We start from the raw sequence: 144,179 nt of genomic DNA on the forward strand, positions 1-144,179 counted from the left end.
TGTGGCTTTCTTTCCTTAAGTGAACCTTGCAGAAATGTTCTGGGCTGTACAGACAGATGACAGCACAAACAAGTAAGTGCTAACACTATATGGCATCCCATTTCCATACAGCATTTAGGTGAAAGTGAGTCATTTAAACCATTCAGACTGTAGATCAGGTACTCTAAGCTGCAAAAGATTGCTTCGCTAACACGCCAAAATCACTCCATTCAGATGGTATGTGGCATTTTACAGTAGAGAAGTAGGCCACTCACAGACTACAGTCACGAGAGCCACTCGTCTATACAGGCGATAAATCTAGCGGAAGGTGAGTGAACAAAGCTGTACAAAGTGTATTGTGGGCGATACCGGTTAGAGATGCTATGCAAACGTTCCCCCTCATCAGCCCTCAAGAACACCTGCTGGTGTCATATGGGTCTCTCTCTCTCTCTCTCTCTCTCTTCAGAAAGCTGCATGATTACACTGATAGTATATGTTCCCACCACTTGAATAGAACAAAAAAAAAACTCTGTTTAATGGAAGCATCACTTCCCTAAATGTGGCATAACAGTTAGAATCTGAAAATTTATTTTATTTCATAATGCACAATTTCATAATGTTTCTTTTGCGGTAATGTTACATGGGAGGAAATGTAGAGAGTAGCAGCATGATGTGCATTGAAATTGCTTACATTGCAACAACTGGTTTAACGGTAAGGAACAGGGAGTCATCTGTGAATTAAACAGGGACAAACAAGTGAGGCTTTATTCCACAATAGCAACTCTTGGGCTGAGTATGGCTCTTACATAGAAAGTTAAAGTGATTTAAGGGTCCTGTTACACTGCGGATCCATAATTTGTAAACATCTTTTCAATGTTCATAAAAATTCATCTTTTTTCACACAAGTGGACTTAAAGCAGTCTGAAGCCTGCACATAGGCAAGACCAAATTTGAGATTCAAGGCTGAAATCAAGAGAGGGTGGTTTTGAATCAGGAGAAAGACCACAAGAGGACTGAATCGAAGACCGAAGCCATAAAAACATAGCATTGGACTCGGATTCAAGGAACAAGGACAAAACCATAAAAATATGGTCTTAGACTCTGACTATATTTATGGTCTTGGTCATAAGCTCAGGAGCGTGTTAACTTGTCCTCGACTTGGATTTTTCCCTCTTCTGGTCTTTGTCATGACTTGGACAACTTAATTGGGCTTTACTAGACACTGACATGCATTGGCTAATTCACTAAATAATCGCTTTTGAAATACACAGTATTCATGCACAAAAACAGCCACAATCCAGTTTAACTAGGCTCTATATGCACTAAAAAGTGCTGCAGCATCAGTATTGTCAGTACAAGACATTGTCTTTTTCTGTAAATTAAGCTTATTATACAGTAGATACTTTTTACTCACAAAACTTGGCGCAATTTGCCTATTACCAACTGAGAGAAGCAAGTGGTTTGCAGTCATGGTAGCAGTTTTTTGTCAAAAGGTTAGTTCAGGTGTCTGGGTTATACTGCTGGAGCACGCCAGATTGTAAAACCTGCCAGACCCTCCACAAGTTCACAACGTGAGCTCATCCACAAGACTGTGTCCATGCTGTCAACGCAAACAATTTAAGTGGGTTTGTTCCGGTCACTGATTTGTGAAATTCCTTAATAGGTTCAAAAACAGTGTGTACGCTAACAAATGTAAATCTGTTTTCAAAGATCTGAGGTCGGTTTTAACCCTAGTTGGTTATTCTTGTCTTCCATTTGGAATCAACAAGAGGGCTTCCTGTCACCTGCCTCTGCTTGTTTTTCCAACAGAACCACCTCATATCTTCCCTTACTCCGTTACTGGCCAAAACATAGAGCACTGGGTCCACAACGCTGTTCAGGCTGGATAGCGCCAGGGAGCAAGTGAAGGGCAAATGTATTGCTTGTTCAAAACTGCAGCTTTGTTTTTCTCCCAAATAAAAGAAGGCGATGGACCTCACCATCAGGAGGATATGGTATGGCGCAAAGCAGAAGGCGAAAATGCCAATGACCCCCATTGACAAAAGCTTCACTTTGCGCTTGCCTTGATCATCCACCCCTCTACTTTGCTGCACCTTGGTTGGGATCAACCAGTAGCAGACGGAGATGACCACCAGAGGCAAGAGGAAACCGACTCCGACCCGTATCAGGTTGAACATCGCAATGCTTTCCGTCATGGGGAAGGTCTCATAGCATGTTTGCACAGTGTCATCCAGTGGATCCGATAACTTGTCCATGTAAAGCACCAAACAGTGCAAGGCCATGACGAGAACAAACACCAGCCCACAGATAACCCAGGCATAGCGCTGGCGGCGGAAGACTTGGATTCTCAGCGGGAAGGTGATGGCCAGGCAGCGATCGATGGAGATACAGCAGAGGAGATAGATGCTGATGTACAGGTTGGAGTAGTAAAAGAAGCCAGCCAGACTACAGAGTCCTTGGCTGAGGTTCCATTTGTGGTTGTTGTTGAAATAATAGACCCACAGAGGCATGGTGAGGATGTACAGGAGATCTGAAAAGGACAAACTGAGCAGGTAAATTCCTAGAACGTTCCTTCTGCAGATCTGCTGAATTATGGGCCCAATGGTGATCAGATTGACCAGCAGCCCCAAAATGAAGGCAATGATGTAGATAGACATCAGCAGATGACTTGCTGGCTGGGTCATGATCACACATGATGAGTTGCTTGTGTTGTTTGTTGCGTTCATCATAACCTGTGTGCACAAAGAAAAAAAACTGATAAATATCTGCGTCAGAATAATTCATAGTTAATAAAAATGTATTCATTTTCAATTGTGCATGTAACTGTGATTCTAGATCATGTTTGCCCTCTCAAAGATCAAACTAATTTGGGTTAAGTTGAAATATAATATCATTGAAAATGTTGCACAATCCTGAAGTAAATAGGTGGGAAATTGACCAGTTCTTGCATAATTTACCATAATTTGGCAACTTCCACAAATGCAATTATGGATAGCTCCTTAACAGATTGTGTAGTACAGGAATTTACAGTATTACAAAATATCCTAGTGGCTGCATTTAGTGTTGATTGAGTAAAATATTGGTAAAATGTATACACTTTATTTTGCAGTGTCTTTGTTACAGTGTAATTATGCAGCAGTATGCTTAAGGACTGAGCAATACTAACAACGTGATTACTAGTTAGGGTTAAGAGTTACACTTTATATATGTACAGAATATGAACTTACTTACCTAAGAACGTCCTGGATAATATAAGGAAACGACATGGGTTATGGGTAGGTTTTGGTACATGTTCAGGGTAATAACCCAGTTATTGTAATTATTATGACAAGTATATAGTACTGTGTATGTACATGCGGGTTCTTGCATGCAATTATGCAAGAATAAATAATAAATGTATGATTACTATTAGTGTAAGTACATGTAACTTGTGTTTCAAAGACACTGCAATAAAGTTTAACCAAGTTTCAAAGCATTAATAAAGCCCTAGTCTAATCGAGCTGTTTTGACTTTGATATAACCAGGACATAATTTTTTGATATCAACAATTCAATTTTCACTTAAAAGTGGGGTATGATTTTTTTCAAAAATGCTTCAGAAAACTGAGTCGGGTACCAAAACAAACATGTAGCCAATCAGCAGTAAGGGGTGTGTCTACTCATGATGTGGACGAGAGAGCGATCAGTGCACAGGACAGACGTTAGCAGAGCCGAGTGTAATGACAGAAAGATAGAGATGGCAGATAAAAACAAAAGAGAACATCTGCGGAACAAAAGAGGTCTTACTATAAGGAAATAAGTAGGACCCATGTAAATATCGGATCAGCTTTCCAGCGATGGAGAGAAGGAGCCGAGGTTGCTTTGTTTCTTCTTGATAGGTGAGTAACACTATATCTACACTGAACAAGTCTGTCTACACTGGACGCGATAAAGCGACCATTGAAAATCATTTAAAATGTCAATACGTCATAAATCGAATGCAGCAGCAGTTTTCTGTTGGGGATTTGTCGTGTGTCGCATTCAGTGTAGACAGCATCACTGATTATAATGAGTTCTATAGTATTTTGTCTCGACACGGTGTAACACTGGTTTTCTTTGTTTCACAGAACTAATTGTTGCCTGGGTTGCGTACATATGTGTGGGGCGGAGCTTTCAAAATAGGGGCGGGACCCTTTTGGGGTAGGGCCTGTTTGTTTTGGTGATTTGAAATATCTATATTGGCTACCAGAAATCACTTACCCCACCTTTAAATTTGAATTATTGGTATCAGGAATGACATCTTCCTTCACAGACATCAAATTATTGATATTAGGAATTACATTTAGTGAAAAACGTAATTCTTGATATTTGTAAAAGCATTTTGACAAGTTGACCTTTGCAAGGTTTTTTTTGTAATATTCAAGCATACAGCTGTATTCAGTTTGCATGAAAGATCAGCTATTTCAGCGCATGTGAAAGAGTGGTAAAACACTGACCTTTAGGTTACAAAATTTGAGCACTCGTTGCTATGATGCGGTTAAACTTGGTTTGACATTTTTTTGTTGTTGATTGTTTTGTTGTTGTTGTTGTCATGGTGCACAATGTAGTCATGTTTTAAAAGTCCTTTCTAGATTAATCTAGATTTTAATTATAATTGTCATGACAGATAAATATCGTACTACTGATAGTGTTATTAATGAAAGTGTACTGACCAACTACTTATATTGCGCATTAGACAGATGAACAAAAAAGGCCACTCCAAATGAAAACAACACGTCCGGTTGCTGCACATTGCAGAATGTCTGTGGTTTCAATGAAAAGTGAACAACATGATGCACAAAATTTTTCCTTTTTACTTCTTATTAAGTCAAGGTGAAATGGTTAATGAGCCAAGACGAGCATCAATGAGTCACTGAAAGCATTTTAGATTAACAACACCAGCACAAAAAAAAACAAAAAAAAAAAAAAACACTGCTATATATATATTGCCAGACACACTGGGTTCTTATTTTATATACCAAAGCGACATTTTACACACCTACACACCTCTTCACATACACGCCACAATCTCTTACATATCAAGGTTGCAAATTATTCTTTCATTTTCATTCTTATCAGAAAATAACAGCTTGCAGGAAGCCTGGTAATTAATTTAAAATTCAACAAGTAGCAAAATGTCATCCCCAGTATTATTGGCTTCATGTGCCATGAGAAAGATGGAGAATTAAACTTAAAAAGAGAGATAGAATAGAATAGAATAGAATAGAATAGAATAGAATAGAATAGAAATAGTTATAATAATAGTCCACAGAGAAGGTTTCATATCTAGCTTTTATCTTAACACATAAGTGTTGTAGGATACATTAATTCAGTGGGATGTAGGTAATCTGCTACCTCTGTGACCAGGATTGTTTCCTTTGCTATTTATTATGATATGTTTTTGATATTAAAGGCAAAATGTCACCTTTGCTGTTAAACTTGATTAAACGTGTTTTTTTTTTTTTAGCTTACAGGGGAAAAAAGGTTTTGTAAAATGTACCTGGATTGGGTTTATAATGGATTTAAGCCTTAGCACTGTTTTTTTTTGTTTTTTTTTTTGTTTTTTTTTTAAGCATTCCAACAACTTTTACTTCAGATCTTGGAGATTATTAATATTTGTAGGCAGAGCCTTTACATCTGTTCATATGCTGCACATAAGGCATGCTTTTTACATTGAAATCTCTTTGAAAGATGCATTTTTCAGTAAAAACAACAGCAACAACAACAACAATTGCAGATAATGTTCAGATCAGTTCATTTCACATCTAGCTACTGCAGCTCTCTCATCACAAACTGAATATCCTCTATATCCGATCGAGTTCATATTCAGTGCAATTGCTAAACTTGTTTTCAACCTATGGACAGTCTTTTCACTTGCTGCCAGTCTTTGCTCAAATTCAATTCAAGACACCGTTGGCGTTTTCCAAAGCTGCAGGTCTCCACATGAAGGGTTTTGCAGCTCCTCAAGTCTTGCTCCTCAGTGCAAGACCTGTGAGAAAAGCAAACAGCACTACCACAGACAAATAAAAACCTGAGTTTCACCGCACCGTAATGCCTTATAGCTGCACTTGAACTATCAATATCTTGTTCTTGCTTTTAAGAAAAGCATCATAGTATTGCTCATATGCATGGACTGTATATCCCTAATCTTAAATATAACATTTTGATGCATAACTCATCTTGTTCCATTTCTAATACAGACATGAATGATACCTCAAATTATGTGGCTTGCAATGTCTAATTTGTAAATTAATCACTCTTCTAAGTCAGATCTTTTCAGTGAATTGTTTGAACCTCAAAAAAAAAAAAAAGTAGAGGTGGGCAATTATTTTAATCTAGATTAATCTCACTATGATCTTGAAATTAATCTGATTAATCTAGATTAAAATGGCTCATTCGAATTCTGCCGACGGCATTCAGAATATGTGTGTTACCCAAATAAAATTGACAAACAGTAAGTCTTTGAGAAGGGGTTTATCAAGCTAGATGGTGCATTAGAAATGTACATCTCCTGGTTCCAAAATGCATCACAAACTGCTTGAAAAAGCTGTAAACTAATTCCATATTGCACAAGCGGGGACCCGGTGAAGGTTGTACCAGTGGGCCCTGTTTGAAATTGTCTAATTTGTATGTTAGTTTATTTTTATTTATTTGTGCTATTTACACAAAGTTTTTTTTTTTTTTTTTTTTTTTTTTTTTAAGTTTGTAGGTGTCAAGGTACAGAAACTAAATAATTAAATATAAAAAAAGCACTGGATAGCCTTCAATGTAAAAATGAAATATACAATGAAACCTACATTTATTCAGACACCTTCAACATTTCTCACATTATTACAGTTTTGCTATATATATAAAAAATATATCTGGTGTCTGAATAATTTTTGGTTTGACTGTTAAAAATACAAAGTAGTCAAGAGCAGTGAGTGATTTTCATTTTCATTTTCTTGGATTAACATTACAGCAGCCATTAGCTAAATTAGGCGCAGTCACTTTAAGAGACAATGAACCAATATAATACACATCCCATTTTTTCCCTCAACTGTTTACTTTCACTTAAGAAATAACTGTCAGTTTTTTCGAGCATAATTTCCAAGGTGAATATTTTGACATATTTCGTATGTATTTGTCGGCACTAGAGCAAAAATAAGCAAATTCGATGTTCAAGTGTTTTGATCAAAACACTTGAAAACGCTTATTTTTAGCGTCTCGGAGACGCCTTTCTCTGCGTGAGCCCTGAACACCAGAACACCGCGAGTACTGAATCGGGATCTTTCACATCTTGTTGTTTGTTTCAAACTGCGATTTGTATTTGTCCGTTCCGGTGCAGGAGGGACTTTGAGGAGAACTTCGCAGAAGAGAGCTCGGTTCAGTGTCGCTGTCCGTTAGGCTGGCCTCAACCAGTCGGTTATATAAAATATCAAGGTGAAAGTCATCATAGCTTGCTTAGTATAGACCCAGCTCCCAACCCAACTTTGAGAATAGATTAACGGCGATATTTTTTTTATCGCCCGATAAGAGTCTCGCGTTAACGCCGATAACGGCCCACCACTAAAAAAAAGGTTTAAGAATTTTTTGCTAATTAAAAACTTGTATGGCCATTTTATTTAATGCTGTCAAATGATTAATCATGATTAATCACATCCAAGATACACTTGTTTTTTTTTTTTGTTTACCTAATATGTTTGTGTACTGTGTATATGTATTATGTACATATAAATATACACACATACAGTATATATTGAACATACATGTATATATTTAGATTCATATAATTTATATTATTTATAAATATGATTAATATATTAAAAAAATCTGAAATATATACATGCATGTGAATGTAATTATATATGCATTATAAATATACACAGTACACGCATAACATATATATTATGTAAACAAAAGCGTTTATTTTGGGTGTGAATAATTGTGATTAATCATTTGACAGCACTACATTTTATCAACATGCATATGAATTAAACTTTCATATGTATTTAAAGACATGCAAAATACTTTAATCTGAAAGAAGTATATTGTGTTTCATTGTAGCGTAAATTATTATAATACTATAAAAATTATGGCAATATGATCCAATTTTTATAGTCCACTTTAGATACTATGAGCAACTTTGCAACTAAATGCCAAGTTATTCTACAACTTAACCCTAACACTGTAACACTCTAAAGAGAGTTATTGGATGTAAAGTTGGAAAGTTGCTTATAGTTAGACAAATGTCTACATTTAAAGAAGAAATCAGAAGTAATGTGTAACCAAAATTATATCTTAAAGAATTAACTGAATTGTGCACTCAAAACAACCTTTTTTTGCACTATATCTATTAAATATGGCTTTATTTTTTATAACGTGATGTGGCAGGAACCACATGATGACATATCAAATCTCTGAATTTTTTTTTTTTCTCTAGTTCCAGTGTAACTGTTTGTACAATCTCATTCACAGAATGAGTCAGACTCCTGATAGTGATTGTGGTTTATTAAGAATAGGTTGCTTATATTTTAAAGTGAGCTGATTTATTTTCACATGAGAAACTAAGCTTTATCTCAAAATCAAAATGATTTGGGGACTGTGGTGGGCAAATGGGTTGGGCTCAATCGATTTTGACCAGGAAACAAACAACTACTGATAACATTGTGGCACATGGGGACTCTACACAGAAAAACACCACTACTCTCAGCTGCCAGTCCCAGTATAGTACTTACTACTTACTGTAATGTATTTCTGTAATGTCGGCAAGCATGTGCTAAGAGCAAAATGTGATTTGGCGAGATGTCAAGATAAAAATAAACAGATCCAAATCATATTAATGTATTTTTGTTGCAAGTAGGGATAGATCACCAAAAAATGAATGTTGTTGTTGGCAGTTTTGGGAATGTTACTTTGGAGATGTAATAGGTTACAGATTACAAATTACTATGGGTTGCACCAACTAATCGATTAGTGATTAGTGGACTAGTTGACTTGAGTGCTCTTCTATGATGGTTTAAGCTTGATGTTGACATTTACTCTCCAATTCAAAACAGTTAAAATGACAAACAAATGCATACTCTCCACAAGATGTGTGATTATATTACTGGATGCTTGAAATTGAACAGGAGAATGCACATTTTAAACATCTTATTGTACAGGTAAGTTAATCGCCGTTCTAATCTAATACGCTGCTTCACTGTAACACACACAAATAGGCTACAGACAATAGATTGTACATCATGTGCAGATCGTAGGCACACAGAATCATTCATCACGGAAATGTATTGTCAACACTGACAATACACTGTGATGTCTGAAAAAAAAAAATAGCTTAGAAACTGAAAAGTTCAAGCATATATTTCTTAATACCTAAATCCCATAGCTTCACTAGTGGAGAGACGCTGCCAGGTAGAATTAATTCACACACGCAATTACTCTCTCACTAAAGCATTCGTGTGAATGTAATCTTTACTGTGCTACTTTATCTGTATCTGATGTAGAACAAGCAGAAAACTGTGAGACACATAATGACCCAAAGACAAAAGAAATGATATAAATGAGCTGTTATAGGAGCAATAGCCATGTAGACAGTGCGGTGTCATATGCCATAGAGGACCACAAGATGTTTGAGTCTCAGCTCCAGACTTATTTGTTCATTAATGACATCATCAATGACTTGTAGACTTCAACTCGACTTTCATAGCATAAAAAGTAGTTCAACGACTACAAATGACCCTCTTTAACTTGTAAAGTAACTATTTCAGTTACTTTTTTTAATGTAACTGATTACATTTGATTACTTTTTGATTACTTTTCTTAAAACATTTTAGACTTTGTTTACTCCACACAGAGAGGAGCCTACAAAGCCCTCCCCCTCCCCCACTTCGGTGCCTCAGACCACACCACTGTAATGCTAATGCCTGCATACAGACCACTCATTAAAGTCACCAAAACCAAACCAGTTCACAAACAATTACAAGTGTAGGCTGCCACATACAATAGCAGAACATACCTCCAAGAGTACTCAGAGACTGTCACTGCCCACATCAACAAGTGTATTGATGATGTAACAGTCACACAGAGCATCACTGTTCGGGCCAACCAGACGCCGTGGATGAAAGGGGAGGCTTACAGACTCCTGAAGATGCGGGAACGCTGTCTTCAGAAATGGAGATGAGGTGGGCCTGAGGACAGCCAGGGCCAACCTATCCCGCGGCATCAGAGAGGCTAAGAGACAGTACTCCAGGAGGATAGCCCATCAATTCATCGATAGCAGAGACAGTCTAAGCCTATGGCAGGACTTACAGAACATTACGGACTACAAGCCCCGACCGCGGACCTGTGACAGCACCATCTCTCTGCTGAACGAGGTGAATGCATTCTTCGCTCGCTTTGAGAAACAAAACAGCTCCACTGCAAAGAAGACTCCACCTCCTCCCAGTGACCAGGTGATGACGCTTCAATGACTACCGTCCAGTTGCACTTACTCCTAATGTCATGAAGTGCTTTGAACGGCTAGTCATACACCATATCAAGTCCCCCCCCCCCCCCCCCCCCTCCCTGGACCACTTCCAGTTTGCATATCGGTCCACCACTGCAGCACTGGCCAAGAAATCACAGCAGCGTCTCTACTTCCTCCGTAAACTGAGAAGAGCCAGAGCCCCACCCCCCATTATGTACACCTTCTACAGATGCACCATCGAGAGCATTCAAACGAGCTGCATCATTGTGTGGTATGGCGCCTGCAACGCGTCCTGCCGAAAGAATCAACAGCGCTTAGTGAGAGCAGCTGAGAAGATCATTGGTATCTCTCTCCCCTCCCTCCAGGACATTTACGAAACCCGTCTCACCCGCAAAGCCCTCTGCATCGCAGATGATCCCACCCACCCGTCACACAGCTTCTCCAGTCTGCTGCCATCAGGGAGGAGACTGCGGAGTCTCCAGGCCAGGATCAGCAGACTGAGGAACAGCTTCATTCATCAGGCTATCAGGAAGCTGAACAAGCTCCTGAACTTGCCCCTCCTTCCCTCCTCTGCCCCAGGCACCAAAGAACTATAACCCCAAGCCCCCCAACCCCCCCCCCCCCCCAACCCCACTAACAAACGATGACATGCACCAGTCACTTTGTGCAGCATTGGTCTGTTCACTACCACATTCAGCATAGAACTGATGTCATTCTATTACCCTGGCCCTTTCTCACTTTAATCAGACTGAATTAGCATTTTTGCCCTATAATCTATTTATCTGCACTGTTTGTTCACTTAACTGGTTTGCATTTGCCATTTGCCTTGTGCTGCTTTATTTAACACTATTTTATTTTGATTATTTTTTACATGCCCTTGTATAGTTGTATTTTATATTTTATATTTGATATAGATTTTTAGGCTCTACTGTTAATGTTTTCTGTATGCTCAGGGGTCTGAGAGTTAAGCAACTTTGATTCTCTGTATGTATGTACTGTACATGTGGAAGAATTGACAATAAAGCAAGTAAAAGCAAGTAAAAAAAAAAAAAAAAAAACATTTAATAACACTAATTACTCACCAAATCCTTCATCTCTTGAATTACTGTATTGAATTTAAAATACTGTAAATCTGTTATCAAATAAGCATGTGTCCTATTCTGTGTCCTACACTTCTGTATCTGTATGTGTGTGTTTGTGTAAATATTCAGATGTAAGTGTTATTTAATTTTATTTGCAATAACTGTAACAGATTACAGTTACTTTTATTGTGTAATTAAATTACGTAACTTCATTGCATGTTAACAGTTACTCCCAACACTGGTTCTTGGTTAGCCATTGACTTCTGTTTTTTTGTTTTTTCTTATCATGGAAGCCATGGCTACCGGCAAACTTTTTTTTTTTTTTCAACATTCTTCAAAATCTTCTTCTTCTTTTGTGTTCAACAGGTTTGGAAAAACTTGAGTGTGAGTAAATCATGACTTTTTATTTTTTGGTGAAGGCTCCCTTTAAGTGGCCTTTTATTTCCTTAATATTATATTATCTACACAATATGTGGATGCAAACAAAGACAAGTAAAACATTTAAGTATCATATGTTTTTTTTGTTGTTGTTGTTGTTGTTGTTTAAATGGAATGTATTCACAGACCTCTACTTCATGCTCACAATATCAAACTCAGGTGTACTAACAGCATTAGCTGTTAGAGGGATTGGACTAGCAGCAGTATGTCACACTAAAATTCAATTCAGGTCTAACTGAGCGACGGTTTTTAAGCAATGTTCACAATTCGCCCTACCCGTGCAAAACAGAGGAAAAATCAATAGCTGGGTAACCTGAGCACACACTCTTAAAGCTTCAAAGATGGCTTTTAGATGTAGAATTAGATTGAACCAGCAAATACACAACAGTCTCCCATACAATACAAATCAAAATAGAAAACTGCATCATAAACAGCCTCCCCTTCAGCTCTGGTGTGAATGACGATAGTACCGAATCATTTTTCTTCAAGTCTGATATTTTTTGGATAAGCGATGATAAAGATGTGCTGTCATTCACATGCTGTGAAGTTTATGCTAATGATACTGTCATTTCAAAATATGTCGGGCTGTTTTCCTGTTTTTCATGTGTAATTTACTCAAGAAGTAAGAGGGCAATGTGGTGAGCCCTTTAAAGATTGGTTTGTGGTTGAAATGTATTTTGATAAACTGCACATTGTTTACTGTTGTTTAAATGTAATGTTCACTTTTAAACCTATGCCAACATAAGCCATATATCCCTGATGCTCTGATGATTTAAAATGTCAAATACTGCAATGTTTTTGGATTTTGCACATAAATGTTGCTATTCAAATACCAGTCATAACAGGAAATTAATTTAGACTATAACCACTGGATCCAAACCACAAAAAAGGTCTGTACCATGAAGAAAAAATACACAGGTACTTTAATATAATATCTCCCAAGCCCGAAACGGATCAAGTGAGCAACGAATCACATGGTTTTGATGTTTTCCTACTCACTCTTTTGTGAAAAAAGAAGTATAGAGAAGAAGAATACTTTTAGCATATTACAGAAATTTAACACTTTAAAAGATTCACTTAAGTGCAAACTTAATGTAATGTTTTCAGGCACTTGCAGGCATTTTAAAATATATTATTTAATTACAATTATAAATTAAGACTTCAGATGCAAACACCTCTAAATACTTTCTTTTAAATAAGGATTTTTTTTAAATTATTATTATTATTTTATTTATTTATTTCCTGATGAATATGCTCCTGTAAAAGAAAAAAAATATTAAATGGACTTAGGTTTTTGCATCTTCAAATCAACAAATATACAATTTTATTCAAATCAAAATAACTAAATTTAATTTAAGAACAACAAAATATATTTTAAACAATGATTAAAGTGTACTTTAAAATTAATAATAATTGTGTATTATTGCAAAGTGCATGTTTTAAAAGTGTAATTAAGTATGTTAAAAACAGTAATGGAAGTGTACTCTCTATATGTACATTTAAGTGGCCTTTTTATTCATATTAAAGTGTCTGTTTTTTTTTAGATTACACTACAAATGCACATTTAATATAATTACGATTTTTTTTTTTCACAAGCACTTGTAAACAGCTGCTGAAAACATTTTTTATTTTTATTTTTTTTTTAAACGTTATCATCTGGTGTTTCTTTAAAAGAGCAGCTGTTGTTGTTTTCTCAGCATGTATTTTATTAAATTGCATATTTGGGGCTCAATTAGAGGGTGTGCTTTACACAGATTTCCTGATGTTAGGGATGGATTAACAACTGCTTTAGTGATAGTTATACTAAAAATCTGGGTAGGATGTTTTCAGCATTTGTCCAGAAAGGAAGTCAGGGATAACGTGGGACTCTTCAGTCAGCAGTTAATGTACAGTATTGATAAACACATTTACTTTAATGGAGATTTCCTTTCTGTTTCCTTTCCTGTAGCTTATGTAATGTGTTTACACTGCTTTATTCTTGTTTTTTCTATTGTAATTGCAGGTTTAATGAGAACCCCTGAGAGCTGTTGAGATACAGGCTAGTGGTCTGGAAAGAAGAGTGGTGGGCTGCCCCTCTGAAAGGCACAATCGCTCTCTAAATAACTCCCATCCTGAGGCCTATGCATACTTGGGCTGCAGGAAAGTGATGTAAGTGCAGGAAAAAAACTAAGTCTTTATATCTTGCATCAGTTTTATGTCAATTATATAAATTCTGTTAAGTCAGCGCAGAGGCATATGACCCTAAAAATGCCTTGGGTCACAGAATGAGGAAATTGTTGATTACTCAAAAAAAAAAAAAAAAAAAAAGAGACTAGTCTGCATCATCAAAGTAAAGGGGTCATTTGGCAAAATAGATGCAATTGCAGTTTTTTTTTTAAATTTACAATACAGTACATATGTGTAAAAAATAATTCACGCCAGCTTTACTATATGTAAATATAAACTAATAATTAATGCTGTCAAAAGAGTCTTCATCATTAATGGCGCTCAAAATTGCATAATATATTTGTTTTCTGTTTATTGTTTATATATATACACATACAGAGTAGATTTAAAAAATATTTACATGTGTTTACATGTATATATTTATATTCATATAATTTATATGATATATCAATATACATAATATGTAAACAGCATATTTTTCTTATATATAATCATCTATTTATTTATGCATAATAAATATAACCAGTGCACACACATGTATTATGTAAGCAAAAACTTATTTTGGATGCGATTAATCACGATTAATCATTTGAGAGCACTAATAATACAATAAATGAATAAATAGATTTTTTTATATGTTCAACAACAATTTTTTTATTTATTATTCAGTTATTTTTCTCCATTAATTTTTTTTATTAATTTATTCTACAATATGACGCTAACAAACAAACAGACGGTCAGATTAAATAAGGAACTAAATAAATCACGTGCCTGTTATGACAATGTTTTTATGACGTCATGACAATTTTAACATTTTGTTAACGATTTGAACTTATTGATTGATGAGGTCATTGCTGTGGAGGGGAAAATATGGTGGTAAGAGATGATGGTTAACACACCTTGAGATCTTGAGATGCACTTTTTGGAAATTTCCATGATGTGCATCTTCTCGGTTTCCATCACATTTTGTCCCCCTTTTAATAAATTTGTTATTTAAAGACAAGTGAAAGTCCCTTCTTTTTCGGCACGCTATATGGCTGTCAGATTATAAATTAAATAGCCTCACTTCATAGTTTAACATCACAATATTAAATCAAATTCATTGTCAACCATTATTTTTTCAAAGGTATAAGTATCTCCCAAATTAGTTTTAATTTTGCTTGATTTTATGCAACGCAATTTATTACATTCAAAACATATTACAAGTATGAATAAAATGTTACAAACATGTACTTTCAAAACTCCCTATTATACAAGACGTTGCAGCCAGATGCCTTACATACACATCCCAGCATTATAAACATTTTAAAATATTAGGATCAAGTGTCTGACAACTGCATTAGTAGTGTTACTATCTATAGCACAGGAAACAAACAAGTCCATGTCCACCCTCTGATTTTATCTTATGTACACATACACACTGGTTCACCGTTATTCTTGTAGTTCTTATGACAAAACCAGCCCAAAAAATGAAGGAACCTCACCTGCGAATCAATCAACACGATGAATTATAAATTGTTCTCCAACAGCTCCAACCAGAGAAGCGTGTCCACTGTCCCAGCAATGTCTCTTAACAACTTCAGTCCCAGAACCGCCTCAAGTCCAGCTCCAGTCCCGCGTGACCTCGGAGAAAAGTGGCACAGCTGAGTTCCTCAGATGTGAAGAGGGTGTCATGCACTTTAATAATGCTTCCTGGCTGGAGAAGATCAAAAGTGACCCTGTGAGAGCAGTTTCGGCCGATGCACTTCGTGCGGAGTGGATGGAGATGAGATGAATTGAGAGAGAGAGAGGAAGGGGAGGAGAAATGAAACCTATTTCACACATGTATGTCTACAGGAAGATGTTAGGTTAGGGCTAGGGTTTTTTCCCCAAAGAGCTGCATGCCGTAGCATTATAGGGAACCGCAATGAGTTAGAACCGCTTTTTCCAGACACGTGGTGAACAACAGATGATGATAGTCTTCCAACGATGGTGCAGTCTGCCTCAGAGCTCAGTCACAATGTCACAGCTTCCTGTTTGAGATAAGCGAAACTACAGACTTAATAACGTTTTCTGGGCTTGCCATAATTTGCATTCTGCGAAGGCAGTCATGTTTTTTCCATTTTAAAACCCCACTTCCAGTGAAACCTGATTGAACAGATAAAATCAAAGTTGAAGTAAAGCCTCATCAAGGATTTTTTTTTTTTTTTTTTTTTCTAATGCTTACCTACTCTTTCTCTATCTGAAAGGTTCCGGTAAAGGCTGAGACTTTTGTGAAAGTCAGTTAAACCTATATAAACCTATATAACTTGTTTTGACCTTTCAGTGAATTTCAGAAATAATTTACTATAATACTACAGGGCAGGAATGAGACTTGTACCCAAAACTTGTTTATGTTGTACACATTGTTTTGTGGTTACCTGTTGCTTGGGGTTCATTCGTTTTTTCATATTCTTCCAGCTTCTGCTGGTTTGCATTTTCATTTATCTTAGCTGACTGATTTCTAGAGTACAGAGCAGTTTCTGGACTAATATAAGTGGGCTTTCCCTAAAACTATCAGAGCAAATGTGTTACTTTCCATTTCGAAATGTTTTTAATTTCATAGAAACGTTTTTTTTTTTTTTTTTTTTTTTTTTTTTTTTTTGTAGATCTGAAACAAAGTAATGTTCCGTTTACACTTTCAGTCTGGAAATATTTGAGTTTAAACTTAACGCAGTTATTGTCTCAATTAATGTGGAACTTTATCAACATTTTGTCCAATAATCGCAAATTGTGTCTCTCAGTTTATATATTGAAAAAAAAAAAAAAAAAAAAAAAAAAATATATATATATATATATATATATATATATATATATATATATATATATATATATATATATATATATATATCCACAGTAATTCACTTGCAATAGGGGGGGGGGGTAGTATACATAATTACTCATTTAAATCATACAGTATATGATAATTTGGCTAGAAAGTATATTTCCAAGTGTCAGCTGATTACAGTAGTGTAATATTTCAATCAGAACATCAAAGGATGCTTTTAAACATCGGTCACACTTTAGTTTGGGGACCACTTCTCGCTATTAATTAACTAGAATTATTATAATTTATTTTCTGATCCTTTAGAAATCAATCTATTACGCTGATTTGCCGAATATTTTATGACATTTTTTTTTAGGATTCTTTGAGGAATAGAAGCTTCAGAAGAACAGAATGATTTGATATATTATTTTGAAATAAAATACTGTATCTTGGATTGAAGACGCAAGTTAATATAAATATATTTTTTAAATTCAATATATTTAATTTTATTATTTAAAATAAAAATATAATCCTGTATATAACTGATATAATTATTCCCTTTGAATGGTAATCTGTAATTAATAAATTTGACATTCACGACAATCTATTTATGTTTTTCATATTCTGATAAAACCAGATGAGTGTGGTGTAGTTTTTCCTCTGGTTTCTAAGCTAAAGTGGGACATATAGTGTCTTTTGATGGTTTTCAATTACTCCATTTTAAACTGTGTCATCAAAACTAATTTAGCAAAGGTTTCCTTTCATTTCCCTTAATAAGACATTGAATAACACACCATCATCCTGTAAATGTTACTTATCACGCCATCTTTCCCAACGTCTGTCATAATTTCACCATTAAAATTATGATTTATAGCTCAAATGCAGATAAATGATTATACTGGTATGGTAATTAATATATTAAACCCTCTACAATGCCTTTTCTCCATAGACTTCCATTGTACAGTAAGCACATAACTCCTACTCAACACTTTTGCTTATTTTTCTTTTCTACAAGCTGAGGTACAAGCCGAAATGATTTTCTGTGCCAACAGATTCTGTCAGTAAAGATTAGCCGTATTGTACCTGGAACAAGTTCTCTGTGTATTTCTATGTTTTTTCATTCTCTCTGCTAGAGAATCGATCAGGAAAAGAGGATGAAAAAGAAAAAAAAATCAACTTGACTCAAACCTCACGACTCAAGAAGATTCATTTCAACCGATTTATGCATCACCATGTTTATTATACCTGTTGGAAATGCTCCAACATCACCTTCCACAAACTACATCAGGATTTCTAAGGTTACATGTGTACAAAACAGTCCTTCATAGCAATAAGTTTCAAGCAAACCTAATTCTCAGTGACATGCAGCCTAATGCTCAGGTCTAGGGTCAGTTAGGAATAAGAAGACACGTCCAGTACAGCTAGTGCTAGCAAAGATCAGCCGGTTGCTAACAGCGGGCTGATCTCAGAACAGTCTTGGAAGTCTTTGTGCACTCATTTTGTATGATGATAAGGCCGAGGGGCAGCCTGCATATTAGTCTTCATGAGATAACATCCATTCTCAAAAGTGAAGCCGTCTTCCCCAATGGAGGGAAAACCGATGATGATACTGGAAAACACCAGACTCTTGGATGTCTTCCAGGTTATTTCGCACAAAGATTCTCAGTAATACGTAAAAAAGTGGATCTGAAACTAAAGGTGGTGTCACTACGAAGCACAAACAAAGAAAAAAAGTCCAGCTTAATAGATACTTTTTTTTTTTTAAACTTTCCATCTGTATCATGACTAATACATTTCTGGTGACCTGGAGATTATCAATCAGCTTGTTGGCGTCAATCTGTTGTGAACAACAAACTAGGGATGGGTCACACTGGTGAAATTTGGGTAACATTTTGTGGGCTAAAAAGGTCTATTGTGCATGCACGAAGCACTGTTCACACAGAAGACGTTTCCAACTTTCGGTTGATCAATGCGGCAAATTCACACGAACATGAATGCAATCTTCTCGAGGAACAACTTCGCACCAAACTCTTGATTGCATATTGAAATGACTGGATTTCGGCCATTCCTTTAGACGGTTTTAACCATTAAAACTCGTAAAACATAGTTTATTCATCACTGTCAAAGCACCATTGTCAGGAAAGACACACTCAGAAGAACGTTCCTGGCCATTGTGTCATATCTTGCACTGTTTTTTGAATGTTCTGTGAGTTTTTAAGACGCTGCAAATATGCAACATTTTAAGACCATTTCTCGAAACCTTTTGGAAGGTTCTCTTCTATTTTGTCCCCTAAAGTTACGGTCACATTACTTAAATTTCATGGGGGGAAAGCCTATCGTCAATATTTAAGCAATTTATGAAGCTCCATTCACACAGAATTCACTTTCAAACCAAGCCGCTTTCTGTTGGTAAATGTGGCGAATGCGTGTGACCGACCTGAACCAATTGCGAAATCTAAATAAGGAAATATTTGGTCCAGACATTAAATTAAAGAGAGCACGTATTTCCATTGAACTGACTGGGTTTTGCCTGTGAAAATACGCAGAGTACTGGTAAATGTGACCGTACCTTAAGAAAGACGTCTAGCTGGGGGAGACAAACCCAAAACCAGCCCATTTCGAAAAAAATATGTTTTGCACATGCCTACAGTGAACCGTTTGACTTCGTGTTTACATATTAGAATCCATGATAGTTCTTCCCAGTCTTCATCCCAGAAACAAATCTGCAGCAGTCCTGGCGGTCCAAGGAGGTCAGAGTTCAGACGGCCTGCCAAAGACACCCAAAGCTACTCTTTTTTTATTCTTTTTTTCTTTATACAGAGGACTACCTCCATCCTATGCTTGTGGTGCACTAAAAATCGCTAGACTTGGGCAGGTACTCTTCATTCCTCTCGTCCCCTGCCTCAGTTTCTTCTTCAAAGGATGCTAACACGCTCTGTCAGCCCCTGCATGTCCGCGTCCTCTGCACCCTCCAGCTCGTCGTCGTCGGACGCAGGTGGCGGGGGCACCAGGTGAGCAGGGTAGGGCAGCGTGTGGTCACGAGCGTACTGCTGCCAGCGGCTGTCATCGCTCTCGTGGGTTATGTAGCGCTCCCCGAGCTTTGACTCCAGCGCTCGGAGGTCCAACCAGGCCTGGTAATCCTGAAAGAGCAGACAAGGGTGGTGGGGGAGACAGAGCAAGTAAGGAGATGATAGAGACAGAAGGACGCCACAGCTAATGATGATTCAGATTTTGTTTGCGGTGTCTAAAAGCGCTTCACTTAAGGAGCTTATTTGCCCTTAATGTAATTTGCTTGTCAAACATAAAACTCTCTTTTACATTTGTCATCTCAGGGGTTGTTTTTCCACATTTGTCCTTTTTTCTTCTCTCATGTAGAGCTTTTAATGTAATTACAGACCTATTTCATTTTTTTTTCTTCATTTTAATATAATAACCTTATCCTTAGATTATCTAGATGATCTTTCTTGCCTCGGTCTCATTTAATTCAAAAATGATATGTTTAATAGTAATAGAAGTTTAAATTATTATAATGCACACTCACCATCATACACCTACACACACACACACACACACACATATATATATATATATATATATATATATATATATATATATATATATATATATATATATATATATATATTTTTGCCACATGTGGGACCCTAATAATGGAAAGAGCCATTAATAGCATGAGCCTGATATTAGCGTTACCTGTAGATAGGTATGGCTGAGACTCTTGTCTACACTGTAGCGTTTTCTCATCTTCACTTGCAGCAGGTTATTGATGAGGTCGATAGCTATGGAGAAACGGAGAGATCACACAAACAAAATCTGCATTGATTGAAGCTAAAGGATTTACAGCAGGAGACAGAAAATCAAAGGTGGATGGAGCGACTCAACGACCAGCCTGCTTTTAATGCATCGGATTTCCTTTTGTTATTATGAAGTAAATGTCCAGGAAGAGCCACACAAAGTGTTCTCTATTCAGCTCTTTTAACTTTTCATATACTACTAATCTCAATTTAATCTGACATTTTATTGTACATCAGCGACTTTAATTCGGTGTCATTTGACTGTGTTACCTTCAGGAGAGATCTGTTTCCATGGGTTGGGTGGGTACATGAAGGCGGCGTTGTGGATCTGATCATTGATGTCTTCATCCTCGTTGAAAGGGAACGTTCCACTCAGACTAACATACATGATCACACCTACAGACCACATGTCCAGAGAGCGATTGTAACCCTGGTTCAGCAGGACTTCGGGGGCCAAATAAGCTGGCGTGCCGACAACCGAGCGGCGGAAAGACTTCTCTCCGATGATGCGAGCAAAACCAAAGTCACAAAGTTTCACCTGTGAACATCCCGCGGGGGTGGGAAGAAGTGTTAAGAGTCAACCAAGTGGAAAAAGGAGAAGTATGACCTTGCATTATGCAATAGAAAAAAAAGCAGTAATTGGTTTCCCATCCATGCCTCTATATCAGGATGTGTTCAAGTTGTGATTTGGGGGAAATTTCTGACCTGTGGGAAAGGATCAGCTGATGCTAACAGCACATTCTCAGGCTTGAGGTCACAGTGCACTATGTTTTTGAAGTGAAGGTGTCTCAGAGCAGCCAAAATCTAGAGAGGGAGTGAAAGAGAAGATACCGATTCAAAATAATGTCTGTAAAGGCCCTTTCACACCAACAATGATTACTATATATATATATATATATATATATATATATATATATATATATATAGTCAGCTAATCAGAATCTACCTGGCTTTTTAAAGCGCTTGAAGACAAAACGACATTCTTTAGAATAAATAAATAAAACAAATGTCAAAACTGCCGTTTGCTAATGACAAACACAACACAATGCTAATATAGTTATCTGCCACACTTTACAATAACAGTGAATTGAATATTCATATACCGTTACTTACATTAAATATTATTTTGGAGTTCAAAACAGGACAGAAAATAGTTTATTAATTCAAAATCTTCTAATTGTTTTGATTAAAAAACCCTTGATTGCATAAGTGGATCTCAGAGAACAGTATGAAATAACAAAAAAGGTAGTTCATGACCCCTTTAAAGCAGCAGATGAAAAAATGCAAAAATGTTGCATGCGGCTATAATACTTAACAGGATATGTATATAATTATCATTATAGTTGTAGTTAATGGCGATTATAGCTATCCCTATTGGTGTGAACTGGCCTTTAGAAGGACTGTGATAACCGTATGTCTATGGTGCAAACAGCCTTTAAACTCTGAGAAGCCAGTTTTAAGCTCTAAACGCAGCGCTGACCTGCGTGATCAGGAACTTGGTGAGTCGCTCAGGAAGTCTTCCTTTCTCACTAGACAGGATCATCTCGAGCATGTCACCATGAAGTTTCTCCATCACCACAAACACCTTCTCTGGTGTCTCAAACATGCATTCGAGGTTCACTATACCCAAGTGTCGCAGGCTCTGAGAGAGGATGAAAGGACAGGATAAAGAAATGTGGGTGGGTAAGTCACGTTGTTGCTTATTGGCATTCATGACCTTATGTTAGGTGTCCTCACAATCAGCAGGCACAGAGCCGGTTTAATTGTGTTACATGTGTTCATTATCGTTCGGTCAGTACAATGGCATTCATTAGCCACACATGAATCATTGATTCTCTATCGCTCCCTGCTGGTCACCTGCAATATGGCCACTTCATTCCTCAGCTGGCTCTCCTGCTTGGTGGGGAACCGGAGCTTGTCGATCACCTTCACGGCTACATCCCGGCCAGTTTTCCTGTGTTTTCCTGTGAGGGTTGAGGAAATGATTGTATATGTGAGATCATTTGCAAATGTCCATTCTTGCATATCATTAGTGTTGTTTGCTATTGCATATACTTATGACAAGGGTTATGAATACGAATTCCGTTTTTATTGTTTAAACTAAACAAACAAACAAAAAACATTAATTATAAGATTAAAAAGTGGATTTTTGCAGTGATGCCATAGAAGAACCATTTTTGGTTCCTCCAAAAACATGAACATTTTAATCTAAAAGGGATGCACAATATAGGATTTTGCCGATATCTGATATGCCGATATTTTTCAACTCATCCTGGCTGATAGATGATTCCAATACCGATAAATGTCCTTTTATTTGGAAATGACATGAAGTCTCTTCTGTGCAAAGATTACAAGTAAAATTGTTCATTGTAGTGATTTTTTATTTTTTTTTGGCAATTTTTATTTTTATTAAATTAGCAATAATTTTACAATGAGAGAACACTGGAAACTGCAAATCAATCACTGCATTCATTTCTCAGATGTGGAAACATTTAAATTATTTGAAGATTTAAAAAGCAAAAAGTAAAAGAGTAGTAAAAAAAATAATTTTGTCTAATTTTTTTTAAAGCTCATTGAATTTAATTTCATGTATATATATATATATATATATATATATATATATATATATATATATATATATATATATATATATATTAATGAATAAATCTGTATAGCCTATATATACAGTAAGTGATTCATTTACAAGTGCAATATTTGTGACCTTTGCGACTTCTGACCTTTAAATCACCGCATACTCATGATTTGATGATCTTATCGCTAGCAAACCCTGATCACATGTGAGTTATTCATCTTAAAAGAAAGGCATATTGGCATAATTTATCATAACGGGCCAATCCTTATAGTCACATTTTAAGCCATTATCGGCCAATTCCAATATCATTCAGATAATATTTGCATTCTTATAAAAAATATAATTTTCCCTAAAGATTGCATGGATGTTAAAGTTTTTCATCAATGCCAATAAGAACCTTTATTTTTAAGAGTGTAACTTGTCCCAAATTGGACTTCAATCTAGTATCATAACATTTTAAGGGTGCATTTACTCTGTTTACATGGTCCAGTTAAAAAACACCTAACAACCATCCAGAACAGCCTGGCAACCACCAAGAACACCTTAGCAACCCCATAGCAATGCTCTGGCAAATGTTTAGAAACTTGGTTTTCAGTCATAGACATACCTCCATAAACCACACCAAATTGTCCAGAGCCCAGAACCTCATCCGCAAAGATTTGGTACACCATTCCAATGTCCTGTTGGGTACATCATCATTGTTTATTATGATCTTACTCATTATAATATAACAGACTATGTGATGCATGGCATCTTTAAAGTTTACTCACCACGTTCTCCTGAATCTGACTGTTAGACACTGAGATGCTTACTGATGCCTGCCCTGAAAATGAATCAGATTCATAACCATATTAGTCACACTTCATAATCTTAGTGTTATACTCATACTGTATAAAGGTCAATGACAAATACGGATTTTAAAATTATAATAACTACTAATAGTATATAATATATAATAATTATGAAATAACTTCTTTATGTTGATATGAAACTGGCTGATATGAACTATCTATTTATAAAAAAGTTGTAAAAATTAAAATTTATACTGTATATATACTGTGTGTTTGTGTGTGTATATATATATATATATATATATTAGGGATGCACGATATTGGATTTTGCCCGATATTCGATATGCCGATATTTTCAAAATAATTTTGGCCGATGCCGATACCGATATCGATATATATACAAATATATACTGATATATTTAAACTTTAATTTTACTGAAGAGAAATCCATGTATCTCTTCTGTACTGATTCTACCATAAATTTATTATTTTACAAATGTAGACAGACATTCACATCTGAAAAACAGGTCAATTATTTCACTTGGAGAATATCGGTTTGGCTCATCGGCAGAAATATTCATATCGGCCGATACCGATAATGGTCATTTTAAGCTTTTATCGGCCGATACCGATATTGTGCCGATATTATCGTGCATCCCTAATATATATATATATATATATATATATATATATATATATATATATATATATATATATATATATATATATACACACACATTATACAATGAAATTCATTCATGTATTTTTTAATAGTCCAAATTAAGAAAATGACATCATCATATCATATCGTAGCATCATCATGTCTAACTAAATTCTACACATAAACAAATGATTTGTTATTATTAAATGATTATGCTTATGTATGCAGAATCACACTTTTCTTCCAGAATTACTCTCACTTACGGTGAGGAGTGTGACCTTCTGCTGGAGGGTTGTCTTGGAAGATGACTGGCATGAGGGCTTGACGTATAGCAGTCTCCCATCCCTTGGCGAACTCTCGTCCCACCCCACTATTGGGCGCAACACTGCTGGGGCTGATGGAGATAGGCACACCAGACACACTGGATGACAGGGACGGGGTGGTGTTGGGGTCTTCACCAACAAAGTAGATCATGGTTCCCGTCATGATCTCAAAGCAGTGGGGACTTGTGCCAGGAGGGACGAGAGAGAAATCCCCTGCCGGGCGGACCTCAAGGATTTCTGAGAGCGGGATCTCCTGTGGAGGCGGGCAAAAGGACAAATTAGACCCTCAGTCATGCAGACAATAGGTGCCAAGGTTAATTTAAAAGCGGGGTCTGGGTTAATGCCAGTGTGAGTTGAGATAATAACTGATTATACATCAAACCAGGTAATTCTACATGTGATGTCACCCCAATGGCCAACTAGCTTGTGAAAAGCATTCATAATGCATTATTTCATGAACACAGAATATTCATGCTTCATCTGTCGCTGTGAACACATAATGCATAATGTAATGTGGCATGTCCACACACTCATTAACTCCTTTTTCATGTGCAGTTTAGCTCACAATATCTAGAAATGGTGGGAAGCTAGTCTTTTTAAAAGGTACCTTTTTATTTATTTATTTATTTTTTTAATTCTGTGGCAGAAACAAAAAACAGAATTGCGAGATATAAACTCTGAACTGCGAGAAGAAAAGTTAGAATTCTGAGTGTAAATTTCTCAATTATTACTTTTTTTCTTGAAGTTCTGAGAAAAAGTCACAATTGTACTGTTTATATGCCATGACTTTGACTTTTCTTTTTACAATTCTGAGAAAAAGTCAAAATCTCATAATTTTGCCTTTTGCAATTGTGACAAAAGAATCAAGAGTTGCAAGATATAAACTCAGAACTGAAAGACAAACTTTTATCCTTTTAAAATTCCAAGTTTCCGAATTTCTTTTACACCATGGAATAAAAAAAATTTGTGTAAATTCATTTCTCAAAATTGCACGAAAAAATTCAGAATTGCAAGTCATTAACTCCGAATTATGAGATATAAAATGAGAATTCTACCGTTTGTTCTTGCAATTCCAAGTTTACATCCTCAGAATTGTTTTTCTGTTTCCAACATGGAATAATATATATATATATATATATATATATATATATATATATATATATATATATATATATATATATATATATATCTCACAATTCTGAATTCATATCTTGCAATTCTCGGAACTGCAAGAAAAAGTCGTAATTGTGAGATATAAACGGAATTGAGAGAATAAAAGTCTGAATTGTCAGATAAAAGGTTATAATTACCTTCTTTTTTTCATGCATTGGGGGAAACATGCTTTCATAACAAACACAATCATTAAAACACAAAAGAAAGAGAGATTCTACCTTGTAGTATTTGTTGGTGGTGTCATTTTGAAATAGGATGATGCATTTGCAGTCCAGGCGCCAGTAGTGTTTCTTCCTCTGTTGGAGGGTGGGGTGAGAGGTCAGAGGTCATAACTCAACAAGGAGTTGGTGCTGGGGTCAGATTGACCCCAACAGACAGGAGGAAGAAAGTGAAGGGCAAACAGAGCTGAAGAGAAGAAGAGGACGCAAGAGAAAAACCAAGAGGAAAGTTAGAAAGAAAAGGTTAAAGCAGAGTAAAAAGCTGCACAGAAAATCTGAAGTTTTACAGGAGGCCGAGAACAGGTCAATATATCAATGTTCAGAAAATGCTTCAGCCAATTTTCCCCCATTCTTTGTAGAAATACTATGAGTGACATTTACCGCTATTCATTCCTACAAATCAATACCCGCTCCTGCAGGGGAAGCTCAGAATAGCCTGTGATTTAAAAGCTGAAGAGTTGCTGATATTATAGTGCAAGTGTGCAGATTGATGCAGAACACATTAAGAAATATCAATAAGGTGTTTGAAAGTGAGGTAAGGATAGTGTAAAGACTAGACAGAAAACTATGGCTGTGTTAAAAGAATAGTTCACGCAAATAAATAAATAAATGACTTAATTTACTCATGATTTATCCTTATATCATTCAAATTCTGTAGAAAACAATTCTTTTGAAGAAAATCCTTATCACTATTTTCCATATAATGAAACTGAGTGTTTTAAGACTCACGGCACCTAAATGATTAAATGAATAAATAAATACATTAAAGTGGTCCATACGACGACTGCACTGTATTACTATTAAATAACCATTAAATAAATATGTAGATATTAAATTATTAAATACATAACATATTAAAATAAGGTCATTGTCAATAGGGGTTTGCAAATAGATAAACATATGACAAGTGTCACTTTAAGTAAATAGGTAATTAATTATCAATTTAAAAATAAAAATTTAAGTAGATATCTTTAAAAATGCCAGTTAAATGTCATAAAATAATACAGTATTGCATATATATAGCTACACACTCTCTCTGTGTGTGTGTGTGCGTGTGTGTGTGTGTGTGTGTGTGTTTTTTATATATATCATATTAAAATATTTTATCAATGAAACTAAATGAAAATAAACTAAATATTGAAGAATTTAATACATTTTAAATTGATTTGGTGGTCTTTTGAAGTAATCTAAGTATCCTAAAGCCGTTTGGAAGATTTATTAGTAAATGTAAGATGCTCTTCAAAGGATCCCCACTTCAGTTCCAAAGGAAAAAAGTCATTTAGGTTTGAAACGACATGAGAGTTAGCAAATGAGGTCAGAATATTCATTTGTGGGTAAATTCTTTCAGGTCAGAGGAAGTACCAGTGTGTCCTTGTTACTGTAGTGCACCATCCAGCCCTCCTTGATGGCTGTGCTAGAGCGACGTGTGGTCTGCCTGATCGACTGCACTACTCTCATCAGAGGAATATTAGCACTGGGGAAATATCACACACACACACACACACACACACCATAAATCATGAGATCTTATAGGAGAATCCAGGTGTGTTGCAGACATAGAGGTATGCAGGCAACTGTATGCTGAATAAAAGCTACTCGTACAATGAAAGATGCACCAAAACAACATGAATTGTGATTAGTTTGTGAAAAGCTAATATTTTATCGGTCAGTGTTTTCTTTTTTCTTTTTTTGCAAAGACAAACTGACCTGTAATATGTGAATGCATGGTCGTAAATTGAATTTTCACACTTGATGTGAAGGGCTTGTGCATTTGTAATTTTGATGTATATGATAAGCAATAAAACCATCCCAAGCTCACTGGAAATACATGACTCATGACTCAAAATCTGAAATAGTTAATCCAAATATACATATCGCACTGGACTTTTCAGATGACATGTCCACAGTAAGTACTCATCAAGTGATTTCTCTTTTTGTCCATTGCAGAGGCGGGTTTATATACAGCACAGTGTCATAAAAAGAACATGCCTATGGGTACAAAATAGTTGCAAAATAACATTATGCTTCTTGTAGGATGTTTCATAGCAGTCTTGGGTAAAATGTGCTGTGAGTAATGCTAAATAGTGCGTTTAATTTTCTTAGTTATTACGTTGCTTTTTGAACATATCACGGTATTTCAGAAATGAAATGTCTGGTGAGTGGCACTGAATCGCATAAACAGCGGGGTTTTTTTAAAAGCAGCCCTAACATAATTTATAGTATTAACAAAAGCAAATATAAGATAAAAACACATTTGCTGAAGCAAACATGCCATTCTAGCTTCCCTATGCAAGGCTTTTATCTCTTTTGTTGATTGTTGTATCTCTTTTTTCACCAGATTCATACCAGAGTGCTCCATATCGCAAGTTCTAAACTCTACCAGGTTTGCTACCAAGCAAGTTTACCATGTCATGAAAAGCCATAAAGCCATTTCCAAATGAGTCCGAGTTGCATAAACCTCTATTATTATTATTATTATTATTATTATTATTTCCCATTTCCAATTACGGTGACCCTGCCTTCATTTTTTCTGTGTCTGAAATCTTGCTGTCTCACTACCTTTGGTCTCCACTGGCTCCATGCTGGTTGCTGTCTGGGGAGAAAGACCCGGGGATACTGCAGGCCTCATCTGAGTCATCCATCAGAGATGACTTATCAGTGTCAGAATACTCATTACTGTAGTCCATCGGCACCTCCACGTCTGTGCTTGGACTTAATATGTCTGAGAGGCAGACGCATGGGAAAGAAGTAAAAAATTCACACTCAAGCACCGTGATGTGACGGACAATAATGACATGTTCACAGAAGCAGAAAACACAGTGCAAATATTCCAAATGTGTTAATGTCCATCATGTCAACAATGTTTCTCTCACACTCATTACCAAGAGACTCCCCTAAGCAGTCGTTTGGGACCTTGTATGCACATCGCTTGTGGCAGTTGAACTTGCAGTCTTAAAAAAGAAAAACAACAAGTGTCATAAAATCACATATTAAAAATGATATCAAATATAAATATTAGTATAATAATATTGTATAAATTATTATAGGTTTTAATATAAAACTTTAAGGTAAATTGATAAGCATGTAGAATACATATAAGTCGCTACTTGACTACAGAAAATGGTCACTTATTTTGAATAATTAATAATTGTAACTTTCTATTGGATTATTATTAATGTTTGTCTTGCTGCTAGAATTATTTTCTACATTACGAACAACATTACTGTTCAAAATCTTTTTTTTATGCTTTTGTAAGTCTTTAAAGTCGTTTATGCTCTTAAAAGTATCTTATGTTTATTAACGCTGCATTTATTTGTAAAATTTGTAAAAACAGTAAAATTATCAATTAAAACAATTACAAGTGAAATTACAAAGCTGAATTTTCAACTTATAATTTACGTTTCTCAATATTATTAAACTTTCAATATTAAAAAACTGTACATATTAAGTGTAATTTTACTGTTATTGTAAAAGTGAGATTCACAAATAATTAACAACATAATTACATAATCCCAACTCAATATTTAATTTAAACTCTAATCAATATTTTGTCCATGCATTTATTTACTTGACTATAAAATGTCCAGTCAGCCGAACATTCCAACATACTCAATCCGATTACCTTGTCATTCCCTTATGCAGGTAAATGTGGAATTCACTGATACAACATGAATGAATAAAATTTCCTAGTACTAATCTATAAATCAGGACGGATTCTTGAGCAGGATTGTCAGACCTTTGCACTGGAGTCCCTGGCGGAAGAGTCCTCTCAGCAGTCTCTTGCAGTACTGGCACACGGTGGGACGCGTGTACGAGTGGACGGCGAATGTGTGCGGGACCTTCACTTTAGTCATGAGGATCTTGTCCAGCTGGACGGGTCGCCCGGTGTAAAAGCGCCTGGCCTCACTAGGGGTACGGGGCTGGAGACAAATCAACATCTTTATATGATATGATATTTTTTTTATTAAACATTAATATTCCATTATGTTAAAGTTACAGTAAAAATCTATGTACATTATTATAAAATATAGTTACGATAAGGTTTATTAGTTAAGTTACATTAAGTAATGAATTTAATAATATTAAGTAAATGAGCAATACATTTGTTACAGTATTTACAATTCAAAATCAAGATGTACAATTTTTACATGTATTCACTTTTTAATCGGCCCCCTCGAAAGCTGTTGGTTTTACTGAGGAACATACAGTATGTTTCTCAATTCAAATATGTTAAACATGGAATTAAATGTGTGCTGTACCATCTGGGTGTGCGATCGGATGAGACTGGCGTCTTCAGATGTCACACTGCTGTTGAGACTACTGAGGGACTCTGCGGTGGACAGACGCAGAGACTGACTGCTGGTGAGGGACGTGGTGGACAGCCGCCGCTTCCTCGCCCCGCTGCAGTTATTAGGAATGCTAAAAGCACAGCGCTTGTGGTAATTCAGTCCACAACCTGCAGGGGGGGATAGTGAAATGGCAAAAAGTTGAAACACATAGATGGGGATAGCTGGGACATGGAAAATAAACGTAGTTGCATGAAAACTCACAACAACTCTAGCTATGATTGAATGAAAACAAGTGCAGTATAAGGAATATAAATTGAGAAAGATGGAGTCCCCACCATCGCATTTGAGTCCTTGACGCACCAGGCCGAAAAGCATCTCGCCGCAGTGATCGCAGAAGGCCGGTGCGCGATACGAGTGCACGTTTAATGCATGAGGACGAATCTGGAAGTCCTCGGATGTAGCAGCAGCTGCAGAATACAAAGCAAAATCACAAAAAGGAGACATCAGTGCTAACTGCTCAAATGTCATTCAAACCCTGTTTAGAATTTCTGCAGGTTTTATGGAGGTAAATTAGACATTTTATGACCAAATATATTGATAAATTAAAGGAAACACAACACAATACACCAATATGGTCAATAGAGTTGTATTTGCATTATTTAAAAGTTTGAAAACTCCATTTTCAACATATCTGTTTTCTTTTTTTAATTGAACAATACATACATACATATATATATATATATATATATATATATATATATATATATATATATATATATATATATAAGGCTTAAAGGGCTCTGTTAACTTTTACTGTAATTTTTCTACTACAAAGCGTACTTTTACTGTACTTTCTGGTCTGTTGTTTTGCAAATTTTGCAAATTCACATGGAAATGTTAAAATTCACCAAATGAGAGTTAGTTAGTTATTGACATTATAGCATTTTAATATTTTAAAAAGTGTGTCATCTTTCAGAAAATTATTTTTGTGTCATATACTGTTGATTTATATCACTTCAGTGCTTCAATAAGTCAATACAATAATTGACTTATTGTACTGCGTCTGGCGCCGATACAGGATGGCTGCCTCCGTGACGAGCTCCGCATATGTTTTTGTGTTTTTGTTAGTTTGTCCTGTCTTTAGTTATATTCCTGCCATCAGTTTCACCAGGGAAGAACTGCTGAACATTCGGCAGAACACACCACAGGATATTTTACCGGATTTCAATTATTCAGACGTTTTACTGAACGTTGTTATCGGAGGAGCGGCGGCGCTGATCAAGCGCTTCAGGACGCGCAGACGGGGGAAGCGAGCGGGAGCGCTCGTCAGACTCAGGAAGCGCGGATTTCGAACGCCGTTGCCTAGCATCCATCTGGCAAATCTCCGCTCTCTACCCAACAAAACGGACGAACTCCTTCTGCTTTCTCGGACAAATAAGGATTTCACACACTCTGCTGCTCTGTGTTTCACGGAAACCTGGCTGAATGACACCATACCGGACAGCGCGCTCCATCTGCCGGGATTTCAGCTGTTTAGAGCGGATCGTGACACAGAATCAACGGGGAAATCGCGTGGTGGCGGGACATGCTTTTACATCAATGAACGGTGGTGTACAGATGTAACTGTGTTAAAGAAGACGTGCTGCTCAAATCTCGAAACACTCTTCATTAACTGCAAGCCGTTCTATTCGCCGCGGGAGTTTCACTCGTTCATTCTGGTCAGTGTTTACATCCATCCCCAAGCGCATGTGAGCTCAGCTTTACAGAAACTCGCTGATCAGATCACAGAGACAGAACAACAACACCCGGACTCTGTTTTAATCATTCTCGGGGACTTTAATAAAGCCAATCTGTCCCGTGAACTGCCAAAATACAGACAGCATGTTACTTGTCCCACAAGAGACAGTAATATATTGGATCACTGTTACACCACAATAAAGGATGCATTTCACTCTGTTCCACGAGCAGCTTTGGGACGTTCTGATCACCTTCTGGTTCATCTTATACCGTCCTACAGGCAGAAACTAAAATCAGCTAAACCTGTATCAAGGACTGTAAAAAGATGGACTAATGAAGCAGAGCAGGATTTACAATCTTGTTTTGACCTCACTGATTGGAGTGTTTTTGAAGCTGCTACCACCGATCTGGATGAACTCACAGAGACCGTAACATCATATATCAGTTTCTGTGAGGATATGTGTATTCCTACAAAGACTCAACTAATTTACAATAATGACAAACCGTGGTTCACTGCAAAACTCAGACAGCTCCGTCAGGCCAAAGAAGATGCTTACGTGAAGGGGGACAATGTCTTGTATAAACAGGCTAAATACACATTGGAAAAGGAGATCAAAGTAGCAAAGAGGAATTATTCTGAAAAAATAAGGACTCAGTTCACTTCCAACGACTCTGCATCAGTGTGGAAAAGTCTAAAGAAGATCACCAATTACAAGACACCACCCCCCAGCACTGTAGAGAATCAACGACTGGCAGACGATCTGAACGAGTTTTACTGCAGGTTTGAAAGAACACCCATCACCTGCCCTGAACGCCTCCCCACACAACCATTCACACCCTTCACAACTCCTGCAACCAGCCCTGAATGCCTCTCCAAACTACCGTTCACACCATTAACAGCTCCTGCAACCCATCCTGAACACCTCTCCAATCAAGCACTCTCACCATTCACACCTCCTGCGTCCCCCCTCTCCCCCACACCTGCAATTCAGATGAGCGAGGATGCGGTGCGCCAGGTCTTCCGGAAGCAGAAAAGGAAAAAAGCACCAGGCCCAGATTGTGTTACACCAGCCTGTCTGAAATCCTGTGCTGACCAGCTGGCCCCCATCTTCACACAGATCTTCAACAGATCGCTGGAGCTGTGCGAAGTCCCTTCATGCCTCAAACGCTCCACCATCATCCCCATCCCTAAGAAACCCAAAATTACAGGACTAAATGACTACAGGCCTGTGGCTCTAACGTCTGTAGTCATGAAGTCATTTGAAAAACTGGTGCTGGGCCACCTGAAGGACATCACTGGGCCCTTGCTGGATCCTCTTCAGTTTGCCTACAGAGCAAACAGGTCTGTGGACGATGCAGTAAACATTGGACTGCATTATGTTCTGCAACACCTAGACAGACCGGGGACTTATGTGAGGATCCTGTTTGTGGACTTCAGCTCGGCCTTCAACACGATCATCCCAAACCTCCTCCTGCCCAAACTAAATCAGCTCTCCGTGCCCACCTCAGTCTGTCAGTGGATCAACAGCTTCCTGACAGACAGGCAGCAGCTAGTGAGGCTGGGAAAATACACATCCAGCACCCGTACAATCAGCACCGGAGCTCCCCAGGGGTGCGTTCTCTCCCCACTGCTCTTCTCCCTGTACACTAATGATTGCACATCTAAGGACCTCTCTGTCAAGCTCCTGAAGTTTGCAGATGACACCACACTCATCGGCCTCATTCAGGACGGTGACGAGTCTGCTTACAGACAGGAGGTAAAAGAGCTGGCTGTCTGGTGCAGTCTCAACAACCTGGAGCTTAACACCCTCAAAACAGTGGAGATGATCGTGGACTTCAGGAGAAACACCCCTGCACTCTCCCCACTCACCATCATGAACAGCCCTGTGACTGCAGTGGAGTCATTCAGGTTCCTGGGCACCACTATCTCTCAGGACCTGAAGTGGGACATTCACATTGACTCCATTGTGAAAAAGGCCCAGCAGAGGTTGTACTTTCTTCGCCAGCTGAGGAAGTTTAACCTGCCACAGGAGCTGCTGAAACAGTTCTACTCCACCATCATTGAATCCATCCTCTGCACTTCAGTAACTGTCTGGTTCAGCTCAGCTTCTAAATCTGACCTCAGAAGACTACAGAGGGTAGTCCGGACTGCTGAGCGAATCATCGGTTCAACCCTCCCATCTATTCAAGAACTGTACTTATCCAGAGTGAGAAAAAGGGCTGTCAAAATCACTCTGGACCCCTCACATCCAGCACACTCCCTCTTTGAACTGTTGCCGTCTGGTCGACGCTACAGAGCACTGAGCACTAGAACGACCAGACACAGGACCAGTTTCTTCCCTCAGGCAATCCATCTTATGAACAGCTTATAATAACGGCGAACACACTACACTTTATATTTATATACACACACACTTTATTTATCTAACACACATACTTAGTATACACTTAAATTTTGCACACAATATATATGTACATACATAACTTCATTTTGTAATATACTTGCCTACAATTGTCATTTGTATATTGTTATTCACTATCTACTTACTTGTATTTTTTATTCTTTTATTATGTGTTTTATGTTCTGTCGCTGTCATTCTGTTGTACTGCGGAGCTTCTGTCACGAAAACAAATTCCTCGTATGTGTACATACCTGGCAATAAAGCTCATTCTGATTCTGATTCTGATTCTGAATATAAAATGTGGATTTATGTTCCAGTGCTATCTTGGAAATCTCTATGTATTATGGGTAAATTTCCCCAAAACTAAATCTATTTATATCTGACTCTGGTCAAATTTCATTAAAAAAAAATCAAATTAAATGAGGACAAATTTGGGGAAATTATCATTTTCCCAGACTTATAATGGTGATATTTTAGTATTATTTATATCATACAGATTAAATATCAGTTTCATTTTTCACTCATTAAGGTTTCGTTCGTTTATTTTGTGTTTTTGACATTTTAGACACAGTGCCCTCCATTAGTACTGGAACAGTAAAGACAAAATAGCTTTCTCTGCTGTGGAGTCAAGACATTTGCAAATATGATTAAAAGATGAATATGCAACAAAACTACAGAATGTCACATTTTATTATTAGGTCTTTCAACACAGACATGTTTTACCAAATAAAAAGGTAAAACCACTTTCAGAGTTCATCCCACTATTTGATGTGAGCATAAGTATTGGAACAGTTGAATTTAAGGCAGATGTAAAAGATTAAAAGCTAATATTAAGTGGAAGATCCCTTGCACGCAATCAGAGCAGTGAGTCTGCAACTCATAGACATCACCAGACTCTTGGTCTTATGCTTTGATATGCTTTTACCCAGCCTTTAATGCAGCCAACTCCAACTGTTGATTGTTTAGGGGAGTTTCTGTATTTAGTCTCTTCTTCAGCTGGTGAAATTAATGTTCAATGGAATTTAAATATGGAGATTGATTTAGGCAATCTAAGATTTTACATTTCTTTGCCCTGATAAAGTCCTTGACTGAACTGGCAGGGTGTTTGGATCATTGTGCTGATCCAATATGAAGTGCTTTCTAATGAGTTTGGTGCCATTTTCTTGAATATTGGTAGCTAAGATGATTTTGTACCCTTCTCAATTAATTCTGCTACTGCCATCATACATTAAGTCATCATTAAAATGAAGAGGTCCTGTTCCAGAGACAGTCATGAATGCCCATGCCATGACACCACCTTCACCAAACTTCACAGATGAGGTTGTATGCTTAGCATCAATTGCGGTTCCCTCTTTTCTCCACACTTTTGCTTTCCAATCATTTAGATAAAGGTTCATCTTTGTCTCATCGGTCCATCAACTCAGTTCCAAAACTCTACTGGCTCACATTTGTGAAGAATCTTGCCTTTCTATTTTTAGTGCTGATCAGAGTTTTGCATCTTGCTGTGTAGCTTCTGTAATTCTGTGTCAAATTTCCACAGTTTCCAAACTCTTGATTACTCCATGCCCTTTGTTTTTCTTATAGTTCTAATTGACTTCCTCTTTTCTTTTAGCATCCAATTTGCTTTCAGAGTCGGCTTTCTTGTCTTCATCCTGGTTTGTGTGTGTCATTGTCGAATGCACGACTTAGAATGCAGAAGCTATGCATATAACTGATAGGACACATTCTCTGCTTTTAATATCTGAAGAATTCATGCAACAGGACAATGCTGAACACTTAGAAAGACCTGTGAGGCAACTGGTGGGGTTGAACACATTTTGAGCTAAATCAACTCACCGGACAAAACCACTTCCACTAGGTCCCCCTCCTGGATGTCGGACACAGCCTTGACCAGCTGCAGGATGTTACTGCTGCTGGTGTCATGCTTGAAGAGGATGATCTTGTCATAGATCCCATAAAAGCCACATTCAGGAAACTGGACAAAACAACGAGAGAAAGAAGCATTGATTAGCCTCATTTATAACCCATTTACATATCCACTACACTCTGTTAATATGATATTTCTCTTTTCCTGTTGTTAACAACCTTCACCACATTGCAGCAGCTCATAACAACCACATCCTTCATAGATTTTTTGGACAAACATGGAGAATCCGAAATTTGAGATGAGCTACTTAGATCGACGGTCATCATGTTAATTAAGAACCATCTTCAAGGGTCTCTGATGGTGACACTTTTGCAGGTGTACCCACCAGGGAACTCCTCTCTTATTTGTGCAAGTGTTGCACGTCAAGGTGGGGCGCGGGTGTTCTTTGCTTCTGCCAGCTGCATTTTGAAGATTTCCTGTTGTTGCACAGAAGAGCTTTTAATTTTCGTAGCACTGCTGCTGTAAGACGTCTGAGCGGTTTTATGAGGTTTTATACATTTCATTTATAGGAAGGATTTATAGAAAGTTCAAAACATTACGTAGGTTTCATTACCAGAAACTTCTCGTGTCCAAAACAACCATTTACTGAAAATATGTGGGGAAACTTTTTAATGTCAGATTAATGCACACAACAGCCCACTTTTACAACAACAATGCCTATTCAGTATTCATGAAATTGGGTCGCTCCGTCAGTCAAGATGAAGAAATAAGGAGGTAGTAGGACATATACAATCATTTAAAAACATGAGAAGAACTGTAATGGATCTTATTCCAGTATGTATATAACCAACAATAACAGATATAGGAAAGTTTTGCTAAAGTAATGTGGCCATTAAACATTTTACTGATCAATTTTGTCCAGAAATGAAGATTCTGTCATAGTTTACTTACACACTTGTTGTTCCAAAACTCGTATGGCTTTCTTTCTTCTGAGGAACATAAAATAAGATAGTTTGATTTTTTTTTTTTTTACTCTATACAATGAACATCAAAGGGGCCCCATTTTATTTGCATCCCAATGAAATTCATTTTACCTTCTTATATTCCACAGAAGAAAGAAAGTTATACATGTTTGAAATTACATTGATAACAGTAAATTATAATTTTCATTTTTGGGTCAAATGTATATTCAAAATATATTTTATGTTACAGTGTCTTCTGGCTTTGAAAAGAGGCTGATATTGAACAAAAGTCTCAAATAATAATAATAATAATAATAATAATAATAATAATAATAATAATAATAATAATAATATATATATATATATATATATATATATATATATATATATATATATATATATATATATATATATATATATATATATATATATATATATATATGTGTGTGTGTGTGTGTGTGTGTGTGTGTGTGTGTGTGTGCGCGTGTGTGTGTGTGTTCTCTTGTTTAGTATTTTCTTGTTTGTTTGTTTGTTTGTTTCTTTGTTTTTGTTTTTTTTGTCTTAAAGTACAATTATCTCAAAATTCTTAAATCACGATAACTTAAAAACGAAAATGACTTAAGAAAAAACCCCACAATATATATATTTTTTTTCAGGAAACATAAAATCTTGTTTAAAACAAAGAAAAATATCTGCCAATGGGGCAAGAAAAACAATATTGTTTTCCATTTAAATGTAGATTCTTTTTCTTACCCCATTGGAAGCTTTTTTTTTTTTGTTGTTTTTAGGGGTTCAAGCACGCAGTGCTGAAACCCTCTTGTAATTGTTAGGATTTTTAGGGGTTCAAGCACGCAGTGCTGAAACCCTCTTGTAATTGTTAGGATTTTTATTATTATTATTATTCTTCTGCCCTAGAACTGAACGTGCAGCCCAAACCGTAAGGCCTAGAGAGCTGAAATTTGGACAGATCGTAGAGCTCATTTTGGGGAGAACTTATCAAAGTCTCAGCCCAATCGGCCTAATGGGGGCGCTACAGCGCAAAAAACAAAAATTTTGGACATTTTTGGCCGCAGATCGTAAACCGTTAGCCGTAGACTCAAAAACAAGGCATCGTTGCAATCCTTGGGTTAGTCCGAACAAAAGTGCACAGCTGCATTTTTTTCTCTACGACGCACCGTTTTCTCGCAAAATCGAGCTATATCCGAAACCTACTTTTGCGAACTAGTCCTAGGATTTTCAACCAATCAGAACCAAACCACTTCAGAAATATTCCCTGGACACTCACTATCAATAATTATCAAAAAAAAGTTGAAATTTCAATTCTTACGCGAAACAGTACGCCAAAAAGCGTCTATGCTAACGTTAGCCAAATGCTATTTTGACTATAACTCTTGAACGGAATGAGATATCTTCACCAAACTCGGTACACATATGTATGAGCTCAATCTTTGGTCAAATCAAAAAAATTGCGCATCTCTGCCACTTGGGGGCGCTATAAGATAGAAAAAACACATAAATTGCTATAACTAGGCAACCGTTGGCTCAATCGACTTGAAAATTGGTATGCAGTGTCTTGGTCTGAAGGGGCACAAGTACCTATGAGGACATTTGCATATCTCAAAAAAACATGGCCGCCATTGGCCAAACAAATTTAAGCACCTATTTGAAAGGGTTAACGGATGTTGATCGGAACGAAACTCGCTGGGTACGTTCGACTCATGAACCTTAAGGTCTGTAAGAATTTTGAAAGAAATCGGCCACTAGTTGGCGCTAACAAGTTTTATGGCTCTGTAATCACGTGGTGTTTCACATATCAACACAATATGCATATCATTTGATAGATCCCCTCGTAATGCACAACTTTGGCTCAAGAACCATTGCTGTCAATCAAATCGTTCAATTGTTATTCACAAATATGTTAAAAACCTACTTTTGCGAACTAGTCCTAGATTTTTTGCCCGATCGGAACCAAACCACTGCAGTAATATTCTGTGGACTCTCTAGATCAATAATTATCAAAAAAATGTAGAATTTTGTCCTTTGGTTAGCTGTAAAGGGGTAATTTAGAAAAAAGGGTGTGGCCAAACATACCCCAAAGCCTATAAAACCTAAAGGAAAACTCAAAACTTTATGAAACTAGGTGAAATCATGTAACAGGTGACTCTTAACAAGCATGCAAAGTTTCATGGAGATCGATCCATAGGTGGCGCTATAACAGTAGAAAAGGTCTCAAAACACAAGATTTATATGGTAAATGGCCTCAAATTGTTTGAACATGCTCATATATTGACTCAAAAACACTAAATCTTCATATCATATGTGTCACGGTTTTACGCTGCCTGAAGGAATACGGAGTCGAGGATAAACGGAATAAGGCTTTTAATATATCCAACACAGGGGATATCCAACATGGAGCACAGAGGTAGACACACGTAAGTAGCAAATGCAAATGAAGACCCGACCAAACAGAACTGAAAGGACAAGGCTTAAGTACAAAGGATAATTGGGGAAACACAGGTGGATGGAATCATTAAATTAACAGGGACATGGAACACATGAGGAAGATAATTGACACACCTGGGAACTAATCACGGAAGACAGAAACTGGGTCACTGGGGCAAAAACACTAAATGAGTCCAGGTGTGTGACAGTACTCCCCCCTCCCGGTAGGTGCGTCCTCGCACCGTAGAAACAACAGAGGGAGGCGTGGGTGGGAACTTGGGAGGAGGTTCCGGTGGAGGATGGACTCCCAGGAGGGGGCCAGCAGACAGGGACCACAGAAGGAGGAGCCAGGGAGGAGACGACGGAGGGAGGAGCCAGGGAGGAGACAGGAGCAGGAGGAGCCAGATGGTCCACCAGAGACCAGCCAGGACTGAGATCCAAGGTGGAGTCGACGGCGGGAGGAGCCATGGTGAAGGAAGGGTCGACGACACCAGGGGGCCGACAGGCGGAGACTGCACCGGTGGGTGAGGAGCCCAAGATGGAGCAGCACAGCCGCAGAGCCAGGGTGACGACGAGGATCCGGAGGGCCTAGGTGGAGCTGAAGGCTCAGGCGACCAAGGTGGAGGCGGGGTCCCGGCAGACCGCTGTGGAGCCGGAGTGACCGAGGATGGAGGTGGAACTGGAGGGAAGGAGGAGCCTGACAGAGCCGGAGGGATGGAGTGACGAGGTGGAACCAGAGGAGTGGAGTCCCGAGGCGGCGGATGGTCGACGACTGACCAAGGTGGAGCCGGAGGGACGAGGGAGCCCGGTGGAGCAGGTGGGATGACAGGCCACGGTGGAGACGAGGGAGCTAAGAGCCAAGGCGGAGCCGCTGGGTCGAAGGACCGAGGAGGAGTCCAGGGCTCGGAGGCTGGAGGCGGAGACAGGGCCTTAACGCGCCAAGGCGGAGCTGGAGACTGGCAGTCCAGCGGCGAACCATCGCGCCCCGATGGCGCGGACTGAGGGTGAGCTGCGGGACTGATTGGCACCAGCAGGGATGGCGAGGAACTGGCTGGTCTAGGAGGAGGACAGAGAGGAAGGATGGGAGGAAGGACAGGAGGATCAGGACTGGACGGAACCAGCGAAAGAGTAGAGGGACCAGCAGGTTTGGGAGGAGGCGGGAGAGGGAGGCTGGGAGGGAATACAGGAGACACAGAAGATTCAGGGCTGGGTGGAACCAGTGGTGAAACAGAAAAATCATGGCTGGGCGGAACCAGCGGAGACACAGAAAATTCAGAGCTGGGCGGAACCAGCGGAGACACAGAAGATTTAGAGCTGGGCGGAACCAGCGGAGACACAGAAGATTCAGAGCTGGGCGGAACCAGCGGAGACACAGGAAACTCAGGGCTGGACGGAACCAGCGGAGAAACAGAAAACTCAGGGCTGGGCGGAACCAGCGGAGAAACAGGAAACTCAGGGCTGGGCGGAACCAGCGGGGACACAGGAAACTCAGGGCTGGGCGGAACCAGCGGAGAAACAGGAAACTCAGGGCTGGGCGGAACCAGCGGAGACACAGGAAACTCAGGGCTGGACGGAACCAGCGGAGAAACAGAAAACTCAGGGCTGGGCGGAACCAGCGGAGAAACAGGAAACTCAGGGCTGGGCGGAACCAGCGGAGACACAGGAAACTCAGGGCTGGGCGGAACCAGCGGAGAAACAGGAAACTCAGGGCTGGGCGGAACCAGCGGAAATGGAGCAGAGGAAATGACTGGAGGAGGTAGGAGTGGGAGACTGAGAGGGTATACAGGGGAATCAGGGCTGGACGGAACCAGCGGGGAAACAGGAATATTAGGGATTACCTCCGTAGACCAGTCCATCAGATCCAGAACTTGCTCCATATGACTTTCAGAGACTGTATACAGCTCACCCTCAGTCGCAGGAGTGTGGGCAGGGCTTTCCTCCACGCCCTCGATCTCCACGAGGACTCCCACGATGCACGGTGTTGCCGGCTCACACACCTGGTCAGTCGTGCTCTCGAGATCCTGTTCCCTGACAGTGGATGGCTCGGGCTCTGCGGCTGCGGTGGGCTCTGGCTCCGTGCGGCGTGATGGTGGCTGGCTGGTCTCTGGGTCGGGAGTGGGGCTGGCGAGGTCCTCTATGGGGCAGACGGTGAGAGGTGACCCATTTCTCGCCAGAGTCCACTCCACGTATGCGGCGAAATTCTCTCGAGGACCATCTTCGGACGACAACGCTCTGCATTTGGAGTTCAGGCTGGTGTTGTAGAAGGTGCAGAGCGCGCCGTCCGGGTAGCTGGTGGCATTTGCTAATAGGAGAAACCATCTGGTGTGGTCCTCGAGAGAGCGTTCTTCCTGCTTCAGCAGAAGGATGAGGAATTCGGGACGATAGAGGGGATCCATAGAAACACTAAGAAAAGAAAAGACTTTGAAAACACAAAAACAAAACGGAGGGAAGAACACGCAGTTTTCTATTTTCTCTTATTAGGTCGGGTCTTCTGTCACGGTTTTACGCTGCCTGAAGGAATACGGAGTCGAGGATAAACGGAATAAGGCTTTTAATATATCCAACACAGGGGATATCCAACATGGAGCACAGAGGTAGACACACGTAAGTAGCAAATGCAAATGAAGACCCGACCAAACAGAACTGAAAGGACAAGGCTTAAGTACAAAGGATAATTGGGGAAACACAGGTGGATGGAATCATTAAATTAACAGGGACATGGAACACATGAGGAAGATAATTGACACACCTGGGAACTAATCACGGAAGACAGAAACTGGGTCACTGGGGCAAAAACACTAAATGAGTCCAGGTGTGTGACAATATGATAGATCTCCTCATTCTGAAAAACTTTACCTCTGGGACCAATTTTGTCAATAAATCTGTTAATTAAATATTCAAGATTATTTTAAAAAGTTACTTTGGCAAAGTATTCCAAGGCTTTAAGCTGAAAATCAACAAAACCACTGAAGTGCAATTCTGTAGACTCTGAAGGTCAATAATTATCAAAAACATGTTGAACAATTTCATTTGGACCACTATAAACCAGTGATTTTATAATATGTTATTTGCATAGTGTACACAAAGGCCTATTAATACAAACAGAAAGCCCACAAATGATCAAAACTGTGTAAAATAATGCATAATTTCATTCTTAACAAGCATGCAAAATTCAAGAGAGATTGGGCAAAAAAATAACACTATAACAGTTATGTTTAAAAACACTGTTGTTTGAGTAAATGCAATTTATAACCACTAGATGGCAGCGGAAGACCACTAATGGGCTCATTCAACTAAGTTGAACAGCACTGTTTTCATGAATTCTTGCCAAAACATTAATAAATTAACTGTTATAACATTTTAAATCTTACTGAATCAATGTTTTCCATTTTGTTCATACAGATGTATCAGTTTTTACAATTTTGCCACATTATGATTACAGTTTAACCTGAAAATGACATCTAAACTCTAAAAAAGAGAAGACTTGCAATAAGTTTATTGTCACCTATCACTTATTTCAAATACCTATATCTGCAACAAAATGTGTGTCCATGTATATGTGTGTCTTTGTGTGTGTGTGTGTGTGTGTGTGTGTGTGTGTGCATATGCTTATAGAGTATACATATATTAGTCTAATCATTTGCTGTCAGTGTGTGTGTCTGTCTGTTAGCCTGTTCTCCATTTTGGATGTGTTTAAATGTCATCCAAACATCCAGGTTGGCTATGACCACCTCAGAGGCCTTAATGTGCTTGAACCCCGGTAAAATGCTGCTTGCAGCTTTAATTATTAGGGGTTCAAGCACGCAGTGCTGAAACCCTATTGTATTTGTTAGGATTTTTATTATTATTAGGGGTTCAAGCACGCAGTGCTGAAACCCTATTGTAATTGTAAGGATTTTTTTTATTATTATTATTTTTCTCCGCTAAAACTGATCGTGCAGACCAAACCGTAAGGCCTAGAGAGCTGAAACTTGGCCAGATTGTAGAGCTCCCCGAGGGGACATTCTGACAAAGTCTCACCCCAATCGGCCAAACGGGGGCGCTACAGTGCAAAAAACAAAAATTTTGGACATTTTTGGCCGTAAATCGTAAACCGTTACCCGTAAACTCAAAAACATGGCATTGTTGCAATCCTTGGGTTAGCCCGAACAAAAGTGTATGGCGCCTTTTTGGGGTCTACGACGCACCGTTTTCTCGCAAAATCGAGCTATATCCGAAACCTACTTTTGCGAACTAGTCCTAGGATTTTCAACCAATCGGAATCAAACCACTGCAGAAATATCCACTGTCCACTCAATATCAGAAATTATCAAAAAAAAGTTGAAATTTCGATTCTTACGCGCAACAGTACGCCAAAAAGCGTCTAGGGTATCGTTAGCCAAATGCTATTTTGACTATAACTCTTGAACGGAATGAGATATCTTCACCAAACTCGGTATACAGATGTATGAGCTCAATCTTTGGTAAAATCAAAAAAATTGCGCATCTCTGCCACTTGGGGGCGCTATAAGATAGAAAAAACACATAAATTGCTATAACTAGGCAACCGTTGGCTCGATCGACTTGAAAATTGGTATGCAGTGTCTTGGTCTGAAGGGGCACAAGCACATATGAGGACATTAGCATATCTCAAAAAAACATGGCCGCCATTGGCCAAACAAATTTAAGCACCTATTTGAAAGGGTTAACGGATGTTGATCGGAACGAAACTCGCTGGGTACGTTCGACTCATGAACTATAAGGTCTGTAAGAATTTTGAAAGAAATCGGCCACTAGTTGGCGCTAACGAGTTTTATGGCTCTGTAATCACGTGGTGTTTCACATATCAACACAATATGCATATCATTTGATAGATCTCCTCATAATGCACAACTTTGCCTCTAGAACCATTGCTGTCAATCAAATCGTTCAATTGTTATTCACAAATATGTTAAAAACCTACTTTTGCGAACTAGTCCTAGGTTTTTTGTCCGATCGGAACCAAACCACTGCAGTAATATTCTGTGGACTCACTAGATCAATAATTATCAAAAAAATGTTGAATTTTGTCCTTTGGTTAGCTGTAAAGGGGTAATTTAGAAAAAGGGGTGTGGCCAAACATACCCCAAAGCCTATAAAACCTAAACTAAATCTCAAAACTTTATGAAACTCGGTGAAATCATGTAACAGGTGACTCTGAACAAGCATGCAAAGTTTCATGGAGATCGGACCATAGGTGGCGCTATAACAGTAGAAAAGGTCTCAAAACACAAGATTTATATGGTAAATGTCCTCAAATTGTTTGTAAATGCTCATATATTCACTCAAAAAACACTAGATCTTCATATAATTTGATAAATATTCTCATTCTGAACAACTTTGCCTCTGGGACCAACGTTGTCAATAAATCTGTTAATTAAATATTCAAGATTATTTTAAAAAGTTACTTTGGCAAAGTATTCCAAGGCTTTAAGTTGAAAATCAATAAAACCACTGAAGTACAATTCTGTAGACTCTGAAGGTCAATAATTATCAAAAACATGTTGAACAATTGCATTTGGACCACTATAAACCAGTGGTTTTATAATTTGTTATTTTACATAGTGTACACAAAGGCCTATTAATACAAACAGAAAGCCCACAAATTATCAAAACTGTGTAAAATAATGCATAATTTCATTCTAAGCAAGCATGCAAAATTTAAGAGAGATTGGGCAAAAAAATAACACTATACCAGTTATGTTTAAAAACACTGTTGTTTGAGTAAATACAATTTATAACCTCTAGATGGCAGCGAAAGACCACTAATGTGTTCATTCAGCTAAGTTAAACAGCACTGTTTTCATGAATTCAAGCTAAACATTAATAAATTAACTGTTATAACATTTTAAATCTCATTGAATTGATGTTTTCCATTTTGTTCATACAGATGTATCAGTTTTTACAATTTTGCCACATTATGATTACAGTTTAATCTGAAAATGACATCTAAACTCTTAAAAAGAGAAGACTTGCAATAAGTTTATTGTCACCTATCACTTATTTCAGATACCTATATCTGCAACAAAATGTTTGTGCATATATGTGTGTGTGTGTGTGTGCATATGCTTATAGAGTATTAATATATTAGTTTAATCATTGAATTTCAGTGTGTGTGTTTCTGTTAGCCTGTTCTCCATTTTGGATGTGTTTAACTGTCATCCATGCATCCAGGTTGGCTCAGACCACCTCAGATGCCTTAAATGCTTGAACCCCGTAAATGCTGCTTGCAGCTTTAATTATTATTATTATTATTATTATTCTCCACTCAAACTGTTCGTGCAGCCCAAACCGTAAGGCCTAGAAAGCTGAAATTTGGTCAGAATGTAGTAGTCCGGCCTTCTTGTCAGATACCGAGTCTCGACCCAATCGGCCTAACGGGGGCGCTACAGCGCAAAAAACAAAAATTTTGGACATTTTTGGCCGTAAATCGTATACCGTTAGCCGTAGACTCAAAAACATGGCATTGTTGCAATCCTTGGGTTAGCCCGAACAAAAGTGCACGGCGCCTTTTTGGGGTCTACGACGCACCGTTTTCTCGCAAAATCGAGCTATATCCGAAACCTACTTTTGCGAACTAGTCCTAGGATTTTCAACCAATCAGAACCAAACCACTTCATAAATATTCCCTGGACACTCAATATCAATAATTATCAAAAAAAAGTTGAAATTTCAATTCTTACGCGAAACAGTACACCAAAAAGCGTCTATGCTAACGTTAGCCAAATGCTATTTTGACTATAACTCTTGAACAGAATGAGATATCTTCACCAAACTCGGTATACATATGTATGAGCTCAATCTTTGGTCAAATCAAAAAAATTGCGCATCTCTGCCACTTGGGGGCGCTATAAGATAGAAAAAACACATAAATGGCTATAACTAGGCAACCGTTGGCTCGATCGACTTGAAAATCTGTATGCAGTGTCTTGGTCTGAAGGGGCACAAGTACCTATGAGGACATTTGCATATCTAAAAAAACATGGCCGCCATTGGCCAAACAAATTTAAGCACCTATTTGAAAGGGTTAACGGATGTTGATCGGAACGAAACTCGCTGGGTACGTTCGACTCATGAACCTTAAGGTCTGTAAGAATTTTGAAAGAAATCGGCCACTAGTTGGCGCTAACGAGTTTTATGGCTCTGTAATCACGTGGTGTTTCACATATCAACACAATATGCATATCATTTGATAGATCTCCTCGTATTGCACAACTTTGCCTCAAGAACCATTGCTGTCAATCAAATCGTTCAATTGTTATTCACAAATATGTTAAAAACCTACTTTTGCGAACTAGTCCTAGGTTTTTTGCCCGATCGGAACCAAACCACTGCAGTAATATTCTGTGGACTCTCTAGATCAATAATTATTAAAAAAATGTTGAATTTTGTCCTTTGGTTAGCTGTAACTGGGTAATTTAGAAAAAGGGGTGTGGCCAAACATACCCCAAAGCCTATAAAACCTAAAGGAAAACTCAAAACTTTATGACACTCAGTGAAATCATGTATCAGGTGACTCTTAACAAGCATGCAAAGTTTCATGGAGATCAGACCATAGGTGGCGCTATAACAGTAGAAAATGTCTCAAAACACAAGATTTATATGGTAAATGGCCTCAAATTGTTTGAAAATCTTCATATATTCACTCAAAAACACTAAATCTTCATATCATATGATAAATCTCCTCATTCTGAACAACTTTGCCTCTGGGACCAATGTTGTCAATAAAGCTGTTAATTAAATATTCAAGATTATTTTAAAAAGTTACTTTGGCATACTTGTGATACGGTTTAAGCTGAAAATCAATAAAACCACTGAAGTACAATTCTCTAGACTCTGAAGGTCAATAATTATCAAAAACATGTTGAACAATTGCATTTGGGCAACTATAAACCAATAATTTTATAATATGTTATTTGCATAGTGTACACAAGGCCTATTTATACAAACAGAAAGCCCACAAATTATTAAAACTGTGTAAAATAATGCATGATTTCATTCTAAACAAGCATGCAAAATTTAAGAGAGATTGGGCAAAAAAAAATTACAACACTATAACAGTTATGTTTTAAAACACAGTGTTGTTTGAGTAAATGCAATTTATAACCACTAGATGGCAGCGGAAGACCACTAATGGGCTCATTCAGCTAGTTAAACAGTACTGTTTTCATGAATTCATGCCAAAACATTAATAAATTAACTGTTATAACATTTTAAATCTCATTGAATTGATGTTTTCCATTTTGTTTATACAGATATATCAGTTTTTACAATTTTGCCACATTATGATTACAGTTTAAACTGAAAATGACATCTAAACTCTTAAAAAGAGAAGACTTGCAATACATTTATTGTCACCTATCACTTATTTCAAATCCCAACATCTGCAACAAAATGTGTGTGCATGTATATGTGTGTCTTTGTCTTTGTGTGTATGCGTATGCTTATAGAGTATGAATATATTAGTCTAATAATTTACTTTCAGTGTGTGTGTCTGTTTGTTAGCCTATTCTCCATTTTGGATGTGTTTAGCGGTCATCCATACGTCCAGGTTGGCTCTAACCACCTCAGATGCCTTAAATGCTTGAACCCCGGTAAATGCTGCTTGCAGCTTTAATTATTATTATTATTCTTCCGCCCTAGAACTGAACGTGCAGCCCAAACCGTAAGGCCTAGAGAGCTGAAATTTGGACAGATCGTAGAGCTCATTTTGGGGAGAACTTATCAAAGTCTCAGCCCAATCGGACTAACGGGGGCGCTACAGCGCAAAAAACTAAAATTTTGGACATTTTTGGCCGCAGATCGTAAACCGTTAGCCGTAGACTCAAAAACAAGGCATCGTTGCAATCCTTGGGTTAGCCCGAACAAAAGTGCACAGCTGCATTTTTTGCTCTACGACGCACCGTTTTCTCGCAAAATCGAGCTATATCCGAAACCTACTTTTGCGAACTAGTCCTAGGATTTTTAACCAATCGGAATCAAACCACTTCAGAAATATTCCCTGGACACTCAATATCAATAATTATCAAAAAAAAGTTGAAATTTCAATTCTTACGCGAAACAGTACACCAAAAAACGTCTATGCTAACGTTAGCCAAATGCTATTTTGACTATAACTCTTGAACAGAATGAGATATCTTCACCAAACTTGGTACACATATGTATGAGCTCAATCTTTGGTCAAATAAAAAAAATTGCATATCTCTGCCACTTGGGGGCGCAATAAGATTTAAAAAACACATAAATGGCTATAACCAGGCAACCGTTGGCTCGATCGACTTGAAAATTGGTATGCAGTGTCTTGGTCTGAAGGGGCACAAGTACCTATGAGGACATTTCCATATCTCAAAAAACATGGCCGCCATTGGCCAAACAAATTTAAGCACCTATTTGAAAGGGTTAACGGATGTTCATCGGAACGAAACTTGCTGGGTACGTTCGACTCATGAACCTTAAGGTCTGTAAGAATTTTGAAAGAAATTGGCCACTAGTTGGCGCTAACGAGTTTTATGGCTCTGTAATCACGTGGTGTTTCACATATCAACACAATATGCATATCATTTGATAGATCTCCTCATAATGCACAACTTTGCCTCAAGAACCATTGCTGTCAATCAAATCGTTCAATTGTTATTCACAAATATGTTAAAAACCTACTTTTGCGAACTAGTCCTAGGTTTTTTGTCAGATCGGAACCAAACCACTGCAGTAATAATCTGTGGACTCTCTAGATCAATAATTATCAAAAAAATGTTAAATTTTGTACTTTGGTTAGCGTTAAAGGGGTAATTAAGAAAAGGGGTGTGGCCAAACATACCCCAAAGCCTATAAAACCTAAACAAAAACTCTAAACTTTATGAAACTAGGGAAAAACATGTAACAGGTGACTCTTAACAAGCATGCAAAGTTTCATGGAGATCGGACCATAGGTGGCGCTATAACAGTAGAAAAGGTCTCAAAACACAAGATTTATATGGTAAATGGCCTCAAATTGTTTGAAAATGCTAATATATTCTCTCAAAAACACTAGATCTTCACATCAAATGATAGATCTCCTCATTCTGAACAACTTTGCCTCTGGGACCGATGTTGTCAATAAAGCTGTTAATTAAATATTAAAGATTATTTAAAAAAGTTACTTTGCCAAAGTAGTCCAAGGCTTTAAGCTGAAAATCAATAAAACCACTGAAGTACAATTCTCTAGACTCTGAAGGTCAATAATTATCAAAAACATGTTGAACAATTGCATTTGGACAACTATAAACCAGTAATTTTATAATATGTTATTTTCACAGTGTACACAAAGGCCTATTAATACAAACAGAAAGCCCACAAATTATCAAAACTGTGTAAAATAATGCCTAATTTCATTCTAAACAAGCATTCAAAATTTAAGAGAGATTGGGCAAAAAACATTACACTATAACAGTTATGTTTAAAAACAGTGTTGTTTGAGTAAATGCAATTTATAACCACTAGATGGCAGCGGAAGACCACTAATGGGCTCATTAAGCAAATTGAAACAGTACTTTTGAGAAGATTTATGAATTTATGCCTAAACAATAAATAAAAAAACACTGTTACAACATTTTAAATCTCACTGAGTTAAAGTTTTCCATTTTGTTCATACAGACTTATCAGTTTTTAAAATTTTGCCACATTATGATTACAGTGAAACCTGAAAATGACATCCAAACTCTTAAAAACTAGTTTAATCATTTAATTTCAGTGCGTGTGTCTGTCTGTCAGCCTATTCTCCGTTTTGGATGTGTTTAACTGTCATCCATACGTCCAGGTTGGCTCAGACCACCTCAGAGGCCTTAATGTGCTTGAACCCCGTAAATGCTGCTTGCAGCTTTAATTTTGTTTTTGTTTTTTTACAAAAGTATAAAAATTTTGATCAATATTTCTGAAGCAACTTTTTCTAGTATATCGATGGGAAAAATGTATATTCTCTTAATGAGTAATGGGTGTGTTTTGGGGCATAACGTGCAATAAACCAATCAGAGTCTCACCTCCCATTCCCTTTAGGAGTGAGTTGCGCTTGCGCCATGGCGGATTCGCTATTTAAATAGCGGAATTATAAGGCGCACAGACCTAACACATCTCCAGAGAGCAGAGGAGATCTGCTCATGCAATGACTATCCATTATGAAATGTATGAAATTTTTATACTTATGTAGCCTAAACAATAATATTATTTTAAACTGTGATCCTTTTTTATATATATATTTGACATGTCTGTGTGCTGCTGCGCATCACTGTGTGTAATAAGCAAGGTGAACGCACATTGTGGACCCGCCCAGGGGCAATTATTATTATTTTTTTTACTAACACGCTCTTTAAATAACAAAAAAATAACTCACAAATAGGTTTAAGTTGATTTATGGTGCAGTCCATTTTCAGTTCTTCAAAATAGCAGCGCACCAATAATGTGCCTGAACACATCTCAGTTTTAGAACAGCACGCCCATGGGCACACAAATGGGTGCAAATGCATTTGCTATTTAAACAATGCGGCACAGGATGGGAAAATGAGAACTGTGATGGGCTGAAACTAGCAAAACCACTAGCGCCGCACCTTGCGCAGGGTGTATGATAGAGCCCTAAGTAAGAAAAACTATCCTGCAGTGTACAAACTTTACTGAATCCAACAGAAAACCCATAGCCCATGTGTTAAACTTTCCAACTCATTTTACATTCAAAGATGAAGTTTACTAGGAGACTTTAAAGGTACATTAGCAATTAGCTCATGTAATATCGCATTATTACTATGTTCTTTATGGAATAAAACCTTGATAAATATTAGCATTGGCCCTCAAGATAAATAAAAGGATGAAAACTCTATGCCGTGATCCCTTTAAGGCATGGTGCATTTTTAAAACCAAATGGCAATGTTACAAACCAACAAAAAATAATTTATATCCAACGCCTTTTAATCACCAGCCATGTAGGGCAGCAGAAGATGCAGTGGAGCAGCTCTTTGATGAAGATCTAGCAGGGGGATTCCGACGCAGTGTTGCGCAGAACCCATTTGCGCTAATTAGCATGAACGCTAGTGTGGTGGATTTGCTTGGTTGCTTTTCATTTTGAGCTGACAGCTGTAACCGTGCTGTGATATAACCCTGAGATCCAGTCGGGTGTGATACCCGAGCACTTCTGCATTACAGCCGTTGTCTGCCAATCACTGTGAAATCCCACTTGGCACCGAACAACTACCTGGCATGAGAAGATTAGCTACCTGAACAAGCCAACTTGGAGCAAGTTTCAAATGAGAAAGCTGGGCACAATCAATAGCATGACAAAGGTGCAGTGTTACATGTAATGGATGACAGAACAACAAGGATGAAAAAAGATATAGCCGCCCCATATAGCAGGTCAAAGGAGTGTAGGACATAGGCTTGATAATGTCATTCAAATGCATAGGGGCTTATCAGCGATGCAGATCTCCTGAATACTTTATAATGAGCCATTCAACGCATGTCATACAACTCAGTGAGCTGGAAGCCATCACAACTAGCATACCGAACCTGACTCTTGCCCCTCGTCTTCTGTCTGTGTTTGCGTGCGAGTGGCACTGGAGAAATTCAGTTGGGATTTTCCACAATGGAACATGGAATCATGGCTGATATCAGTGCACAAAAGCACCCTGAAAAAAGGCATTCATGTGTAATAAGTAAACCAGGTTTAAAGTTCAACCAGAACACTACATTGGTCTCGCATCCAAATCATGGTGGAGATTGATGGGATTTCCGAAGACAAAACTTTTCTAAATGTTATTTTGAACAAAATAAACTTCAAAGCAAGTTCATTTAGAGCAGGGGTGTAAAATCCAGTTCCTGGAGGGCCACAGTGTATCTGGACCCCTAATTAAACACGCCTGAGCCAAAGTAATTAAGGTCTCCAGACTTACTAGAAACCTATGTACACTATGTGTATTTGCATCACTTTGACCATTCTCTGTAGATCCCGTCTTCTCACACGTCATGATTGGTCAAATATGTACAATGCCTGCAAGTTATAGGTCAAGCTACTTTTCGATCACTACCTTCAGCAAGTATAATAAAGCCAAAACCTGGATATTTTCAGCAATATCGTAATTCTGGCCAAAACGTATTTGGGAATAAAAGAACAAATGGGTGTGATGTAATTTCAGACAAACTCATGCCAAGAACAAAGTTTGCTTGCCATTCATTTTGGTAGTTTGAAACGGCTTGCAAACGTTCTGGAGCACCTTTTGACCTTTCGGCCATGGTGGTTTCATTATGGGTACATAATAGGTACAGTATGTACTAGGTTTGGCTTTGTAACTCCCACACACTTAATGTGAAAATCCTCTCATGGTTCATTCTGGTTTATCGAATTTAGACGCAAGTAAAGGTGTACACAGACTGGAAAGCGGCTTTACAGTAGAAATTGAAGTTGTAATTCTAACTGAAGGTGACTTTTTTTCATGTTTAATATTCTAAAGCTGCTTGTTTTAAAGAAATCATGCTGATGTTGTGATACGAGCATGGAAAACCATTAATAGTGCGACAGCGAGGAGTGTGAGAACACAAAACCCAGGCACGACATCAGAGAGACAACAGGAAGAGACAAACTGAGACTAAAGGAATGAGAAAGAATATAGAGAATTACTCCATACCCAAAACAACACCTTTCCACCCAGTTCCTGTTTTTCCCACCGCCTAAGGATTCCCATGTGTTCATTTCAGACCACATGTGGCTAACCTCCACCTCATCCAACGGAAGAGACAGACCCTGGTCTGTGGCCTTCCGCTCAAAATACTCCCTCCCTCTCCCTGAAGCTTCCACAAGAAAGTCAACAACCCTCCATCTTCTCTATTTCCAGAGGTTTGAGCTGCTGCCAAAGATTATAGTCCACACCCGGCCTGCTACCACAACATCTAACCAACCTCTAAACATGCTTGACAGCAGCAGGCGGCCTCAGGCGAAAACAGTCATACAGTGGCTTCAGGCGCTTGCTAAACTGGGCAAAGTCTGTTCAGAATCTGTCTGCAATTAATGGAGCTGCTTTAGTGGCTTATGAGTCAAACTGCTATTTCTCTTCTTTTATATAACTATAGCATAAAACTGTTTATCCATTGCCTCAGATTGTTCAATTACAGCCGTATGCATATTATATACAAATACGACAAGCTCTGATCTGATTGGATGAAAGTAAGGGGATGCACCAATAAGCACTTTAAAACAAAGTGCTGTACAATTACTGTATTTGAACTTAAGCAAGGTTAATGTACTTAAATCCAAAAATGTACAAAAGCTGTCACTGGCGCAGTACGCTTTCAAAAGGTACACTATTGTCCCTTATTTATCCCTAAAGGGGGTATGTAAATACCTTAAAGTTACATTTTAGCACCTAAATTGTGTATATTAGTACCTTTTGAAAAGGTACCACCCCTTTTCTTCTAAATGATAAAGTCTACAAATGTCAGTTTACATCCCATGGTAGTTGGGAGCACTGGAATGGAGAATGGATTTTATGTATGTTGTCGACAAAATATTGAGGACCCTGGAATTGATAAATAAAAAGAGCAGCCACAGGACGCTTGCATTTAAAGGGGTCCTATTATGCTCTTTTACAAGGTCTTGATTATGTTTGGGGGTGTACTAGAATAGGCTCTCATACTAGGTTGTTTGAAAACTACAATATTTTTAATATATTTGTACATTATAACAACACCTCCAAATGAAGGCTCGCCTTATGAAATGTGCTGTGATTGGTTAGCTGGGCCAGTGTGTGTTGTGATTGACAAGCACTTAGTTTTTTTAAAAGTGATTTCTGTTAAATATCTCCTTTTGTACTGGACTTTGAGCTTTGTAATTTTGCAGATCTATTTTTATGCTCCAAAAGCAACATTACAGACTAACTAAAGCTGAAAAAGTGAAAAAGCATAATAGCACCCCTTTAAAGTTAAGGGACCAAAATGACAGCAAAACAATCAAATGTCCTAACAAATAATGAAAATAATTTAATGAATTGAAGAGCTTTGCCCATGGTATATAAACAAACCACACTCATTTGAAAACCATGTCTGAGGGGCAACATTTTTGCAAACTGATTTTCTATATCAAACTATATTCTATATCAAAGACACATGTAAATTATTATTTTTTGTTGTTGGTTTAAAACAAGACACTAAATATAAAAGTCTTATAATAGCCTGCATTTTAAAACTACTTGCTACTTACTACTTTGTACAAACCCAGTGCTCACTTTATTTGTCAATTAAACTGATAGCAAAAAGTTTTTTCCAGACATTTTACATTAAATGCACCGTAGACCATACTGTCGGCCTCAAATCATTCTGTTACATATGTATCCTCAATTATTCCTATGCATGTTTGCGCAGTGGCACAAACAATAGACGCTGGTGCAATCATATCTGCCATTCCCTGGGCTTTGCTTGGAGACAGCGCAGTGTTTCTAAGGATGCTTTGTGTTGACTAGGATCGTGTTTCTCGCATGGTTGCAGGCGGCTGCGCCCATTATGACTCCAATGAATTATGGAAACCATTGCCCCCTTCTCCTCTCCTCTCCTCTTCAACATCACAGTGGCAGTCTACACAAGCACCTTTCATAACATCCTTCAGGACTTTAACCTTAGGTCTTGTCTCATCAGACATGAGTACGCTGACATAAAAAAAAAACATGCTTTAAATAGCCATTGCCCTGCTTTACATGCAATATTGGAAATCTCTGAACTGACCGAAAGCAATAAAGGTGAGTGACATTTATTTGCACTTCCAAGTGTGACAAGTATTTTTATTTTCCCTCCTGATGTTACCTATCAAGTGCCAATAAAGGGTGATCCTCAGTGCGCTCCGGGGATTTAAATTGTTCTGGCAACAGCTTATTCTTATAAAAATGTAGTATCACATAAACTGCACAGCCGATCTCTTGATCTATCTGTCTATCAGTATGGACACACACTCACATATACACATAGCACATTTATTTACGGACCCCTTTAAACCACTTTGTGGCTTCATTCTGTGATATGATTATTGTCACATGTCCATGACCATGGCAGGAGAATGTGAACACAGTTTGGCAACAGCAGTTTTGGAATGAATGGTTGCAACAACATGACCCACTTCAGCCTGTGATTATTCCCACACGTCAAGGCCTTGTTCTTACCAAACAAACTCCTTAATAATGGAACAAGAAGTCACTTTTTCCTTAAATTGCCCTTTGTGTGCTATCCAAACATCAACTAATTGTAATGGAAATGCCCATTGCTCCACTTCAGATCTCCAAGACCTGCTTTACAGTGTTTAGAGACAGCATGAAACCAAAGAGACTCCAGAGTGCCATGGCAACATAGGAATAGACTGTTTTGGCATTTTATGCTTTTGTATTAAGAATGATTCACATTAGCCTTTGCTGATCTTCTGTTTTTTTCAAGATGGTTTTATTCTAGAACCCATCCCAAATTTATATTGTAGCTTACATTTAAAAAAAAATATTAAGTGCAAGGGAAGCTATATATATATATATTAGGGCTGGTAAGCGATTCAAATTGTTTATCTAATTAATTACATAATGTGGTGATTAATTAATCAAATTAATAAAAAGTGATGTGAATGACATACAGTCAATTCATGCTCTGCATTTAACCCATCCAAAGTGCACACACACACACCGTGAACACACACACACACACACACTGTGAACACACACCCGGAGCAGGGAGCAGTCATTTATGCTGCGGCGCCCGGGGAGCAGTTGGGGGTTCGGTGCCTTGCTCAAGGGCACCTCAGTCGTGGTATTGCCAGCCCGAGACTCGAACCCACAAACCTAGGGTTAGGAGTCAAACTCTATAATCACTAGGCCAGAAATTACTCCCAAAAGATAATTTAAAGTCATTGTTGTGTAAAGCATCAAACAGGCATTACAAAAAGTAGGTTCAGCAAGAAATATTTTGTCTGATAAAATGTATTAGACATAGTCTACTCTTTTGGACCATGTGAGCAAATGATGACAGAATTGTGATTTTTGTTCGGCTGAACTATAACTTTAATAAAATATTTTCTTCATTTTATTATTATTACTATGAACATATGAAATTATTTCTTTAATGAAATGATTCTCTAAATAATCAACTAAAACTGCCAGTAGGTGGTGGTAAGAAATGAAATGCCGCTGAGGGTTGCTCGGTGATGAACATTTCTGCTTTGTCTTTATGTCCTGGTTCGCCAAAATTGACCAAACAGACAACATTGTATCTAAAACAACACAATATCAACTTCTTAATGAACTGTTGTATAAGATGAGTATCACATTTGCTGTAGTGTATCTTGAATTTTAGGGACATTTTGTAGGCTCCATCACGCAGTAAGTTGTTGTAATTTTAATGTGTTATTTTTCTCCATAATTAATCTAATTAACGTGTTAAATTACCAGCCCTAACATATACATATATATATATATATATATATATATATATATATATATATATATATATATATATATATATATATATATATATACACACACACATTTAAAATAACAGTGATCTATTTTTGTATACTTTAACATATAAAAAAGTGTGTTACAGCCATTACTAGTAAGGATTAGTCCTTGTTTTAGATTTTTTAAAGATTGTTTCACTGATCTGACAGTATATTTTGCTGTGCAGTGTTTACTGATTTTAATAAAAGTAAATGCAGGAATAACTTTTTATATTATTACTAATAATATAACAAGTTATTCTTGCATTTAATATATTAAAATCAGTAAAAATTGCACAGCAAAATGTACTGTCCATCTCTGGGGTTGTGACCCCAAGTTGAGCCCCTCTACATCACAGAAGGTGAAAGAAAAGGTGTGGCTGTGTAAAAAAAATTAAAATTAAAAAAATTAAAACTACATGGTCGCCAAACTGAGAGAAAACCGTGTGATAGCAAGAGAATCTGCCTCCAAAATAGCAAAAGAGAAGAGCGAAACATGAACTAATAGATGCAAGTTCCGCTTTTAATCATCACCACCATTTCCTTTCATATACGTATAGAGTTTACAATACACAGTTTATGTGGCTTTTCGTGCCCAGCACTGCTGTTTTATTTGAAAATGAGTTCACACGGCCCTAAAAACAGTACTGAAGTCAAATGTGAAACTGTGAAATTTGAAAGAGGCATTACAGCTCGTAAAGCAAGATGTTCTCTTTTGATTGTGCGGTTTGAATTTTTCTGAAGGACGTAGATAACTGTACTTTGAACATGCAGCTTCAAATGCCACAAGCTGATTAAATGGAAGTTATTAAATCTGTTATGAGATGTTCAACCAGCCTTTTTGTCAGTACTATCTTTTAGTCTATCAATTAACAAAAACAAAGGCCTGAGCTCTTTACAAACACAAGGCCTGAATATGCTTTAACACAGACATCATTGATCAGATGTAACACAGACTCAACCACTGAATCATGCCAGAAGCTGTGAGCGCTTATATGAGCTATTCAGATGACAATATAATTGCAAAAGAGTAATCATTACTACAGTCGAGCAATACAAAGCAAATAAACAAGAAAGGTAGATGACATCTCAATTACTGACCCAGATCTTGTGATATTCTATAATGTATCAGCTTGTGTTCACTGACAGAGAGAGAGAAAAAAAAAAAGTGGTTCTGAGATTCACACCAATGAGTACGGCATCCGTTGTTCAGACATGTCACACATTCTAGCCGGAAACTTAACACAGACAGAGCTTAAATGAGACAAGAATCATTCTTTTGTCCATCTCCATCCCCTTTGTAAATGAGGTTTGTGACATAAGTTTAATGCACAGAAATTTGAAAAGTGAAAAATTACTAAAAAATTAAAAGTACATTTTAAGTTGATTTTAAAAGAAGTGAATTGAAATATCATTACAGATTTGTAATTAAAATATACATTCAAATAAATTACATACACGTTTCAATAGAAATAATGTTAGAGAATTTGGCAGTACACAACTAAGACAATAAAAGTAATTATGAAATTACATATAACGTTGCACTTAAATTCTACTTAAGTCGATTAAAAAGATATAATATAATATAATATAATATAATATAATATAATATAATATAATATAATATAATATAATATAATATAAAATAATATAATATAATATAATAAAAAACAGTTAGTGCTGTCAAACAGTTAATAGTGATTAATCGCATCCAAAATAAGTTTTATATATATATGTCTTTGTGTACATTTATTATGTATATATAAATACACACACATCCAGTATATATTTTACAAATATTTACATGAATACATTTATATTCTGATATAGTACTTTCTATATAAATATATTTAATATATGAACACAACATATTTTTCTTAAATGAATATACACATCTATGTGTTTGTATTTATATTTACATAATAAATATACACAGTATACACACATATTATGTAAACAAAATGTTTTATTTTGGATGTGATTAATCGCAATTAATGTGATTAATTGTTTGACAGAACTAAATATAATATAATATAATATAATATAATATAATATAATATAATATAATATAATATAATATAATATAATATAATATAATATAATAATAAATTAGCATGCAATTTAGAGTCCAAATACAATACAATACAATACAATAGACACAAACACACACTTATATAAATACTAAAGAGTAGGCTACTTTTTCACAGGGGTATGTATGAAGCAAAAGGAGATTATTGTGTAAAATTGCAGACCGGATTGAATATGATATTAGGAACAATGCCTGATTCTTGGCAACATACTGGTTTTGTTTCCAATCAGTACAGCTTATACACTTACCATTTCACAAAGTTAACCCTTTCAAAACCAGTTCTCTCATCAACATTTGTTTCGTTGTGATGCTATGAAGTTAAATGAATGAAAGAAACAGGGCTGTGGCTTATTGTTTGTAGGAAGTGGAGGTCATGCATGCAAATCTTTTAACAATGTTGCGAACAGCCCTCGGAAGAGAAATAGTAAAAAGGCTCCTCTTTAAAACAACAATACAAATAACATGATAAAAGGTAATAATGTTTGAGACGAGACTCTTCAACTTCTTAAGCCTTCCACCGTCAACACCTTTGAATAATTGAAATGTTACCAGCTAAAACAAAATCTTCCCAGGGGTTTTGGCAGATATTGACGTTAAATGAAATGGTGATATGGCAATTGCGGCGTCAAGATGGCAGCGCTCTACTCTCATTAGCGTCCAACAATTACTTGGCACAGCAGCGCGGGAATTTCACGGGCCATTGTGTTTGTACGTGATAGAACACATGCCTTTAGCTAGATGGGTTATTTTTAGGTCATGTGATGTCATTGAACCTGCAAGCTGAGAAACATATCAGAAATGCCAAGGTTTTTTTTTTTGTTTTTTTTTTGCGGAGAGACACGGCCAAACAACCTGAGTGACGAGTGAATGTGAATTCTCCGTCGCAAGATATGACGCAATAAATCGGTGATGTCAGCAGCTGATTCACAACAACAAACAACACTGATGTAAGTTGGAGCACAATGGGATAAAAGATTCTATTCTACAGAGCTTGTCTCTTTTAGGCTAACTCTTTTCTTCTATTGCTCCACCCTGGTTCACTTGTGCAACAGATAGCATAGCAGTCCCCAATAGCATACGCTAAAATACAACAAACTAAAGGAGTTCTTTGTTATGCAGATCTGAACCACTAGCAAGGTAGTGCCTTGTGAAAAGGAAGTGTTGCTTAACTGTATTGAATGTGCACTTGGAGTGTCCTTCGAAACTTAAAAGTATAATTTAAACAAACAAACAAACAAACGATTTGCATATGATATAATATCCATCAAATTAAACGGCTGCATGGAGGAAGCTTTCAGGATTTAAATAGCCTACACATTTAAAAACTGCACTTTGTAATAATATGAAATTAAAAGTTTTACTTTAAAATTCGTTCCAAATCATGTTCAATAGACTTTTGTCATGCTATAAAAAATTAGACTAACAAACTTAAGCATTTTGATCATAAATTTAATTGTAGTATTATATACAATACTTTATAAAGTTAATATAAATCTACCAAAATGCACCTTCATCATTACAAATGTGTAATTACAAATATTTGTGCATATATTTCAAAGACAATAATCACATTACTTAAGTGACCCAAAAATGATTTAACAATTTAATTAAAATTAACATTTTAATATAAATTATATTATAATACACAATACATGTAATTGCAAATAACATGCACATCCATAAATATTAAATTTATTTTGCACCTAAGTATATTCTTTTAAAATATGTTATACGTCATAAGTACTCTTTTTATACAAAGTGTTTTTTTGTTCTTTTTTTTTATGTGAGATAGAAGTACATTGTCTCATAAGGAAGCAAAAGCAAATAAAGGCGCTATAAATGAAGGTTTTGTGTCTTTTAGTTCAGCTTTAAGCCTGTTTAGCATTAATAACAATTAGTAAGCTATATGATTTAAAAAAAAAAAAAAAAAAAAAAAAAACTTCTAGGAGATAGCAGAACATGACTTACACGTATAAAAAAATTGTCTACTTGTGTGATAAATTGTAAACTAATTCTCTCAAATCTCTCTAAACTGCAAAGGACTAGCAATAGCATGTGGTAAATGATGTTTTTGATTGGTTGTAAGCTAACTGCTATTAGCTACTTAAAATAAAATCCCTTCAATAAGTGCCACCCCAACTTAGTTTAACAGGAAATATGACAAGACATAAGATACAATTGTGTTTGTCAAACAATGTAATTGAATCTTCATTCTTATAAACTCAAGTGAAGAGAAAAGGGCAAAGCTAAAGCTACATGCTAAAGCTACTTACATGGATCAGTAAGTCTGTAAACTTCTGTGATGTTTGTGTAGAATATCAGGGTTAAGAGCCTGACTTCCTGTTTGTGTTCTCACAAGTTCAAGAGGGCAAGGAGGGAAAGTCTGTGGAGCTACTAAGTCAACTATTTTCTTTGTTTAATATTCTTGCGTCAGCCCCGTGCAATCATGTTGCATGTGTGGTGTAAGACAACTTTCCCTTTAGTCACGAGTAGATAACACAGATATAATAACAAAGGTGAACATCTGTGTCATGGAACAAGGTGTAAACGCCAGATTTACATTCCTCACATGGCTAGAGCATGACAGCCTGCAGGACTGGTGCAAATACCAATGATCCTTTCATACTAACAGCGCTTTCACATTGCTGCTGTAGCCTTCCAAATTCATTGATATAGTTTTAAATAAGTAACTTCTTCAATATGTATTAACCTTTTTAATTATAAAAAATCACTCACATGAACTTAACTCTAAAAACACCCCCGCTAAAATAAACCAGACTGTTTATGTAGACCAAACTGAGCTCTATATTCCCGGTTAAATGAAAATAAACCAACAGCATCTGTGGAATGCTGTCAGTCACCATGGATATTATTTTGATTCGATTTATAAAAAACAACAAAAACTGTGTTGACACATAAAGCATTTATTATTGATGTCTAAGTGGGAATTATATACTGGAAAACTGTTGAAATACACAATTGTTATATAGTTTATACATGCTAAATTTAGTGTGATAGAGACCCAATCCACAGAGTTATGTAAAAAATTATCTCATGGCTTTTTAAACCAGTAAACCCTGTACTTTTCTGTGAAATGTGTGATGGGATTTCAAGAAGAGACATAACTACATGTTTTAATGATCTCTGCAGCATTTTTCCACGGAACAAATTCCAGTTACAGGAAATTATGCTGCGAATGCCTAACCAGAAGTCCTCTAGATAAGCAAAAAGACAATTCAGACCAAATATGCCGCATTTTGCAAGGAATAATAAATAAAAGCTTCTTAACAAAAATACACAAGGCATGTGGCATGTGTTTACAGTTGGCTGATAAACTCTTTCAGTGTTACTTTTTGTAACTGAGGGACGAGTCAAAATGATTTTCTGTCATGAGCAACAGCATAACAAATACTGTCAGCAGAGGTTGAATATTAAGTAGAGTCATCGATTTAGTTGAATTTAGTATTTAACATTGACGAAGTGAATTTAAAGCAAGACTTATTTTCAAATGCACAGCAACAACAACAAAAAATACAACAACAGCGCCTGAAAGTGGGGCCGGAGCCAACCACCTTCTGAACTCGACGTGTTGCTTTAGATGCAAAAAAATAAAAATCACACACACTGCAGACACACACACACACACACACTCAGTGATTTCATTAAGCGCACAAAATTCTGTGCACTGCCTGGGGCTGAAGCAAGGGCCTTGAAAACAAAGCAGCCTTTTTTTTATTCAAGCGAACAGTAACACGAGAGCCATGGCTGGCAAGCAAAGGGGAGAAGAGGGCGGAGGGGACTAAATGGAGTTTGTGCTCCACTGTGCTGAAATGGACTTTTATGGCCCAGGCGTAAGGGAGATGAAGCAGGTAAGCCAATAGGAATGCCACATTGATCCCCAGAGCCCCCTAATATTCAGGACCTTATTACCTTGGAACAGAAAAACAGAATTGAATGGAAATGGATGTAAGGATGATAATTTAATGGTTGTACAAGTCCAGTTATTAAATGACTCTATGAATGATCTGTTTGAGGGAGCCGATTCATAGACTGATCCCAGAGCATTTGTGATCGGGTCATTGAAAAGAATTGGCTCCTATTAGGGTTTTAATAAAATCATAAGATTAGTTTAGTACTTTTAGGAGAACGTGACTGATTCAATAAAAAGAAGCAGTTGGCATGAAATCAAATCTGAAAAACTCGTATTCTGCTGATACAATGTGATAGTATCAGATACTAATGTTACTTTAATAGCCCACATTTGAAAAAAGTGTGTTTAATTGTATTGAATGTGCATGTAAAAACTTTTAAGCATTATGCATAGCAAAGTATTATGTACAGTAAAAGTATATTTTTATGCTTAAAACTCTAACACACCAGAGTACAAGTACTTGATTGTAACTGTAGTGTTATTCAATTATATTTAGATTAAATACAGTATATTTATATAGCCTAATATAAATGTACTAGACTGCAAATTCATCATTTCTAATGCCCAAATAGAAAAAACACTGAACTATATTTAAGTTTTCCATAAATACCTAGTTAGTACATTCAGCAGTACATTTAAAACATATTTCAAAAACAATAACGGTAAATATGAAATGACATGTCAAGATGTACTTAAAGGGACAGTTCACCTATGAAATGGAAATTCTGTCATTAATTACTCAACCTTGTGTCGTTCCAAACCTGTAAGACCTTTTTCTTTAAAACAGAAATTAAAATATTTGTAATGAAATCCGAGTGCTTTATGACCCTCCATAGACAGCAATGCAACTGACACATTCAAGGCCCAGAAAGGTAGTTAAGACATCATTAAAATAGTCTATGTGACATCAGTAGTTCAACCCTAATTTTATGAAAAGAAATTGTTGAATAAAGTTGTTTTTCTTGTTTTCTTTGTCTCTTTGCACACAAAAAGTACACTTGTAGCTTACAGTAAATTAAATTACAGTAGTAAAAACGTGACAGTTGCTGTTGCTGTCTAAGCAGGGTCAGAAAGCTCTCGGATTTCATCGAAAATATCTTGATTTGGGTTTCCGAAGATGAAAGAAGGTAATTTGGGTTTGAAACAACATGAGAATGAGTAATTAATTACAGAATTTTCATTTTTGGGCAAACTAACCCTTTCAAAAGCAGTTTAATCTTTTCTTGAAAGTGTGTTAAAATCTACTCCTCTTAAAAGTGTACTACTTTTACACAAGGGATATGCCATGGTACTGAATGATTATAACATTATGCCTCGTTGCTTGCCAATAATACATGCTAATACTACTACTTTTCTTTCTTTTGTTAAAGACAATAACAGGGCGCTCAGCATTTGAAAACGCACATAAATACTCGTCTGCCAGTATGACTGGAACCAGACTTCTCTCCACATTTTGAGATCATGTGTTTACCCACTGTGGTAACCCACCCATTTAACACCCTGCAGCAAACCGGCTTGGAAACACACAACACAAAACCTCCGTTCTTATGCGTAGCACATGCACACACTGCTCCACCTTTCTCCAAATTCGCATGCACACTCCACCCACGCCTAATCTTCACACTGTCCTACATTACAGTAAATCCAAGCACATGCGAGTCTGACACCTCGTTCCACTTGTTTCTGCTCTTTTCATGGCGGTGTTAAGCTGCTTTGATTTGTATTACCATACAAAATATCTATTATTCCAAAGAAACCAATTACAATCCATGGTTGGTCTGAAAAGAATATAATCCTATAATGGGATTAATTGCATACCGATTTACTCACAGCATGGCATTAAACAACACGTTTCAAAAGCAAAAGGTGGAATTAAGGCCTTCTAAACAGTATTTGTGTGTCTATGTGACAAACTGAGAAAACATCCCGCCAGCTAAATGTAGTTATTTAGAATGAATGGATATGCTATATCCAAAACAGGGCCTCAATATGTTGTTTATCATCACTACAATTTTCAAGAATATCTATCTATCATTGCACCTAGTTCAGCCTAGAAGTAAGGCCATAACACCCTAATTTGACTATTTTTACTCGGCCAAGCATCATTCCAGTTGGTACCATTTCAAAATACATTAATCTTTGCACTGAATTATTGAACTAACAATCGGTGTTAACTATGGTATTTTGGTGGACACTTTGGCGCTGTGGGTAAGCCAAACTGCCCCGGATAACAGAAACCATCTGTGACCTCATAATTGGACGACCAACATGCTGAAAGAGTAATCTGGGCACACCCCTGACAAAAAAAACTAAAGTTTGCTTTTGTTCCAATCTTGTTTGCTTTCTCTTTTTGAACTGACCAAGAAAAGCTTATATGTCCTGACATTATGAAACTATTGTCATTATTTTTACACAGAAATCCCTGCAGTTTAGCCTGGAACTTTGAAACGCACCAATTGTATTCAATAACTGCCATATTTCTTATACACAATGGTATTTGCATAGTACACTCGAAATATGGAAGTACCTTTTTTCGTCTGGCTTAAAAGAAAAGGCTATTTTGTCAATGTTTGTATTATGTACCATAAGCATATTTCGTAGCCTGAATTTTGGATTCATAATAGACTATATGATGGAGAAAACTCCAAAAGAAAATCCTGAGTGATCTGCCGCTGGAGCTGTACTTTACCACTTAAATTTGACACCTTGAAATGTGTTTTTGTTGGGTGCTGAATTGAAGTGTCACAGGCAAGTAAAATCTATTTCACATTAAATTAATCTTTAATCATTTAATGGCTATTACATTTGCCACATCACATTTTTATTTTATTGCTTATTCAAGGTATTTCTTCTTTTTTAACTCTACCGTAATTCTCATTTGTTGCATACTATGGATTTACATTGTTAAATGAATACATAACAATATATTATATAGCATATAAACCGTTTGTTCACAACAAACACAACAGTCACTGTATATTCAGATAAAAAAATAACTTTTTTTAAGCAGATTTCTTTTTAACTAAGGACCAGCGACTCTTATCTAAATCTTCCGACATTAAAATTAAATGCAAAACAGCTCTAAGCTCAGCTAAGAAAATAACCCTAACAAAGCACAATGTCAAAGATTGTGTCTCTTGTCTTTTCTCTTTCCACTTTTGTCATTCGTCTCCTGTTGAGCAAATGTGTGTTTTGAATAGTCAAATGGTGGACAGTACACAGCGGTAAATTTGCCAGGAAATACGGTCCTTCCATGCAAAGACTCTCCGTAGCCATGCAAATCAGCCGGAGTGAGATGACTATAACATGTGGGAGTTGCACGGTGCAGAATTACCTGTGACTCCCCTGATATCAGACACTGTGTGCTTTACAGTGGCCACATTTGTAAGAAACAAACAAGTAGTGATTTTATGTCAACTGTTGACATTTTATCAGGAGTGTCCTTAAAATTCTTCTTTCCTCAGGAATGGGGATTCACAGTCTGATAGCCGACCTCCTTAACCTATTGATCTAGAATGGATCTACAGCATGGTGAAACGGAGATGTCCATAACCGTGTTTCAACGCTGGTTATAGTCTACTGCATGAACGTTTTGGTCCACAGGTCAAAAATAACTTTTTTCTGTTAAGTAAAAACTGATTTGTATGCTTGCTGGAAACTGTGATTTTAATTACATACTATATTAAGGAGGACCTGATCATTTGTTCTTCCCCACTGAGACCACTGAAAACACAACCACAAATCTGCCCCCCTTTCTACTATTATCACCCCATGTGGGTGAACAGGAGATTAATGGAGTGCTCCTCCTCCTGGGATTCAGATAAAACCACACACATTCCTCTCTAGCGGACAACATGTGACTTAAAGGGTTAGTTCACCCAAAAATAAAAATTAGGCTGCATTTTACTCACCCCTGAGGCATCCTAGGTGTATATGACTTTCTTCTTTCAGATGAATCCAGTTGGAGTTGCATTGCTTCAGTCCAAAAGAAGTGAAATAAAAAGCGCCCTTCCAAAAAAAAAAAAAAAAGTGTCTAACATGGCTACGAGGGGTGAAGAAAGGCCTCCTGTAGCGACTCGATGTGTTTTTGTAAGAAAAAATATCCATATTCAAAACTTAATAATCACTTTGCGTCAACAGTTGTACACAGAAGCAGTTCCGCACCCGCCAGTGCGCCTCATGAAAACCAGTGTTTGTTTACAGGATCAAAGGAAGCAAAGTTTCCTTACTTTGGCAAAGGAAAACCAGTCTCCTCTTGGCTTATATAGAAATTCTCTGGCATTCTTCTTTACAAATCCTTGTTTTGTGCTTCTAATTAGTGACTGTTGTCCGCACATTTCCACGTGCGTCACTTCTGAGTGGCGCATGTCGCAAAGCAAATTTGCAAATTTCCCCGGAACTGCTTCTGTTTACAACAGTGAGGATAACCTAGATTCAGGTGATTATTATGCTTTGAATATGGATATTTATCTTACAAAAATGCATAAATTCGCTACAGAAGGCCTTTGTTCGTGTGAGACATGCAAGGTTGCTTTTTCTTTCACATCTTTTGGATTGAAGCAATGCAACACCCACTGACTGAAATGACAGACCTTGAAAGATCAAAGACAATTTTATATATAACTCCGACTGGATTCGTCTAAAAGAAGGAAGTCAGATATACCTAGGATGCCTCAGTGGTGAGTAAGATGCACCCTTATTTTCATTTTTGGGTGTACTAACCCTTTAACCCTCAACCACTTTTTTTCATTTTAAGTCTATATACAGTCTCTAGACACCTATTTTGCTGTCAACTACATTTCAAAACTCCTTCCAAGACCTCCTGCAGAAATCTGTCTGTAGGCAAAAAAGTCTTGTGTTGCATGGAGATGTGCAGAGATGGAAGTAACAGCGTTGTCTGGGAACCTGCAGTGAGAAAACAAACTCCAGGAGGAAGCCAAAGGGAGCGGTTCAGAGGCGGAGGACACACCATGGCCTCCTACTTTGGGAGGAAACAGGCTTCATTTCCTCCTCTTTATCCCATGGACAATGGCTTGCTTACGTGTTGGACCAGCAGATAAAATAGGCTGGGCAAGGAACAAAAGGGACAGCCCATAGCCTAATACCCTATAGATGTTTTAATTATGCATTACATAGACGGCAGAACCATTTTGTAGTTCTTTTGGGATTGAGGGAAAGGAAAACTTGTTCTAGAAGAGGGAGGAACTGTGTGATGCCGCCACATTACCTTCCAAGTGAATGGAAAAAAATGTCCATGGAACAGAGGGAGCCATTTGAATAAACAGAGAGGGAACACTGTGACTCACTCTGTCTGACGCCAGGACACAACAAAGGACTTGTTGTAATCAACTGATTTGCGAGTTAATAGGAATAACATAGTGATGGTCAATGTTTCCCCAAGTCCAAATCACATTTATTTATTTTTGTAGATTTCTTTCTGGGGCAACTTTAAAACACACTTTTCTCCTCATAGCAACAGTTCAAGACATTCACCTTCACATGGATAACAGAACTCAAGCCTGAGTTTCCAACTAATTACTGCAAAGCTCTATTGGACAAAGTATGGTATAATGATGATAAAATGCTTCCCGGAAAAGAACTCTTCCTAATGAACCTTTTTAAGATGACCCTTGTTATTGCCCAGAGCATGGAAATCCGATAATCAAATCATCTCACAGTCTGACTGGCTGATAAAATCTTGGTTGTTAGGTACTAATGCAGGTTTGAGGTAAGTGCAATCACGAAATGGATGGTCTGTTTTTGTCCCATTTCTGCAGAAATGGGTTCTGGACATTCTGTGCCAGACTAAGACATTAAGTGAATCTAATTTTTACATCAAGGCCTTTATTCATGTAAGATGGCCCACCTGGAGGGTTTGACATTTGTCAATTTAATCAACAATGCTTGGAGTTACTAATGCATTTTTTATTATTATGACCTTCCATGAGCTTACATATAAGTGCCTTCATTGGCAACATACACACCAGTGTGGGATTTTTCTCTGGAGATCTGCTGACATTGAGATAGGAGTTGCCGTACTTTACCACACCATGTTTTAAAGGCATATTTCTGTGGTCACTGTGCATGTGAGCTAAGCAAGGAATATTTTTATCATGCACGGTGTGAATTGGACACCCTTTGCTCTACTAAACTAAACATAAACTCTGAGGGCAAACATGCTATTTCAAAACTTGTGCAAATTTGGTAGTGCATATAGCATCATGGGACAACGTACTGCATGGTGCTTACCTTCTGATCCACAATTGAGCAAGAAATCTGTTTGATGTAGGCCAGGTCTGCAGTCTGGGGTAGAAGCACAGATTCTCTAGTAAGCCCAATCTGTATCATGAAGGAGACACCGGCTGGTGCCGGAGGCCCTGAAGTTATTCCAGATGCCCCGCCGGGACCCGGGGCAACCCCCATGTCCACTGTAGGAAACCCTGGGGTTTGAGAGCTATGGACAGAAACCGGTGTCCCCTGCTGCATCACCACTGACCCAGGTGGAGATGGACCCCCTGGGGGGAAGAAGACCTGGGACATGGGTCCCGGAGACATGAAGGGACTGACATTGGCCATAGCCGAAGAGTCAAAGAGAGTCAAGAGAAAAGACTGGGTAGTGTGAGGCAGCAAACTCACCTACACACACCAGCAGTCACTCGCTCATCAATAGTGGCCGTCCTTACTGTGTGTCCCGTGTCTACTAGAGCTTAAAAACAACTGATCCCCTTCCAGGAAGTGACTCTTCTTTCTTCTCGCCCTCCCTTTCACAGAAAGCTCCTCTATACAGCTTTCAGTCCAGAGAAGGAGCAGGTGAGAAATACAGATAAAGTTTAGCTTTGAAACTAAACGTCCTCTCCTCCTCCTCCTCCTCCTGCTGCTTCCTGTTCCCTCACTACTCCAAAGCAGCTCTGAACAGCAAAATGTCCAAACTTCAATGAAACACTGGAGACAAAAAAGGAACTGTAACAAATGAGATAAGCAAACAAATGCCTATTTAGTAGTAAGTCCGTCAACTCAAGATGGCCTCCAAGTACAGGAAATAAGCTGGAGAGAGCTTCTGGTTAGGCTTGCTTTGTAAGTCAGACTGTGTTTCAATTTCTTGTCGTGTTGAGCCGTGTCTGCTGTGCCTCAAGTGAGAAAACTACTGAGGACACTCCCTCTTCCCCCTGCCTCCACCTTCCTACTGTCTGAACCTCCCAGAGCTCTGCAGGAAGTGGTGTGACTGACAGATCTCTCGGCCAATCAGCAGAAGAGAGCTGTAAACGAGAAGCTCTGTGAGATCATACATATCCACTTCGGTCTCCTCCCAGTCCCACACACACCTTTTCCCCTCCCTCTTAAGTTTTACGTCTTTCTCTTTGTGTAACTGTTTGCCTTGTTTACTCCCCCACCCTCAAACAAATTTGTCGTCTTCTTTTTTTTTGTCTGGGGCCCCATGTTAACTTGCACTCTTTTCCCAGTCACGCCTTACTCCACTTTCCACATGTGATAGCCAAATACCTTATTTGTGTGGATCTTATTTGCAATCCTACAGCAAGAATCATTTTAAATAAGATAAGGAGATCTGCATTGTTTCCCTTTGAGTTAATGAAGGGAGTGTCAGTTCACTAATAACATTTCACTAATATCTTTATTCAATAAATAGACTTTAAAGAAGTGAATATTCATATTTAACTGTTTCGGGTTTAAAAAAAAATCATCAGTCAAATCCATGAAAGCTACTTTGTTTTTGTTTGTTTTTTTTTTTAAAGACTGCATTTTCGGTGAAACACTCGTGTCAAAATGTAGTGTATTGTTGAAATTGCCTGTTGACAGTGTTTAAGTGTATATCAGACAAACAAATGTTTACAATTATTTTTTTTATTTTTTTGCAGCTTAGTCTCAATAAATGGTAATTCTGAACGGTGTTTTGATTTACAATACTTACAGTATGTTTACATAATTTATCACTTCTTTAGATAGATAATGTGGTCAGGATTAGTTAGTTTAGCATTCTGTGTGTGTGTGTGTGTGTGTGTGTATATATATATTCAGCATATATGGCACTTTCAGAGACAGCAGAATTCAGACCAGGCTAGGATGAAATGTCTGTACAAAACCATGTTTTTATTTAGTGGTTTAGGGATTTCTTTTTTTATTATTATTACATACAACACAAGACCTGCAGAGTAAACAAAAAAAAGAAAAGAAAAAAAGATGTATTTCGATACAAGCTAGAAAGCAGTTCAAAAATATGTATAATAGAACAAAATAAATAAAAGGCTGGTCTTTTTTTATCCCTTGTAGTTAGAGGATATAGTTTGAATACAGCTTAATATGATGTACAAAATATCACACAGTGATAAATTGCTTTAAAAAAATAAAAACAATTAACAAAAAGTCATTTTACCTTGGCTGTGGACTGAAACGTTTTCTTTCTTTTTTTTTAAATTTCCATTCAATTATCAGTTGTTTAGGCTTTTGCACAATCACAAGCACGTCTTAAGCCTAGCAGAAAAGGTACTACAGTCGTCTTACACCTCATTACTAGTAATCATAATAATATGTCTAGTAAAGAAAAGCATATAAGTGAGAAAATGGGAAAGTTACATTGGCAGCTTTTCAAACACATTTTCGGTTTCTTTCAGTCTTTACTTTTATTTTTTATTTATAAACGGACTTCTCCTTTCTCGGTAAGGAATGTGTTTTGTCATTGTTATTTCAAGACTCGCATTGCATCGAGGGGTGCATAAATAGAGGTGTACAAAAGAGACAGCAGGACTCGTCTAAACACCCATGCAATCGGCAGTCTTTGGAAGAGAACGTGACGATGCAGCAATACATGGATGAACCGAACCGTTCGTGTGATCCTACACATGTAGTGTAGCATAAAGCTAACCATTAGTGTGTTAGTGTGGTGCAGAGTTACTAGGTAAGAGATAAGCAGCAAAGGATTATGTTTGTGGTTATGTGACATTCACTGATTAGGCAAAGAGCCAAAAATGAATCGGTGGTCTCGATATTAGACAAGTGACACAAGACATAACCTTGTCAATAAAAAACAAAAACAAAGATAAAAATGACTCCAAAATTCACACCACCAAGTAGGAAACCTTGTTTTCCGAGTTGGTCTGATTAAGAACTGACTTGGATCCACTATGATGCAAGAGCGCTCTTTATGGCCCATCAATCTTTTGTTGCTTCTGGGATCTTGTCTATGACCACGAAAAACCAGTAAAAGATAAAAAATAAACCCCGCAAAAACAGAAACTGGCTAACACAAGATGTTACCTTTGATCCCAAGACCAGGCTCCCTCCGACAAAAAAACCTAAAGATCAGATTCAGTTCATATTCTTCATCTCACCTTGGTTTCCCCCCCATCAGGTTTCAGAGTTGCATCTTGGATTCCTTGCTTAGCCAATAAGAAGCAAGGTGTCCCACTTTTATTTTCACTCTTTTCTCTGGGCTGTTTTACTCTGAAACACCTTGCATTGACTAACAGCACAAAACCCATCAAGAGGACTTATAGAACTTGTCCAAGTTTCACCACTGGGCTTTGACCTCTTTGTAAGTCAACTGAAACTGGGCGGCACTAGTTTCTCGTCACTTAAAACGCCCTTCATTCTCCACTTTGGGGTCAAGATCAATGATGTCTAAAAACTCACAAATCAACAATACACTTGTACTGAAACACTGGAACTTGTAGTTGGTTTCATTGTTTTATTGGCGACAATCCCCAACCAAGGAACCTCCAGTGTGGATATAGAGTTCATCGTCTTAAAAATACCCTGACAAAACCTTAAAAGCCACTTGGGCATACCAGAAGTACTTTGAAATTTCCCGACACACTTGCTGCATTTCTGAAATGCCAAAGAACCGTGCATGATGACTCTGAAGAATGGCAGGCATCAACCGAGATTTGATACTTAATAACAGGTCCCTGATTCAGAGGAGATCTTAGCACCAAGGTTGTGAAACAAGAGTGCTATGTACAGCGCATCCCGCTTATAAACAGAAATCAGCTGCGCATCCAACTGCAGATCTTCCTACCGATACCGAACACTACAATAAATACACTACTCAACAGTCACCTGACTATTACGGATAACGCCACCTGAATGGATATGAATGAAGACGGCGATTGCAAAATGCTTGTGTTAGCACCGTCATGAACGAACACACGCAAATACACGTGTTTGGTTTTAGTTCAAAGTGTACTCGTCATTCGAATGAAATGTACTGAACTGATTATGAAAGGCTGAAACACTAAGGCTCTTAGCTGTGAGGCTAAAGGTAAAGCTGTGTTGTACTTGCAGCTAAAACGCAACCCAAAAACTCATCTAAAGCGGTCTTTGGAATGAAATGCATTGATCGCCTCAAGTTACCAGGCAACAGTTACGCGAGGACATTAATTCACAGATTAGCACTAATTCAATTTGCATTGAGAAAATGTGCAGGCTTGGGTCATGTCTTGTTTACCAAGAGCCTTCAAATCCTCAACCTAAACCGGGCATGAAATTAAAATCCAGGGTGTGTGTTGTGTTAAGGTGTGTTTGCGTGGGTCCATCCGTCAACAGATTGGACATCCCTCGCAACACACTGTGCAGGTTTTTAGTAGTGTCGCCTAAAACTGAAATTAGGACATGAGCAGCAAACTCAGTATTAAATGCAAGGGAGTTTGTATCACATAAAAAATTATGGGTTATTGGGTCGTGTGTGTAGAACATTGTTCCCCTCGTTTCGTGAGCGAGTTTGTGTGAGTGTGGATACTCGGCGTTTCACTCTTTTGGCCCAGTAGTGAGGGTGGATCCCCTGAGAAGAGAGAGACAAAATAAATAAAAAAATTAGCTCAAGGCAGAGGGCATCACGTATTTACAAACATGCAAAACTACGACTACTAACAAGGTGCTGAAAGCAATTTTAGACATTAAAGACTGAACTAGACCATAAAGACAACTTTTTCACTCCTGAATCTCCAGTGACATGGAAAAGTTGATACTGTGTGTTGAGTGATTCGAATCTGAAGAGATAGAGAGACTGTGTAATGTAAAATAACAGCAAGAAAAATGCTGAATTGACCTCATGGCGGCAGACAAAAATATACATGACTAACAGTCTGATTCACAAACATTTTGGGTCATTCTTTTATTTAAAGGCAACATTAAATGCATTTTTTTTTTTTTTTTTGGTGCCTATAGCGTTGTTGCAGCACCACTGCATTCAGGACGTCCCGAGTTCGAATGCCAGCTCGAGAACCTTTCCTGATCTCGCTCTCCCACTTTGCTTCCTGTAAACTCTAAAGTGTCCGATCATATAATAAAGGTAAAAAAAATAGCTCATAGGATCACAGGCCTGTGTCTCACTTGGTTGCCCGTTGATGCCAACATTAACCAAAGTTGCCCAGCAATACTGCTCAAAAATCTGTTAAAAAGTTCTTATTGTAAAACAACGTTCCATTGTTTTATAACAAGAATAAAAATCTGTTCAAATTTATCTTTAGCAAATGTTAACTAAAATAAATAACCATTAATGCTACTTGTTCGCTTGCTATTGGTGTTAATAATAAGTGCAAGCTGCAACTGCGACGGACTTTACCCCACACAGAGAACATATCATGATGACATCACTAAATATTGTCATTTGTTTAACCAATATTATCAGTTAAACTCAGGACCTGAATTTCGTTTTAGAAACAGTTTCGGTCTATTAGTATTCAGATAAAAAAATATTAGAAAATTGAATAAACTGTAAATTAAAAAACAGATTAAAGTTACAGCGATTATTCAGTCAAGAACAGAGAGTGATTTTCTGTCTTTTGTTGTTTGATTGACAGACGGCACAGCTATAGGCTGCCGTCACAGGACACTGCGCGGATCCAATGTGCTGATACACATGCGTTTTCTTTCTCAACTGTTTACATTCACTTAAAACAAACCAACTGTGCCATTTTTATGTAATTTTGTCTGTATTTGGCCACTTAAGTGCAACAAATAGCAAAATAATAACCAAATACATGATACTCACAAAGTGTTTTTACAAGTACAGAATTTTTTTGTCCACACAGAATGAGAATTCTGCTCAAGAAGTATTCTCTTAACTTCATAAAATTACATTTGAACCACTGATGTAACATGGAGTAATTAAACAATGTCCTTACTACCTTACTACTGAACATTTCAGTTGCGTTGCTGTCCATGGGAGGTTCAGAAAGCTCTCAAAATTTAAATTTGTGTTCTGAAGATGAACGAAGGTCTTAACGGGTTTGGAACGACATGAGGGTGAAGAATTACTTCGAACTCACCGTTAAAATGGACCAAATTGCATACAGCACCCTTTTAACTTCTAACTCTTAATCCAGTTTTAATGGTGTTTGAATATGCATTTACCAGTGAGAAAATCAAACAAAGATCTTGGCGAGCGCGTCGGCCCCTGCACTGGCGATGAAGGGCTGTGAGGGGTGGAAGGCCACGTCATGAATGGCCTCATCGTGTTTTTTCCTGTGTGCTGTGATCTCCTGCACACACGTGCGATTGTCCAGCATCCACAAGCGCACAGAGCAGTCATGACCTGACAAAAACAGAAACCTCATTATATTGGTGCTGAGATTTTTCACATTTCCGTGAGAATGTGTTCTGTTGGTGTGGAAGTGCCCAGAAAGCTTCAGTTGGCAAACTGTTTTGCTTTCTGACGTCACACACTGCGTGCGTGTGTGTGTGTATTTACTTACTGCCGGAGATGAGGTAAGTGCCTTTAGGGTCTGTGGCAAGACAGGTGACAGCATCCAGGTGAGCCACCATGGAATGAATCACTTTCCCTTTGGCCAAAGCAAGGAGGAGGAGGAAAGATTAGGTCATGTGGGATATTTTTGCTACTTAATACTGTTTCTAAACAGTCCAATATTCCAAGCCAATAGGATAATGTTGTGTTAAGTTTGTGTTCCTAAATTCATTCTTTTAGATTTCAATAACTGGGATTCACGAGGGAAAGTAAAAACAACACAAACAATTAAATATGTTATTTATATGTTATGTTTGACCAACAAAAGAGCAGCGTGACCATGCAAATACGTTTTTTAAATGACTGAAATATGAACTTATCTGATATTATTTCAGGGATTTGGCTAACAAGAATGTTGAGAATCCCTGCTTTAAAGTATTTCTGCTATAGGAAAAGGCTTAAAATAAATCTAGATAAACCTAACTAGATGACTAGTTAACCGTCGTGGATATATATATCTTTAAATAACACAAATTACCGTTAAGACAAAGTCCATTATGAACCCATACCCAAAAAAAAAAAAAAAAATCAATAAAAACATCCTAGTATGCCAGGCACAGGTAATGCACCACTGGGTTCATGTTTGAGGTGTTTTTTTTTTTTTTTTTGCTGGCTAATCTTTCACACCAGGAATGTTATTCGCTTCTCTTCAAGTTCTCTTGCTATATAAACGGGTGAGTAAAGGTTGAGGTGTTTTTTATACCGTTCTCTTTTTAACTGCCTTGAGAGGTCTATCGTGACGGCAAGGTAGGAGTCAAATGTTTTCCTGGTATATTTACAGTTCCCACAGCACACAGCGTGAAAATACACTGTTATTACGGGCCTCAAAATTGCTACACACCTGTCTTATTGTCCAGGAAGCGGATGGTGCGGTTCTCGTGGGCTGTAATGGAAATCGGTTGGGTCGGATGACTGACCACGCGGTTAATCAGCTCGCTGCCTACAGGGGGCAGTAAAGAAAAACTATATTGAGTCAACATGAAATAGCATTCATAAACCATTTTATTTTGTAACGTGATGTGTGGAACTGTTATTCAAGAACTGTATCATACACTCTGATATACTTTTCAATAATGCAATGTATATTATTTATTTATTCATATATACAGTATATATATATATATATGTGTGTGTGTGTGTGTGTAATTGAAAAATCTATTTTAATTAATATGAATATATATATATGAAATAATAAAACAATATATTATAACACTTTATATTTACGTTCCTTTTCTTAAGATTAGTAGAGTACTACAGTAGTTTCATTAACATCAAATAACAATGAGAAATACAGAAAAATACTAACATATTTATTAATCTTAGTTCGTTTAATATTTTCTCATACATTATTAAAAGTAAAGGAAACTTTGGAATTGAGCTAACATGAAATAACAATAAATGTTTTTATTTGTTTTAAATAAAGTTTATTTATAATATAAATACTGTATCGCTTAGCATTAACAAATGTATCACTTATTGTTACAGTCAGTTAAATTAATGGAACCTTAAAAGTAGAATTTCTAGAGTCAGTTAATTCATTTCATATTGAAATGAATTTTCACACCTTTTTAAGATTCATATACATGACTTTTTAAATAATAATAATGACTAATAAATACTAAATCTAAATAAATAGAGTACTAAATCATTTAAATTAATTGTTTTAAATAAATACATTTATAAAATTGTTTGCTGGCGAGCATAATTTACATTTAGTAGATGCTTTTATCCAAAGCGATTTACAAATGAGGACAATAGAAGCCAGTCTCAGTTAGCTTAACGCAGTACATGTCGCAAGATTGTTGTTGTTTTTTTTTATTATATAATACATAAAAAGAAAACAGAATAGAATAACAACAAGATTAGAGAAGCTAGTGTTAGAATAGAGTGCTAGAGTTCATTAGTAAATGTTTATTCCTATATGAATAGGTGCTTACCATCCTTAGCCTGGTTCTCCAGGACCATGATGCTTTGCTCTGTGTTGAGGTCATAAAGCAAAGTCTCGCCCACATCAAAGGACACGACAACCTGGGATGGGTCGGAGTTTACAAAGGCAACCGAGGTGGGAGTGCCATGCTCTGAAAGACCGGCAGCCGAAAGTGAGAGGGACAAACAGAAAAGACAAACAACTCGAACACACATGGTCTTCTCCTCACCCTTCTCCTTGTTGAAAACAGACACACACGGTGAGGAGTTGTGGGGGTCCCAGATCCGCACAGTCCCATCTGCAGAGCAGGAGGCCAACCGCTTTAGACTGGAGGAGTAGGCCAAACCCCACACCGCGTCCTCGTGGCCCGTCAACACGCTGCTCTCCACGCCGGGATCTGAACACATTTATACACAACATCTATGACTAGCTCGGTCTGATGTGTTGCCAAATTCATTTATCGTCAGCGCCCTCTAGAGGTCTAGTCTTTCAGTCACATTGTAAGTGCAGTATTAGGTAGACATGCCATAGTTGTCGTAAGGATCCACATTAAGGTCTGGAATCTTCCAGCCGCGCACGGTGCCGTCCAGACCCCCGCTGAAGCACGATTCTCCTTCTTCCCCCATAGCCAGAGAAAGAACAGCACCACTGGATCACACACACACACACACACACGAAACATAAATAAAAGACGACAACAACAATACTACAGTGTTACTGGTAGCACACTCAAACTTGATATATATTGTGATGCTGAATGATTTCAATATTAATTTGGAATGGTTTTTACATTGTTATCCATTTCCATATTTTTCAAAGAACATGATATTACCAAAGTAAATTTTTGGAAAAACCAATGGTAATATTGTTAAATTAGCGAGATCCGAACTTTTCTGAAACTTAAAAGAGCTGATAGAGAATAGCTTTTATGAAATTGTTGTTTTTAAAACAATAAGAAATTCATATTATTTTAATAAGAAATAATTCCTATCAAAATATTGTGAAATATAATTAGAATTTAAAATGTTTTCTTAAGCCTTTTTAGATGTCATTTAAGCCTGTGATGGATGACAAAGCTAAATTTTTAGCAGCCATTACGCTTTGGTTGTTTTCGGTGTCACATGATCTTTTAGAAATCACTCAAATATTCTCAGAAAAAAATCTTACTATCACTTCTGAAAACAGCTGTGCTAAATATTTACTTTTACAACTCTACTCTTTTACAAGATGTTTTCATTCAGCACCGGTGTATTCTTTAAAGGGGGGGTGAAATGCTATTTCATGCATACTGAGTTTGTTACGCTGTTAAAGAGTTGGACTCCCATGCTAAGCATGGACAAAGTTTCAAAAATTAAGTTGTACATTTGAAGGAGTATTTCTGTTCCAAAAATACTCCTTCCGGTTTGTCACAAGTTTCGGAAAGTTTTTTTCGAGTATGGCTCTGTGTGACGTTAGATGGAGCAGAATTTCCTTATATGGGTCCTGAGGCACTTCTGCCGGAAGAGCGCGCGCTCCCGTATAGCAGAGCACTGAGAGCACAGACATTCACTGATCAGAGCGAGAGCGTCGCGAAATGTCACAACAGACGTGTGTTTTTGGTTGCCAGGGCAAGACAACCCTGCACAGATTACCAAAGAAAAAACAGCATTAAGGGACCAGTGGATGGAGTTTATTTTTACAGAGCATCAACGGAGTTGTGCAAGTTTTTGTGTTTGTTCCCTGCATTTCTAAAATGCTTGTTTTACAAACAAAGCCCAGTTTGACGACGGATTTGCGTATCGTTTATTTCTTAAGGATGATGCAATCCCAACGAAAAAGGGTCACGATTGTGTGTTGGAACCGCGGGCGGTGAGTAAAACTGCTTCAAATATCTCTGCCTCCTTGTTAATGCGTCCGCCTCCCATCGGAGACCCGTGTTCGAGCCCCGCTCGGAGCGAGTCGTTGCTGCTGCTGCTTTCGTTCAGTTTCAGCCTTCACAGCTGTCACAGCTTCCAAACACTCTCAACGCAAAAGCCTACTCGCGCTCGTGATTCTTTAGCTCCGCCCACACGTCACGCCTCCAGGCGCTCGTGTTTTTCCAGGAAAAATCGGTACAGACTATCTTTCTCTTATGAATATAATAAAACTAAATACTTTTTGGAGTTATGAAGGATGCAGTACTACTCTATAGGTACTCAAGATTAACAGGATATTGAGTGAAAACGAGCATTTCACCCCCTTTAATATAGTATATAATGTATTCTTTTATATAAAATTATTAATAAAAATAAAAAAAATCTCACGGATCCAAACCTTTGAATAGCAGTGTATAAATAATTAGTATGCAATATTTATTAAATGCCAATTAATGATAAAGTGATTATTTTAACCCAATGTATGTCTTTTGTATGTTTGTTTGTTTTTGTTTTTTTGATAGAGTATGTTTTATTATTTTATCAGTTTCAATTACAGATGAAACTAGAGATTTTAACTAATGCAAATATTTTATAATTTGTCTAAATACATAAAGAAAAAATACACTAAAACGCAAACACTACACTCATGCTACAAGTACATTTCAGCATTAAGCATTACAATGCACAGTAGTGTGAAAACTTGAAAAATAAAATTCAATTATTAGTGTTTTAAATGATTTATGGAAGCTCGTTTCTGCCACTGAATAAAAAAAAAAAAAAGGTAATTGTCACTTTTTAATTCACAATTCTGACTTTTTTCATGCAACTGTGAGTTTATATCCCGCAATTCTGGCTTTATAACTTACAATTTACAGTTTAGATCTAACAATACAGATAAAAAAATAAAAATCTACACACTTATGGTGTGTTCACACCAAATGCAAATGTAATTATTTGCGCGAGCACATAACATGCTAAGTAAATGCAAAGACACAAGGTGAATTCGCTAATGATGCGAATCTGCGTTGCGCTTGCCGCAAACGTGCGATAATTGCATCCATCGCATCTTCCGCGCAAATTACAAATTTTCAATTCAAATAGAAAATTTGCCTGACACATTCTTGCACAAGCAAATCAGCGAAGAGCTTATGGTCACATCCCGTCAAGTCAGAAAATGGAAGAGAGCTTTATTGTAACCGTCTAGGCATCCCCAAAAAATTATGCCAGTGTACATACAGTGGTAAAATGTGCAGGATTTATACTCGTCCACCTTTGGATGGTGCTGTGAGCCCAGACACGTCTGCATTTGGTTATTTTCGGCATAGTTGGGACTTCCACAACAGGTACAAAGCAGTGATCGTAGTCATCTCCACCATGGTTGAACCCGCAATGTTTTTATTCTCGCAAGTGATATGAAAAACATCACTCAAGTGATCTAGAGCGAGTGACGCGATGCACACATTCACTTCGTGTTTGGTCTGACCACACCATTGGATATTCACCAGAGGTACAAATACAATGTGCATCTCTAGCTTCAGTTCATTTTTTCAGTTCAGCTAATACTTGGGAAGCCCACTAGGCTTTATAACGGAGCTTTATCCTCATAATTTATCCTCGAGCACTTGGCCACAGGTCATGCCATTTCGTTTTTAAGAGAGCAGATATCAGTTTAATTATAAACCTGTCCCACTCACCTGTGTGCTCTGAATGTATAAATGGGCTCAACGTCCAGCGCTGCATTTCTGTGAAAGCAAAAATGAGAGGCTTCCATGTTAGACAGCACTAAAAGAATTCATGGATCGATATTTCTAAACACACTTCCAGAAACACCAACACAATTATAGTGACATTCTTAGCATAAGAGAGCAGTAACATATGGATCTTCTCGGCCTTGTTTGTGCAGGGTCAGGGTGTGCTTCTTACTTTTTGGAGTGCATTGCCTTGTTGAGGTTCCACAGCTTGAGCGTTCCGTCCTCAGAGGCGGACAGCAGCACGGCCTGGCTGGGGTGAAAGGTCAACGCTCGGATGGCGTCGAAGTGGCTTCGTAGTGTGAAGCGAGGGTTCCACGTTTTTTTGAACTCTTCTCGACTGTCCTGTAACTGATCATATTTAAAGGTTACTATTCCTGGTGAAAAAGAACATTTCTCGTACACATTTAACAAAAGTTTTTTTGACAGAAATATTATAATTTTTTTAAAGAATATAGTGGGAAGTGTATGTAATGTTTTCAGTGCGTTTTCACTGCGTTTTGTAGATTCACCATTCAACATAAATAATTTTTACATACTATATGTCTCTCCAATGCTTAACATTCACATTTGTTTGAAGAAGATTGTAACATCTAACACTAACGTCTATGGTGAGGTCATTGTCGTTGGCAACAGTGAGGTCAGCCAGCTCTCCGAGGTTCATATCCCCTCCTCCAACTGCATCCAGAATGAAGACATCAGATGAGAAACCAAGAGCGCCCCCTTGAGTTCAGACAGACACACAACGATTCACAGAGTCAACATGGACCATTCAGCACAGACATTCTACAGTTTCACAAGTATAAACACATAGCGGTTTATAAAGAAAAATAAAATTGCCATGATTAAATAGCATTTTTTAATTTGCCAGTTAATTTCCAAAGGATTGTGCAACTATCATAATGTTGTCTCTGGATAAACACACTTAAATTTTATTATTAAAAAAAAAAAGTGACAAGTTAAAAAAATCTAAATAATTAACACCATCATTTCTGGTTTAGGTTTTTATATATATATATATATATATATATATATATATATATATATATATATATATATATATATAAATTATGATATGCATCATCATGTAGTTCTCAATATGATTTCACAATTTGGAGTTAAAAAAATGTAAAAATAAAAGTGTATTAATAAACACTGCTATTCTATTTGTTATTCTGTTTTTCAAAAATTATCATAAAAATGTCAGATTGTATATAATTTTATAGAATATAATAATAAATTTTTAATCTATTGGCAACAATGATTGTTTGGCTGAATACTGTTTTCTCGAAAGAAAGAATCACTCAACTTCCTGCTTTGCATCAGACATGATGGATATTTAAACAAAGAAAGAATATTTAAATAAGTAGGGTTTAATGAGTCTTTTAATCTTTTTCAAAGCAAATAGCTGAAAATATTTATAATATTAAGCTTTTTTATGGTCAAACCAAGTGATCAGTTTGGGATCAGACCGTGCTTTCAGAGAGTCTGATCTTACCCTCTCCGGAGCGCGTCTGGCCCGGGATAGATGGAGGTGGAGCAGGTTTGGGAGGAAAATCTGACATAATGCCTTGCATCTTGTTCCGGCGGTTCTCTGAACCTGGGCAGAGGAAGCGAGAGAAATAAACAAACCGTCAGACAGAGCAGAAAAAAACTGAATCCAGCGCTGCCTGCCGCTCATCCTGTGGTACGATGACATGTTCGGAAGAGGTGAAGAGAACATCAGGGAAACAAACAGGCATGCAGTGACGTGAGGTCCCGTCAACAGATTTTATCAACAGGAAGTCACAAACAAAAAGCAAATTACAAGAAAACAATGAGTGGTCACAGCATGACAATAAAGGGAAGAGAAACCCTCACATTCACTGTCAAAAATACATGCAGGGCACAAATGTTGAACATATGGGCCTCCATACCTAATTCACGGCCGTCTCCAGATATGCGAGCTTCTCCCGCCCCCTCGCCTTCTTCTCCCGAGCCCAAGAAATCAAACTCGCCCAGAGCGTCCTCAGAATCATCTTCGTCGTCATCATCCTCAGGGTCAAGATCTGTGGTCATGGGTTCTCCGCTATTCTACATGTGCACAGGCGACGCGCTGTTAGCAACAAAACAGGATCTGTGCGTGCAGCGCTTATCTGCGTGTAAACACTCTGACCTTGCTTCTGGACTTCTTGTTTTTGCGTCCGTCAATGCAGTCTGTATTCATGCCCTGGAAATCCTCCTCTTCATCACTGTCTTCATCGTCGTCCACACAACCACGAAGGAAAGGAATTTTATCCAGGACAGAGCTGCCCATCCGCTCTTTAGAGCTCTCTTTTCCAGCACGGCTGCAGGAGAGAGATTTCTTCATGAGTACTACAACTAAAAACAACAGTTATATGATATTTGAAGACCCCTCTTAAGTCTCTTGTGGAATACTTCTTGACGAAATTGCTAGGAACAGCAATATAATACACAATGTTCAACTGGGAGATATATTTGTTATGAACAATTAAATGAATAAACAATCCCTCTGCCAAGAAACATACTGCATTATCTTAAGTCACTGTATGCAGTTTCCAAGCAACACAAGCCAAAGTGCAGCCAAAGTGTGTTTAAAGCAGCCTTCAGCTGTTGGAAATCTGCTGAGTAAAATAAAACTAAATTAAGCATAAACTAAATAAATAAGTAAAAAGCAACAACAACACTATAATGTAAAGAGCAAAAACGAATAAATACCAAAACAAAACATTATAATAAAAATAAACAAGGATCAAAACAAAAAAACAAGAGGAACATAAAAAAAAATAAAAAAAAATTGATAAAAAAGAATGAATAAAACAAACAAACAAACAAAAAAAAACAAGAGGAACCGAAAATACAAAACAAGATAAAAAAAAGAATTAAAACAAAAAACACTAAATAGAACAACAAAAAACACAAAACAAAAACATTCTCAAAATAAAAACATCAAAATGAATAAAACAAAAACAGTAAATAGAGCAAAAAAGTTAATTAAAAGCTAAATTAATTTTACAGCTTCTTTAATTAATCATTTCTCATCCAATTAGAATTTAAATTTGGAGTTGTTATATATCTTATATATTACACAAATCAACAAATTAATTAAAGCGTTTTTATTTTTGTTTTTTTTTTTTTAAATAGGAAAAGGACCAAAGTTGTAAAACTAACATGGTTTTGTAGACAACTGGTTACCTGGGACAATTGTCAATTATTTTATAATATTTGATCACAAAATGTGTGATTGTGATTACAGAGAGCAAAATAAAAAAAAAAAGATCATTTATTTTAATATTGATCATGATTTCTAAAGATGAAATCATCTGCACACAAACACCTACTGTACTGTATTTCGCTGACTTAATACCAAGATGTCAAAATGTGTGTTTCTCTAACCGTTTGATCTGCTCTTCTATCTGGCGCACTAGAAGTGACTCTTCTCCACCGTGAGCTTCTGGTTCTGCGGGCGGTTCGCTGGGGGGAGGCCCGTTCACCTCTGGGCTGTTTCGACCCAAAAGGGAACGAATGCGTTTGGAGCGCATGTCTAAGATTGTGTCTGAATATCCCACCTCCTCCAGGTACCTGCTCATGTACATTAAAAACACCACATGCACAGAGTCAGCACAATATTTTCATAAGAATATCTGATAATGAATTCAAAAGAAATACACTGACTTGCGCAATAACTGACGGCCCTCCTTCCAAGGCATCTGATTGGTTGGTTCCGAATCTGAATCTGCAGGCCCATTGGGTACTGTGAGAAACCAAATGATGTCACTAGCCATTTTTTCCACTGTCGGGCAAGTGCTTTAAATGGGCAGAGCAGGGCTAATAGCCTCGGAACTGCAGCACCGAAACAAAAATAGCACTGCGTTTCCACCGTCGGGCCAGAAGCTCCGCTGCGCTTCATTAAAACCCGCCCTTTACACGCCTCTCTAGAACAACGTCATGCAACCCCATAATTTCACCAACAAAGAGAAGTTATCATAAAACTAATAAGAAACAATTCAATGGAAATAGCGCGATCACAAACCAAAAACCATAAAAAGCGGCCATTTGTTTGCTTGCTTTGTTAAATATTTAAAAAGCATTGGTGTTTTACTATAATAAGTGATACATTGATCATAATGAATTAATTCATCAGCATTGAAAATTAGTCACACATGCAGAAATAAAGTGTTATGAACAGCCTGCTTATTCAGTCGAGTCTGTTTCTGTTTATTCGTAGTCACAGTAGCCTATATACATCACATTTAGAAAGAATGGTCATTTCTATACTTTTATAAAAGCTCCCGAACAAAAAAAAAATTATTATGTTTATATTACTTACAGATAACATATAAAATATATGACAAATAAAATATGTTACGAAATAAATACAGGATTGTGATAGAGAATAAGAAGCTGACGTCTGATTGCTTTTAACGGTCACATTTACCATGTTTACTGTGGTGACGTTAATGCCTAGCGTGCATAGTCTTTTGCATAGCTTATAAATATTTCTACCTTGTATGGCGATTATAATCCATATCGGATCAAATTATTTCAAACACTCACTGCTGACTGAAAGTGAGTTTTGATCTCAACTTATTTATAAAACTAAGAAATATTTTTAATGCTGTTGTTATATCTTTTAGCTTTATGAAATGATTCGTGGTGCGGATGAAACTCCGCAATTGTTCATAACCACTCCTCTAGCCCCAGAGGCCCAAACTTTGACAGTAAAGGGATGGTGGAAATGCGGCAGTAGTAGTATATTTTTATTTTATGCCATGTCAGCATCTTAGGCTATTTTCATGGCAAAACTATAAAAAAAACAACAAGTATAACAAATTATTATACTATATAAAAGTTATTTTTATTTTCTGGCAAAATTATACCAAATAATTATAGTTCTAAGTTCGAGTTCTACTGAGCACAAAGAAAACATAAACAGCATACACTACTTGTCCTGGGCATGATTGATAGGTTTTGGTAAATCTGAATAACATCACATGTCATAAGTGCATATGTTTTGTGTGTGTGTGTGTGTGTGTGTGTGTGTGTTGTTACTTTGTTCAGCTTCTGTCTCTGGTTTCTTCTCTCCAGGGGTTTGGTCAGTCCCACTTTTCAGCTTCTGATGTTTGGCCCTGGGATCAAAACGAAAAGATTATAAGTGATTAACAAACATACAAACTTGTGGAAACATACTCAGTTGTCACTGTGTGCTTCAGGATGGCATCTCCTCTCGAAAAATTAAACAGAAAAAAATAAAACAGAAAAACACAACAGAATGTAAAAAAGAACAACAACAAAAAATACAAAGCGCAAAACAAAAATGCAATAATAGAAAAATAAAACAGACAACAAATGAACAGATCAAAACAAAAACACAAATCAAAACCAGAGACCGCAAAAAGAACAAAACATGAAAAGAAAACACAAAACAAAAAAGTAGTGATCGACCGATGTATCTGTTTACCGATATTTTTCCCGATATTTAAGCATTTTTCCATAATCGGGTATCGGTTTTGTAATATCGGATTCGCCGATTTACGGCGCCATCTTGTGGCCGTTTTGAGATTTCCGCCATTGCACCCCGGGCGTCTGAGATCAGTCAACAACAACTCAGTGCATAGGTAAATATATGTTCTACTTGGTTTGCTTTAATTAATCAACTTTATTTAACATAACAGACATGCACAAATGAGATCTGAGACATAAATTCCTGATATAGTTAATTTATGCAGCTTGTTTCTAAACAATTGAGACGAACTCATTGAGTCACGTAGTGTAATTCATCATGTCCTGCCCCAATAAAGACGTATCTTTACATGAATTAAATAAAACAGATATGAATGAGTGCATGTTGAAAATAAAAGCGTTGGATTTAATTCTCTATCTGTTGTATTTGCTCACCATTAGTCTAGAAGAGAAAGTTTGTTCATATTGCTTAGCAACTGACGGATGATCTGGAGGCTTAAGCACGGCCACTGAATGAAACTTTTGACAAGATTGTCTTGTTTAAACACCCTAGATTATATTATCATTTACTACATAACAATTATTTCGCTAATACACATATAAATATAGCCTACCGCTTTGTGGAAATTAATTATTTATTATCTCCATACGCGATCGCGGTTGATTAAGTTATAGTCAAACAGCACTTTGTCAGTTGGCATTTCATGATTTAACGGTCACATTTACCATGTTTACTGTGGTGACGTTAATGCCTAGCGTGCATAGTCTTTTGCATAACTTATAAATATTTCTACCTTGTATGGCGATTATAATCCATATCGGATCAAATTATTTCAAACACTCACTGCTGACTGAAAGTGAGTTTTGATCTCAACTTATTTATAAAACTAAGAAATATTTTTAATGCTGTTGTTATATCTGTTAGCTTTATGAAATGATTCGTGGTGCGGATGAAACTCCGCAATTGTTCATAACCACTCCTCTAGCCCCAGAGGTCCAAACTTTGACAGTAAAGGGATGGTGGAAATGCGGCAGTAGTAGTATATTTTTATTTTATGCCATGTCAGCATCTTAGGCTATTTTCATGGCAAAACTATAAAAAAAACAACAAGTATAACAAATTATTATACTATATAAAAGTTATTTTTATTTTCTGGCATAATTATACCAAATAATTATAGTTCTAAGTTCGAGTTCTACTGAGCACAAAGAAAACATAAACAGCATACACTACTTGTCCTGGGCATGATAGATAGGTTTTGGTAAATCTGAATAACATCACATGTCATAAGTGCATATGTTTTGTGTGTGTGTGTGTGTGTGTGTGTTGTTACTTTGTTCAGCTTCTGTCTCTGGTTTCTTCTCTCCAGGGGTTTGGTCAGTCCCACTTTTCAGCTTCTGATGTTTGGCCCTGGGATCAAAACGAAAAGATTATAAGTGATTAACAAACATACAAACTTGTGGAAACATACTCAGTTGTCACTGTGTGCTTCAGGATGGCATCTCCTCTCGAAAAATTAAACAGAAAAAAATAAAACAGAAAAACACAACAGAATGTAAAAAAGAACAACAACAAAAAAATACAAAGCGCAAAAAAAAAATGCAATAACAGAAAAATAAAACAGACAACAAATGAACAGATCAAAACACAAATCAAAACCAGAGACCGCAAAAAGAACAAAACATGAAAAGAAAACACAAAACAAAAAAGAACACAGCAGAAAAAATAAAAACACAATACCATAAAAAAACAAAGCTGAAAAACAAGAAAATAAAACAGAAGAGAACCTAAACAAAAAAAGAACAAAGAAAAAAAAGAACAAAGCAGAAAAATTTAAAATAAAAAACAGGAAACTAACAAGACCACAAAACAAGAGAATAAAGCAGAACATTTTAATAAAACAGAAAAATAACAAAATAAAAGCAGAACAATTAATCAAATTAAAATTTGAAGTCGGAACTGTTTCAATCCATTCTTTTTTGTCTTTTTCATTTTTGTAATGTTCTATTTTATTATTACTGAACTGTGGTTTCACATTATACTGCGAGCTGAAGAAGCTCATTATCAGCTCACCTCTCCTGTTTCAGAGCGTACTCCAGCATCTTGATTCGCCGCACCAGATCCTGCTTCATGTTCTCCTGACCTTTCCTCTCACCCTGCAGAAATGCCACCTGAGCCTGAGACAGACAGACACGGAGGGAAAGAGAGAGATATAAATATGGTATAGATTCAAACGAGATACATCTGAGAGAAAATGAATGGTTATATGCTGAAGCTCCGCGACTGCACCACCACCAATGACATTCTGAGGGCAGCGGTTAACTAAAGGCCTGCAATTCCACAAGCTTTATTTTAGACTGCTGCTGACTGGGCACCGACCAGAGTCATAAAAAGGCAAATATGTTGATGGAAAAGAGGCTATAAAGTGGGAAAAACCACAAACCATTCATTTCCCAGTTTGTCAAGGTTTAAAAGAGAGAGAAAATAAAAATAAAATTAAAAATGAGTCTAAACCGCCCCCTAGAGTCAACCATAAATATCACATCAATCAAAAATGGCAACAAATACAGGTGCTGGTCGTATAATTAGAAAATCATCAAAAAGTTGATTTATTTCACTAATTCCATTCAAAAAGTGAAACTTGTATATTATATTCATTCATTACACACAGACTGGTATATTTCAAATGTTTATTTCTTTTAATTTTGATGATTATAACTGACAACTAAGGAAAATCCCATATTCAGTGTCTCAAAAAATTAGAATATTGTGAAAAGGTTCAATATTAAAGACACCTGGTGCCACACTCTAATCAGCTAATTAACTCAAAACACCTGCAAAGCCTTTAAATGGTCTCTCAGTCTAGTTCTGTAGGCTACACAATCATGGGGAAGACTGCTGACTTGACAATTGTCCAAAAGACAATCACTGACACCTTGCACAAGGAGGGCAAAACACAAAAAGTAATTGCAAAAGAGGCTGGCTGTTTACAGAGCTCTGTGTCCAAGCACATTAATAGACAGGAGAAGGGAAGGAAAAGATGTGATAGAAAAAAAGTGTACAAGCAATAGGGATAACCGCAACCTGGAGAGGATTGTGAAACAGAACCTATTCAAAAATGTGGGGGAGATTCACAAAGAGTGGACTGCAGCTGGAGTCAGTGCTTCAAGAACCACTACACACAGATATATGCAAGACATGGGTTTCAACTGTCGCATTCCTTGTGTCAAGCTACTCTTGAACAACAGACAGCTCCAGAAATGTCTCGCTTCAAAAAGGACTGGACTCCAGCTGAGTGATCTAAAGTTATGTTCTCTGATGAAAGTAAATTTTGCATTTCCTTTGGATATCAGGGTCCCAGAGACTGAAGGAAGAGAGGAGAGGCACACAATCCACGTTGCTTGAGGTCCAGTGTAAAGTTTCCACAGTTAGTGGTGGTTTGCTGTGCCATGTCATCTGCTGGTGTTGGTCCACTGTGTTTTCTGAGGTCCAAGGTCAACGCAGCCGTATACCAGGAAGTTTTAGAGCACTTCATAATGAATTTCATTTTCCAACAGGACTTGGCACCTTGCACGGTGCCAAACTTACCAGTACCTGGTTTAAGGAACATGGTATCCCTGTTCTTAATTGGCCAGCAAACTTGCCTGACCTTAACCACATAGAAAATCTATGGGGTATTGGGTAGAGGAAGATCATCGACTCCATGCCACGCCGCATTGCTGCAGTAATTCATGCAAAAGGAGCCCCAACTACCGTATTTTCTGGACTATAAGTCACACTTTTTTCATAGTTTGGCTGGTCCTGTGACTTATAGTCAGGTGCGACTTATTTATCGAAATTAATTTGACATGAACCGAGAGAAATGAACCAAGAGAAAACATTACCGACTCCAGCCGCCAGAGGGCACTCTATGCTGCTCAATTCTCCTGTAGTCTACACTAAAGACACAGAGCACCCTCTCACGGCTGTAGACGGTAATGTTTTCTCTTGGTTCTAAATGAATGTGACTTATAGTCCAGTGCGACATATATATGTTTTTTTCCTCATCATGACGTATTTTTGGACTGATGCGACTTATACTCAGGTGCGACTTATAGTCCGAAAAATACGGTAAGTATTGAGTGCTGTACATGCTCATACTTTTCATTTTTATACTTTTTAGTTGGCCAAGATTTCTAAAAATGCTTTCTTTGTTTTGGTCTTAAGTTATATTCTAATTTTCTAAGATACTGAATTTGGGATTTTCCTTAGTTGTCCGTTATAATCATCAAAATTAAAAGAAATAAACTCGCCCATTGGCCTCTGACCATCATGGCCTCCTAACAATCCCCATATCCACTGACTGGCTTTATAACTCTTGTCTCCTCTCCACCAGTAAGCTGGTGTGTGGTGGGCGTTCTGGCGCACTATGGCTGCGGTCGCATCATCCAGGTGGATGCTGCACACTGGTGGTGCATGAAGAGAAACCCCCTGACAATGTAAAACGATTTGAGTGCCCAGAAAAGCACTATATAAATGTAAGGAATTATTAATATTATTATTAAACATTTGAAATATATCAGTCTGTGTGTAATGAATTAATATAATATACAAGTTTCACTTTTTCAATGGAATTAGTGAAGTAAACCAACTTTTTGATGATATTCTAATTATATGACCAGCTCCTGTAGTATTAATTATGCAATATAATTCATTCAGCTCTATTCAGGACAGGGAATAAACCTTTGGGGATTTTTTTTTTTTTTTTTTTTTTATGGAGCATGCTTCTATGGCTTTGACAAAAACAATTATTGATTATTAATCATGTTTGCACACATCACTACATCAAAATGTGCTGTTTTTTGGCTGTTTTACACGCTTTTGGACTTGAATGGAGTGAATCTACGCTTTCGGGTTAATCAAAAATAGTGATGAGCACTGGTCAGCACAAAGGTTTGCACAGTCACATTCTTGTTTTCACTTCTCCATGGCACAAAAATCAGTCACACACCCCCACACCATCGGTGTATCTCACACAACAGAACTGTACAGGCGTTGTACTCTACATAACACATATACAATTATATAATAATAATAATAATTATTATTATTATTATTATTATTATTATTATTATCATCATCATCATCATCATCATCATCAATAACTATAAATCAAATATAATAGCTAATATTATTTTTAATATTGTTAAAATCATACTGTTAATGAAAATCTATGTTTATTTTAATCTAAATTACCATATTATACCATGATTACTACTGTTATTTTCAACAAAAATCAATTACTAAATATATCTAGAACATAGTTATATGTTAATTGTTCTTGCGATTGAAAAACAGTTATAAATAAATAGATAATTCCACCACTACCCTTAATAATAACAAACACAAACTATCAATATTTTTAAAAACTACATTAATGCATAAAAAATATAAATTATCATTAGCACAATACAAAATGGCCATTATTACTATTTTGTTGTTGTTATTATTATTATTTATTATCATTATTATTTTAAAGTTAATGTAAAATATTGTAACAAATTTGACAACAAATGGTATTTTAAAATTAACATAAAGTTGAATATCTGTTTATTTAAATAATTGGATTTTTTATTTATTTAAAAATATAAACTTATGTAATGAATATCTCCAATTAAAACAACAATAAATAAACTATAATTAATTACAATATCAATATTAATAATCATTTCTACAATATTAAGAATATTAATTTATATTGTTTTTTCTTTTTTTTTTTTTTCTTAATGTAGCCATGTCTAGCCATAGATAACATCAATTCAAAATCACTCACTCCCCGTCTCCAGGGCTGACTTGGAGGAAAAGTAAAGCATGACAAGTTGCCACAGGTCCTCATGGAGACCGGCTCGACTGCAGTTGCCATGGTGTGGGCAGGAAACCTGTTATGGCAGGTCTCTGGAGCTCTCTGACATTTTCACAAAGGCATGTAATTGCCGTGTTTTTGGCCTTTTGAAACTGGGATGCTTGTCGCACAAATACTGAGATTCTGGCATCATTGTCAATGTCAATCTGCTTGAGGAAATACACTTATACACAAATATAGTTTTGGCACTAACAAAAAAGGAAAAAGCATAAAACAGCAAACGTGTAATACTTCAACTCGAACAGAGTCACTTCCAGCTACACAAGCTCAGTATTGTGTTGCTGTTCTGCAAAAAAAAAAGCACAATATTTCTGGTCATTGGAGGCTTAGGAAGTGGCAGGTAGAACCACACTGGCACATTTATATGGCGGACCATTCCTCTCGTGACTTCCTGTGTGTGTGGGTGGGAACAGGTCAAGGGCACATGCACAGTCTCTCTCCACATTTTAGCACCCCTCTGAGACTCACTCCAACAACTAGAACAGCAGACGGTTTCTGGGACGAGTCTTTTTTAAGAGTATATGAACCTGCTGAACTCTTTCTTATGTAAATGACTAAGTGTTTTAATACCACTTCTGCTCAGTTAAATAGGAGAACCTCTGACTTTAGTGAAGCTTTAATGCAAAAAAAGGGTTGTATTGACATACAGTGTTCTGTTGACATTAAGGGAGTTGACAGAGCTGAAGCTGCCTGTTGTTTGACGATGTGTCTCGTGTAAAGATTCACATCACAAATGAGTATTAGAGTACACTATTAAACTAATATATATATATTAGTTAGAATATACAAGATATATATACGATTATGAGAAATGTTGTACTAACGTTATTATACTGTTAATACTTTTAAATAGTAGACAATACAACAAGCAAAACAAATAAGCTAGACACCGGTAATCACAAATACTTTTGGCTTTCATTTCATTTTAAATTAATAGTACACTCAAACAGCTATTCAAGATATATAGACAGGTTTATTTCTTCATTGGAACAGATTGAGAAAATTCAGCATCCTCTCCAGTCAATGGGTTGGGTGCCATCAGAATGAGAGTGCAAACAGCTGATAAAAACATTGCAATATTCCACAAGTAATCCACACCACTCAAATCCATTGGTTAACATTGTAAAGTGAAATGCTACATTTTTATAAGAAACAAATCAATCAAGGTGTTTAAAACCATTGTTTCTGGCCAAAATACCATCATCCATAATAACTCGATGCCCTGTTGTCCTCCCACATCAAAACCCACCAACATATTGGTTTACAACTGCTTTGGACCGTTTTCTGAGCTTGAACTGTGCATATATCTCCCCTGATTCAAACAAGTCTTTATCGTGGGAGATAGATAGATAATGAATGCAGCACTCAGCTTTTTGCCGAAAGCAACAGTTTGAAGTTGAACCGGTCTTAATGATGGATTTGTTTCTAACATGCAGCTTTTCATTTCACAAGATGTAAACTGATGGACTGGAGAGGTGTGGATTACTGTGATGTTTGTATCAGCTGTTCGGACTCTCATTCTGACGACACCCATTCACTGCAGAGGATTTATTAGTGAGCAAGTGGCATATGCCACATTTCTTGAAACCTGTTCTGATACAAAATAAAAAAAATTAAATACCTCATCTAAATCTCGGACAGCTTAAGCGTGATTACATTTTCAGCAAATTTTCATTTTTGGGTGCACTATTCCTTTAAATTGTAATCCTTTTGTTATGTGGGTTAGGGTTAGGGTTAGGTTAGGTTAGAGTTAGAGTTAGGGTTAGGTGCACTATTCCTTTAAATTTTAATCCTTTTGTTATGTGGTTCTTTCGTTATTATAATTATTTTACTTATTACTTTACCTTCATTACAGGGTTTCATTGTTAATTTTTATTTATTTAAAGTAAAAACTTATATTTTACCTAAAATGTATATGTTATAGTTTTAGTTAACGATAACCCTGTCTCAAAGGTCATCACACCGGAACGATCATGTCCTGCTTGCCACAGAGGACACACAACGGCACAGGTGTCCCACATAAAATAAAATAAATCAGGGAATGTGACGCAACACGGCAGGAGAAACCAAGGAGGAGTATCTCACACTACAACTGTCCTTTACTACCCTTTTATAGGCCACGTCACAAACAATGTGTGTGCGTGTGACATGGAAAACCTAGCAGTTGGTCGCTAAAGCCTGTGCACATTTCCAGAAGAGGCCTGGCAGAAGAACACACATCCATGAGAGCCACAGGGCCTATCCTTTTATAGAGCACACTGGCAACTCCTTATGTAATCTACTACAGGCTCTGCTTGAATGGGGTCACTTAATTGAAGCTTTTCTCAGGCCAAGATCTACTGCAAACTGGGCCAGTGGAGTCCAGACTCAGAAAAGACGGTTTAAGCAAATTTTATTGGGGTTAAATCCCTATAATCCTTGGTTTAAACAGTTTCTCTAATACATTCCTTGATGTGAGTACAAGCTTTCCAAATAGATTTGACGTTCCCAGGTTTCATATAAAACGACTTGAGCTATACATCTTTCAGATGCTGTAATATACGATGCAAGTAATAACACTAAATGATGAAATCATGCTAGACTTGGGACCGGCTCTCTTGGGACTGAAAACAATCAAATAAATGTAATGCTTTAATTCTCCAGCGGGACTGCATTACGTCATGCCTTGAACAGAAGCTTCACAATTTACAAAAGTAGTAGCAGTCAATGGGTCATATGACATCCCAAAGTCAATTATTAGAACATTTATTTCTCTTTGCATCGCTGCTTCTGAACTGCCTTGATTCTATTATCTCACACTTAATGCCACGGTTGAAAAAGATGCAAGACAATAACAGAAAGCTTAATCACATGAAGGACTAGATATTAAGCATACTAAAAAATTTAAAAAAATAAAAAATAAAAAATGCTTGTTTGTGCAACCTCTATACTTAAATAATACTATATATAAATATATGGAATTACAAAATAATCAGTAAAATATGTTCAAATGACTCTTATGGACCGATTCTTTTTGGGGAATCAAGAATCAAATGCACACGCCTACAATGCACACAACCTGTGTAATCCGATTCCTAAACAAATGAGTGGAGAAACCATTCAATATAAACAATAAAACTAAAAATATCATGAGCAGCGTAGTCAGATTTTGGAATTAATGACTCTTGTCAGATGATTATTTTTGGTAAATTAAAAAAAAAAACACACACACACACAAGCTTACAAATTGCAATGTAGACCAATTCCTCAAGACTTTACTTTTATGAACTGATTCTTTTAGCCAATATAACCTGATGACGGATGATTTGTATGGTTCAGTGAATCAAAAACATCCAGGTATAAACAATACTCAATGTATTCCATTCATGATGTTTAAATATAAATGAATTTGTTTGTGTTTTGGATGACTCTTATGAACCAGTTCTCTTATAAAGAATCAAAACGGATACCTTTGGTTTCAGTTCCTCAGTTCATTTAACTCACTTTCTGAAGTGAAAGTTATAGGGGTAGTTCACCCCAAAATAAAGTTGTTGTCATAATTTACTCACTCACAAGTCGTTTTAAACCTGTATGAGTTTCTCTTCCTGTCGAACACAAAAGTCGACCGTGAGTAACCAAACCGTTTCTGGTCTCCATCGCAGTTTTTCCATACTATGGAAGTCAACGGGGAATGGTTTGGTTACCCACATTCTTTAAAATATCTTTTTTTTTATGTTCAACAGAAAGAGAAACTCGTACATGTTTGAACAACATTGAAGGTGAGTAAATTACAGGATTTTCATTTTTGGGTGAATTATACCTTTAATAGTTTTGTCATCATACCCTACTCCAAATTAGGCAAAAACTTGCTTTTTTTTATCATGTTGTGCATAAAACACATAAGATTTTAATGACTGTGGATTGTTTATATGTTGTTCATATGACAGCGTGAAGTTAAAGATTCGGAATGTGTTTTGTTTTAATCAAATTTGTTACCAAATTCGTTTATTATTGCTATATAGTTAAGACCATTTCAAGTAGAGGACTGCATATATCTGCTTTTGAAATCTGAACTCATCATTAGCAACAGACTGTTGACAGCAGTAAATACAATCTGAATTGTATAGTTATTTTGATATTTCCATTTAACCCTTCAAAAAAATTAATAAAAATATTAACAATAATAATAATAATAATAATAATTATATATATATATATATATATATGAACCGCTACGGAAATAGAATCGTTCAGATGAATCAGATCCGGAATCGATTCCCATCCTAGGATGGGTATGGATATTCAACAAAAGGATAATTTTTCACAATCACATTTGCTACTGTTTCAGTGAATAGCATCAGATGAACACTTAACCCCGGTGTAATCCCCAAACCACATCCAATAAACAATATCAGCAGGCGATCGTGACTTCTTCCTGCGTCTTATCTGTGAATGTGCTCTTCCTTTAGAAATCCGTCTGGAAGAGACCAAAACATGCGATTAAAGAAACCCCGTTCTTTACCCTCAATTCGTCCCGTTCGGCCTCCCAGCGATATTTCTCGGCTTGAAAGCGGCTCCACTCGTACTGGATGAAGTGTAAGATGCCGGGCAGCGAGAGGCCCGCGTCCCCGTCCTGCGGATCTCGCGGCTGGGAGCATCCAGACATCGCCCCGGTTGCGGCGGCGGCGGCTGCGGTGGGAGCAGGACAGAGCACAGCCTTCGGCCCGTTCGGATTGCGCACCGCTCCGCTTCCTGCGGGGCTCTGGTTCGTTCCTCCGGCCACCCCTCCGGATCTTTCCGCCTCCATCAGAGCGTTCGCGCTGTCGCCGGAGCCAGGAGGTGGAAAAACAGAAAAATAAGCCACCCTGTTGCTTCACCGAAGCCCTCTCCCGTTTTCCTGCCCGACACAGATAGGCGAGTACTCTCACACACACGGGAAAGTGCCAAATAGTGATCCACTCCTACTACGGAATGGCTGCAGACGCTGCCCGCTCATAGATACTATCGCTCGTAACTGCTCGCTGTGGGTTATCAAGCTGACTTCCGCAGGGAGGCGTTCTGCGGCTCTATAAGCCTGATCCTCCATTGAGGTCGATTCAAATCTCAAGACGTTTTTTGTTTTAAAGGAGACCTTTGACTGCTAAAACTTACAATATTTTAAATTCGTTGATTACAAAGATTTTTTTGCCGACCTGAAAAATGTAAATTCACCTCAGCAGTCTCTGTAAAATATATATATATATATATATATATATATATATATATATATATATATATATATATATATATATATATATATATATATATATTTAAATACGAGTCCAAGCATCACGGCTGGCTGTAATTGGTCCATTCTGACTAGCGATGAGAAAAGTAAAATGTGTCACGTGACGCATTTCTTCGCAGTCGTATACTAGCTTTCATTTTTTTCTGTTGTAAAGTTAAATTGTATGCTCTATATTGTCAATTGCGAAACTTTTTTTATTAATTAATTGATTTATTTAAAAATATATATTTTTATAAATGTTACATTAAATAAATATATATCGTATTTCTACATTTACTAAAATTAATAATAATAATACTAATAATAATAATAATCTGGTGTACAGATGACACTGAAGTTAAAAATACACAGTAGTGAAGCATTAAAAAGAAAAACATTTTAAGACCATCCTGTTAGCGCTAAGCCCCGCCCATTTGAGAACTCAAGTATCACGTTACGTGTCATTCTACTCGCTCGTTCTAGTTCTATGGATTTGATCGAGGCGACCCAGTTGTGCAAGCTTCCTGCTACATTGTGGGTTTTCTCTCGGGCTTCCTTTGCTCGTTTCCGAATTAAGCAGGGGGAAGACTAGCAAGAATACCGTGCAAACAATGTGCTGATAAGGAACACGTTGAATCAATCTTAAAACGTTAGTTTTCACAATCGTGATTTCTACCGTTTTGCATAACGTTACTGAAGATGCGTGCCATTGTATGCGCATGCTTTTAAGATCAGAGGCTGCATAGATCTACATGAATCGATGGTTGTAGGCTTGTTTGGGTTTCATTTTGCATGCACATTCTGCATTTGGAGGAACTGTCTCAAGTAATCAAATGATAGTTTCTCAAATACTAAAATTTAGAGCTCACCTCTTATTGGGAGAGCAGCTTGGTGTATTTCTAGGTTATCTTTGCTGGCTAGACTTAGTAGTGATGACAAATAGGCTTTTTGCAATGCAAACCTGATCTTTATTTCCCAAACATTTGCCTTGTACTTTGAAGAGCTCATGGTAAATTTGTTTATTAATATGTTCTTTGTTTTGTCTTCATGTTTAGCATTTTTTAATGGACTGTGGTGAACTAAAGGCACAACTGAAGGAGGGAATATGGAATCTGTCCGTAATTCTTTTTTTCCTGGATGGGATCAGCTGACACATCAGGAAGACATCAGCAGAAACTGATCTGGTCAAAGATGCTTCGTCAAATATTCAGCTCCCAAACGCTATCCACTTTGCTTGCTTTTTGGCCAGACCAGGATGATAATGTTCAACATTTCAGGAATTCGGACAGGTTGTGAGAATCAAGATTTTCTGTCCTCTCTCTGTTTGAGATTTGACTTACTGTATATATCATAAAAGTGTTTAACCACAAGAGCCATAATGCGTATCAGTTTTTGCCAGGCTCTGTTAACAGGAGCCATCATTTTGAATTTGCTCATTCTATATTATGTCTCACGGGCCCAGCAGCAGATGATGGAGAAGCGCCGGGAGCAAAGTAAAGGCTTAAAGAAAGCCTCTTTGCCTGTGGCTGGACTGGGAGCTATGGGTAATCTGGTAGGTGGAAGCATTGTTGGAGGTGTCAAAATGGGAGGCCTTGAGGCCAACATGCGTGGTCCACGCGTTACAATCCTCGTTCTTGAATTTGAAGACTTTGAAAACTACGTTGGTGATGTTGCACGCTCCTTTCTGCGCCAGAGACCAGAGTTGCCCTTCCTCGCTGTAGCTGAAAGTCCACCGTACCCTCCTCTGGCACTTCCAGAGGGAGCCCGGCTCCTGGTGTTGTCGCCGAGCCCTGACCAGCCTCCACAATCCCACCGCCCCGAGTTCAATGTGCAGACGGAGTTTGTTTTGTTAGTTCCAGATGGCGTCGAGCTGGACCACGGCCGACAAATCGAGCGTCTAATTCGGGAGCTGGAAGGGGAAGGTGGCGGTCCGGTCCGACTCGTTGCTGCCCCTGTGCTGACACGCTCGGCAGTGCAGTGCCTGCACCTTCGGGTGAATCTACGGGAATGGACCGCGACCTACACTTCTGCGGCCTCAGGGAGCAGCGGCAGCGTCTGCACAGCCCTGCAGGGAGACGCCGTGGTTCTTATCCGCACCGAGGACCTTTTCAATCTCTCGGTTCCCTTAGGGCGCCCCCTCATGTCTTCCTTGTTCATACAAACTTCTCTGCGCGGCTGGAAGGTCAAGCTCCTGGAGGGACCTTCGTTCTCTGCAAGTCATCGTCCGCTGTTTAGCTCAGCGCACAACCAGTGGAAGGCGGACAGTCGCCTGAAAGACGCCACCAATCACCTCATGCGTAGCTTCGGGATGAAGCGCGTGCTGCTGCCTGATGGTCGCGATCAGTGGTTTGGCTGCAGTAAAGAGACACCGCGATGTTTCGGCACAGTGCGTGACGATACACCGGAATACCTCTACCTAGAGCGCTGGACTCCTCCTTGCTGTTTGCGCGCCCTACGAGAGACCACTAAGTATGTTATCAATATCTTGGAAAGCTCTGGTGTGCGTTACTGGCTGGAAGGCGGTTCCTTGTTGGGAGCAGCCCGACACCAGGATATAATCCCATGGGACTATGACGTGGATTTAGGCATCTACTTGGAGGACATTCCAAATTGCGACTACCTAAAGAACCTGGACTCCGGCTCACTGGTGGATGCTAACGGCTACGTGTGGGAGCGAGCGGTGGAAGGCGACTTCTATCGTGTGCAGTATAGTGAAGCCAACCATTTGCATGTGGACTTGTGGCCCTTCTACCCTCGCAATGGAGTTATGACCAGAGACACTTGGACTGAGCACAAACAAGACGTGGAGTTCCCAGAGCATTTTTTGCAACCCCTGGTGCCAATGCAGTTCGCCGGCATCACTGCTTATGGTCCGAACAACCACCGTGCCTTCTTGGAACTCAAGTTTGGGGAAGGGGTTATTGAGAACCCCCAGTATCCGAACCCTGCCAAGAAAAGACTGGACAGGAGTCGCACGTTAGGATCGTAGCAAGCAGTAACTTGATGTGCCACAAGTACACAACACTGCATTTGTTGCATTTCTGACATTGTAAACTCTGTAGAGTATTACTATCAGACTTAAAGGTTTTGAACTGTGTCTGATCACTTGAACGTTCGCATTTCTTGCCGATTTTATTAATTGTATGTGTGTTGTGGTTTGGGGAGTTATAAAGTCCCAAAAGTAGTCTAAATATACGGTATGTAACAATGGTAATAAAAGTTCTAAAATCTAAGGATTTAATGTTTCACACCGCAGCCTCCCAAGAATTCACAAACATTAACTTTATTACATCTGTTTATGTAGCTATTAAAGGTAATATTTTTACTTTGTGTTCTTGTTTCATGTACTTACTATAATGATAATAATAATAATACATTATGCATAAGTAACCCTAAGCCAAACCCTAATTCTAAACCTAACTGTATAGTAAGCACATATTACTCGGTACTTACATGTATAATTACACTGTAATAAGGACACCTTAAAATAAAGTATCTAGCAATTAAACACTAAACAAGTGTTAGATTTTTAAACTGATTGTCAGAGAAACACCAGTTTTAAAGAGCCTATATTGCTTATTGCATTAGTGCTTTATGTAGAGTAAATGCTGGTATATGGGAACCTGATTTATGTTCGTATGTCCACAAGTGAAACATTGAATTAACAACCTAGGCAGCTCATTAAAATCTTGAAAGGACTTCACTGCTTTTCAACTTAATGGTCATTATTATACCACCATGAACTTTGTAGAGTGTAGGAAGTGTTTTGTGACATGTGGTAACACTGGTGTACATTGATGTTAAAAGAGGATGTAATGATCTTTGAAGAAGGTTTTTTTTGTCTCGAATGGTTTTCCTGTGTAAATGGTTGTAAACGGAAAGGGTTACACAAAGAGCCAGTGAAAAGAAGCTACTGTTTGATGCACATATTCACTTTATTTATGATATTTTCACCTTTCTGCATGAAAATAACTGTACCTTTGTTTTTTTTTTTTTAGTTTGATCTCAATTTTGTTTTAATGTAACTCATTCTTTACACAATTGTTTTGTCATGGTGGCGCACAAATATACAGTGCTACGTAATGTTCATTATGTAAATGCATTATGACCACCAAATATGTAACAAACAGCATAACACCACACTTTGACTTAATATCTCAAATGTATTTCAGATGTCCTGAAATAAACCATCTCACAGAATTACTTTTCGAGTTTTTAATTGTAAAAATTTCAGTAAAATGTTGAATGAACCACAAGGTGGCGCAACAGGACATGAAGCCAAACATGCTGGCCTTTGAAGCAATCATTATACAAAATGCCTGAACACAGAAAGCCACAATTATAAACATGATATAGATAAATATGATAAACAAACAAGTGGTTCAGTTACCTGAACTCATAATAAAGAGAACATCACTGCTGATTTATTAAGAAAAAAAAAAACTTTATTATGCAGTCTGTGTGGAGTACACTGGATTTCTTAACAGTACTCTTTGGCATCAAGTAGCCATTTATAACGCAACCACACATTAAATTCGCACACGGACACATATCCATATCATCGGGGCAGCTACGCTTCAGCCGCCTGGAATGAGAAGCCTTTACAGTACTGGCTTTGAAAGGAGTGATGACCGTCACGCAGAACAGCTGAGATTTGAAATACAACTTGAGCACAGAACAGAAATGAGAGACGAAATGTTAATTATGCAGATCATAAGCACCATATTTTAGTAATACATATTGATAAATTAATATGAAAAATTACAACTGTTTCTTTGGTCAGATTTAACCTTTCTTCCATCAACTAGAAGTTTTGATTTCTACAAAAATGGGCTATTAAGTCTTTCTCATCACGGTGACAAACACTTGGTCAACATGCAGTAGAAAGGCAATTGTCTCTCAGCGTCATCCAATACCTTCCTCCTTCTGGTGTGTTTAGGCTATACATTTCTAAGACATATATATAAAAAAACTAAACAAGTAATCCAGTTCAACTCGTAAAGTTAACTATTGTTAGAAAATGGCAGGCATTTTATATTTGTGCTTTTCTGCAATAACATACATAGGGAAATAAAAAATAAAAATAAAAAAAAGATACCAGAAGTACTTTTAAAAAGCAAACAAAATTGATACTTCATTTTTTTAGATTTAAAAAAAATCTAATTTTTTTTGTACACGAAAAAAAACATTAAAAAAAAAATATTGCGCGACAGTGTGCGATAGAGAGAGAGAGCATGTTAAACTTTTTAACACATCCGACATGTTCCTAAACATGTTCCTTATTTGATCTTAAATACAAAATTGACAAAAATCTCAGTTCCAGTCTTGATTCATGCTCTAATCTATGGCTTTCTTCTTAAACAGAACAAAACGGATCGGTTTACAGCTCTTGACCTCCGTTGCTCATTGACTTCCACATAAGTAACTCCCTCAACAGCAGGCTTCAAGGCTCTTATCTAAACAGCCTCAGAGCTTTAAGACAAGGAGTACTTTGCATGTGACCCATATATCATTGTGCTTACATTCCTGTCTGACCTTAGGATACAACTTGACCCCAAAGAGCCTGCTGTGAAATGTATAAAGACAAAGACGCAGAAGGTAAAACATTGTCCCTTGCCTGTCAGTCAGGTTTCCAGCACTACTCTTTTGGCTCCTCTAGTAGCAAGTTTAGTGAAGGTATTTACACCTGTTAGATGGACCTACATCTGAGGAGCCTGATGTGGTATAAAGGGAATCGGCACGGATGAGGTATTCCAGAATAACGGACCATAAAGCCACCTAAAACCATGTTTGGTGTGTTTGGTGTGTTTCAAAGATGCAGTGAAATTCTTTGGCTTATTAGATGTTTTGCATTAAAAAGGTGTTCTGAGGTTTAACTCAATAGCACATAATCAGAACTATTAGGGCATGCGTAAAAATAATAGTAATATAAATAAATTATTTTTGAAAGGCCGGAGTAAGTTTTTTTATAAAAGGAGTGAATTCCAAAACGTCTGACCAGCATCTAATAAATAATTGTTCAAGCATTTTTCCGATCTAAATGTGCGTACGTTTTGGCAGACTCCTTCAGAGTTGAGCTTAGAGGAGGGTCAAAAGGATGTAGTCTTTGTCCTGTCTTAATCTTAACCTGTATCTCTCCCATGGTCACCGCGTGGATGCAGAGATTGATTTAGTGAGATCAGACAGGTCCTGAAGGAAAGTTTGTTGTAATATTGTTCAAGTCTACATATAGGACTCCTCTTCACAGGGTTTCGGTCCAGCGACTTCTTCCAATTCAAGTTTTCCCTGTTTCTCGATGAGAGGTGAACTTTCTGGCCTGGAGGCGGGGTCTTCTTTCTCCACTCGCACTTTGTTTAGCTCCGCCCCCTCTTTACTGGACTCACGGTCCACAAAATACTGCAGAAGACCTGCTCCGTAGGCGTCGCCTTCAACATTGATGACCGTGCAAGTTCGATCGCTAAATGAAGAAACAAGAATTAAAAAAAAATATCTTCACTGTACAAAAATAATGAGGACATTAAATAAAAGTAACAATTATCCTCGAGCACTCATTAGTTTGTACAAATACATCAAAATAATAATACTAAATATGTTATCTAATTTTATAAGATATTAGATTAATAAAATATCCATCTATCGATCTATCTATTAGTGTTGCCAAATGATTAATCACAACCAAAACTTTTTTGTTTACATAATATATGTATGTGTACTGTTTATTTAATATGTACATATAAATACACATCAAGTATATTTTGAAAATATCTATATATGAATATAAAATATACATAATCATACAAAAAAAAATTTCTTCATATATATATATATATATATATATACATACACACACACACAAATATACACTGTACTCAATAGTGATTAATTGTTTGACAGCACCTATATACACACACACATACAATTATCTTATCCTCAATCTTAATTTCTTAATATTTAAATATTCACAAGACATTACATGAATACATGCATATTTAAATAAAAACATCTTATCCTCGACTCCTATTTCAAATAGGATTTGTATTTACATCATCATTAAATAATTTCATCATGTTTTAATTATGTATTGACTTTATATTTTAATTTCCAGTCATTTTCTTTAATAATAAAACACTATATTACTGAAATGAAAACGTATTTATTCAAATCAAAACCATCAGCAGTCTTTTCCCACCCCCTACCTCCCCCCGATCCATACTCCAGCTTTACCATCTTTCTATTTTGCCCACAAAAACATCTAAACCAGATACTCACACAAGCCAGTCCACAGCCAAGATGAGGGACAGATCGTTGGTGGGCAGGCCTATTGACTCCAAAATGATGGCCAGCGTCAGCACCCCTCCAGCAGGGATCCCAGCAGCACCCACGCTCGACGCCGTCGCAGTCACGCTACAAACAGAGAGAAGGTCATACGGTCAAAGCCTACGTCTTCCAATCAGAGCCGGGCGAGTACGGAGGTGGATGACTGAACTCACAGGATGGTGATGACCTGGACGAAGTCCAGTGGGATTCCGTTCAGCTGAGCGATGAACACCGCAGCTACGCACTGGAAACAAGCGGCTCCGTCCATGTTGACAGTCGCTCCGATGGGCAGGATGAAGCGGCTGATGTGCTTGGACACGCCGTTGTTCTCCTCCACACACTTCATCATAAGGGGCAACGTGGCAGAGCTGATGATAAAAATCTGACTGTCATTTCCTACTTAATTATGCATTTGCGAAATTCTGTTAAGCCAAAAAAGGCCCATCAATGAACAGTTCCTTCTTATCTTAATGTAAAGAACATTTTAAATTTCAAATAACCTCTTTCCACTATAAAGAAAGTTTTGTGCAATTGAAAAGTTCCCTGGATGTTAATTGTTCTTAACGGAACCGTAGATGCCAATGAAGAAGAAGAGCGTAATTTGCTGCAATCATTTACCTAGAGGAGGTTCCAAAGGCAGTGGCCAAAGCAGTGACCAATCCCAGCAAGAAAGTGTATGGATTCTTCCGTGTGATCACGAAGTAAATGAGCGGGAGGACGAGGATACCATGGATGGCATGGCCAATGACGCAGCAGACGATGTACTTCCCCAGGCTGGCGAACAGCAAGCCAACATCCTCCATTTCTACAATCTTAGCAGCGACCAGGAACATAATACCCAGTGGGGCATACCTGCAGAAAAGAAGGAATACAGAAGGGAAGTGAAGAGACGAATCCATAGGACACCACAGTTCAAACACTGGAAAAAGCACATGCTGTTCCCTTACCACATGATCCAGGAGACCAACACCATGGTGGCCTCGTTGAAAGAGTTGAAGAACTTGATAAGGATCTCTCCTTCCTCTCCAAGTTTCCTCAAGGCCACACCAAACGCCATGGCAAAAACAATGAGCCCCAGGATGTTCATTCCATCCACTTCTTTGCCAGTTGGAATCTTAACACAAAGATAAAAATGACTGAATAGACATAAAAAAATAGAAATATTATTAAACCACTCAGATTTCATACATACATCTCTTAGATCATAATTCGACCATTTTACTGTGATGATAAATTCTTACATTATACATGCATTTAAAGAAAACTCGGACTTGACTAGAGGTGTTATATCTTGGACTTGGTACCTTTTCCACAGTGAAGGCAGTCAAGCTGCTGGAGTTGGTAATATTTTTAACCTTGTAAACAGTGGTATACTGTGAAGGAGAAAAAAATGTTCAGAATCACATAATAACACATCACATATAAAACAAAATCAATAGTTTAAACAAACGATTGTTAAACCCACCGACTGAAAGGCAGCTGATACCAGGTTCGAAGGGAAGATGTTTCTGAAAGAAGATGACAGGGAGGAGTTATACGTACATCTGATATGCTCTCAAATCAGACTTCAACTAATGAATTAGTCCATTACACTGAACAAAGCTAGTGGTCGACCGATACGGGTTTCTTGGCAGCCGATATCTTGGAAAGCAGAGTGTGAAATTGGCCGATATACATTTAATTTAATATTTAAGAAATTTGAAATAATTTGATAATTAATAAAAAAAAAAAATAACCATATGTATACTTTAGAAGGCAAAGTGTTTTTTCACAAATATTTAATACAAATAAAAAAATTAAAAGTAAACTATTACATATCTATCTGTATTATACAGAACTGAATGACAACAACGCACAAGAAAGATAATGTGAATGTGTTCAGCGCAGTCAAAATAAAAGTCCAGCCTCGAACACATCGGCCAAACAGAAAAATTTATCTGCCGATATTTTAAAATGGTCAAATATCGGCCGATATCGTCCCCTATAACAACTGAAGTATACCTTCACAAACATGGTGCAGAACAAGGTAATGAGAGAACAAAGATCCAATTCTACCCTTCACAGATATTGCCCACTGGCACTAAAATCCTCTAAGTCCTAGGCAGCCAATTCCTGACCGGCCTGGCCTCATGTGGAAATAACCTGAAGAATTTATTCTGATTATATCCCTCCACTAATCCCAGTACCACACATTCCCTCTATCCCTATAACCCCATTCCCCTCCAATGGAGATGGGCACTAGGACCTGCCTGGAGGTGAAGATTAATGACAAATGCAGACATTTATTCAGGAATATCCCAGCATCCCTGACCTTAATATAGTGTGCATACAAAAAAAGGAGGAAGTCTTTGATCTGATGGAGTTATAATCCCTGGTATTAATTCTGTGTGCTACCTTTTTCCAAGTAAAATCACAAAAGCAGCTGTGCTTGAGTTACATTTCCACAAAAAAATGCACCATTACAGGCCGGATTCTGAAAAAGTGTGGAATCTGTTGCCCATAGTGAGCTCTCCAATACATTGCAATCATTCCCGCTAACATCTAAAGAAGTCTGGAAGGTGTAAAGAGACTATTATAATTAAAAAATAGTGCAGCTGGAGCAAGATGAGACTGGAAAACTTCAAATTGCTGTGCTGTGCAACAGGCTGCATCCCAGACAGCAGGTCACTGCCAAAAACCAATGCCAGTGGTCGTCTCTCTTCTCAGATTTCCTTCGTCTGAACATTGAGGAAAGTTAGAACTGAAACCAGCATAGCAACACCAGTAAAACCAGTTCATGCCACTGAAATATGGCATTATTGACACATGCAAATGTTGTGACTGGTTTTCAAAGCGTCACATTCAAATCCAGCTGGGTGGGCTGAGCATTTGTCCAACATTTACAGCTCATACAATTTCACGACTCAAAGCATTCCAAATATGGCTTTAAGATGTGATGGAAGTTCCGGCTTTTACATTGGTGTAAACAGTGAGACACGTCAAACAAGACCTCTCCGAAACCTGGCGCTCCACACACCCTATCAAAGCTTTCGTCAAAGATTTATCCTTAGTTCAGTGTGTGTTGACATGCTAAAAGTAACTATTAACAGGTAAATGTACCTAACACTCTGACTTTGCTCTGTCTAAAATAAACTTTTACACAAAAAAAAAAAAAAACATGATGGGGAAACGGTGGGTTTCACACGTATTGTACAAAAAAGCACACGCTAATGCATTAAAGGAACAATTTACCCAGGAATCATTTACTGTCATTCTGAACTCATCTGACTGGCTTTCATTGGAAAAGCACAAATTTGCAGAATGTCCAAGCTGCTTTTTAATACAATGAAAATGAATGGTGACCCAACAGCCCGTTCACTTTAACTGTAGTGAATGAACGTTCTTCAAAACTTAGTGTTCTTCAAAAAAAGAAGGTCATAAGGGTTTGCAACAACAAGACTCACTTAACCTTTAAGATAAATTATTTTGTGTAACAAGGCAAGGAGGGCTTGTTCCAAAATATTGTTGAGGGATCCAGACAAGGCAATGCAACTTCAGATAACAGCAAGTCTAAACTTGTAGAAACCGAAAAATCTAATGTGAGAGAGTTATAAGGAAACATACATTCAGACAAGCAAGCCTAATGTACATGCCAGAACCTGCTGTATGTAGACTTTCTATAGAAAGACCATCCAACTGCGTGCTTGCCAGAGTGTGAAATTAGCAAGGCTCCACAGTGGTCCTTGAGATCGTGTGGCAGGATTTAGTCACGGTGAGAGCCCAAGAGAGAACCCCCCTTTAGATGGATGACACAAGCCACATCAGCTGGCTAATTAACCCTGCTTCTATAGTGCATGTCTGTGTGTGTTTGCACGTGTGTGTGTTGGCCTCACGTGGCTTCCCCGGAGATGCAGCCAAAGAAGAAACATCTCAAATGTTTCAGTTTGGTTTTAAATTAGGATACTAATTATGGAACAAAACCACAATAGCTTCAGAATCCTGGTGAGATTAATCTGAGTAACTGGTCAGAAACAAGTATGACATGACATAATTTGACTTTTACAGTTAAAACAAAAACAAAAAAGATGTACATGCACACAGGTTTTTAGAGGGAAAATCTAACTTATTTTGGAATTAGAAGTTATTAAACTTTTAACCCAAAGCTATCTCAAAGCGGTTACAAAACAGGCTTTTGGCTCCTTTTGTCACGTGGGAATGAATGCACGACTGTTAGCAACTGAAACCCTCAAATTATGAACCATTATTCCCTTAATGGTCTTGAAACTGAAAACCGAAATCAATAGCTAAAAAACATCAAGAGAGGGAAGAACTGCTGCATTCATGTTTAAGTGACCGGATTTCCAAAATGAAATTATTGTTGAAATTAATATTATTGTGGATGAATAATGGGACAATTATTTAATATACATACACACACACACACACATATACATACATACATAAACTTTAATAAATAAATGCATTTAATCCAAACAGACTTACAGTGCATTTAAACTAACAGATTTTACCTAACATATACTATATTAAAATATATTAATGTGTGTGTGTGTGTGTGTATATATATTTTAGGTGCGTGTGTTCTTATACATCCATGTATGCATGTATGTGTTTTCTTTATAAAAAGCTATGGTAGTACAGGCTAATGCTCTGGTAGCTGTGGCAAATTTTGTGAGCCGAGTGAAATTTTCAAGGACAGTAGAAAAAAACTATTTTAGTTAGTTATACAGTTTCTCTTGGGTCAGTTCACCCTGAAGTGTGTCAGTGTAAATATTAGCATTAATTTTGTATATCTTCATATTAACATTCTCATCTTCAGTGGTAGTTAGAAAGTTTACAAGTTGTTTACTAAACGTCTTTTGCTGTTGTTAAATGAGAACAGAATGTTCTCTTCACGTCATTCTGTTGAACACATGATGAAATCTGACCAGGACAACAAGACCAAACCCTAAAACTGTATGATTATAGGGTTTCCTTGTGGAATGCAAGGAATTTCTGCCTCTGCCGAAAAAATTAATCGACGTTTTCTTTAGAATTTATACTTGTTTTGTTCTATTAAGCTGTTCGGTATACCGCTGAAAAAAATATTCCGGCATTTGCTTTCTCTAGTTAAGGAAACTACACACCCGGAAAAGGGAAGATGCCATATCTTTGAAAAAAAAGGGGGCCACCCGCAGCTGATGCAACTGTAGCGTCTGCTTACAGCACATGCATGGAGAGAGCAACGTCACGCAGTTCTCGTCAGTATCGGAGAACGGAAATAATAGTAACAGGGTTTGAGCGTGCATTGGAAAAACCTTTTAACTCTACTTACGTAAAACGTTAGAAATTAGTATCGCCTTTCTTGTTCGTTTTCATATTTACTTAATATTCCTTTCCTCGCCCTGTTTGGCAAAGCTGCGCAGGCAGTTAACGTTACTGAAAGGAAGTTAGAAACACGCGGTTCATTTCCAGAATTCATGGGTTATAACAGCCGACTTAACGTCGGTTTGCGAAATTCACATCGATATCGACAATGCCACACAGTAAATATACCGTCAAAACGTTATAATGTTTATCATATATAAGATTAGCATAAAACTAATCATATAAAAAGTTTTTGGAACCCTAGAGCTCCGGTTTCGAACGCCGAAGCGCGGGATGTTGGGACACGTGTTCACTGTTGGACTTTGGGGACTCACCTGATCAAGTCTAGAAACGAGTCGATGACTTCTTTGGCTTCAGGAACCTGTGTTTCGTCCTGGTAGAGGTTGGATATTTTTTTGCCGTCGCTGGAGCCCGGCTGTATGATGAACGCCATGATAACGCCGATGGCGGACGAGATCAGAGTGGTCACTAGGAAGAAGAGCATCGCCCAGCCGCCCAGCTTGCCCAGGGCTTTGGGGTCCAGGCTGGCCGCACCGGACACCAGACTGCAGACCACCAGAGGAATGATGATCATCTTGAGCAGGCGGATGAGGAGCTCGCCGGGGAACCCGAAGTAAAGGATCTGCGTGCGGCTCAAGCCGGCGCTTCTCACGCCGAGCCCGATGAAGACACCGACAATGACCGCAGACACCGTCAGGATGACCAGCAGATTGGCCATGACGAAGCGCTTCATCTTCTGCCCGGTGCTCTCCGGCGCGCTCCTCTTGTGATCACCCAAACCGTTGGCGAGGGTCGGGTCGTCCTGGTGCGCTTCACCGTTGGACATCTTTCCGTCTTCTATTGAGATCTTTTCGTCTACCATTGTGCTGCCTGAAGTTGGAAGAGTTAGTGTAAAAGTCTTAAGTGTCTTTGGTGTGAGCTGATCGTCTCTGCTCGTTCCTCGTGCTGGCAGCGTGGACCTGACAGCGAGAAACGCGCGAGGAGTTTCCTCTAGTTGTGCGTCATGGGGCGGGGTCTGGAAAACATTACAGCTATTTCCTCTCGAGAGACCCCAAGAGGGAGAGAACAAGCAGAAAGCATTTTTGTTACTCCTTATTTAAAAATGTAAAAATGTAACAAAATAAGGGATGGAAAAGTGATCATTCAAAACACTTTGTACGAACATTTTGTAATTAATTGATATGATATGTCATTCAATGTAATTCAATAAATGTTATTTCACATATTTTCAAAATATTGCTAATGTGACAAAAGTCACCAAGTGTCATCTAACTACGAAATAAAAGATTTTTTTTTTAAATTTCGAAATATAAAGATATAAAGAGGGCCAGGGATTGAGTAAAGATCATGTTCCATGAAGATATTTTATACATTTTCTACTGTAAATATATCGAAACTTAGTTTTTGTAATATACACTTCTAAGAAATTCATTTTAAATGCAAATTTCTCAATATGAATTTTTGCACCCTCAGATTTCAGACTTTCAAATAGTTGTATATTGGCCACATATTGTTCTATCCTAACAAACCGTAAAAAAAATTATACTTATGACTGGTTTTGTGGTCCACAGTCATATATTATTAAACCAACTTGTCCACTTATCATAACCATTGGTGTTTCTCATATGAATATTATTAGAGATTTCTGCTAGTGTGATTTGAGCTAAAGAAACACTAATTATGATAACGTTTTTGTCTGATGGTTTGAAAAAAAAATCATGCTTTTCATTCTCTTAGCCATCAATTTGCTAAAATGTAAAATAGCTAGAATTTCCATGTGCTGATTCCCCTATTCAAGTACATAGGAGCTGTACTTGTATGGCTGTTGCTTTCATAGAGAGAGAGAAGAAAAAAATGCTTACCAACAAGATGGCCACCAATTTGATTGTCTTGACCTACATGGATACTGGCTGAAAACTGGTGTTCTATTTGTACTATTTCTGCCTTATCTTTATATGACAGCAATAGTAAGAGTGGTATGCTTATCCAAATTCAGCCTTGGACTCATCCCTGACCTAAAAAAAAAAAAAAACACCTGTCCCAACCTCTACACCCAACAAGGCTTGCTGGCTTTCCAAGGAATACATGTGCAGAGCGTCAAAAACGACAATATCTCATTGTTAGCAGAAATCGAGTCCTCACTTCTGTAATCAAATATGCTGAAGATCGAGGTCTCTGCATGGAGCCAGAGTCACATTATCTTTAATAAACAAAAGCCCTCATTTTATTTAAACAGGTTTTTTTCTTCTTCTTTCAGCGTGGTGCTATGGAAAGAGATTTCATGTTAATAAGAGCAGTCCACACACTATAAACAGTGCTAGTGCACACATCAGGGGTCCCTTTTGGAAAGCTAAGGGTGTGCTTATATAAGGTTCATCTTTTCTGTACTGGACCGTGTGAACCGTATTTCACAGAAGAATGACATTCCACTGATATTGTGTGCTGGTCCGAGAGAGAGATTTGAGTGCCAGAGATCCATACGGTGAGAGAGGATGATGTGCGGATCGTTTGAAGCAAGGGGCCTCTCTTCTCAAAACAGAGCGCTCGCTCTCTCCTGTGTGTGTCACACACGCCACGACCTCGATGCCCTTGAATAAACACCACTGCCTTGCATGACAGAAACCTGTTCCACCTGGGATTTATTACATACTACAGTAGATCTGAGCAAAACCCCTTAATGTTTCACTTCCTGCTAGCAGGGAATGCTCTTCTAAACTTTTTTTTTTTTTTTTAATGCATATTCGGAAAATAATGTTTTATAATGTTGGCAAAATGTTAGAATATATATTTTGTCAACTAGGCTTCTGGAGGTGGAGAAGGCCTTTTGATATTTCTGCCATATTTTTTTGCACTGGTTTGAATGTTGCTGAGGCATTTTACAACTGCGGTGTCATTTTCAGTGGATTTGCCTGCGTTTTTGTTTTTAATTTCAAAACTAATGGGAATACATAGAATCTGCATTAGCAGCTGTTGCTGATTACAGTCACAATGTACTACAAATTAAATCATTGTTTTATTACATTATGTGTTTTTTTTATATAAAATAACGTTAATTTGCAAATTTTCTGAGGAACATTTTAATGAGGAAGAAACTAAAATATAAATTAAATATTTAAAATGAGAGACAATATATTTTAGATAAAATACGATTAATAAGATAAGATTTATTTGGTAATTTATTTAATTGTTTTCTTTATTTTAAAAAATGCTAGAATTTTGAACATTTTTGCTGCTCAGATTAATTTCAAACTAGAAAAAAAAATAGAGAAGTGATGCTTTTAATGTTTTAAATAGTTGCTTTTTAATTAAATAAATTAAATGTAAATATTTATAATAAGACAATGTATGCTATAAAAAAATCTGTTTTGTCTATTATTTGACTGCTGTGATAGGATTAGTTCTAATATAACAATTAATATTCTATAATTAATTACTCACCCATTGTGCACAAACAAATAAAAAATAATAACTTGTTTATGCTCAGGAGTAAGCATGCATGCTGAACGTAAGCAACACTGATTATGTTGATTTATACGGTGTTAACTCAGGGAGAAGAATTGCTGAATAAATTATGTTTGTTTTCTTTGTGCACAAAAAGTATTCTAGTAGGTTTGCGAAATTGAAGTTGAGCCACTGATGTCATATGGACTATTTTACGTTTCTGGACCTGGGAACATTTCAGTTGGGTTGCTGTCTATGGGATTAATTTGTTTTCCGAAGACGAACAAAGGTCTTACGGGATTGGAACAACATGAAGGTGAGTAATTAATGACACGATTTTCATTTTTGGGTGAACTAAACCTTTTGACTTTTTGTCCAAATGACTGATAGGATCTGCTAACAGATAACTATAACAAGTATTAACACATTTCTGTTATGACATTTTCATCTGGTGAAAAAAAAAAGTATTATGCATTAATGCATGCCAGTTGGCCGTTCTTTTCCTGCCTCAGTACTGTTACAATAGAAGCAGTGATGGCATACAAAAGGCGAACAGAGTAAAATGACCTTTAATAACAAGGAAAGGGAGAAAGCTGGATACAATGCAGTAGGTTTTCATGTCATGGGAAAGCAAGCCCAGAGCACAGAGATTGTGAATTAAAGCACCAGAATGGCATCAGTCGAGAAACCAGATACTTTATGTCTATCTCGCAAACCTGGCACCCTTCCTGTGGTTCTCTTCAGCCTCTGCATTACATTCACACAGAGACTGCATTGTTCAGAAAAGTACAAGATCGCAAGAAAACAACAGTCCAAAAAGAGGGTTACAGGCGGTTATATAAGAACATGTGTGGTGACATGTTACCTTGACAACATATGATGAATGTGGTTGTCAGGTATGTGTGTGCGACTTTGCCACACGTCACGTGCTTATAAATAGAAAGTTGTTCTGAACTGGCATTTGGTATAGAAACTTTGCAGTATTTGAACATACTGTAACTTTTGGGTAGAGGCATCTCAAATAGTTTTAAATGTAAACTCAAAGAGTCCCCTGTGTGGAGCTCCTCTGAGAGCAGATGATGTAAAATGCTGAGTCACCCTTACTGAGCTGAATCAATGGATATACAAGCTGTTATACATCGTCTGCACCGAAATGATGGAATGCAGCTTATTCCAGAATAAAGGTTCCTTCAAAAGTGGAAATGTTCTTGTCAGGTCATGCTACAGATCTATTCAGCCATGCTTTTCTTCACTGGAGAACGTCCAGAATGCAGAAACAGACATGTGGTGAGATATGAATAAAACTGCTGAATCATGATACGTAAGTGCTTCTGCTCTCCTTATAAACTGGGGCTAGTCAGGACAAGTCCATTTATTGTGTCTAACACTTTTTACAATGCACATTGACTCAGAGCAACTTTACAGATAATAATGATGATAATGTTCATCGTATATACATGCCTTAGTTTCATTTACATCCGACTGATAATATAGTTTACAGTCTGTGACAATATAAACAATCAAGTATTCACTTGAATATATTATTATTATTATTATTATTATTATTATTATTATTATTATTATTATTATTATTATTATTATTATTATTATTATTATATTGGGGCAATTTAATGAAAGTATTTTTGACCAGAATAAAGATTTGACCATTTTTTTTTCAATGTATGGCCAATTCTATAACATCATCATCATGAAAACATAATACCATAAACCCTAAAAGGAGCGTAAAAAGTATTATTTCAATCTTTAGAAAAAACTATATGGTGCTCTCATGTGTAACTGGGAGAAAGTGAACTGCACAATATGAATGAATATGTCCCGCCTTGTATATAAAAGAACGATTGGCCAATTCACCCTTCACAGAGAGTTTGATTGACAGGTGAACTGACCAATCATAACACTGAATCAGCAATTTTATTAGACAAGCCAAAGTCCCTTTAGGGTATTCTATAGTCTTTGGACAAACAGGAGAGTAAGTAAAACATCAATAAAGAAGAAAATGAAGTAGATTAACATTGGCTGACTTTAACTTAAAGAAAAAAAAATGGTGTATTGGTAACATACCTTCTGATGCTGGTTCATGTTTATTTTAACTAGTAGTAACGAGGAAGAGATAAATCCATATGCTGGTCCAGGCTAAAATAAGTTGATGTTAATGCTATTAAAGCATAAGAAACAACATTTATGGGATGGTTCATGCCATATTTTGTTGCCAATTTGGACTTATTTCTTAAATGTGAGTGGGACAAGCAGTTTTGGACATTTCAGGAATCAAGTTACTAAGACTTTATCTCGAATGCCCCAAGTTACTGCGTGGAGGCCTTGAAAATATGGCTGCAGGTTGAAAGGGACTTTAATACAGTATTGCACCAGGCGGACCTCTTTTAGGATATTTTTATGGTTGCATACTTTGCATGAAAATGAGGAAACCGTACATTATTCAAAACTTTAATAAAAAAAGAGAGAAAAGGTCAAACAGGTTTCAAAGATATATATATATTTTTTTAATTTTATTTTGGTGTGAACTAATCCAATAAGGATTGTTGGCAGGCTCTTGCACACCGTTGTGAAATCTATTAACAAAGTGGAATGTAATGCTGTCTGATTGAAGGGCAGCTTCTCTTGGGAAATTACACACATGAGAGGTGCTTCAGTCCCCTAAATCCGGTTTAATCTCGCCTGAGCCTGAGCTTGCATACGCCTACCTAATGGCCGACAAATTTACACCCTGTAACCCGACTCCCTCCCTTCCCTGTCTGCCCGAGTATGTTCTTTACTTCTACATTACACCAGCTGAATATGTGTCTAAAATTAAAACTGTGTGTTGATGAAATAAAGCTATTGCATTATGCAGAGTTGAAAGAATAGTTCAGAAATTCTATGGAGCACAAAACAAGATATTTATCAGAATGTTCATGCTGTTCTTTCGCATAAAATCCTAGTGAATGATGCAGACTATCAAGCACTTAAAGTTATCCATGCAACTTGTGCACTGTGTTACAAGTCATTTCAAGCCAGTTTATGAGGGAAAACATAAAGGGAGGGAGGGATGAAAAAAGTAACCATGTAAGGTTTGTTTTATGTTGTTTTCCTTTTATGTCTTCTCCTGTCGTGCTTTAATGGCTTTCGCATGTCTCCAGTCCTTTATAGACCATCTGCTAAAGTCACAGTTTAGGCGGCCTGCATGTGCCAGAGGTTATAACAAATCGACTTACATCTGGGTTTGTTTTGCGTGTTTTTGTCTGCATGGTTCACGCTTCTTAACTTTAGAAAAGCTGATATATGCAGAGAACCAACTGCCAAATCTTAACATGATTACTCTTTTATTAATAACCAAGAATACATCCTTGTTGTTCATTTCCATACTAGTTTTTTATTAAGGACCAAAGTATAAGGTCTATTATAAATTCACGTTTAAGAAGCTTTGTAACTTTTGACTCTATGGCTGACATACAAGTAAGTAAACAAACAAAAGATATTAAAGAAAATGAAGCAAAATTAGACAAAGAAAATATAAATATATAATAAGACACTAACAAATATTTGTATGGTCTAAATATGACAGCATAAGATATTGATATGCTGCATAAGAACTCAGAAACCTCTGATAAGATATGTTGATTAGTTTAAGGCCTGCATTATCCCACACAGACGCCTCTGTCACACCCTACTGCTGATAAAAATAGCCTTTGGCTATAACCCTGTTTTTTACACCCCTGCTTATCTCTCTCTTCTTCCAGCTTTCTCAGTTTTACTGCTGGCTGTCAGGATAAATTACCTGTTAAGGACATACATTTCTCACTTTGTTTTCCGAGATCTCCCTCCAAACCCGAAGCATTCCGGCACTTGTGGTGGAGAGCAGTGGTTCTCCAGAGATACACAACCCATAAAAGTCTCATAGGTCTGTTCTGATAGGGACGGGAAGAAAAACAAAATGTTCTTCTTCTAAACAGGGAAAATCAATATCGTGCACAGGAAATCACATATAATCCACAATATATGTGTTGTTCATCTTTTTCTTATTCAGTAAATATTTTCCATACACTCTTTGATAATGCACAAACAAAATACCACATTAGAGGTTGCACAGGCCAAATTGTGTGGGATTATTTAAAATTAATTGTAACTGTTCTAAGCATTCATTAAGGAATGTTGTTGATATGGTACAAAAACAAATGGTTACAAAAGTATTTGTATGAAATTAATTTCAAAATATCAAACCAAGTGTCATTTGCAAACAAATAATTCTAGAGCTTTTCTCAGAGCTAATGTCACCACATGGTCATGTTCCACTATCTTATGCAGCAACATTCATCATCAAGTGTATGTGAAACACCTGCATACTTTTGGGGGGGTCATTGTACATTTAATGTACATAGTGCACAATTACCTCTTTCTCTCATACGGAGGAAGATCATGGCTCTAAGTGTCTTAAGTGACCCCAGAGAGACGCCAGACAAGATGGAAGTCTGCAAATGCCAGAAAGTTCTTTTGAGCACATGCAGTTTTGTGAAAAGTGTTTATGTGGAACACAATCTTCCCGGAGGAAGTCCCACAAGAACATACAGTTGTTGTTCAGTGTTAATGGGTGACAAATGGATCCCTATGATGATTGGCTGAAAAAAAAACACCCACCTTTCCATGCTCGAGCATTCCTCTCTCAGTAATATGTGTTCATATTTCAGTATACTTTGAATTGTTGCTCTTTTATTTCTAAGTCCTCCATGGCAGAGCATGTAAGGCAACACATTCCTGAAAACACTCCAGCTTAGCTCCACAAATGAATGTGTAGAAACCAAATCCAGAATCTGATGACTTGGAGAAAGATATTGCTTTACTCTGACTAAATTACAATTTTGTGACTTCCTTTGAGCACTATAAGTACATATGATGGTTATAATAAAGCAAGAAATGGGTTCCTTGCCTGTTTCAAGTCATATGACTTGCCTTAAATTTTACTGTGAAACACAAAAGAAGCTTAGAATAATATGCATACAGCTCTCTACCATACAATAAAAACAGAAAAGCACAGCAGAAAACACAAAAGTTTTGTTCCAAATTAAACAAGAAAAATAAATCATCATATGTATGTTCATATGAAGTTATATGTTACATTTGTGTAAATTACAGAGTGAAATTTAAAACATATCTGTAACAGACACGCCAGGCTCCAACACCAACCCATCACAGCGCACACCCTCACCGGAATACTAATCACACCCACCTGCTCCTCATCCACCTGCCATCAAGCCACTCCCATAAAAAACACACACAAACTCAGTCACCGTCCGGTCTCATTCGCAACTAGGTCAATACCTACCTGCTTACTCTAAGGACTAACTCATTACTCTCCTTACCTCTCTCCAGTGTCTCCCAGTCTCCATTGTGCCTGCCTGCCTGCCTGCCTGCCTTGAAGAGCACCAGGGCCAGTCGTACGCCAACTCACCCCTGTGCCGTCCAGCGATCGTCAGCTTCCCAGAACCAGCCAGCGAACCTATGCTCATAGACTCAAACAGACTCTCTGCTGCGGAACGGCAAAGACAGCTGGCCAAGAATCTCTACCTCTACTGTGGATCCCCGGGGCATATGGAGATGACCATGGCAACGCCGTCAGCCTACCAGGTCCACTAATAACAGGTAAACCATTGATTTCGTCGCAGTGTCTGTCTGCTTACCCTCCAGACTGGACTACTTCACATGGAGGAGATCCACCTGCTTGTTATGGATGAATCCACTGCTGACGTAATCCTAGGGCACCCGATGTTGGAGCAGCATAACCCTGTTATCTCATGAAATATTGGCAAAGTCCTGAAGTGGGGCGAATCCTGTTTCCAGGGCTGTCTCTCTGGATTCCCTGTTCGATCCAACCCTCTCCCAGAACCTCTACCCGTCTACACCACCTCCATCGAGATCCCTGTGGAAAAACAATCTGTCAACATACCACAATGTTAACCCCCCTTAGGTGACGTCTTCTGCCACAAACGGGCCTCCAAGCTGCCTCCACACCAGCCATGGGACTGTGCCATCGATCTGCTTCTGGGTGAGCCAGTGCCCAAAGGAAGGCTCTATCCCCTTTCCATCCTGGAAGAGAAGGCCATGGAGAACTCTATCATGGAGGTGCTGGCGCAAGGTTACATCCGTCCATCTACCTCCCCTGCTGCTTCCAGTTTCTTCGTGGAGAAAAAGGTCAGAGGCTTGCAGCCCTGCATAGATTACCACTCACTGAACAATATCACTGTCAAGTTCCAATATCCCCTTCCTCTCGTCACTGCTGCCACTGTCTTCAACAAGTTGGACCTCCACAGCGCATACAGCCTCATCTGGATACTTGAGGGGGGCGAGTGGAAGACAGCGTTTAGGTCCTGCAACGACTGAGGGCTTTCCAGCTATACCTCAAAGCAGAGAAATGTTCCTTCCATCAGTCCTCAGTGCAGTTCTTTGGATAATACATCGATACCAGTGGCATCCGGATGGACGAGGGGAAGGTGGACATCATCAAGAACTGGCCCACTCCAACTACAGTAAAAGAACTCCAGCGATTCCTCTGCTTTGCCAAGTTCTACTGCCGATTCATCCAGGGTTACAGCTCCATCACCAGTCTTCTCCGCAACAAGCCCAAGTCTCTATCCTGGACCCCAGCCACCATGGAGGCATTCCACACTTTAAAGGAGGCCTTCACCACCGCTGCTCTCCTAGTCCATCCTGATCCCGACAGACCCTTCATTGTTGAAGTCAACACCTCCACCACCGGAGTAGGAGCAGTCTTTTCCCAGCAGCTGGGGAATCCCAGCCGCCTCCATCCATGTGCCTTTTTTCGCAAACTCAACCTGGCGGAGGTCAACTACGACATTGGCAACCGGGAGCTATTAGCTATCAAGCTAGTGCTGGAGGAGTGGAACCATTGGTTGGTAGGGAGCCAAACACCCTTTCCTGGTTCTTACGGATCATAAAAATCTGGAATACCTGCGCTTGGCCAAGAGGTGAAACCCCAGACAGGCCTGCTGGGCTCTATTATTCACTTGTTTCAATTCCTCCATCTCATACCGTCCAGGTGTCAAGAATGTCAAAGCCGATGCTTTGTCCTGGTGTTACACCCCTGAGGAAAACCTTGAGGAACCCGAAACCATACTTCCAGATAAAGTAAACGTTAGTCCCATCACCTGGGCTTGCAGTACATCACCAGGACATGGCGCACTCCACTCAGCTCACACATCACTTGGCACTGGCCACCCTGGGGTCAACTAGATCCTCTCGCTGCTGAGGGAATGCTTCTGGTGTCCCAATATGTCATTGGACATAAGAAGGTAGGTGTAAGGAATGTGCCATCTCGAAGAGCCCATGTCATCTACCATCCGGCAAGCTCCTCCCTCTGCCCATTACGAACTGCCCTTGGTCACACCTAGGGGTGGACTTCATAGCTGACCTACCTCCCTCTAATAATAATACAAGCATCCTCATTATTGTTGACCGATTCTCTAAATCCTGTTGTCTTCTACCCCTGAAAGGTCTGCCCATGACCATGGAAACCGCCAAACTGATGTTTAACCATGTCTTCCATTACTTTGGCATTCCATTCACTCCTAGGTGTGGCCATCAGCATGTACTCTGGAGACCATCCCCAGTCCAACGGCAGATGGAGAGCAAGATACAGGAGATCGGCCGCTTCCTGCGTACCTTCTGCCATGGCCACCAGGACTATTGGAACCGGTTCCTAGGGTGGGCCAAGTACACACAGAACTCCCTACGTCAACCTTCCACCGGACTCACTCCATTCCAGTGCGTGCTCGCCTACCAGCCACCACTCTTCCCATGGTCAGGAGAGCCCTCAGACGTTCCATCGGTCGAGTACTGGTTTCGAGAGAGCTAGAGGGTCTGGGACGCGGCCCACCACCAGCTGCAATGGGCCATACGTAGGTGAAGGATGACAGCCAACCTTCGCTGCTCTGACACCCCAGCATACCAACCTGGACCGAATGTCTGGCTGTCAACCCGTGACATCCGCCTGTGCCTACCATGCCGCAAGTTGAGTCCCAGATTCATTGGCACACTCACCGAGCAGATCAAACCGGTCCCCTTCAAACTCAACCTTCCCCCTGAGTATCGGATCTACCCCACATTTCATGTCTCACTGCTTAAACCTGTCTCGCTCCTTCTGTCTCTCTCTCCACAGGGCCTGGCGTAGCCGAAGCCACCCTGCCACTCCTCCTTGACGATGGAGCTGCCTACAAGGTTCACATCATCCTGGAATCCTGGTGTCATGGTGGACAACTTGAATATCTAGTGGACTGGGAAGGATACCTGGGAAGACCTGCTCCACGAGGAAGAGGATGTCCACCACGTCGTTGGGGTCCCCGGAGCGGGCCATGGGGAGGGGTGTAGTGTAACAGACACGACAGGCTCCAACACCAACCTATCACAGCGCACACCCTCACCGGAATACACACCCACCTGCTCCTCATCCACCTGCAATCAAGCTACTCCCATAAAAACCACATACACTCATTCACCGTCCGGTCTCGTTCGCAACTAGGTCAATACCTACCTGCTTACTCTAAGGACTAACCCATTACTCTCCTTACCTCTCTACAGCGATATCTAGTGTCTCCATCGTGTGCGTGTGTGTGTCCTCTACCTCCAGCGTCCTGTGTTAATGTCCTCTGGATCCCTTCAACTCTCCAGCCTACAGCACTACATCCTCACATTCACTACCTGCTCCTCTGCTTGTTCCTGAATAAACCTTGTTCTCCTGTTATGACAGTCTCCTGTCCCTGTCTACTGTAACAATATCTGCTCAAACTACCAATTCTCAATAAATCAACATATTCAAAATTTACTTTTAGACACACATCAACCAGTTATGTTAGTAAATGTAATTTTGCATTCTTGGGTCAACTACATTTTACATAGCAAATACATTGCTAAGCCCACCTTGACAAATGCATAGGGTGTGTTTTAAAGGAACACTCCACTTTAATAATAATAATCCCCAGAGACTCTGCTATTGCTGCAACTACTCAAACTAGCTGGGAAATATTTTCAGGCGCTGCGTAATATTGCGTCTGCTGCACCCATGGCACAACAGCAAAGTTCCTTGATTATTACCCCGGAATGAGAGTATATCTCTTAGCCATATCAGCTTTTCATTTTCTATCAGTCTTAGTACATAATGGAACTACAGAAGAATTGAGTTTTAAATAGGAAAAATATAAAAACTCTTTGGTCATTTTTGAGCGAGATGCTAACAACCTAATCAGATTCAATTATCTATGCTAAGCTATAGCTAAAGTGCTAACTCCAGACCCAGAGATATTTTTAATTTTAAGAAATATATTGGTAAATATATTTTCCTTTCGTAAGGGCCTTTAAGTTTAATAAAGACCAACTCACGTCGCACCAACAGACTCCGACTACTGCAGACAGACAAGTAAAGTACATCACTATAGCCTTTTTCACACTGCGATTCCGAAAATACAAGTGTAATGTGTTCCGGAAATTGTTCCCGGGTCGCTAGATTTTGCCCCTTTCACACTGCCAGTGATTACCCGTGAATATGTGCGTGCATTCACACACAACTTGTAAAGGACCCATAAAGACACGTGTTATCAGGGTTTGACGTGTAGTGTACGAGTCAAAAACGCTAAGCACGTTAACTTTCACTTAAGCAAGCGAACAATCTCAGCTTCAGCGTGGAAAGTGAGATACTAACTGATCTCTGCTTCGTTACAGTTTGCACAAATTTTTTTTATCTTCCTTCAAAACACCTGATAAAAAAGTTGCACGATAACGTGCGTCATCATTATGCCACAGCCTTTAAGGCATTAGTTCTGGCCTTTGTTCACACAGAGCTCGTTCCGGGACTGAACCAGGCAATGTTACTAGGTCCCCGACCCGGGATCAATCCCCGAATCAATCCCGGGACGTGTTTGCTTTCACACAGAAGGCGACCCGGCAATGTTCCAGCAATTTTTCAGGTGTGAAAGGGGCTTCTGACATTCCAAGATCTGACAAACACCAATTCAACATGTTCAAATAGCGAAAATGTGTGTCAACCAATGGGGTAACCAGTGTTGGGCAGTAGCGTCGCTACATGCAGCGAAGCTACTAGTTTAACTAAATTTCTCAGTAGCTTGGTCGTAGCTTCGCTACTTTCTGAATCAAATAGCTTTTCAGTAGCGAAGCTATTTTTTTTTACCAAGTAGTGTGGTAGCTTCCACACAAGCTACATTTTCGCAAGCATTTCTGAAGCTCAAACTCAAATCGGGAAATACAACTGCTAAGATCGCTGATCCTGGATCAGTAGAGACGCGACGGCGCTACTTCATCTTGTTCTTGTTTACGGTGGATAGAAACCAACCATGTTTATGATGCATTACCGCCACCTTCTGCTCCGGATGGTACCACTCCTTGGCCAGTCACGCAAAAAATTATTTGATGAAATTATGGCATAGGATGAGGTCGGAGAACAGTTAATCCCGAGGAGTGAGTCGCCGTGGCTGTACCTCGACAAGTACATGACACTGACCGAGATAACAGAGAGAAAATATGTTTTCAGATGCTGATTGTAAAAATTATCAGGGTCCCCCTTACGAAAGGAAAATATATTTACCAATACATTTCTTAAAATATATTGTGATATATTGTAATATATTATTTTCCTTTTTATTTCTAATATTTTATATATTTGATTACATTTAATAATATATTGATGACACATATATTATATAATATATTGCAAAATATACAAATGATTGCAGCTTTCAATATATTGCAATATATTGTAAAAAATAAATATATATAAGAATATATGCCTAATATATTACATGATATTTTCCAATATACTGCAATATATTTTTGTTTCATAAGAGCCAGCCTGGCCATTTGTTTTTGTACTGTTTGGAGGTCTTGCATTTTGTTCTGCAAAATCCTACAGTATATTGAGCATGCCCATGCAACAGGTGCATACACTTACTTGTGCGCACATAGTTAATTACATGTATTTTGATTGTTTTTGTTGCCAAATTGATAAGGAACACAAAAAACTATTAAACTAAACAATTACACCTGCCTATCTGTTTGACTGACAGTTTTAAGCACTGAGATAGCATTGACTTGTAATAAATCGTGTTCAACATAAAAATTTAATTTTAAAAGTAGCTTAGATGTAGCAAGCTACTGTTGATGTAGCTTAGCTTGCTACATTTCCCAGGGGGGTAGCTTCAGTGTAGTGAAGCTTCATTTACTGTAGAGTAACTGGTAGCTTAGCTCACTACTTTTTTCAAGTAGCTTGCCCAACATTGGGGGTAACACACCAATCAGACAAAACCAAACGAATGTGTCTGTTGCCATTTGTTGGCATCTGACTCAGTGAATTGTGAATTGGCATTACAACACAATTTTATGTAATCTTTAATAAAATATATTCCATTATGTTAGACATACTATATTCAAAGGTTGATCGAACTATGTAGAGGAAGTATAAAAAAGAGTCTATACAAGTTTTAGGCCATTTAATATGAGTAACTGAACGTTTCAAACAGAACAAACAAAAGAACTCACAATTTTAAGTCTGGTCATGTGCTGACAAGATGGGAAGAAACCAAAAATTTAGCCAAGAGTTGATCTGCAACCATCAACCGCCAAGTAATTAAAAAATTGTTAAGTCAGCACGGATTTGTCATCTACATAAGACAAACTGAATACCACACCTTTTGACCTGTTGTCTGAACTTGGTTTGGTTTTAATTGGATGGTGTTTTTTAAAAACATAATCTATATAAAACGGTGCTATTAAAACATTTTTGAGTCCATAGACTGTATAAAAACTTTTGCAGCCAGTTTCCCGCAGCAAGTTGAAGAATTACAGTTTAAGTCACTTCTGTGTTGGCTTCACGAGAGAGAGCAGGAGGTCAAGCATCACCTTAAACCATTTTAAACTGTCTTAAACCATCTTAAACCGTTTTGCTAGTGAAATGATTGTATATCTTTTGCAAATAATAACAAAACTTTCAGTGTAGCAGACCAAAGTATATAACCGCTTTAAACAGCGTGAGTGCAGTAATTACCCCTCAGCTGGCTGCAGATCAGCTGCATGACATAAAACATATCAACGACACACACAGAACACATAAAGAGAAACACGCATTGCTCACTTAGTTGCTGTCATGTGCATTTCTAAATAGTCAGCCATCAATCACAGTATACTATATCGGTCTGTCCTTACCACCTCATGGTAGTTTGCGCAACTTTTTGTCACGAAACAGTGAATAAAAATAACCGGTAACATCTACATGACCATCTCTCATAAGGGCTATGAGTGAGTCTGCTGTGTTTACTGAATGTCTATTCAAACATATTATATTTTTTTGAGTATATTTTATCAATTTTATAAACATTTAGGAGTTGACCAAATTTTTCACTTCAGGTTTCCCAACAATGTTTACATTTTCCAAAAAAAAAAAATTCTAGATTAACACAATTTCGTGTTTGATTAAACAAATAAATGAAAACATCTAATCAAAAATCTATTGACCCTGAAATATTGTGAACTAAACTGTTGTCTTGAAGACTGTTGATTGCAATTTAGAGGAGCAACAACTGCATTCTACAACTGAATTTACCCCTAAAATGTATAGTGTAAACAGCATTTATAGAAATTGAATGCAGTGTGTACAGAACTGAACTGAACCACTAATTATAAATGAAGAATTCAAAGGTGTCAGAGTTGTGGTGCATGAAAACACAGGGAAGGTACATTTTTAGTCAGTGTTGCCAATTATTGATATAAAAACACCAAATTGATTTATTTTTTCTTGGAAATTTAATCACATACCAAGTTATCATGACCTGCACATACTTTATTATTCCCATAAAAGGGATTGCTTTATGTCCTGAGCCAGGCCTAAACAACAAGATGCTTAATAAGCATTCATTAAAATTAACCCTTCTAGAACGCACTCTGCAAAGCAGCCTTCCAAGCCTAAAACACGATTGCTCTGTCATGGACATTCACCATGTATAACGATTCTTTGGTCGCTTTAATATTACTTTTGGCAAAATAGCCAATACCAAAAGCACAAGATGGCAAAACGACACTATTGTTACGATGGTGACAGTCATTGCACTTTCAAGAGTGAACTCTGTTCCATACACACAAAAAACTGTGATTTATGGGATTCACTCTTATATTTAAATGCACTTGTCACTCATGTTTACTTGACCCCGTTAGCATCCTCAAAGTGAATTCCAATGGTATTATAAACCCAGACTCATAGGAAACATTCCACTAGACTCAAAATTCCATTCCACACGTTTATAGATTCATGGACATTCATTGTTCTTTTCTCCATTTCTTTTCATCACAGAAGTACGCTTTACTGCTTCCTTCATCTCACTCAACTTAGACCACTGCGCAGCAACAACAGATCAATAACGTGACACTGAATGACCTTTAGCTTCAATTGTTTCACTGCATTCTTTGCATTAACACAACAATGCATTTAATAATCCATTACAAAACTTCTTACATTATAGTTTCTTGTTTCTATTATGGCATTAAGACTGTATATCCATCAAGGGCAAACTTCTGATAGTCTCTCATTCTGGTCCAAGACTCAAATCAACTAATTGAGCCAATAGAATGGTTAGCTTTATCCATTTTATTTTATATAAAACTCAAAACAACTGTAAGTTGTGTTGCTCTGATCTGCATCAAGTCAAGCTCTCGTGGTTAGGCCACTTCAATTGCATCCCGCGAGCAGGGTCAAGCTATTATAACTACAGGCTACAGTCATCACAACATCACCTCAGTTCCCCCTGTAGTCCTGAAGTCACCCTAGAGACTAGTGTGTGTCAACATAAACTGCCTATCTAGACAGTGTTTGGTATAAAAGTACACTTTGCTTGTTACTGTTTGGAAAATAAACAATCCACTGATCAATCTTGGGTTAGACGTGTAAGACATTAATCAAAGTATAAGACATGTAACAAATTAATATAATTAAGAAAACCAGAATACTACATATTAACACACAATTACTTAAATTCATGTTACTCATTTATTTAATCTGTGTTCTTATTCAATTACACCGTAACATGGACATTGGCTATTTTTAAGATAGTATCATACTATGCTCACCATTTCTGCAGTATACAGTATGTTACATTTTAATTTCATTTATGTGTCTGCATGTGTGTATGTACACAAGGATAGAAAAACGTGAAATTTTTGACATTGTGGGGACCGGTCTGCAGTCCTCATGAGGGGAAAACAATAAAAAATTGGTGTTTATCTGAAAGTGCAACAATGAAAAAAGGTTTTCTGTAAGGGGGAGGTTTAGTGGATAGAAAATATTGTTTGGTCAGTATAAAAGTAATCGAAGCCTATAGAAAATCCCCACATTTCACAGAAACAGTGTGTGTGTGTGTGTGTGTGTGTGTGTGTGTGTGTGTGTGTGTGTGTGTGTGTGTGTGTGCGATTGTGATTGTGGGGGTTGGCGAGAAAAAAGAAAAGAAAAAAAAGGGAAAAAAAATTATATAACTTATCTATATCTATCTATATATATATAAAAGTCCAACAATATAAAAGTAGTCAGTACAAAAGTAATAGAAGTCTATGTTAAAAATGTGTAAAAATGTCAAAGTGCTGGCAAATTAATCAAATAATGGTTTAATAGTTAAAAAAAACAACTAAAATAAAAACTAAAATCAATTACAAGAAAGTAATAATAAAATAAGTATATCAATTAAAAAAGAAACCTTTTGACATTCATTGCAATATAAGCATTACTAATTTCCCGAGGCATTCCTAAGCATTCCAATTTCTGAAATAAAGAAATTTTTAAATGTTTAATATTTTTTAATGTTTCTAAATAACTTCCACACTTAATAAAAGGCATATTTTCCCACACAATCTAGTTTCTGTCTAGCTCTGTTGCATGCACTAAACCTGGGCTTTAAGGCCATGGAAATATATGAAATACCTTTGGTATTAAGGTACAGTAATAGTATATAATGCAGCAACTATTAAAGTCAAAAGCTAATGAAAACATGAACTCAGGATGACGCTCTGGTTTCATTTGTTGGGTATCTCTTGTAGCCCTGTGGATATGCAGAGAAATGAAGAGATGGCCTGCTGAAGTTCCCAAGAAATCCACAGGTGGTCTACAGAGACAATCGTCTGGCTTTTGCAAAACCTAGTGAGTCTTTATTGAGTTTGTAAAGTGAGTGAAATAGCAGCAGGACCACTGTGAAGGCCATCACACAACAATTCAGTTTGAGAGAACACCTCCTTCTGCTTTGATTAAATTCCCAAAGAGCAGCTCGATTACTGACCTTTCTGTTGACTGATGTTCATGACTTTGACACCGCTGGACTTTGCGTCCTTTAAACTTTGTAAATGATTTGGCGCGTTTTAAGTGTTTGCTAAGGCCACAGACATTGCCAGCTAACGACAGGCTGATCTACCGTTGACTGCTTGCCATTGTTGTTCTAATCTGACTGTGGATCAAGATCTTTACGTGGCTCATGGAAAGCACATCACTAAGATTTGAAGCTAACTGCGTAAACCCTGATAAGCTTTCGCTAGTAATCTTGAAGCCACCTCAGAAAACAATAACACAGACATAATTTAGGAAAGTGTGATGGTATTGTTTTCTCTTCCTCTGGCTTGGTCCTGGAATCACATGGCATCTTAATCATATTATTAAAAGTGCCAGGTCGAATGTGCCACTGTTCTATACTAGCATGTGACCAGTTTATAGCATTAATCCTGCTTTAATACTAGCACGGCTGGTGTACTGTAACCTCTCACACACATGAACTCCATCAACCGCTGTACTACTGTTAGCTCTTCATTCAGACCTCCATTGCCGCCTTCCATTCATCACAAAGATAGTTACAGCATGTCACTTTAAGTGATCTAAATCTGCAATGAAAACTAATTCATACAAGTTTGGAACAACATGAAATGTTTATATATGTAAATGATGATAAAGTTTTAATTGTTTGGGTGAACTATCCCTTTAAGATGCATGTGGCACGTTTTAAGAAATACTGTTTGGATCCATGCTATGGTTTTGAAAAACTTACATTTGAAAGTTTAATGACCCTCGCAGTAAAAAGTAATATATTTCTTTCCTTACACAATGAATACATTTGACATAATCATTATTTTCAAAAATATATTGTAAAATTAAAATATACCGTATTTATTTAAATTATAATTAATTATTAATTCATCATTATAATTACTTTTTGGGGCGTTTTTCTTTCTTTTTTTTCATGGCATTTTAAAGCCTGAGCTTTGCCATACAAAGATCTGATATTTAAAGAAACTTGCTGACCATGACACGTGCAATAAGGGAAAAAGGAAATAATAATAATAAAAATATCATAAATGACTATCATACCTTTATTTTTCATATGTTGGTTGCACCAAAAGGTTTGGATTTGGCACTTTTTATTCAGAAATTAATCAGCAGTAAAGCAGATTTGCTATGATAACAAAAACAACAACAATACTATACTATGCTAAATTACCTAAGGTTCAATTTCAAGAATTTCATAGAAAAACAAAAAACAAACAAAAAAAACATCTGCTAACACTTTAGAATAGGTAACACTTGTTAACTATAAACTAAGACATTCCTCTCAATAAATTCTTAATTTGCTGCTTATTAATAGTTAGTAAGGTAGTTGTTAGGTTTAGGTATTGGGTAAGATTAGGGATGTAGAATAAGGTCAAGTACAATAAGGCATTGTTCTTAATATATCTTATATATAATAAATGAATGATGAATGTGAATGCATATATTAAGAACATGCTCGTCATAAATGAAGTCATTGAAAATATGATTGCATTTTTTTTTTTTCGTTTCATTGTTTGTTTCTAAGATGTAGGAAGAGAGAGGAGCAGAGAAATGCTGTCATGTAGGAACAGTCCGAGGGTCACAGCGTGGGTCGGTCTCTCTGAGCCTCCAATCTGAGAGTCTCTGGGGGGAGCTGCTTATCTGCACCGTCCCATGAGAACATGCACTGAGCGAATCTTCCATTAAACCCACAGAGAATATGAAACTGAACCTAATATCACTGTCTAAGCCCTTCATATATCACGGTCTAAGCCCTTGTTTTGTATGTGGATGATTCTCTGTAGTTGCTCAGAGAATAAAGACCTCCAAGTGTTGTCTACACAGCCAGAAAACTCAAAAATCATTAAAACCATTAAACTTTTAAGTTTCTCAATTTTTTATTTTTTATTTACAGTGTTTATGAAATAAGTTATTGGATATCTCACCCAAAAATGAAAATTCTGTCATTAATAACCCTCATGTCGTTCAGATATTTTTGATGAAATCCGAGAGCTTTCTGACCCTGCATAGACAGCAACACAACTGACACATTCAAGGCCCAGAAAAGTAGTAAAGACATGATTCATTCAAAAATATCCTATTAGTGGCCATGAGCAAAGACATCAGATTTCATATTGTATACTTTTGGACGATCCTACCGAGAAACCATCTTTGACAAGAATGGAAATACTGACAGAAAGCCTATGGATCTTGGGTTCAACCTGTCAAATGAAGCAATGAAAAACACCTACACCTACTCACCATGTGTCAAGCCATGTTCATAACAATATACAGATGTGGGGACAAGTGCACAGAAGAGGTATCCGTTAGATTTTAGTTGGGACTTTGAATAAAACTGTGTCCATATGGGTCAGTTTAGGCTCATGTCGCGCTGGGTATGTGACCGTGTTGACTGCATGTTCAACAGATGTCCACTGCCCACATTAATACCAAGATGATCGTCCACTCTTCCAGTTCACACTACAACAGCTTGAAGATATTTGGAAAATGATCAGGCTTGAAATAAACCTTGCAAATTGAGCCTTATCCATTATTCAATCTGAGTAGACACAGAGGATGAACCGCTGAGAGCCAGACTTATGGATTAGGACTCATAAATAATTTTACATAATTAAACTTAACAAAATATTTAAATAGATTTAATGGCCTTAGCCAGATTCCCTGGAATCTCACAGAGCCTTAATCCAAATAAAACAAGCTGTGAATATCTTTCTCTTTCTCTTCCAGACAAGAATCTGTCATTTACTCACTCTCACCTTGTTCCAAACCTGTGTGGCTGACTGCAGAGCACAAAATAAGATATTAAGGGATGTGTCTAACCAAACAATGACTTCCACTGTATGGACAAATCTCAAAATATCTTCTATTTTATTTTATTTTTTTACATACATGCAAAATAATTAAGCTGGAACGGACATTGAAGATGCTGGTCTCATTACAAGTGTCTGGAGTGGCATTTAATATATATTTCAGAATTTTATGATTCAAATAAACATCCAACATACCACAAAAATTCATTCAACAAAGAGAATAAATATATATTTTAATAGTAATTGGTATTTAAAAGAGATATTTGTTTAACTGGCTTTAATGATGATCAGCTAATGAAATGTTTGACATAAACATGCCTTACCTAACAAAAAAAAAACAACAAAAAAAAACACAACAATTAAAATAAAAAAAATATTTTAAACTTACATTGCCTCGAGTTACATCATTTTGATCGACTGCAATGATTGACATTGTATTATAATCTATCTAACTTCCGAACGGCTTTCATGCATCAAATGCCCATGAAATTGATTCTTTTTAAAGAGCTGACGTTTTGCACAGATCAGCACGAATTGAATCTGGAATCTGCTTACAGGACTTTGCTGTAGGGTGTTTAATAAACACAGTGCGCTTCCTCAATAAAAGGAGCAATGCAGTCAAGTAAAACCAGAAGCGTTCTTGGCATTCTGAAAGATGAACCGAGAGAAGAGGACAGTCGACGCTGGAAGTGGAGCCTGCAGTCAAATGCTCTGCTCGATGACACAACAGTGATTGCTCAATAGTGACGCCAAACACAAACAGAGAGTTTGACAGCTTTTCATATTTACACCCTCTTAGTTTAACCAAAACACAAGACAAACTAACTGTTAGTAAAAACCAGGGAAGAAAATAAAAAAATAAATCCATCGATGCTTTTAAAGGGCCTTACAGAGATATGCTTGTCAGACAAACCAACCTGTCAGCTTTTTTTCAGGCTCAAGTACAGGGTAAAATCATACACAATCATATTTTAAAAGAAATATGAGCTTGACAATCCAGAATGCATAACTTTCACCCAAAGAAATACAATCGATATATAGATAAAAGTTTTCCTCTTCGTGTGTTGTTCCGTGATTTTGAACAGCATTACTCACTCTCTGTATCACTCTGCCCTCTGCTGCACGATATGGTTATTGCATTTTATTCTGTGCTACACAAATCCAGTGCAACTGTAATTGAAAACTGGGTAGCCTTTTCTTTCTTTCTTTTACCACATAGTTATTGCATGTTTCAGGTACAGTTAAGATGCTGAAAAAAAAAAAAACATTAATCACAGTTTTTTTGTACACGAGATTTATGTAACAGTAGATAATAGAGCTTTCATAAAAAAAAAACTTGACAATGAAAACATATATCAATTCATTATGCAAACCATGATGATCACAAACTAAAAAAAGACAAGGTCTGTACATTGAGACCCTTATAATCACCTCCTTTTCCATGGCTGACAATTTTCTTATGTTTTTCCTTTGCTTTAATTTGATGTGCCATTTGTCCCACATGAAAGATCTATTATCATACATATTTTATTTATTTCACTTGCTCTTTTAGTGCTTTTAATCATTGTTTATCCTATGATTCTGTGGTTTCATGAGGAATTTGTCAACGTGTGAGAGTATTTGCTACATTTTATCATTTTTATTTGATCTCATGCATTAAATATAATACATGGAAGCTCAAATGTGCATGCCAGTGAGGTTTGTTTTCATATATCAAGCACATCCATTAAAGCTTTTATCAGGCACATATCTGGCTTCAAAATTCCTTTGCCATCAGATGTGAGAAAAATTAAGGTAGCTAAATTTATTCACTATTTATTATTTGTATTTTTTTCTTCCACTTGCCGCAAGGTTTAGTGAGGGCCAAAACAGACGGGGAGGATGCCCTGTGACCTGCTCTAAGGCACTGCTCAGCTGGAGGCTGCTGCCGCTGCGGCTTGAGAGCAGCAGGGGGATGACCTCGGTGACGGTCAAGCTGCTAGAGTCCACAGCTCTGAAAATGAACAGCCCATGTGATCACACTCTTGTATCTCCCTGTGCTTAACACAAAATAAACAATATATAAAAAACAAAGCACCTTTATAGAGGCACTTACTGTCACGATCTTCAGCTGAAGTGCCTATGAAACTCCAGTAGAGGGCACTCCACTCAGGACTATTGCATTTGGGGTCTGAACTCAATTTCCCATAATCCCGTGCCTAGGGCTCAGTGTTGCCAGACCTTTGTACGATAATTTTTTTACCTCTGTACGATGTTCGATCAATAATGAAAAAAATCCCATAATGTATGATCATTTCAGAAATTTATGAAAATTTAAATGATGGTTGTTGCAGTCATAGGGCTTCTTTACTCATACACGAAATCGGCTCATTACAGACACTATAGCGTTCGTTTAAATTTAATGTAGGATCTAAAAAAAATCTTATCTTGATTTTAAACTAGAAAACTACTGTAAGAAGCATGAGCCCCATTAGACTGGTCGTGGCGGAGGTGTTGCAACAATATATAGTGATTATTCTCATTGCTACCCAGAAAACAGGATACAGGTTTAACTCATTCAAAATACTTCTGCTTAATGTTACACTGTCAGATAAGAAATCTATTGTATCTTTTGCTCTGGCTATAGACCACCTGGTCCGTATACAGAATTCCTAAAATAATTTGCAGGTTTCCTCTCAGACCTTTTGGTTGCAGTTGATAAAGTGCTAATCGTCTGAGATTTTAATATTCACATTGATAAGACACCTAATGATGCATTAGGACTTGCGTTTACTGACTTAATAAACTCTTTTGGAGTCAAGCAAAATGTCACTGGGCCCACTTATTTTAATCATACACTAGATTTAATTATATCGCATAGAATCGATCTTACTGATATAGATATCGTACCTCAAAGTGATGTTACAGACCATTTCCTTGTATTGTGCATGCTGCGTATCACTAACTATAATGCTCAGTGTTACTATCTGGGCAGAACTGTTGTTCCAGCCAGCCACCAAAGACGGATTTGCAAATAACCTGCCTAATTTATTTCATCTGCTACGTGTACCCAAAAATACACATGAACTAGACGAAATGACTGGCAACATGGGCACTATTTTCTCTAATACTTTAGAAGCTGTTGCCTCATCAAACTGAAAAAGGTCAGAGAAAAACGTACTGTGCCATGGTATAACAGTAATACCCACTGTTATAGAAAGAAACACGTAGTCTTGAGAGCAAGTGGAGAAAAACTAACTTGGAAGTTTTTATAATTGCGTGGAAAAACCATATGTCCAGCTATAGACCGGCTCTAAAAACTGCCAAGGCCAAGCATATCTGCAAACGCATTAAAAATAACCAAAATAATCCAAGGTTTTTATTAACCACAGTGGCTAAATTAACTAAACCAAATGCCACCTGATTCAAATATTCCATCAACATTTTATAGTAATGACTTTATGAATTTCTTTACTGAAAAAAAGTGCTTACCAACTATTGGACAGGAAGAACTAAAACTTATCAAAGTTGTGTCTGCTCCGTTATGCTCCTTCCTGCAAAAAAAAAAAAAAAAAAAAAAAAATCTGTATGAAGAATGTCAGGTTTCAGGCCCCACCACTGCACTTGTTAAAATTACAAATGACTTGCTGCTTGTGTTAGATTAAGGCTGCATCTCATTGTTTGTTTTACTTGATCTTAGTGCTGCGTTCGACACCATAGATCATGACATACTCATAGATCGATTACAAAACTATACAGTTATTAAAGAACAGGTTCTAAGATGGTTTACAACCTACCTGTCCAATTGGCACCATTTTGTTTATTTAAATGGGAGTCATCTCATTTATCACCAGTAAAATATGGAGTGCCACAAGGATCCGTCCTAGGTCCCATTCTATTTTCAATCTACACGTTGTCCCTTGGTAATATTATTAGAAAATACGGGATTAGTTTCCAATGTTATGCTGATGATGCTCAACTATATATCTCAACGAGACCAGATGAAACTTCTAAATTATCTAAGCAAACAGAGTGTGTAAAGTTGTAAAGATTGGATGACCAATCATTTTTCTCATATTCAATTCTGGTAAGACTGATATTAATTATTGGACCAAATAAACATACACAATCTAGTAGACTACAGTTTGCAACTAGACGGTGTACTGTTACTTCCTTTTTATAGTCAAATCTGGGTGTTATATTAGGCCGCAACTTGTCTTTTGAAAACTATATTTCCCAAGTTACAAAAACTGCAGTCTTCCATCTTAGAAACATTGGCAAGCTATGAAACATGTTTCCTGTTTCTGATGCAGAAAAGGTAGTTCATGCATTCATGACCTCTAGACTGTACTATTGTAATGCACTTCTAGGTGGTTGTCCTGCATCTTCAATAAATAAGCTAGAGGTAGTCCAAAATGCAACAGCTGGAGTCCTTACCAGGTCAGGAAAATTATCATTACCCCAATTTACAATCTCTGTACTGGCTACCTATTAAGTTCTGTATGGGTTAAAAATTATTATTACTTGCCAATAAGGCCCTAAATGGTTTAGCTCCAGCATACCTAATTAGCCTTATAACCCACTACAATCCATCACTCTCCCTAAGGTCCCAAAATGCTCTTTCGCCAAGCATTCGAATAATGCATCTCATAATTTGTGACTGCAGTTGTATCCTTTCAAATGCGCATTATGCTTTAGCTTGGGTTAAACTTATTAATTAAACTTTGTTGAAACAGCAGCTACGCTAATTATGTCTTTGTTTCTCTGTTTTGCTAACTAGGATTTACACAAGCTCCAGTCTGGATCCAGAACACCTAAGAATGATGCCAACTCCTCAGACTCAGAGGACCTCAGATGATGCTAACTCTGAAACAACATATACAGAACTAACAAATGTTGCTACAAGTTTGATTGCATCATTTAATAATTTCTGTTAATAGTGTTCATCATCTGGTTGACTACGTCTTGTATACATTTTTCAGAAAAATCCTGTCATCCGCACAAACTGACAGTCACCGCTTATAGGCTACTGCTAAATATTGTAGAAAATTGTCTGTTGCTTTGCAATTATTTGTATCGTAAAAAGCGATATACAAAAACTTGAATTGAATTGTTTCTGATTCTGTTATGATTACTGCCTCTCTGACCATTCTCTAATTAAATATACTGCAAATGGATCCGAAAGTTTCTGACTCTGCATCACAGACTTTGCCGTACTAGGATCCGGCAGCCCTGTTCCCACTTCTATGTTAGCGTTTCACCTACCCAGCTATTACATTTTCATCAAGGAGGCCTATCTATTGAGGAGTATGTTCACCGGTTCTGTGAGTAGTCATATCAAGTACTGCTTTATGATGACTTCTTCCATTTTGGACACCGTGAACCAACTAAATCATTGTTACCTGGAGGGGAATTTAAATGCAGGTTGAGTGACCTCATGGAGTGTGCTCTTTTGTTATGTGGCTCTCCGTTCACTGTGGGTGAGCAAGAGGACTGTGTTAAAACTCTAAATAATTATCTTTTTTTGGGGGGGGGGGGGTGCATTGTCAAGTGCAGATTGCAGCGGAGCTTGAACCACCAGAGCCACTGCACAACATGGCCACCAGCCCAGAGCCACTGCACAAGATGGCCACCAGCCCAGAGCCACTGCACAAGGTGGCCACCAGCCTAGAGCCACTGCACAAGATGGCCACCAGCCCAGAACCCGGTCCTTGCATGCCCCCTCTAAATGGATGTCAGGTCGTGGCACTTCCTCCAGAAAAAAGTCAAGTCACCGTTGATCTTTATGAGTCACGTCAAGTCACAATTGATCATAAATTGAGTCACTTCACAGCTGATTGTCCAGAGTCTCATCACGCCTCAGCTGATCATCCAGAGTTGGGTCACTTCCTGTCAGCTGCACCTAGATCATCGAGGTCTGTTCTCCCAGACTGGCATCCAGTATGAATGGCAGCATGTGCAGCGGGTATCCCAAAACTCATTTACTGTAGCTCTCCTGTTCCCTTTCCCTTGTCTGCAGTGCTTCCCACAGTGGGTATTGTTTTATGGAGTGTTTGGGCTACATATACCACCACTGAGACTTGTGAGACAGCGGCACCTACTATGTTTCCAGAGGTGGCAGCTGATTCTTCTGTAGAACCTCCCGAGGTTGCAGCAACCGCTGCAGAACCTCCAGAGGTGTTAGTTGTACCCATCCATGAATTCACGGACTGTCCTGTCACAGCGACTGAGGTCGTCCACCAACTCACTGTCTGTCCTGTCATGGCTATGGAGGCCATCCATAAACTCTGTCCTGTCATGGCTATGAAGGCCATCTGTGAAATTTCGTCCTGCTCTGTCACAGCTATGAAGGCTGTCCATAACCTCTTGTTCTGTCCTATCAGGGCTATGGAGGCCTTTGAACTTTCTACCCGCCTTATCATGGCCACGAAGGACCACCATTAATCCGTTTATGTACTCCGTTTCAGTCCTACCTAACCAGACTTGCTTTCCTGTGCCATCGACTCCACTGTGATGGTCTCTGCTCCTCCCTGGTGGACTTCTGTCCCGTCTGCTCTGTTGTGGTGATCCCTCGCATCAAAATCGCATCTGAAATCAAATATCAACTCACAGCAATCATGTTGACCGTCGACAGCTGTGAATAATCAGCTTGAATGATGAGCGTGCAACCTGGATATATAAAAAGGGCACTTTGAAACCAAGACAATATCCTTTTCGTCTTAAGGGACTGTTTTATCTGATTTAAATGTCTGCTTAAAGCGAAGATGAAATGCACATCTAAGGCAAGTCCTAAAAATTTTGTGAAATGTGCTGGCCGTGCGCAAGATATTTGTCGCCGGGTGACACTCACGAGATGTGTGTGTATTGTTTGGGTGAAGAGCACGCACAGGATGCTCTTGAGGGAGCATCTTGTGCAAATTGTGAGCGTTTTCCTATGAGAACGCTCCGCTCTCGTCAGGCTCGCTTCTCGAGGGAAGAGAGTTCAGCATCTGGTCCTCGCGGATCGGGTCCTGCTCGTGCCGAGGCAGAGTGGCGACGGGCTTCATGGGGCTCCCAGATGGAGCTCGCTGACAATCTCGAGAGGGGTGTTAACCTCTCGGACGCGTCATCAGCTGACGAGAGTGAGCTGCAGGTGGATGACGGAGATGATTCTCCTACTGATACTGCAGCGAGTGCTCTTCGGGCTGGGCAAGAGATGTCTGAGGAGGATGATTTGGATCCTCAACCTCGTCAGCCACCCTGCCCCGTGTACGCAGAGTTGGTGGAAGTTATGGAGCGCGCCACTGACAAACTGCTCAGGGAGAGATCGTTCGCGGTCGTTTGGATGATCGTTTTTTTTCCCTGAACATAGACCACCAGCTCAGCAGAGTCTTCCATTCCTTCCTGATCTCCATTCAGATATCGAGAGGGCATGGAAGAAACCATACTCTGCCCGCATTCATCGACATCAGCGGGGTAATTTTGCTGATGTTGAGGGGATCGGGGAGTATGGTTATGTGTCGATGCCGCCCATTGATGAGACGTTTGCGAACTATCTCGTATCTGGGCGGGTGTCGACACTAAAAGCTCAGACTCTGCCATCCAAGCCCCTTAAAACCACGGCTCGCTTGAATGGCAGAGCATACACGGCAGCAGGTCAGGCTGGTGCTGCCCTTCATACCATGGCAGTGCTCCAAGCCTACCAAGCTGACCTTCCGCAGGATCTCGAACAGGGGGCAGGGCTGTCCCCTGAGGCGGTCGCTGAGTTGCGCTGGACCACAGATTTATCTCTCCGGGCCATAAAAACAGACTGCTGCCGCGATCGGCTGATCGACGGTGGCGATGGTGGCCATGGAGAAGCATCTGTGGCTCAACTTTGCTGATATTGGGGAGAAAGAAAAATCCCTTCTCCTTGATTCACCAGTTTCTCCTGCGTTGAGGCGGTGGTTGGAAAGTTTAGGGAAGCAAAGGCGCGCTCAGCCGCCTTTAAGACCTGTATACCGATGAGATCCGGGCCCCAGCCCAGGCAGGCGGGAGGACCTAGTCCGTCTTGGTCTGAGGACTGTAGACAGGACCAGAGGTCTTGTGCGCCCCCTCCATGGATGAGTAGGACACAGAGGAGGCAAGCCTCCCGTAAGAAGAGGGACTTAAGGGAGGTCATTCAGCACAAGTGCAGCAACGCTCAGCGGAAGTAGGGTTTGATCTCCCCGGAGGGCCTTTTCTACCAGCCCTCTCCCTCTTCTTGATTCCCCAGCCGTTTACGTTACACCAGCTCTGGGGATGGGCCTTATAATGAGAACTATGTTCTGATGGCCCACCGTAGCAACTGGTTAATGTGAGTGCCTCTTTTAGGCATGTAAAGGTGGTGGACCCCAGATTCATTGAGAACTCTCTGGCGAGTCTTCACTCAGCACGCCGCAGCTGAACTTTTTGGTTTGTAAAATTCTGTGTTTATAACTAATACTGATTTGTACTTCTCTACAGACCTTGTTCCCTGTATAGACCTAGGGGGTCATTCTTAGAGGAGCAATTAAAGTATTGGACTTTAGGGCCCTGAAGCCTCCCCCAGTTGGTGGCTAGAACGAATTAGGAAGAAGCTCAAAGAAGATTTGTCTTCTGTGCTGAGTATGTGATGGCCTTCCTGTCATAACATTTTATATGCGTGGTGGGCCACCGCTCATTTCTGTTTAGCCTCAGGGCTATTAGCCACCCAGGGGTAGTGTAGTTGGTCTTCCTAAAAAAAAAAAAAAGGAGAGCTTTTTTGCTTTAGGTTTAGACTGACGCTGGCTTTTCAGATAGATCTTCAGATAGATGTCCTGCCTATCGGTTTGTGACATTGGTATCCTGAGTACTCGCTCCCTTGAGCTCCGTAAGGTTTCAGTAGGTTGAGTGTTTCACAGCCTCTCAATCAAGTAGGCTGTGGCTATTCTGAGCCCTCAGGTAGATCTATGCTTGTAGGTCGGCCCTCATCCGGGCCGCCTCTGTAGCTGGCCTAGGCTATGCTAGGGATATTGGAGGTGTGTTGCTAAGTATAGCTGCCGCATTCATTATGTGTTAGGCTTCCTCCCATAGATTTCAGCCTCCTCCCTTAAATGGGAGTTGTTGGCCAAGGCCCGCCCCTTTCTCTACATTCAGGGGTGATCGAGTAATGCAGAGTGGTAGCTGAGGTAGGATCAGTCTGGCAGGGTTAGGCCATCTTTCACTCTGTGAAGTGACAGTTTGTCAGACCCTGCCGAACAGAGATGTTTGGGCCTCTAGAGCTGGCTCCGCTCAGCCCGTTGAGCTAATCGCTCGACCAATGGGTTCAAGTGGGTTGGCTTGCAATTTAGCCCCCCCGCTCCCCTAGGCTGGGCGCAGGACAAATCCCTGTAACCCTTTGGAGCCACTTGCAGGCCCGTTCCCTGTCTAACATTGCAGGAGCATATGGTTGTTACTCCCCCACTAACTCAGGGTAGTTTTGAGTAGAGTTATACTTTCCAGGATATATATATATATATATATATATATATATATATATATATATAATATAATATATTATTATCATCATGGATGATAAGGTTTATTCTCTATATATATATATATATATATATATATATATATATATATATATATATATATATATATATATATATATATACATATATACATATATATATATATATATATATATATATATATATATAGAATAAACCTTATCATCCATGATTTTTCCCCCCTTTACAGAGCCCATGCATAATTGTCAAAATTCAAGAGGCCTACTTATGCACGCTGTGATCAGCGGCAGCTGGATGCAGTAATTGCATGGCAATGTGCATTGGCTTGTTTAGTGCCTGTTTGCTGCCCCCCTCCCCCACTGAGGAGAAACATTCTGCACTCTGAATTCAGCTTAAACTATCCACCAGCATTGTGTAAGTCATAATATCCATACCAACCCCTGAAAAATGTAAGACAAATGTAAACTCAAAGATTCATATTTTAATCTTTTTTTTATTCATCAAGCTAAACATTTTTATTTCATTATTTTCAATTCAGTATACAACGTTATGTATTTTATTTAACCCTATGTTTTTATATATCGGCAATCAGAAAAACAACCATTAGAATATGTGTGTGTGTGTCATTTTATTGCAATATTTTCCTCTTTTATATTACTCATTTATTGACACCTTTAGTGATGTAATTTTATTTTAAACATAAACAAATGCACTGACAACACTGTCAATGTCCATAGCATTAAATTAACATGAATCTTTATCTCTTAAAATTGATATTTACTTATTTTTCAAATTGTTCTGAAACTAATATCTCTTTCTCACAACCAAAACATCTGCGCTAGCTAAATGTGCACCCTTCAGTCTGATTTAAACATATGTCACATCAGATACCAGAGGTTCGGAGTCTGTATTACATACAGGAGACCGTAAAAAAAAAAATGAAACATTTCATTTCATGAAAAATATGAAAAGGATGTAAAAGCGCATCCTCAGTACAACAGCTAAACAAAGAAGCTGTCGCGTACTGGAGGTCTGTATAACAAACAGATGTTATAACACTTGACATAACGTTAATTCCTAATGACATGATTTATTACAAACAGATGTCATATCGTGTCATAATAACAGTTGCAACTGTTAAAAGTTCAAAGCCATCTGATATCCGGTTTCGTAAACTAATCATTCAATGTAACCGGATCTTCTTGAACCAGTTCACCGAATCTAACTGAATCATTTGAAATGGTTCGCGTCTCCAATAAGCATTAATCAACAAATGACTGTGTTAACCTAACTGAGACTTGTTATAGCACTTAGATATCATTGCTCTTTTTTGTTGTTTTTGATTGCTTCCACTGTCTTCATTTGTAAGTCGCTTTGGATAAAAGCGTCTGCTAAATGAATAAATGTAAATGTAATGTAAATCAGTGATGCGCGGGTCTATGTATAAACAACCCGCACCCGACCGATGTGCTATAACAAGAAGAAACAGTCGAGCAACATAGAAGGACAGCAGCTTGTGAGTGTTTTGTCTTGTTTTCTCATCAGACTAGTGTGTGATCATCATTGCTAGGAAAGTTTTTTGGTTTAAATTGTGTGTGTCTTACCGTGGTTAATACGTGCTGAAAGTGGCGCTTGGTTTTGCGTTTGCCTATCGCGGGACTGCCTGGTTTTGATCTGCTAAATAGTGAGGCGTGTCCAGCTGACTTCAATCACAGGTAATCAGGCTAATACAAAGCACTTGGTTTCACCGCGGCAGCGGTCGCGGCAACCCTTGTGTGAA

The 144,179-nt window shown here is 38.0% G+C and overlaps 5 protein-coding genes and 3 long non-coding RNA genes across 14 annotated transcripts; 3 read left to right on the forward strand and 5 right to left on the reverse strand.

Annotated features, from left to right (window-relative positions):
- Nucleotides 1-713: 713 nt before the first annotated feature.
- gpr184 (G protein-coupled receptor 184) lies at nucleotides 714-15,762 on the reverse strand. The gene is made up of 2 exons (XM_052576812.1): nucleotides 15,614-15,762; nucleotides 714-2,711 (listed from the first exon to the last, which is right to left on the reverse strand). Exon 2 carries the CDS (start codon nucleotides 2,706-2,708, stop codon nucleotides 1,710-1,712), a length of 999 nt encoding a protein of 332 aa, XP_052432772.1. The 5' UTR covers nucleotides 2,709-2,711; nucleotides 15,614-15,762; the 3' UTR covers nucleotides 714-1,709.
- Nucleotides 2,724-6,345, forward strand: LOC127972884 (uncharacterized). Its single transcript, XR_008157217.1, has 2 exons — nucleotides 2,724-3,856; nucleotides 4,085-6,345. It is a non-coding gene; the product is annotated as an uncharacterized LOC127972884 (long non-coding RNA).
- On the forward strand, nucleotides 11,104-15,798 carry LOC127972883 (uncharacterized). The gene is made up of 3 exons (XR_008157216.1): nucleotides 11,104-11,909; nucleotides 13,966-14,111; nucleotides 15,659-15,798. It is a non-coding gene; the product is annotated as an uncharacterized LOC127972883 (long non-coding RNA).
- A 2,335-nt stretch (nucleotides 15,799-18,133) lies between these two features.
- On the reverse strand, nucleotides 18,134-70,946 carry prkd2 (protein kinase D2). Of its 3 annotated transcripts, none has more exons than XM_052577077.1 (19): nucleotides 70,332-70,946; nucleotides 69,945-70,226; nucleotides 36,750-36,888; nucleotides 31,110-31,241; nucleotides 30,745-30,941; nucleotides 30,222-30,405; nucleotides 29,368-29,436; nucleotides 29,045-29,207; nucleotides 27,848-27,959; nucleotides 26,486-26,563; nucleotides 25,035-25,347; nucleotides 24,090-24,142; nucleotides 23,927-23,999; nucleotides 22,584-22,690; nucleotides 22,207-22,368; nucleotides 21,432-21,530; nucleotides 20,997-21,264; nucleotides 20,626-20,711; nucleotides 18,134-20,054 (listed from the first exon to the last, which is right to left on the reverse strand). In XM_052577077.1, exons 2-19 carry the CDS (start codon nucleotides 70,179-70,181, stop codon nucleotides 19,830-19,832), a joined length of 2,697 nt encoding a protein of 898 aa, XP_052433037.1. In that variant the 5' UTR covers nucleotides 70,182-70,226; nucleotides 70,332-70,946; the 3' UTR covers nucleotides 18,134-19,829. The 3 variants fall into 3 exon arrangements, with proteins under 3 accessions (XP_052433037.1, XP_052433036.1, XP_052433035.1); XM_052577076.1 differs by having other exon boundaries at nucleotides 69,945-70,210; nucleotides 70,332-70,856; XM_052577075.1 differs by having other exon boundaries at nucleotides 69,945-70,928.
- On the reverse strand, nucleotides 39,203-47,610 carry LOC127973045 (uncharacterized). The gene is made up of 3 exons (XR_008157244.1): nucleotides 47,217-47,610; nucleotides 44,793-44,855; nucleotides 39,203-39,338 (listed from the first exon to the last, which is right to left on the reverse strand). It is a non-coding gene; the product is annotated as an uncharacterized LOC127973045 (long non-coding RNA).
- An 834-nt stretch (nucleotides 70,947-71,780) lies between the features above and the next one.
- strn4 (striatin, calmodulin binding protein 4) lies at nucleotides 71,781-98,407 on the reverse strand. Of its 3 annotated transcripts, none has more exons than XM_052577078.1 (18): nucleotides 97,890-98,407; nucleotides 89,560-89,663; nucleotides 88,820-88,896; nucleotides 85,698-85,776; nucleotides 85,419-85,604; nucleotides 84,178-84,349; nucleotides 83,939-84,095; nucleotides 83,521-83,622; nucleotides 82,627-82,745; nucleotides 82,198-82,373; nucleotides 81,969-82,016; nucleotides 78,906-79,027; nucleotides 78,609-78,776; nucleotides 78,390-78,530; nucleotides 77,294-77,392; nucleotides 76,403-76,489; nucleotides 76,062-76,242; nucleotides 71,781-74,487 (listed from the first exon to the last, which is right to left on the reverse strand). In XM_052577078.1, the coding sequence occupies exons 1-17, from the start codon at nucleotides 98,172-98,174 to the stop codon at nucleotides 76,073-76,075; spliced, it is 2,292 nt and encodes a 763-aa protein (XP_052433038.1). In that variant the 5' UTR covers nucleotides 98,175-98,407; the 3' UTR covers nucleotides 71,781-74,487; nucleotides 76,062-76,072. The 3 variants fall into 3 exon arrangements, with proteins under 3 accessions (XP_052433038.1, XP_052433039.1, XP_052433040.1); XM_052577079.1 differs by lacking the exon at nucleotides 88,820-88,896 and adding an exon at nucleotides 87,075-87,151 and having other exon boundaries at nucleotides 97,890-98,380; XM_052577080.1 differs by having other exon boundaries at nucleotides 82,198-82,367; nucleotides 97,890-98,380.
- A 699-nt stretch (nucleotides 98,408-99,106) lies between these two features.
- On the forward strand, nucleotides 99,107-102,833 carry fkrp (fukutin related protein). Of its 3 annotated transcripts, none has more exons than XM_052575934.1 (2): nucleotides 99,107-99,167; nucleotides 99,689-102,833. In XM_052575934.1, the coding sequence occupies exon 2, from the start codon at nucleotides 100,012-100,014 to the stop codon at nucleotides 101,620-101,622; it is 1,611 nt and encodes a 536-aa protein (XP_052431894.1). In that variant the 5' UTR covers nucleotides 99,107-99,167; nucleotides 99,689-100,011; the 3' UTR covers nucleotides 101,623-102,833. The 3 variants fall into 3 exon arrangements, with proteins under 3 accessions (XP_052431894.1, XP_052431891.1, XP_052431893.1); XM_052575931.1 differs by having other exon boundaries at nucleotides 99,134-99,282; XM_052575933.1 differs by lacking the exon at nucleotides 99,107-99,167 and adding an exon at nucleotides 99,243-99,396.
- On the reverse strand, nucleotides 102,834-112,792 carry slc1a5 (solute carrier family 1 member 5). The gene is made up of 8 exons (XM_052575930.1): nucleotides 111,629-112,792; nucleotides 107,416-107,458; nucleotides 107,255-107,323; nucleotides 106,898-107,064; nucleotides 106,569-106,802; nucleotides 106,124-106,318; nucleotides 105,903-106,037; nucleotides 102,834-105,090 (listed from the first exon to the last, which is right to left on the reverse strand). The coding sequence occupies exons 1-8, from the start codon at nucleotides 112,174-112,176 to the stop codon at nucleotides 104,856-104,858; spliced, it is 1,626 nt and encodes a 541-aa protein (XP_052431890.1). The 5' UTR covers nucleotides 112,177-112,792; the 3' UTR covers nucleotides 102,834-104,855.
- Between the last annotated feature and the right edge of the window lie 31,387 nt (nucleotides 112,793-144,179).

The sequence above is a fragment of the Carassius gibelio genome, chromosome B15, assembly GCF_023724105.1.
Source record: "Carassius gibelio isolate Cgi1373 ecotype wild population from Czech Republic chromosome B15, carGib1.2-hapl.c, whole genome shotgun sequence".
NCBI lineage: Eukaryota > Metazoa > Chordata > Actinopteri > Cypriniformes > Cyprinidae > Carassius > Carassius gibelio.

What these genes read in the sequence shown, in the direction of transcription:
- prkd2 (XM_052577075.1), bottom strand. Translation starts at nt 70,271, where the DNA reads ATGGCCAATGTCAGTCCCTTCATGTCTCCGGGACCCATGTCCCAGGTC. An exon ending in TCAAGGACTCAAATGCGATG is followed by an intron (nt 30,942 to 31,109) that starts GTGGGGACTCCA and finishes CCCCCCCTGCAG; the next exon opens with GTTGTGGACTGAATTACCAC. An exon ending in CCACCAACAAATACTACAAG is followed by an intron (nt 25,348 to 26,485) that starts GTAGAATCTCTC and finishes CCGCCTCCACAG; the next exon opens with GAGATCCCGCTCTCAGAAAT.
- strn4 (XM_052577078.1), bottom strand. Translation starts at nt 98,174, where the DNA reads ATGGAGGCGGAAAGATCCGGAGGGGTGGCCGGAGGAACGAACCAGAGC. An exon ending in TACGCTCTGAAACAGGAGAG is followed by an intron (nt 88,897 to 89,559) that starts GTGAGCTGATAA and finishes TTTTGATCCCAG; the next exon opens with GGCCAAACATCAGAAGCTGA. An exon ending in AGAGACAGAAGCTGAACAAA is followed by an intron (nt 85,777 to 88,819) that starts GTAACAACACAC and finishes GGTTTCTCACAG; the next exon opens with TACCCAATGGGCCTGCAGAT.
- slc1a5 (XM_052575930.1), bottom strand. Translation starts at nt 112,176, where the DNA reads ATGGTAGACGAAAAGATCTCAATAGAAGACGGAAAGATGTCCAACGGT. An exon ending in TCGTTTCTAGACTTGATCAG is followed by an intron (nt 107,459 to 111,628) that starts GTGAGTCCCCAA and finishes ATCTTCTTTCAG; the next exon opens with AAACATCTTCCCTTCGAACC. An exon ending in CTGCCTTCACTGTGGAAAAG is followed by an intron (nt 107,065 to 107,254) that starts GTACCAAGTCCA and finishes CTTTGTGTTAAG; the next exon opens with ATTCCAACTGGCAAAGAAGT.
- fkrp (XM_052575934.1), top strand. Translation starts at nt 100,012, where the DNA reads ATGCGTATCAGTTTTTGCCAGGCTCTGTTAACAGGAGCCATCATTTTG.
- gpr184 (XM_052576812.1), bottom strand. Translation starts at nt 2,708, where the DNA reads ATGATGAACGCAACAAACAACACAAGCAACTCATCATGTGTGATCATG.